General features: G+C 48.3%; 3 protein-coding genes and 1 long non-coding RNA gene across 6 annotated transcripts; 1 reads left to right on the top strand and 3 right to left on the bottom strand.

Moving 5' to 3' along the window:
• Positions 1-8,635: 8,635 nt before the first annotated feature.
• LOC613739 (pregnancy-associated glycoprotein 2) lies at positions 8,636-11,366 on the bottom strand. Its single transcript, XM_015461223.3, has 4 exons — positions 11,314-11,366; positions 10,090-10,240; positions 9,140-9,257; positions 8,636-9,040 (listed from the first exon to the last, which is right to left on the bottom strand). Exons 1-4 carry the CDS (start codon positions 11,364-11,366, stop codon positions 8,670-8,672), a joined length of 693 nt encoding a protein of 230 aa, XP_015316709.3. The 3' UTR covers positions 8,636-8,669.
• A 22,877-nt stretch (positions 11,367-34,243) lies between these two features.
• Positions 34,244-64,472, top strand: VPS37C (VPS37C subunit of ESCRT-I). Of its 3 annotated transcripts, none has more exons than NM_001206150.1 (5): positions 34,244-34,297; positions 56,789-56,886; positions 60,218-60,389; positions 61,101-61,183; positions 62,142-62,846. In NM_001206150.1, the coding sequence occupies exons 2-5, from the start codon at positions 56,794-56,796 to the stop codon at positions 62,844-62,846; spliced, it is 1,053 nt and encodes a 350-aa protein (NP_001193079.1). In that variant the 5' UTR covers positions 34,244-34,297; positions 56,789-56,793. The 3 variants fall into 3 exon arrangements, with proteins under 3 accessions (NP_001193079.1, XP_005226917.1, XP_024843055.1); XM_005226860.5 differs by lacking the exon at positions 34,244-34,297 and adding an exon at positions 47,985-48,076 and having other exon boundaries at positions 62,142-64,472; XM_024987287.2 differs by lacking the exon at positions 34,244-34,297 and adding an exon at positions 52,234-56,159 and having other exon boundaries at positions 62,142-64,472.
• A 6,398-nt stretch (positions 64,473-70,870) lies between these two features.
• On the bottom strand, positions 70,871-92,413 carry CD5 (CD5 molecule). Its single transcript, NM_173899.2, is given in 11 exon segments — positions 70,871-71,296; positions 72,158-72,249; positions 72,782-72,901; positions 73,933-73,986; positions 74,691-74,816; positions 75,472-75,771; positions 78,019-78,351; positions 78,597-78,659; positions 79,105-79,416; positions 80,890-80,928; positions 92,325-92,413. Coding segments are annotated over 10 exon segments (1,488 nt in total). The 5' UTR covers positions 92,377-92,413; the 3' UTR covers positions 70,871-71,296; positions 72,158-72,160.
• A 7,680-nt stretch (positions 92,414-100,093) lies between these two features.
• On the bottom strand, positions 100,094-104,210 carry LOC112444913 (uncharacterized). Its single transcript, XR_003033308.2, has 2 exons — positions 103,100-104,210; positions 100,094-100,887 (listed from the first exon to the last, which is right to left on the bottom strand). It is a non-coding gene; the product is annotated as an uncharacterized lncRNA (long non-coding RNA).
• Between the last annotated feature and the right edge of the window lie 38,222 nt (positions 104,211-142,432).

The raw sequence follows: 142,432 nt of genomic DNA, 5'->3' as shown, positions 1-142,432 counted from the left end.
TCTGGGAAAGATTGAAGGCAGGAGGAGAAGGGGATAACAGAGGATGAGATGGTTGGGTGGCATCAACTACGCGATAGACATGAGTTTAAGCAAACTCTGGGAGATGGTGAAGGACAGGGAAGCCTGGTGTGCTGCAGTCTATAGGGTCGCCAAGAGTTGGACATGACTGAGTGACTGAACTACAACAAGCAGTAAAAAAGTCTGCCTTCAACATAGAAGATATATGAGACGTGAGTTCGATTCCTGGGCCGGGAAGATTCCCTCAAGGAGAAAATGGCAACCCACTCCCATATTCTTGCCTGAAAAAATCCCATGCACAGAGGAGCCTAGAAGGCTACGATCCAAAGGGTGGCAAAGAGTTGGCCACAGCTGAGCACAAGCACACAGAGGAGAATTCACGCTGCCTTTGGGAAACAGTTATTGGCTTGTTACTGGGCTTTGACTGATACAAAACAATTGACTATAGATCACATTGTAATACTGAGACAGGTGACAATCGTGAGATGCGTACAAAGTTTCCCCCTAAAGCCACAGGACTGGACAAGCCTAGGAGTCCAGCATAATAAAATGGAAATCATATGATATATTCAGGATCTAGCCAAACCTGAGACACATGGGTTTTCTGCCTTACATGAAGAAAACTTGAAATTCCTACAAAAGGCCTTGAGAAAGAGGATAATTGCCCTGAGATAACTGAGTCACCTGTAATTGGGGAAAGCCCTTTGTCTCTTTAACAGCACAAGAAAAACAGCATGCATGGTGATACTGATGGATCACCTAAATATATAGAATTCATTTGCTGTTGAAAAGCAGTGGCATATAATATGGTCACTATTAAATTGATGAAAAATACTGGGGAAGTTTAAAGTAGCCAATTTGCTGAGTTATATGCTGTTTTATCAGGTCATAAAGCAAGAAAATTTAATGAAATGCCATATGCACAGTTGGTGGGTAGCCAATGGATCAGCCACTTGACTTTCCCTATGGGTAAAGAATAACTATGACTTTGTCCCAGTCGTCCTCAGACACGTGGACCAGAAATTCATCCCGCACAAGACACAATGACAGATGGCAGGCAGAGCAGGCCTATGGAAGGGGGAGGTTACACACCAAAAAACGTGTAGAGCTGAGGGCAGTGGAGGCAACATTAGGGCTTTAAAGGGGTAAGGTCATCTCACTTTCACCTGCACTTGCTCCAGTGGCCCCTGCCTGAGACACGTCAGCCTGAAAGGCAGCATGGGCTCTGTGATGCCCCCTCCTCCCTCCCTGGCCTTCCCAGCAGCTGAACCATCTCCTGGGCCCCTGTCCCATCCAGGTCGTCCAGGTAGGAAGCGGCTACCACGGCCCCCTCAGCAGAGAGGCACACACTGACTGCTCGGCTGATGCCACCACACGCACCTGAGGCTGGAGAGAACATGAGGGAAAGGGGAAGGAGGAGTGGGCAGGGGTCAGAAGTCAGCCAGAGCTGAGATGCCAAGATGGGCAGCGATGGTGTGATTACTCACCTAGAGCCAGACATCCTGGAGTATAAAGTCAAATGGGCCTTAGGAAGCATCAAAACAAACAAAGCTAGTGGAGATGATGGAATTCCAGCTGAGCTAGTTCAAATCCTAAAAGATGTTGCTGTGAAAGTGTTGCACTCAATACACCAGCAACTTTGGAAAACTCAGCAGTGGCCACAAGACTGGAAAAGGTCAATTTTCACTCCAATCCCAAAGAAAGGCAATGCCAAAGAATGTTCAGACTACCACACAACCGCACTCATCTCACACGCTAGCAAAGTAATGCTCAAAATTCTCCAAGCTAGGCTTCAATAATACATGAAACAAGAACTTCCAGATGTTCAAGCTGGATTTAGAAAAGGCAGAGGAACCAGAGATCAAACTGCCAACATCCACTAGATCATTGAAAAAGCAACAGAATTCCAGAAAATCTTATTCTTCATTAACTACACTAAAGCCTTTGACTGTGTGAACCACAACAAACTGGGAAATTCTTAAAGAGATAGGAATACCAGACCACCTTACCTGCCTCCTAAAAAACCTGTATGCAGGTCAAGAAGCAAGAGTTAGAACTGAACATGGAATAATGGACTGGTTCAAAATTGAGAAAGGAGTACATCAAGGCTGTATATTGTCACCCTGCTTATTTAACTTATATGCAGAGTACATCATGAGAAACGCTGGGCTGGAAGAAACACAAGCTGAAATCAAGATTACTGGAAGAAATATGAATAACCTCAGATATGCAGATGACACCACCTTATGGCAGAAAGTGAAGAAGAACAAAAGAGCCTCTTAATGAAAATGAAAGAGGAAAGTGAAAAATCTGGCTTAAAACTCAACATTCAGAAAGCAAAGATCATGGCATCTGGTCCCATCACTTCATGGCAAATAGATGGGGAAACAATGGAGGCAGTGACAAATTTTATTTTCCTGGGCTCCAAAATCACTGCAGATGGTGACTGCAGCCATGAAATTAAAAGACACTTGCTCCTAGGAAGGATAGCTATGACAAACCTAGACAGTGTATTAAAAAGCAGAGACATCACTTTACTGAGAAAGGTCTGTATAGTTAAAGGTATGGTTTTTCCAGTAGTCATGTATGCATGTGAGAGCTGGCCCATAAAGAAGGCTGAGTGCCTAACAACTGACACTTTTAAACTGTGGTGCTGGAGAAGACTCTTGAGAGTCCCTTGGACTGTAAGGAGTTCCAACCAGTCCATCCTAAGGGAAATCAGTCCTGAATATTCATTGCAAGGACTGATGCTGAAGCTGACCACCTGATGTGCAGAGCTAACTCAATAGAAAAGACCCTGATGCTGGGAAAGACTAAAGGCAGGAGGAGAAAGGGATGACAGAGAATGAGATGGTTGGATGGCATCACTGACTTGATAGACATAAGTTTGAGCAAACTCCAGGAGTGGGTGGTGGACAGGGAAGCCTGGAGTGCTGCAGTTCATAGGATCACACAGAGTGAGACATGACTTCGTGACTGAACAACAGTAGTCACAGATCTTTGGATCTGCTCTGGTTCCTGCATCCTGGATCCCCAGTGTCCTTCCAATAAATCTCCCCTTTCTTGAAATCCAGCTGGAGTCGGGCTCCTCTCACTGGTGGTTCAGACTTGATTTTAGGCCCTGTCTGGGTATGATGCACTGCCACCCCCTGACCCAAAGAGAGGCCCCCATTCATATCAGCACCATTGAGATGAAATCTTTATTCTTTCTTTTTAAAATAATTTTCTTTATTTACTTAGTTTATTTTTGACTGTGCTGGGTGTTTGCTGTCAGGCTTCTGTTTTCTCTAACTGTGGCTAGCAAGAGCTACTCTCTAGCTGCAGTGTGTGGACTTCTCGCTGTGGTGGCTTCTCTTGTTGCAGGGCAGGCATTAGAGCACCTTCGGGCCTCAGTAGCTGTGGCATGTGGGCACAGTGATTGTGGCTCCCAGACTCAGGCTCCCAGAACAGACTCAATGGTTGTGGCGCAGGGGCACAGTTGCTCCACAGCATGTGGGAAATTCTCACATCAGGGACTGAACCCCTGTCTTCTACATTGGCAAGTGGATTCCTTACCACTGAGTCATCAAGGAAATCCCAAAATCCTTCATTCTTTCCGGAGACGAGGGCTTTGCAGAGCACCAAGCACAGTTCACCAGCATCCCTGGGCCAGAGTGCCCTACGTGTGAGTGAGTGTGTGTTTGGTGTGAGCCTGACTGATTCCTGTAGCAGCCTGGATTTACACTGCAGGAACCAGGCCAATCCTGTACTTTTCCCAATCATAAACTGAGAAGTACAGCCTCAGGAAGATGTTACCCAGGACCCAGGTCTCTGCCTCATTCTTTTGCTGTTTGCCATTCTGAAGGTGCTGTAGCAGAGGCCCTGAGAACTCTGGGGTAGAAGGAAATACACACCAGTCAGTCTGAGCCCCTACTTGCCTCCCCCAATCAAGATCGAGAGCTGGAAGCTTCTCGGATTCATATCCCTCCTTTGATAAGAATCAAGTGGGTTTCTTAGCAGCTGCAGGAGTCGGGGTTCACCCGAGAACAAGAAAGGCCAAGACCTATGGGATGAGGGAGGGGAGAATTGGGCGTCTGGGATTATCAAATGCAAACTAATATAGGGAGGGTGGATAATTGGGTCCTGCTGTATAGCACAGGGAACTATATTCAATATCCCATGATAAACTATAATGGAAAAAATATGAAAAATACATATATGTATATGTGTAACCGACACTTTGCTGTACAGCAGAATTTAACACATTGTAAATGAACAATACTTCAATGAATTTTTTAAAAAGAACAATAATGGCCCAAAGTTCCCTCACATTCTGCTGTTCCTTTCCTTCTGACCTCTGCTCACTCTTTTCTCTGCAGAGAATGCCTTTTATTCTCCCTGATCCTCCCAACCCTTGTCTTTAAGACTTCACTCAGGCCCTCTAAGAAGTCTTCTTGGACACCCTCACCCTCCCTGGCCACTCCAGGCTGGGTTGGGTGACTTACCATGATGCTCCCCGAGTCTGTAGCCCTCATCACCCCTAATCTGCCCCCGGTGCCCCTTTGCACAGGCCCCGGGGGTGCCATTTGCATGGAATCCAGTATAGATTTGCCTTAACCCAAGCAGGCTTCCTCGTTCCTCCATGAGGCTGAGGGTTTAGAATTACTGAAGCTTTCTTCCTCAAAGCCTTCTTTGAGCCCATCAGCCTGCTCTGAACTCCCACAGGGAGATGACATGAAGCCTCCACTCTGTGCTGGGGCTGAGCAGTCACTATGTAGCCTTTACTCACCTTAATAATCCACCTCCCCACAGAAGGGTCAGTACCCCAACTCACCAAGCGGGTGCTGGGGCTTAGCAAGGGGACCTGAGGACTAGGATTACCATGTAATATATCATTCCAACCTGGACACTTTCAAGATGGGAAGGGAAACTCTTAACCCCTATGGTGGCACAGCACACTGGGACTGTCCCCAGCCATCCTTCTTGTCACTTGGTATATTTCAGGGATTGCTAGAGCTGACTTTCCATGTTCATGCATCTGAGATCTCTGGTTGAACTGAAACTGAGGACCTTAGTGTTCCCTTCTCCTTGTGACTCCCACCAGGCCAGCACGGAGTGATGTCTCCACATTTATTTCAGGAGGATGGATGTCCCAGACTGCCCTTCACTCTCAGGTGGTTGGTTTCGTGGGAAGCACTGGCCCAGCCACAGGGGCACAGCAGTATCTGCAATGGTTTGACTTGGCCTGCAGAGGGCGCCCTCTTCCCACCAGCAGCCCAAGGGTTCCTGCAAGTCCCAGATTTGAGAACTAGCCTTCAGGATTGGCCCCTCATCTTATGAATGTAGGCTTGAGCAGGCACTGGGTAGTCGATGCCCTTGATGGTGAAGATGAGAGGAGGCAGGGTGCTGGTGATGTTACATGGAACTGTGTACTGTTAGAGAAAGAGGGAGAGAGGTCAGCTCAGCTGATCCTTGTTTGGGGAGCCTGGGAGCGACCCTGTAGCATGACCCTTCACCTGCAGACTTCCAAAGGGCCTGATGCGGATAAGCCTCTGGATTTTGGCGATGTGTCTACTTGGGCCAAGCAGGAATGTAGTCCCAGTATCCATAATAGCCTGGCAGCCACGTTTACAAGCAATTAGCTTCCCGTTCATGGAGATGCTGAGAGAAAGTGGGACAAAGCGGACACCATGGTCACTCTGAAGTGTCCCCCACGACTGCCCCTCCCTGACCATCTCCTGAACAGCCCTTCAGCTCTTGCTCTTCACTGTTTTCCTTTGCTCTGGTCATGTCCCCTACTTTGACTTCCTTTCAGTTCTTGAATGCACCAGTCTCTTTCAGGCCTCAGGGCCTTGGCACCTGTTGGTTGCCCTTCCTAGAAGACTCTCAACCCTTTTGTCTAGCAAATTTCTCCGCATCTTCCAGGTTCCTGATTAATTGTCACTTTGTCAGGAAAGTCTTCACCCTAGACTAGATCAGGCTCCTGTCTTGCTCAGTCTCTGTAGACTCTTCCTCGTGTCTATCATGTACCAAAGTGATAATCAATATGTGTGTGACTCATTTCATGTGCGTCTGCCTCATAGATGTGAGGGCAAGTTGTATCCTCAGTGCCTCCCCCAAGTGCCAGCACACAAGGGATGCAAGTGTACGTTTGTTGAGTGAATGAATGAAGAACACTCAGAGACTTATATCTGGTGTCTGACCAGTCAACAATGGGTCAAGCCACACGGTGAAGATGGAGGTTCCCTGGGGCCCCAGATTCTTAGAGTGGTGGTGGGGGAGACACAAGCTGCTTTGGGAGAGGTTGTCTCCCAGCACCAGCCCCTCATCCGGCTCAGACACTGAGGGTCCCAGCCAGGGGATGCTCAAGCTAACCCAGAGGGCTCCAAAGGACAGGAAAGCTTTTGTCTGAGGGTATCACACAGAATCCCATCAATTACTGCCCCTTGTTCTCAGGCCACTCCTGGATCCCAGCTCCCTGATTCTCTCTGAAACAAGCCCTGCCCCACTGTGTGCCCCAGAAAGTAGGTAGGTAGCTACAGATAGAGGGAGTGTCTCTTTGTAAGAGATGCTCTTAGGTCTCAAGACTGCAGCCAACCTCTCTCCACTGCTAGGTAGCTTCTCTCTATGGAGACAAGTTTTCCTTGTTTGTCCAGGACTTTCCCTATTTTTAAACTAGCAGTTCTGTGCTCTAAGAACCTTCTCAATCCCCGGCAGCCCGGGACAGTTGGTCATCTGAAGACAACCCTGTTCAGGCTGGTGAAATTCACCCTGATCCTATTTTCACCACACAGTCAGGTCCTCTAACCATGCTGCCCGCCTCACAGCACGGTGGGTACAGCCTTTCCCAAGCTGCACAGGCCTCTCTGGACCCTTTCAGGACCCTGGCCAGAGGGCCGGTCAGGAGGCCTAGGGTGATTATGGTCCCTTGGGTGGTGTAAGTCTTTTTGTGTGTGTGCCTGTGTGTCTCTGTGCTCGTGTCTGGCCACGTGTGTGTATATCTGTGTGCCTGTGCATGTTTATATGTGTGCCTGTGAGGGTGTTTCTATGTGTGTCTTTGTGGCTGGACATGTCTGTGTGTGAAACTGTGTTAAATCTGTGTGTGTCTACGCGTGTCAGTGCACACGTGTGGGAGCGCTGCTGGACTGGCCCTCGGTGGGTGAGGCTTACCGGCCTATGGTTATCTGCCAGTAATGGGTTCGGGATACTGGTACCCAGTTGAGCTTTCCTGTATGGTAGGAGTGGTCCACCCCACCAAACATCAGCACACTGCCATTTTCCCTCCGGCTGCTGAGAGAAGTGAGAGAGGGGCTCTTTGGAGGAGAGTAACGCCAGCACTGTCTGAGGGCTGTGCTTCTCCACCATCAGAGACACTACCGTGGTCCCCATTTTACAGATGTGGAGATTGAGGAACTGAGGGGTTGAGTACCTGACCCAGGTCTGTCACCATCTAATCAGTGCCACAGAAGTTTGAAGCCTGGCCTGGCTCTGACCACCCAACCTTCTGAAGAGGGCCTGGTCCCCTCCCACAACCTGAGTGCTCAGAGATCCCCTCAAAAGACCCCGTGTTGGCCTCAAACAGTTAGACCAAGCTGGGAGAGGGATTTGGGTTTCATTTGTGTGGGCTGTGGATTTTAACAACACCTACTTCTCCCGTAAACACCATCTGAGTGAATCAGATTGGCCTTATGCCTTCTGTACAGGTGGGGCAACCGAGACTCAGGACAGTACTGAATGGTTCCCCCTTGTGGACAAAATGAGTAGAAAGCAGGGTAGTTTTCTCTTCAATATTACTATGATCTGAGGACAGAAACAGACTGAATTCATTGCAGTGCATTGTGGATTCTGCATCTGCCCAGAAGACAGAAGCCCATTATACAATGTCACTGGCAGGGTTCTTCTGAAAATTCTGCCTGGAAAACTAACTTTTGGGGATATACGTGCACACGTGTGTGGCGGGATTGGAGAGTGTGGAATACTCAGACATTTTGGGGAAGGCACACCATAGTTTTTATTAGACTCTCAAAGAGCCTCGAGAGTGAGAACCCATTTATCAGGCCCCTCCCACATCTGTGACCTCCTGCTTTCCCTGTCTGGATACCTGAAGCCCTGGGCTGCCCCCAGGGTCCCAAGCAGTTTTATCTTGGGATAAATACCCAAGATACCCCAAATACCCCACACCTGCCTGAGTCCTGACTAGCCAGCCCAGCTCACCTGCTTAGCACATGTGTGACTTTGACAAGGCCTTTGTTCTCTGCACTTGAGTTCCTTCATCTATATCATGAGTTAATCATAGTACCTGCTGTGTAGGGTTGTTTTAGGATTAAACAAGTTTCTTATTGTTCAGTGGCTAAGTCGTGTCTGACTCTTTGTGACCCCAGGAACTGCAGCACACAAGGCTTCCATGTCCTTCACTACTGCCCAGAGTTTACTCAAACTGATGTCCATTGACTCAGAGATGCCATCCAACCTCTTACTCTCTGTCACCCCCTTCTCTTGCCCTCAATCTTTCCCAGCATCAGGGTCTTTTCCAATAAGTTGGCTCTTTGCAGCAGGTGACCAGAGTATGGGACCTTCATTAACACTTTCACTTTAAACAAGATATTACCATGAAAATGCCTAGCACAGTCTGAGAATATAAAAGTGGGTGCTTTTCCCCCATCTCTCTCAGCTCACACCATAATGAACCTTCGGCTCTTCATAGGCAAAGAAGCTGCGAATCCACACCCCAAGCCCCTGCCTGCATTAGCCACGAAGAGTTTGTATGTCAGCAGGGGCATTGTCTCCCCAAGGACAGAGTCCTTCCAGGCAGATCTACAGCCATTAGGGGCCTTTCGGAAGGATAGACACCTCCAGCTTCTCCTGCATCTGTTTTGTAAGCAGCAGTTGCTCCCAGGGCCAGCAGCTTCTGGTTTCCACATTACCTGAATGATGTCTTGGCCAAGGACTCCTTTTATCCTCCCAGAGGCATAGATGAGGTCGATGATGTTGTTCAGGAGCTTGAAGGTGGTGGACGTGCGAGGGTTGAAGAGACTGTGTGTCACTGCAGACACAAGAGATGATCGTGCTTCAGGTGCCAAAGACAAAGAGCAGGGTGGGGGGGGCAAGCACAGGATGCGGGGGATGGGGAGGGGGTACTCACAGCAGCTCGGACTGTGGCAGTGGATGGAGGGCACCCACAGGTCAGAGGACCCGGTGTCAAATATGACCCTGAACTCCTGAGGGGGCGTTCCAATGGCGATGGTGCCGATGTAGACTAACTACAGGGGCCGGGAAGGGATGGTTAGTGCAGACCTGGATGCCTGCCCACCCCTTTCCACCCCCAATTCCTCGAGTACTGCCTCCTGCTGGATTTCCCAGGTCTCCTGAAATCACTTTCCAAGCACCCAACGTCATAGCCTCTATTCAGATTGGTGTCTTCATCTGAGAAGCTCTCCAGTCTCCCCTTTATGTCCAGCGTGAGCCCCTCTTTCTCCTAGGTCACCCCAGTCCACTGACTCTAATCTCAGACCATGTCTGATCAACAGCACTCAGGTGGCCCTTTATTTAGACATGTATTTACCCTCTCCCCATTTCTCAGGATGGCCTATGCATTCTTGAAGAAGAGACTAGACCTTTGGCAATAACCACACTATTAGATTTGGGAGGGGGGGCACCTCACATGCCATAGGGACTCAGTAACTTTTTACCAGTATCACTCTTGGATCTGCTGAGACTGAACTTGCTCTGCCTAGGGATTCATACTTGATTTGAAGCTGTCTTTATCTTTTGATTGGCATGGTTCACCCTTCATCTGTAACTGAGTGGCTCACTTAGTTCAGAAAGAACAATCTCCCTCAAACTAATGATACACCTTTGGCGCAGAAATGGATGTTTATCTGCCCCCTGGTCATTGCTGGGCCCAGTCACCACAGACCAAGAGTTGAGGATGAGACTGCCTTCTCCTCTGGGAATGGGTCCCTATCCCCCCGTGTTTCTGCCTCCTGCAGGAGCCCCAACCCCAACAACCCCACTGGCATCTCCACTTGAACCCCAGTGCAAAGCCAGAGCACCAGGGGGCGCTGTGGAGCACCATCCTCCCAACACAGTCACATCCTTGTAGTTCCTCAGGGGATGATAAACTATGTTTTGGTCATTAGTGGCATTCTGGGACAGGCTGCAAGGGTGTTCCTCAGAGAAATTTGTCAGCAAATTTCTTTCCCATAGGGTTTCTCGTATGGCCTTCATTTGCGTAACAGGGATTCTTTCACCGGCCATGAGGAAAAGAAAACAAAGAAGGGGCAGCAATCAGCTGTCTGTGTTATAAAGACTGTCATACCTGACGTTGGAACGGCACAGTGTATCTTCCAAGCATTTTTATGAGTGTCACCTTATTATCAGGATGCCATGCAATGACCATGGCAAAGACCTAGGTCTGAACATAGGTTCTTTGCGTAATCTTGGGTAAGGCATATGACCACTGAAGTTTCAAATTTCCCGTTGGTAAAAAGGTGAAAGAAAAAAAATCCCCACCAACACCATCCCCTACATAGAATGGCTTGGATATTAAGAGAGATGATGGATATAATGCACCTGAGATACAGGAAGCCTCAGCAATGGCAGCCAGTATCATTGCTGTGGTCATCCCACTGTATCCTTCTCAAGGAAGCTCGGGGAGGGAGGTAGAAGGGCTTCATCATCCTCTTTAAACAGGGGAGGAATTTGAAATGCAGGGAGTTGGAGACTTGGCTGAGGTCACACTGCTTGTTAGAGCTAAAAGAGCACAGAAATAGTACTACTGATCTTTCTTCTGGGCTCAAGCAGAAGAGAGGAGGCCAGGAGATGGGGAATACATTAAGGAGGTTAAGAGAAGCCAAGAAGAATGTTTTTAAAAAGGAGAAAATCTAAGAGAGTTCTGCATGCACAGAGACATCCAAAGAGACAGATAAAATAGGGAGATAGAGTTGAAGACAGACACATTCACACAGAAATGAAGAGAGACCAGAGAGGAGACCTAGAACCACATACAGGAGAAACGTTGTTTCTTCACACCACACCTACAGTTGCACAGGATGTGCACTGAACAACTTCAAGGAATGCAGTTTTACATAGGACATGACGTGGCTGGACCCCAGGAGTTGTGTGATCCTACAGGTTTGCCTGGAGAGCCTAGGGCCTCACAGAGTCTGTGGCAAAGTACTTAGCAACAAGTGAGAGTTGACTTTAGACTGTCAGGGAGTGATTACATTCCCTTCTAACCCTGACAGGTGGAAGAATAAGAGGACAAGAATAAAAAAAAAGAAAAGGGACGATGTCACTTATAGTCCCCTCACTTACATGACCATGCACTCTGAGAGAGCTACCAGCCCGAGGAGTCCAAGCCACTTCATGCTTCTGTCCTCGATTGAAGTGCTCAGGACAGATTGAGTTCTGAGCATGCACTGACGGTGAAGATTACCTAGCTATATATGCTCTAACCTGCTCTAATGTTCTCCTTTAAGCCACCATGAGTCTGATGAGAAATATGAACCTCTAGATAAAATCTTTGCCTCCATTGGTGACTGTGAGGAGTGGACTTGGAAAACTCTCATAATACAGAAAATTCCACTGTAATCTCTTCCTTCGTTCTTGGGTGAAAAACCAAACTGAACTGCACAATCTAAGAGTGGGGAGACTCGTCCCAACTTGCAGGTAAAACACTGCTAATAAAGAGATAAAGGTAAATGTTAAGGACCACGTTAGACATTTGTGATCTCGTGGGGTCTTCCTAGACACCTCATGAGATGTGCATTGCTGTCCTCAGTTGGAGAGGAGGCTGCTAGGAGGAAAAGAGGTCAAATGGCAGAGTCGGACACGACTGAAACGACTTGCACAACACAACACAGTGCACTGACATGACTGGCTTTAGGTAGTGGGACAGATGGCACAGACCAGAGACACCACTGACATCAAACTGCATTGAAGTTCTAGGCAGTTTTAATATTGGAAGAAATGTGATGCTCTTCGTGTCTGACTCTTTGCAATCCCATGGACCATAGCCTGCCAGACTCCTCCGTCCATGGGATTCTCCAGGCAAGAACACTGGAGTGGGTTGCCATTATCTACTCCAGAGGACCTTCCCAACCCAGGAATCAAACCATGGCTCCTGCATTGGCAGGAGTTCTTTACCACTAGCGCCACTTGGGAAGCTGTGATGCTGTTAGGGAAATGAAAATTGAGACAGTCTTCTTCAGGCTTCAGAACTAGGAGAGCAGGCCTCTGATCAAGTCCTGACCTTCCCTGGACTCGGCCTGGACTACATGCCTGCTGCAAGCACACCAACTGTTATCAGTGATGGCAACTAGCACCTTAGATAAGAAGAGGGAGTGAGTCTTGGAATTTCCTGAGCCCCTTGAGGCCTGGCTATCCCCCAGGGTCTGGAAAATCTTGTAATTCACAAGGTGAAAGAAAAAGCATTGTAAAAAATTAAAGCCAAACTAGAGCTGCACTTTTATAGGGAAATTGATGGTGATATCAGTTTGCAGCCTGGGATTATAAGCGGAGGGCCCCAAAACTGCAACCTGTAGTCCCACCCGTGATGTCCAAGGACCACCTAGGACCATTGTCTTCTTCTGGAACTTTCCAGGGCTCTTCAATTCTGGACAGGTTGTCAGCCCAAGTTGGTGACGTACAAGCTGTTACTTCTATTGTTTCTATTTATTTTCTTTAAGGACTGTTTATTGAAATTAAGTCAAATAATTATCTTTAGAAATTGAAATTCTTTGTAAGGAGTTGTTTATTGTGTTATCAGATTCTGTGAACCTAAAATGAAATAAAACTTTCAGCAAAACATCATTTGCCCCTATGAGCCAATCCATGAAAAATGCCACTCTTTAATCAACCTTTTATTTCTGAACAGGAAGATTTGCCTTACTTCTTATTAGCTACTGAATGGGGCATATCCACTGGATTGTGTAAGAATTGGGACTCTAAATTAAAGCTGGCCAAAACTTTAGAAGTTACTGAGCTTTTGTAGGTCATTCCAATTGAGAAAGGGCAAGAATAAGCGGTGCTGATCCCATAAGGTTCATGAAGCCAAATTAAGAGTCACTGAAGAGAAATCAAAACTGGAGAAAGAATTAAGCAATTTGCAAGAACTATTGTCTGTGTTACAATGTCAAAATTATATTTTAGCTGGCCAAGTCTCCACTTTTGAATTTGTAGCTGAAATAGCTACAAATCTGCATCTGTTTTGTAAGCAGCAGGTGCTCCCAGGGCCAGCAGCTTCTGGTTTCCACATTACCTGAATGATGTCTTAGCCAAGGACTCCTTTTATCCTCCTGGAGGCATAGATGAGGTCAACGGGCTTGTCCAGGAGCTTGAAGGTGGTGGACTTGTGAGGGCTGAAGAGATGATTCACTGCAGACACAAGAGATGGTTGTGCTTCAGGTGCCAAAGACAGAGAGCAGGGTGGGAGGGCAAGCACAGGATGCGGGGGATGCAGCAGCTCAGACTGGCAGTGGATGGAGGGCACCCACAGGTCAGAGGACCCGGTGTCAAATATAACCCTGAACTCCTGAGGGGGCGTTCCAATGGCGATGGTGCCGATGTAGACTAACTACAGGGGCCAGGAAGGGATGGTTAGGGCAGACCTGGATGCCTGTCCACCTTCTTCCCTCCCCCAATTCCTTGAGTACTGCCTCCTGCTGGATTTCCCAGGTCTCCTGAAATCACTTTCCAAGCACCCAACCTCACAGCCTCTACTCAGACTGGTGTCTTCATCTGAGAAGCTCTCCAGTCTCCCCTCTATGTCCCGCGTGAGCCCCTCCTTCTCCTAGGTCACCCCAGTCCACTGACTCTAATCTCAGACCATGTCTGATCAACAGCACTCAGGTGGCCCTTTATTTAGACATGTATTTACCCTCTCCCCATCTCTCAGGATGGCCTGTGTATTCTTGAAGAAGAGACTAGACCTTTGGCAATAACCACACTATTAGATTTGGGAGGGGGGGCCTCACATGCCATAGGGACTCAGTAACTTTTTACCAGTATCACTCTTGGATCTTGAGACTGAACTTGCTCTGCCTGGGTAGTCATACTTTATCTTTTGATGAGAGATGGCTCACCCTTCATCTGTAACTGAGTGGCTCACTTAGTTCAGAAAGAACAATCTCCCTCAAACTAATGACATCTTTGGCACCGAAAATGATGTTTATCTACCACCTGGTCATTGCTTGGCCCAGTCACCACAGACCAAGAGTTGAGGATGAGAGTCCCTTCTCCTCTGGGAATGGGGTCCCTGTTCCCCAGCCGCAACATCTCTGGCACCTCCAAATGAACCCCAGTGCTAAGGCCAGAGCACCCGGGGGCGCTGTGGAGCACCATCCTCCCAACACACACATCTTTGTAGTTTCTCAGGGGATGAAAAGTTGCACTTGGGTCATGAGCAGAATTCTTGGACAGGCTGTAAGCTTCTTCCTCTGGGAAATTTTTCACCAAAGTTTTTTTTTACCCCCGAGGGTTTCTTGCATGGTCTTCATCTTCATTAGAGGGATTCTTTCCACAAGCATGGGGAAAAGGAAGCAATGACAGGGCATTAATCAGCCATATGTGTTATAGTAGGACTGCCATAGCTGGTGTTGTTATGGCACTGGGCATTTTTTAAGCATTTTAATGAGGGTCATCTTATTATTAGAATGCCGTGCAAAGACCTAGGTCTGAATACTGGTTCTGTTGTGTAATCTTGGATAAGCCATAGGACCATTTGGAGTCTCCATCTTCCTGTCAGTAAAAAGGTGGAATGTAACAGTGTCTCTCATATAGAATGTCTTGGGTATTGAGGGAGATGATGGATATAATGCACTTGGTATATAGGAAGTCTCAGCAATGACAGCCATTACCATTGCTGTGGTCATCCCACTGTATTTTTCTCAATGAAGCTCTGGGAGGGAGGTAGAAGGGGACTATCATCCTCTTTAAACAGGGAAGGAATTTGAAATGCAGGGAGTTGGAGACTTGGCTGAGGGCACACTGCTTGTTAGAGCTAAAAGAGCAGAGAAATAGTACTACTGATCTTTCTTCTGGGCTCAAGCAGAAGAGGGGGTGAGAGAGGATGCCAGGAGACAGGGAATAAACTGGGGAAATTAAGAGGCTAGAGAAGCAAGAGAGAGTCCAAATTGAAAAAGAAAAAAAGAAACTGGGACACTTTTGCATGCACCGAGATAGCCAAAGAGATGGAGAGGTAAAAGAGAGAGATACAGTGATGAAGACACAGACCCATACACACAGAAGCAGAAAGAGAGCTGAGAGAAGATCTAGAAGCAAACGCAGGAGAAATGCAACAGGACCACACCAACAGTTGCACAAGTTGTGCACTGAACAAGTCCAAGGAGTGCCATTTTCACTTAGGTCATGACGTGATTGGCACCCCTAGAGATGTGCAACCCTGCAAGCCTGTTCCAAAACTTTGGGCCCCAAGGTGCCCATGGCAAGGTACTTATCAATAAATGAAAGTTGAAGTTTAAGGCTGCCAGGAATGATTACCTTCTCTTCTAACCCTCACAGATGGAAGAAGAGAGGACAACAAGAAAAATCCCAGAAAGACAGATATGCCCTTACAGTCCCTGTACTTACACGACTACGCACTCTGAGAGGGCCACCAGATGGAAGAGCCCAAGCTACGTCATGCTTTTTTCCTGGGTTCAAGTACTCACAGAACAGAGGGTTCTGAGCTTGCTGTGGTGACAAGAACTCCCAGATATATATGCTCTTATCTGCCCCAATTGTCCCCTTGAGGCCACTGATCTGGTAAGATCTGATAAGAAATGCATACCTCTTGATTAAATGTTTACCTCCATCAGTGTCTTTGGGGAGTGGATTTAGAAAATTGTCAGAATACAGAGAATTTTACAGAGATTGTAGTCTCTTCGTTGCTGCTGCTAAGTTGCTCCAGTCGTGTCCGACTCTGTGCGGCCCCATAGACAGCAGCCCACCAGGCTCCTCTGTCCCTGGGATTCTTCAGGCAACAACACTGGAGTGGGTTGCCATTTCCTTCTCCAATGCATGAAAGTGAAAAGTGAAAGTGAAGTCGCTCAGTCATATCCGACTCTTCACAACTCCATGGACTGCAGCCTACCAGGCTCCTCCATCCATGGGATTCTCCAGGCAAGAGTACTGGAATGGGTTGCCATTGCCTTCTCCGATCTCTTCCTCGGGGCTTGGCCAAAAAAACAAACTGAAGTGCACAGACTCTCTAAGGGTGGGGAGACTCTTTCCAACTTGGAGAAAAAAACACTGCTATTAACATGATAAAAGTAAATTCTGGGGGCCATGCTAGACATTCATCACCTCATGAGGTCACGAGATGTGCCTGGCCTTCCAAGCAACTTCAGGAGATGTGCATGGCTCTCCTAGTTGGGGAGGAGATTGCTAGAAGAAACAGAGTTCAAATGGCAAAGTGAAGACTTTAGGGGCAGCCCAGTGACATATGTGTGACTTCAGGTATTGGGACAGATGGCATAGATCAGGGGCACCTTTCATGCCAGTCTGTGTCAAAGGTCTAGACAGTTACAGTTTCAGTATTGGAAGAAATGTGATGCAGGCATACACTAGACACTTTCTATCAGCCAGTTCAGTTCAGTTCAGTTCAGTCGCTCAGTCGTGTCCGACTCTTCACGACCCCATGAATCGCAGCACGCCAGGCCTTCCTGTCCATCACCAACTCCCGGAGTTCACTCAGACTCACGTCCATCAAGTCAGTGATGCCATCCAGGCATCTCATCCTCTGTTGTCCCCTTCTCCTCCTGCCGCCAATACCTCCCAGCATCACAGTCTTTTCCAATGAGTCAACTCTTCGCATGAGGTACCCAAAATATTGGAGTTTCAGCTTTAGCATCATTCCTTCCAAAGAAATCCCAGGGCTGATCTCCTTCAGAATGGACTGATTGGATCTCCTTGCAGTCCAAGGGACTCTCAAGAGTCTTCTCCAACACCACAGTTCAAAAGCATCAATTCTTCGGCGCTGGGCCTTCTTCACAGTCCAACTCTCACATCCATACATGACCACAGGAAAAACCATAGCCTTGACTAGATGAACCTTTGTTGGCAAAGTAATGTCTCTGCTTTTGAACATGCTATCTAGGTTGGTCATAACTTTCCTTCCAAGGAGTAAGTGTCTTTTAATTTCATGTCTGCAGTCACCATATTCTGTGATTTTGGAGCCCAAAAAAATAAAGTCTGACACTGTTTCCACTATTTCCCCATCTATTTCCCATGAAGTGATGGGACCAGATGCCATGATCTTCGTTTTCTGAATGTTGAGCTTTAAGCCAACTTTTTCACTCTCCACTTTCACTTTCATCAAGAGGCTTTTGAGTTCCTCTTCACTTTCTGCCATAAGGGTGGTGTCATCTGCATATCTGAGGTTATTCATATTTCTCCCAACGATCTTGATTCCAGCTTGTGTTTCTTCCAGTCCAGCATTTCTCATGATGTACTCTGCATATAAGTTAAATAAACGGGGTGACAATATACAGCCTTGACGATCTCCTTTTCCTATTTGGAACCAGTCTGTTGTTCATGTCCAGTTCTAACTGTTGCTTCCTAACCTGCATATAGGTTTCTCAAGAGGCAGGTCAGGTGGTCTGGTATTCCCATCTCTTTCAGAATTCTCCACCGTTTATTGTGATCCACACAGTCAAAGGCTTTGGCATAGTCAATGAAGCAGAAATAGATGTTTTTCTGGAACTCTCTTGCTTTTTCCATGATCCAGCGAATGTTGGCAATTTGATCGCTGGTTCCTCTGCCTTTTCTAAAACCAGCTTGAACATCAGGAAGTTCACAGTTCACATATTGCTGAAGCCCGGCTTGGAGAATTTTAAGCATTATGTTACTAGCATGTAAGATGAGTGCAATTGTGTGGTAGTTTGAGCATTCTTTGGCATTGTCTTTCTTTGGGATTGGAATGAAAACTGACCTTTTCCAGTCCTGTGGCCACTGCTGAGTTTTCCAGATTTGCTGGCATATTGAGTGCAGCACTTTCACAGCATCATCTTTCAGGATTTGGAATAGCTCAACTGGAATTCCATCACCTCCACTAGCTTTGTTCGTAGTGATGCTTTCTAAGGCCCACTTGACTTCACATTCCAGGATGTCTGGCTCTAGATGAGTGATCATACCATCGTGATTATCTGGGTCGTGAAGATCTTTTTTGTACAGTTCTTCTGTGTATTCTTGCCACCTCTTCTTAATATCTTCTGCTTCTGTTAGGTCCATACCATTTCTGTCCTTTATTGAGCCCATCTTTGCATGAAATGTCCCCTTGGTATCTCTAATTTTCTTGAAGAGATCTCTAGTCTTGCCCATTCTATTGTTTTTCCTCTATTTCTTTGCACTGATCGCTGAGGAAGGCTTTCTTGTCTCTTCTTGCTGTTCTTTGGAACCCTGCATTCAAATGGGAATATCTTTCTTTTTTTCCTTTGCTTTTCCCTTCCCTTTTTTTCACAGCTATCTGTAAGGCCTCCTCAGACAGCCATTTTGCTTTTTTGCATTTCTTTTTCTTGGGGATGGTCTTGATTCTTGTCACCTGTACAATGTTATGAACCTCCATCCATAGTTCATCAGGCACTCTGTCTATCAGATCTAGTCCTTAAATCTATTTCTCACTTCCACTGTATAATCATAAGGGATTTGATTTAGGTCATACCTGAATGGTCCAGTGGTTTTCTCCACTTTCTTCAATATAAGTCTGACTTTGGCAATAAGGAGTTCATGATCTGAGCCACTTGTTTTTGCTGACTGTATAGAGCTTCTCCAACTTTGGCTGCAAAGAATACAATCAATCTGATTTTGGTGTTGACCATCTGGTGATGTCCATGTGTAGAGTCTTCTCTTGTGTTGTTGGAAGAGAGTGTTTGCTATGACCAGTGTGTTCTCTTTGCAGACCTCTATTAGCCTTTGCCCTGCTTCATTCTGTATACCAAAGCCAAATTTGCCTGTTATTCCAGGTGTTTCTTGACTTCCTACTTTTGCATTTCAGTCCCCTAAAAGGACATCTTTTTTGTGTGTTAGTTCTAGAAGGTCTTGTAGGTCTTCATAGAACTGTTCAACTTCAGCTTCTTCAGTGTTACTGGTCAGGGCATAGACTTGGATTATTGTGATATTGAATGGTTTGCCTTGGAACCTAACAGAGATCATTCTGTCGTTTTTGAGATTGCATCCAAGTACTGCATTTTGGACTCTTTTGTTGACTATGATGGCTACTCCATTTCTTATAAGGGATTCCTGCTCACAATAGTAGATATAATGGTCATCTGAGTTAAAATTCACCCATTCCAGTCCATCTTAGTTCACTGATTCCTAGAATGTCAACGTTCACTCTTGCCATCTCCTGTTTGACCACTTCCAATTTGCCTTGATTCATGGACCTGACATTCCAGGTTGCTATGCAATATTGCTCTTTACAGCATCAGACCTTGCTTCTATCACCAGTCACATCCACAGCTGGATATTGTTTTTGCTTTGGCTCCATCTCTTCATTCTTTCTGGATCCCTTCATTCTTTCTGGAGTTATTTCTCCACTGATCTCCAGTAGCATATTGGGCACCTACTGACCTGGGGAGTTCCTCTTTCAGTATCCTATTATTTGGCCTTTTCATACTGTTCATGGGGTTCTCAAGGCAAGAATACTTAAGTGGTTTGCCATTCCCTTCTCCAGTGGACCACATTCTGTCAGACCTCTCCAATGACCCATCTGTCTTGAGTGGCCCCACATGGCATGGCTTTGTTTCATTGAGTTAGACAAGGCTGTGATCCATGTGATCAGATTGGCTAGTTGTCTGTGATTGTAGTTTCAGTCTGTCTGCCCTCTGATCCCCTCTCTCAGTGCCTACCATCTTACTTGGGTTTCACTTACCTTGGACGTGGGGTCTCTCTTCACAACTGCTCCAGCAGAGCACAGCCGCCACCCCTTACCTTGGACGTGGGGTAGCTCCACTCGGCCACCGCCCCTGAAGTCAAGTAAGATACAGGTGGTCCTTATCTTCAGGGAGTTAGCAGTGGAGGGCAGTTCTCACAAACTCCTGGCCCAGGAGGCAAGAGAAATGAATGGAAGGGCTGGGCAGATATCCTGGGCCCTGGGCAGCACATGCCCTACCACCGGGGGCAGCCTCTCAGCTCCAAGCAAAGGCTGCCATGCTGGAAAGTGGGCTGATTGCCCCAGTTTTCAGGAGAAATCAGAATCTCAATGTTTACGTAAAATCTGTGATTTTAAATGTTAGCAGCTAATTTTCTTTTTTCAAAAAACATAGTGAAAGCTAAACCTTCATCAACTGTGTGCTTGATCCAGCCTGCAGAATGTGTGGGTTTTTATGTCTAGCCTAGAGTGGGAGTCATTTCCCTGGTGGTTCAGTGGTGAAGAATCCAGCTGCCAATGCAGGAGATGCAGGAGACATGGGTTCAACCCCTGAGTCAGGAAGATCCCCTGGAGGAAGAAACAGCAACCCACTCCAGTAATCTTGCCTGGGAATTCCCATGGAGAGAGGAGCCTGGCAGCTACAGTCCATGGGGTCTCAAAGAGTCAGTCATGACTTAGAACTAAACAACAATAACAACAAAGAGGTAGGTGTAGAGACGAGACAGAGAGGGGATTCAATTCATGCTGATTGACTGAATAAGAGGCTCAATGCCTATTAACCATGTTAATTTTTCTTCCATTTGTAAAAAAAAAAAAAAGTACAAGGGTCATATAAACTAACAAGTTTATTAATGTCCATTTGCTGAGCAGCTGATGTAATTCCCCAATAGTGGGTTCATGCCTTGAAACACTTTGTCTGCCAAACCAAATATACAATGAACTAATTTTGAAGCATCTTATCTATCAAAGAAGACAAAAAAGACCAATCAGAACTCCAGCTCAGGCTGAGATGAACAGGGCTACCTGTTAAACTGTTATTCCAGCCAAAATAAAGACCTGGAGTTTTATGGCTCCTTCCAGGACTCCCTGGTCCTGGGTGTTCCTGCCCGGTATCTATCACGGCCTGTCCCTTTCATAAAACAACAGGAGGGTGTTAGTCATCAGGTCAGTGATAGTTGGGGTGATTTGTCTTAACCCTCATTTTTTACAAATTGTTAAAATTCAGTTTTCATGATTCAATCACTACGGAAGGAATTTGACAGCATCTAGCAAATGACACACCCAAATACCATTTACCTCAGCAATTCTGCTACTAGGAAATTATCCCAAAGATTCACTGGCAAGAATACAAAACTCCAGATGCACAAGCCACTCACTGCAACATTGTTTGTAAAAGCAAAAGATCAGAAACATACCTGAAGTGACCATCCACCAGGGAGTGTGGATTAAGGCACAGGGCATCCCAACACCTGGTTATAATGTGGATGGAGAGAGGTGTGGAATGCATGAGATCTTCAGGGTACACTGCTTAGTTTTTAAAACAGAGGGACCAGAAAAGTACCTATAGTTTGTCACTTTTACATACACATGCATATCTATTTTCAATAAGAAAGAGTAGAAAACTAAACCAAAACCAATACAAGTCATAATTTATGGAGGCAGGACAGAGACAGAAGTGAGATTTTTTTCTTGTTTTACAGTTTGACTTTACAACCATATAGTATCAAAAATAGATAAATATATCTGTCAAAATTGAGAATAAACTAAGACAAATGAACCTAATTGTATCAAACTGGTGACACAGTTTCACAGAACAAAACATTATTTAAGTGGATTTTAAATGCAGGATTTTGCCTCTGTGTTCAGAGTAGAGTATGTTCTAAGGGCAAAGAGAAAAACAAAGAAAAGCGCCCTCCCTCCAAAACAAATCCAAAAATCCAAAGAAATGTGAGACTGTATCCAATACCTTATGGCTGATGATAGTTCTACTGTTATTTTGAAAGTATCATGTTTAAAGCAAATAAGTAATTTGGTTAATTTACAGGTTAAAGCAAATAAGTAATTAATGTTAATGTTGTTCTGAAGCAAGACTTTCAGTGGATAGAGAGAAGATGTTTAAGTATAAAACAAAAAAGTGTAAGTGAAAAGCCCACAGTCTTTAAACTTGGAAAAATAAGTTTGTACCCATTAATTCTTTTCCTTTTTTTTTTCTTTACAGAATATCTGTACTTCTTCGGGCTGACCACTAAAAAGCCTCGAAGCAATGGCAATGTGCTAATAGTGACTATCCTGAGGCATAGCTTGTGGCCTCTAATTACCGTTTCTCACTAGAACATGCAGAAATTTTTGAAGAAATGGTTGACTTCAGGGCTGGACCAAGAAATGCACAAGATAAGCCTGGGAATCTTGAAGGACCAGAAAGTTGAGGACCTTCAAAGACCAGAAGAGGCCAGACAAAGTTTACGAATCCATATGAAAAGATCAAAGGTGGGACAATTTTAGCATCACATCAAATATATAAAAATCCAGTAGTTCCAAATGGTAATAGACAACATCTAATTTGTCACTGTGACAGATCACAGTGGTACCAACTCATTATTTTGACCATTGAGAAAGGGGAATAATCATCAATATTTATGCTATTTTTGTTGCTGTGAAGCATACTTCATGTAACTACACATAGTCGAAGGAATACCCTTTTTAATTGAAGAATTCTAGGAATTAAATTCAGGAGTGGTAGAAACAGCAAATCATTGTTTTGCAACATCCTCATGAAACAACAGATCTAGGCAAAGGTCATCAATGGACAACAAACCATAGGATGAAAAGTCAAAAGGGAAGTTTATAAATGGATGTATAAGTTTGACAACATCAGGACCCACAGCATCTCGGTTCAGTTCAGTTGCTCAGTCGTGTCCGACTCTGTGACCCCATGAATTGCAGCACGCCAGGCCTCCCTGTCCATCACCAACTCCCAGAGTTCACCCAAACTCATGTCCATCGAGTCCGTGATGCCATCCAGCCATCTCATCCTCTGTCGTCCCCTTCTCCTCCTGCCCACAATCCCTTCCAGCATCAGAGTCTTTTCCAATGGGTCAACTCTTCGCATGAGGTGGCCAAAGTATTGGAGTTTCAGCTTTAGGATCAGTCCTTCCAAAGAACACCCAGGGTTGATCTCCTTTAGCATGGACTGGTTGGATCTCCTTGCAGTCCAAGGGACCCTCAAGAGTCTTCTCCAACACCACAGTTCAAAAGCATCAACTCTTCGGCGCTCAGCTTTCTTCACAGTCCAACTATCACATCCATACATGACCACTGGAAAAACCATAGCCTTTACTAGACAGACTTTTGTTGGCAAAGTAATGACTCTGCTTTTGAATATGCTATCTAGGTTGGTTATAACTTTCCTTCCAAGGAGTAAGCGTCTTTTAATTTCATGGCTGCAATCACCATCTGCAGTGATTTTGGAGCCCCCAAAAATAAAGTCTGACACTGTTTCCACTATTTCCCCATCTATTTCCCATAAGCATCTATCGAAGTGGATCAACTAGGAATTATGAGCCTCTTGAAGTGGTGCCACAAGAAATATACAGAGCTATGTATGAAATATTCCAATGAAAAATTTTCAACTCATGACTAGATCTAAATACCAGTTTGGGGGGAAATACACAGATACAGGAACAGCGAGGCAATCCTCTAAACCAGCAGTCCCTAACCTTTTTGGCAACAGGGTCTGGTTTCCTGGAAGACAATTTTTCCAAGGACTGGTTGGGGCTGGGGCAGGGGGACACAGGGTGGCAGCAGGAGGAGGAGGAGATGTGGGGATGGTTTCAGGATGATTCAAGGGCATTACGTTTATTGTGCACTTTATTTCTATTATTATTACATTGTATTATTACATTATATTACATATAATGAAATAATTATACAACTCACCATAATGCAAAATCAGTGGGAGCCCTGAGCTTGTTTGCCTGGAACAAGACTGTCCTGTCTAGGGGTGATGAGAGAGTGATGGGGAGCAGCTGTAAATACAGATGAAGCCTCACTCACTGGCTTGTTGCTCACCTCCTGCTGTGCGGCCTGGTTCCTAACAGACCAAGGGCTGAGGGACCGGTACTGGTCTACAGCCAGAGGGTTGGGGGCCCCTGCTCTAAACCCAATACTTGGGACATTCTATAAGGCAAATAACCTCACCTCCTCAAATATTTTAAACAAATAAATGACATAAAAGGAGGGGAGACTCTTACTTAAAGTCTTTAAAGACAACAACCAAATGCAATACATGTACATTCTCTAGATTCTGATTTGAATCAACAAACTGTGAAAAGGCATTTTTTTTTTTTTAGAGTATTGGATATGCACAGGATACTAGATGTTACTGTTGCTTGGAACAAAATAGCACTGTGGTTGTTTATACTTTGTGAAATGGTAATCTCTTCCTCAAAATACTTCAGCAAAAATATGTGCATGTGTACTGAGTAGCTCAGGTATGTCTGACTCTTTGCCAACCCATGGACTGTAGCCTGCCAGGCTCCTCTGTCCATGGGATTTTTCAGGCAAGAATACAGAAGTGGGTTGACATTTCCTCCTCCTGGGGATCTTCAGACTCAGGGATCAAACACACATCTCCTGTGTCTCCTGCATTTCGGGCAGATTCTCTATGCACCAAGCCATCAGGAAAAGTCGCTGGAGACCAAGGGAATTTAGTGACAAACTAGGGACTGGAATTCGGGCGGTTGGAGCTATGAGTCAGCCTCTGGAGAGCTGTGTGAGTGCTGTGCAGAGCTGTCCACCTGTGGAATGAATGGGCTACATTGTGGGCCTCCAGGCCTGAGCAAGGCGAGTAGAGGCTGTCTGACCTCCAGCTGCTCTAGGGGCTGCCTTGGGATTGCTGTCTGGAAGAGAGCTATTTTTTCCTGCTTACATCCATCTGGCCTGAGCGGCTGGGGAATTTTGTTTGTCCTTCTGGAGCCTTATCACAGCCAATGCCAAGGGAAATATGGAAGGCTGCAGTGTGACACCAAAGGGTACCCAAGCTGGACACCGAGCCTCAAATGTCTTGGCTGAGCACTTTATTAATAATTACACCAGTTCATGCATCATGCTGTTAAAAAACGTTTAAGTGTGTGTGTGTGTGTGTGTGTGTGTGTGCGAGCTTTAGGGGGACTTAAATGCTAGGGTGAAATGCTTTCCACTGGGGTGAAGTGCACCCTCACTCCAGCTGGTAGTTCATCCTGGTTCATCAGGAATGATTTCTTCAAAATAGAAATAGTCTTCAAAAACAAATTTATGGCAACCAAAGAGGAAAGGTGGAAGGGGTGAGGGATAAATTGAGAGTTTGGGACTAATATATACAAAGTAATATATATAATATTTATATAGTTATATAATATATTTTAATATGTTTATATATTATTATATGTATTATATATTTATATATAATATATATGTATAAAGTAATATATATATATAAATCACTAATATATATAAAGTATGAAATCTAAAAAGAGCTACTCTATAGCACAGGAAAGTCTAGTCTACTCAGTATTCTGTAGTAACTTATATGGGAAAAGAATCTTAAAAAGAAGGGATATATATAAATAACCAAAATCACTTTGCTATGTACCTGAAACTAACATAATATTGTAACTCACATATACCCCAATATAAAATAAAAATTAAATTTAAAAAAGATAAGGTTTCTTCTAAGGACTAGAAGGGGCTCTTTTCCCTCATGGGACTCCTGATGTGATGCTGGAGCCAGCAGAGCAAATGTAGAACAACTCATCATTATCTGAAGTTGCCTTTTCCCTGGCTTTGGTGTTCTTTGGCTTCTAGTGGGCACCTTTGACTTTGGAGAATCTCATACAAGAGCCCATAGACACTGGGTGGTCATTAGTTGAAGGCTGAAAGATAGGAGCTGGTGGGAGTGTGAAAGCCCAGTTCCCAAGCCTTGGATTAGGTATGTTAGAGACACAACTTATGTTCCAGAGCTGCCTGTGACAGCAGGCTACAGCTCCCCTCTCCAAGGCTTCCATGATATCACACAAGACTCGGTTTCATCCATTTGCCTGTCCTGCTTCCCCTGTGCCCTTACTGGTTTCTCAGGAAGAATTCTGAAATAAATCACTTGTACAGGAAACCTGGAATCATGGGCTATTCTGGGGCAAATGACCTAAGATGATCCCCTTCTTTAGGCAACCCCCCTGAAAGCCCAAGTGATATAGGTTCCCCTTCCAAGTCTTCCTACAGCATCTTGAAGCTGTCTGGGCTATGTAGCTTTGTCCTTGCTTGAGTTTCTGAAGCCCATGCTAGATCACAGATTCCAGAATGCAGGGACCTTACCTTACTCACTTGGAAGTCCATGTGAGAAGATCTTGTCTCTATCCATCAGACTCTAATTGTCAAAGCAAAGTTAACACAGAGATTTGTTAATAGATTATGAGTGTTAGGTTACAGGCTCAACTGCTGTAATCAAAGCCTAAATAACATTGCCTTCAATAGAATACACTTTCATTTCTCTTCCATGCAATAATAGTCCAGCTCACTCCACAGTGATGGGGACCCAATTTTTTCTTACTGCTTTGTCATCTTCCACATGTGATACTCACCTCTGATCTAACATGGCTTCTCCAGCTCCTGTTATTACATCTGCATTCCAGCTCAAGCTGGAATCAAGATTGCCGGGAGAAATATCAATAACCTCAGATATGCAGATGACACCACCTTTATGGCAGAAAGTGAAGAGGAACTAAAAAGCCTCTTGAGGAGAGTGAAAAAGTTGGCTTAAAGCTCAACATTCAGAAAACAAAGATCATGGCATCTGGTCCCATCACTTCATGGCAAATAGATGGGGAAACAGTGGAAACAGTGTCAGACTTTATTTTGGGGGGCTCCAAAATCATTGCAGATGGTGACTGCAGCCATGAAATTAAAAGACGCTTACTCCTTGGAAGGAAAGTTATGACCAACCTAGATAGCATATTCAAAAGCAGAGATATTACTTTGCCAACAAAGGTCCACCTAGTCAAGGCTATGGTTTTTCCAGTAGTCATGTATGGATATGAGAGTTGGACTGTGAAGAAAGCTGAGCACCAAAGAATTGATGCTTTTGAACTGTGGTGTTGGAGAAGACTCTTGAGGGTCCCTTGGGCTGCAAGGAGATCCAACCAGTCCATCATTCCTTCCAAGGATCCTGGGAAGTTCCTGGGTGTTCCTTGGAAGGAATGATGCTAAAGCTGAAACTCCAGTACTTTGGCCACCTCATCTGAAGAGTTGACTCACTGGAAAAGACTCTGATGCTGGGAGGGATTGGGGGCAGGAGGAGAAGGGGACGACAGAGGATGAGATGGCTGGATGGCATCACGGACTCGATGGACATGAGTTTGAGTGAACTCCAGGAGATGGTGATGGACAAGGAGGACTGGCGTGCTGTGATTCATGGGGTCACAAGGAGTCAGACACGACTGAGTGACTGAATTGAACTGAACTGATTCCAGCTAGGACAGAAGGGGAAGCAGGATATCCCCCTTTCATTAAAGGCCACAACCAAAAGTTATAAACTCACTTTCACTCATTTGTCATTGGCTATGATGAAGTCACAGAGGCTAGGAAATGAACTTTTTAGCTGCGTGGCCCTAGACTAGGGGTTTAGTTACCAAATGAAGGAGACAATTAGGAGTTCCTGTTATACCCTCTTGTTTAAGTGAAGAGAAACTGAGTTACACTATGAAGACATAAAACCCCCAAACCTCAAAGTCTCGATATAACTAAGGTTTATTCCTCACTCACATCTGACTTTGTGAACAAGGAGCCTTGCTCATCACACTCTCTCAGGGAGGAAAGTGGGTGGAGGCTCCCTCTGGACGCAGGGGAAGGGAGTGTGTGGCAAATTGGGCTCTGTTTCTTAAAGGGCTCCACTTGGAAGTGACTTATCACTTCTATTCAAACTCCACTGGCTGAAGTAACTTCCATGGTCATGGCAAACCTGGGGGTGGTGAGCACACAGAAGGGCAGGGGAATGTGATCCTACTGCAGAACATTCATGATGAACAACAAGGGCCACCACCCTTCATTCACGGCCCTGTGCTTTGTTTTTCTTTGGTTCTCCCCACCCTGCTCTCAGCCTGTTTTGACCTGTAGATTAGGATTTAGATGAGAGGGATTTATATGGGAGGGCATATACTAGGTTGTTAATAAATGGGGAAACCAAGCCAAAAAAAGAAAGAAAGAAGTCCAAAATCTATTAGAAAGCATACTTGTAATTGCAACTCTGCATTTATATCTGATTAGGTATATATACAGTTTATAAATAAATTTAACAAAAAGCATAAAGGAAAAAAAATTAAATATAAATTCATTGACCAAATTAGGAAAGGAATACATCAAGGTTGTACATTGTCAGCCTGCTTATTTAACTTACATGCAGAGTACATCATGAGAAATGCCAGACTGGATGAAGCACAAACTGGAATCAAGATTGTCAGGAGTTATATCAATAAGCTCAGATACACAGATGACACTACCCTTATGGCAGAAAGAGAAGAAGAACTAAAGAGCCTCTTGATAAAAGTGCAAGAAGGAAGTGAAAAAGTTGGCTTAAAATTCAACATTCAAAAAACTAAGATCATGGCATCCAGTCCCATCTCTTCATGGCAAAAATGGGGATACAATGGAAACAGTGAGGGACTTCGTTTCTTTGGGCTCCAAAATCACCGCAGATGGTGACTGCAGTCATGAAATTAAAAGATGCTTGCTTCTTAGAAAAGCTATGACAAACATACACAGCATATTAAAAAGCAGAGACATAACTTTGCCGACAAAGGTCTAGTCAAAGCTATGGTTTTTCTAGTAGTCATGTATGGATGTGAGAGTTTGACTATAAAGAAAGCTGAGTACCAAAGAGTTGATGCTTTTGAACTGTGGTGTTGGAGAAGACTCTTGAGAGTCCCTTGGACTGCAAGGAGATCAAATTAGTCAATCCTAAAGGATCCAGTCCTGAATAGTCATTGGAAGGGCTGATGCTGAAGCTGAAGCTCCCATACTTTGGCCACCTGATGAGAAGAACTGATTCATTGGAAAAGCCCCTGATGCTGGGAAAGATTGAAGGCAGGAGGATAAGGGTACGACAGAGAATGAGATGGTTGGATGGCCTCACCAACTCGATGGACATGAGTTTGAGCAAGCTCCAGGAGTTGGTGATGGACAGGGAAGCCTGGTGTGCTGCAGTCCATGGGGTTGCAAAGAGTCAGACAAGACTGAGCAACTGAACTGAACTTACTGATCAAATCCAACTAATAAATAATAATAAAGCCTTACAACATTAAGCACATAGTAGTGTCAGGTTTAAGTTTGGATGCACATTACAAAAAACCTAAAACATCAATATCTTTAAGAAGATAAAATTTGATTTTTTTTCTCCCATAAAAAGAAATCTGGATGTGGGACATCCAGAGCTTGCTAGTTTACATCTCCAAGGTCACATGATGGGTCAGTACAACTGCAGGAGTTCCAGCCATGATATCTGAAGTCCAGACAACGGTTAAGAAGAAGGTGGGGAAGGAAAGAGACTCATCTCCCAGCTGAATCAGCTCTTTGAAGGCAGTCTTCCAAGAAATCCTTCTTACAGGTCTGCTTATATCACAAAGTCACCAGTCATGACTAAGAGCAAAGGAAGGTGGGAAATGCAATCTTGTAGCTACTGCACATATGGCTATATAACAGAAGGCATTCTGTTTTTAAAGATAACCTGAGAATGGCAACTGCATAGGTAGCTACCACCCCCTGCCTCAAGAGACACAAAAGATCCACCCAAAAAGATGGATCAGGCCGAAATGCAAGGCACAGAGTGGGAGTCACTAGGGTGGAGCAAGAATGAGGAAGAGCTACATGGATCTGACCTGAGATCTCATGGGACAAAAAGAAAAGACAAAGTCTTCACTGGAGATCTCCTTAGCACTGAATTGGGGATTAAACCTACCACACGGTCAAACTTCTTTTGGAAAAGTGCTTTTCCAACTCAGGTTCCAAGTCTTTCTCAATATCTCAGTTTAAGTATCTTGTCTTTGTTACCTCACATTCTGACCTGCCTGTCTCACCTCCCTTACTTCTGTTCACATCATATCTTCATCCAGTCCACCAGCATTTGTTGTTGTTCAGTCACTCAGTCATGCCCAGCTCTTTGCAACCCCATGGACTGCAGCACGCCAGGCTTCCCTGTCCTTCACCGTCTCCTGGAGCGGCTCAAACTCATGTCCATCGAGACGCCATCCAACCATCTTGTCCTCTATCATCCCCTTCTCCTCCTGCCCTCAGTCTTTCCCAGTATCAGGGTCCACCAGCATAACAAGATTCAGTATTAAGGAGATTCAGTATTGAGAAGCAGATAGAAACAGGATGACTACTTTAATATGTATTCTGTTCCTGATCAAGGTCATCTGAAGGACTGAGATGGCTAGAATAGGGATATCTCTTGTTTCCTGTAAAATCTCAACCCAAGAAGGTGACTTCCTTGAAACTGGGGATAGTGTGTTCACTTTGCATCCACTGGTCTAACAGTACAGGTATTCAGTGTATGTATGTGGAGTGAATGAACAAGAGAAGATAGTAAAAAACTGTCTTTGCTTTCTCTTTCTCACTTTTTTGCCTGTGTCAGGGTTGGTCTGAATAGGAAATTAGAAATATTCAAGGACTGGTGTATGGGGACATGGGTGCAAGTGATAGAGGACCAGGGTCATAGAGGGTAGGGAGGTTAAAAAGAGCCAGAAATGGGAAATAAGAGGAAACAAGCTAGGAAGAGCAGGCTTTTCTAATGCCATCTGCTTCAGATGACCTGAATTTTGTGCCAAGTTTGCCCCCTCCTTCTTTTGCCCTAATTCTCTATCTTTACTTATTCAGCACAGCCAGCATTACTCTCCCCACCCCATCCTAAGATGACTTGGCAGTGACCCAGTTGATTCAGAGAGCAGCCCTTGTCATTTCCTCTCAACACCCTCAGTGGAATCTCTGTGTCTGTCACATTCACAGGATAGTGCTGTCAGTCTTTCAGGAGTTTCTAGGATCCGTGTGAAAAGATATATAGAATAGTGTCTTCCTACCTTAGAGAAGTTTCCATCTAGAGAGAGTGAATGTTCAATTACAGAAAAATGCAGCAAATACTAAAAAAAAAAGGGGGGGGCGGAAATGTGAAATTGAAGAACATACAAGGGGGGCACTTACCGAGTCTTGGGGGTGCCAAAGGGGCTTTCCAAAAGTGGAGTATATGAATGACATTCTAAAGAATGTCAGTGATAGGAAAACCCAAAACAACAGTGGCTTACAAAGGTGGTTTACTTCCTTTTGTATAAAAATCCAGATGTGGGCATCCAGCAGTGTCATAGGGCATGGAGCTCCATGGTGTCAGGGCTCAGGCTCCCTCTCTTTTGTTGTGTGGTCAGGCATGACCTCTAGTCTCACGGTTACCTCATGGTTCAAGATGACTACCCTAGCCCAGGCTACTGTGTCCATATTCATGTTCTACCATTGTACCAGTAAGTTAAAGGATTGCAGAATATACACTCAAGCCATCAGTAGTATTTTCTAAAACAAATACCAAATGAAAAATTATACCACAAAAAATGTTTATAACAAAAGGTTAAGATTCACTGTCTTGACCCTCCCTGCCCCCAGAAACAGTTTCAACTCAGCTTTCTGACAGCTGCTGTCAATGGGAGCCATGCCGACATTATGTTCAAAGTTAAACGTTTTCAAAACCAGCCACAGCATCCCTCAAAAGTGCTACCTGTGTCCCAGAAGGGGCAGTAGCTTAGATGGCCTTCCTCACTGATTCCATCCCTGGCAGCCTATGAGGGACTCTTCATGAAAGTGAAAGTGTAGTCGCTCAGTCATGTCCGACTCTTTGTGATACTATCAATTGTATGTAGCTGCCAGGCTCCTCTGTCCATGGGATTTCCCAGGCAAGCATATTGGAGTGGGTTACCATTTCCTTCTCCAAGGGATCTTCTGGACCCAGAGATGGAACTCATGCCTCCCACATTGCAGGCAGGCTCTTTACCATCTGAGCCACGAGGGAATCTATGAGGGACTCTTCAAAGAAAGTAAACTCAGCTCAATAGTCAACAGTGATTATCTTAGCCAATCAGATCCACTCTCTCAAGAATTTGAAAAAGAAATCTGAGAGTATCCATTGAAAGGAAAGGTGTAACAAGAAAAAAGAATCAAATGAGGATAATGAGGCCAAAAGTATTGCTGCTCCTGGCACTGTAGCGCCAGGTCTTAATTCAACATCGAATAAAATTTTCAATTTGGTCAGAAGATTTCCTTGGTCTAAGAAGCTCTCATCCTAGGGCACCACTTTTACAAAGCTGCAATTTTGGACGCTGCTAAGAAGCAGACAGGGAACCGCTTCACCTCCAGGTCAGCTTGTCTGAGTACAAGCTGCCTAGACAAGACAGCACTAGTAGCAGGGCCTTGCTTCATGGGGCACCAGCCCAGTGATTCTGGGTGAGTTAGGCTGCCTGTTATTTTTTAAGCACTACCCACACAGAATGGACTATACGTAACCTAGGACCTTGGCAGAGGAACCAGAGAGCAAATTGCCAACTTCTGTTGGATCATCGAAAAAGCAAGAGACTTCCAGAAAAACAACTACTTCTGCTTCATTGACTACGCTAAAGCCTTTGATAGTGTAGATCACAGCAAACTGTGGATAATTCTTAAAGAGATGGGAATACCAGACCACCTTACCTGCCTCCTGAGAAATCTGTACACATGTCAAGAAGCAACAGTTAGAACCAGACTAGGAATAAGACTTGTTCCAAATTGAGAAAGGAGTACGTCAAAGCTGTATATTGTCACCCTGCTTATTTAACTTATATGCAGAGCACATCATGCAAAATGCTGGACTGAATGAAGCACAAGCTGGAATCAAGATTGCCAGGAGAAGCATCAATAACCTCAGATATGCAGATGACACCACCCTTATGGCAGAAAGTGAAGAGGAACTAAAGAGCCTCTTGATGAAAGCAAAAGAGGAGAGTGAAAAAGCTGGCTCAAAACTCAACATTCAAAAAACCAAGATCATGGCATCCGGTCCATTTTCCATCACTTCATGGCAAATAGACAGGGGAACAATGAAACAGTTAAAGACTTAATTTTCTTGGGCTCCAGAATCACTGCATATGGTGACTGCAGCTATGAAATTAAAAGATGCTTTCTCCTTAGAAGAAAAGCTTTGACAAACCTACACAGCATATTAAAAAGAAGAGACATTACTTTGCTGACAAAGGTCCGTCTAGTCAAAGCTATGATTTTTTTCCAGGAGTCATGTAAGGATGTGAGAATTGGACTATAAAGAAAGCTGAGCACCAAAGAATTGATGCTTTTGGACTGTGGTGTTGGAGAAGCCTCTTGAGGAGATCAAATCAGTCAATCCCAAAGGAAATCAACCCTGACTATTCATTGGAAGGACTGATGCTGAAGCTGAAGCTCCAATACTTTGGCCACCTGATGAAAAGAACTGACTCCTTAGAAAAGCCCTTAGATGCTGGGCAAGACTGATCGCAGGAGGAGAAGGGGACGACAGAAGATGAGATAGTTGAATGGCATCACCGACTCGATCGACATGAATCTGAGTGAGCTCCGGGATTTGATGATGGACAGGGAGGCCTGGCGTGCTTCAGTCCATGGGGTCGCAAAGAGTGGGACACGACCGAGAGACTGAAATAAACAAATGAGGGCCTTGGGAAACAGATTACTTTTCAGAAGCTACTCAGTTGTTTTGAGGAGCCAGCCAGTCAGTTCCAGCTTGACAGCCACTGCTGTTTGGGGACACTTAGGACACTGATCACTTCAGTCCTGGCGTGGGGATTCCTAAGTCTGAGCTCAGACCGTCGAGGGAGTCCCCTTGGTGCTGGAATTCCATTCGTTTCCCTTCGAGTCTCCTTTGGGCCACTTTGAGTCTCACCCTGAAGGTCAGGTACTGTTTGGAAGAAAAAAAAAAGGAGACCATCTCTCTCCTGTCACAGAATCCGCGGATACCTGCGCATGCGCACTCGCCCAGGGCCCTCCAATGGACGGTGTCCCTTCTGGGGGCGGGGCAATGGCCTGTGGGGGCGGGGCCAGCCTCCCCTCTCACGGGAGGGATCTCGTGGGCCCTCCCGTGGGTGTGGTCCCCCGGGTGGCGGCGAGTGTTCCCGGGGGTTCTGGGGGCGCGGGGGGGGGCGGGGGGTACGCTATCGTGGTGACTCAGAGGCCTGCGGCGCGCCCAACGTGCTGCGGGAAGAGTGACGTAGGACTCGGCTCCCAGCGCCCGGACGTTCAAGGGGTCACTTCCGGCGGGAGGGGGCGGGCCTCGTCGGTTCCGGAAATGTGGGCTTAGGCTGCGATTTAACCCCCCGACGGCTGTGGCAGCTGCGGAGGCGGCTTGGGGTACGTGAGTCGGACCTGGGGAGGGGCGAGGATGGGAATTGGGGCGGCGCTGGCCGTCGCTCCCGGCGCGTCCCCGGGCGTGCCCACTTCACCTGGCAAAGGCTGGTGATTGGGCGCGAGGGACGCGTGACTCCCGCCGGGACCGGCGTTCCTGCCCGGTGCAGTGGAACCGCGGGAGGGAGGCAGTACTCGAGCTCCCTGCCCAGGTCCGGTGTCCAGCCTCGCTTCACCCATCACTGTCCGCTTTTCTCCCTCCACCCCGTACTTGAGCGTCTTGCCGGTCACACTTCTGGTGACATTAGAATCAGGTTGCCCATCGTACAGGTGGGGAAAGAGGTATGAGTGCGGTGACTTGCCAGCGGCAGTCTGGCTGCAGAGTGGAGTCCAAATGACGCTCTGGTCTGTAACCCTTTGGGTTGTGCCCTTTCTGCAGGGCAGTGAGGATCGATCTTTGCAGCTTGGATCTGTTCTTATCCTGTATTCTTGTCCCAGCATCACTGACCAATCCCTAGTTCTGGGCCGGCAGGGTACAAAGGTCATTGATGCTTGTGTATCTCCAAGGTGTGCCTGGTTCCTCCTGGGTTCCAAGAGGGTGGGTGAGTGGCTGTGTGTTTGACTCTGCACCTCAGGGTTTCAGCAAGTCAGTGCTTTCTCAGCTGTCCAGTATCTGGGTCACTCACCCTGAGAATGCCCCACCTTAACTCTGGAAACTTTACAGACTTCGGCAGTGTCCTAGTGATACTACTGTTTGTGACTGAGGCCTTTCCCACCCTCTTCATTGGCTGCCTGCCTCTTACTCAGGAGTCCCATCTCCTACTGGTGCAACCAAGATGCTTCCACTTGACTGTCAGGTCTCTGACTGTTGTTGGTCCTAGAGCTGCAGGTGGTGGTGACAGAGGGACTTGGGAAGGAAAGACTTTCTATGGTTGTTGTCCAAAGCTGTGACCCTGCGCAGGCCTGAACTCTGGTTCTGGATGGGAGAGAGGACTTGCAGTGAAGTTCTGGACCCTGGAGTGAGAAAGTTAGCATTCTTGGCAGTCATAGTGCCTAGAAAAGCTTTTCCCCCTAGATCATGCCAGAAATCTGGCTTGATGCCTTTGTAGTTTCCATTAGATTGGAATTTTTCTTAGTAGATTTCATTTGGACAGCTTCTATGGCTTTTTTGTTTTATTTCAAGGTAGCAATAGCTCTGATTTTTTACCTTGCTGCCCTGTGCTTTTGGCAGTGTTCTAGGGGCTTTGTGAACATATAAGGATTCTGGAGAAGGCAATGGCACCCCATTCCAGTACTCTTGCCTGGAAAATCCCATGGACGGAGGAGCCTGGTAGGCTGCAGTCCATGGGGTCGCTAAGAGTCGGACACGACTGAGTGACTTCACTTTCACTTTTCACTTTCATGCATTGGAGAAGGAAATGGCAACCCACTCCAGTGTTCTTGCCTTGAGAATCCCAGGGACGGGGGAGCCTGGTGGGCTGCCATCTATGGGTCACACAGGGTCAGACACGACTGAAGTAACTTAGCAGTAGCAGTTAGCAAGAATTCTGGAAACAGTTCAAGGTAGGTGGTGAGCCCATTTTACAGATGAAGTGAGAGAGACCTAGAGATGTTAGATGGAGTGCTGCAGCCAGTAAGTGGCCACATTAGGAGTTTTAACCTGTGAGCCTTATTTCCAAGCTAATGTATTTGCTGGCTGTTAAGCATCTGTAATGCTTGTCAAAGATATGGAGCCCCACCTCCAGATATTCTTGCTTAGGTTCTCTAGGGCATGTTCTGTTCTGTGCTTAGTCGCTCAGTCATGTCCATCTTTTTGCAATCCCATGGACTGTAGCCCACTAGGCTCCTCTGTCTATGGAGATTCTCCAGGCAACAATAATGGGATGGATTGCCATGCCCTCTTCCAGGGGATTTTTCCGACCCAGGGATCAAACCCAGGTCTCCCGTATTGAAGGTGGATTCTTTACCGATTGAGCCACCAGGGAAGCCCAGAAGGACATAGGAATTTGTATTTTTAACGCTTAAACTCGGTGATTCTTACTGTAAGGCAAGTTTGGAAGCCCTGCTTTACAAAAAAGGAGTTTGTAGATTTGTTGAGCTTGGAAGTGAAATTTTTCCTAAGGGGTCTTATTGTCTTTTTGCTTATTGCTATGTAATTTGCTAATCTGCTGTGAAAAGGGCATCAGAGTAACCAGCTGTATGAATCATCTCTTGGACACTGTTGTCCAGTCCTGGTAGGGTTTTTCCAGACTGACCTAATCAGGTCAGCAAAGACCTTGTTTTAATCTGATTGGATTTCTGTCCGGAAATTGTTTAGTTTCTCCTTAGAGTTTGGGGTTTTCAGAAGGCTCCAGTTTATTTCTGCATAGTTGTCCCATGACAGAGAGATCTCTGTAAAGGCAACAGTGTCTCTGAGGTTTGGGGACTATAAAGGAGGTTTATTAAGTAGGTGTTTGCTCCGTTACATTTCTCTTCCTTTTCATTGGTTTATGTGAAAGGCTTGAGCAAACACCAAACAGCTTGATTGTTGTAATTTAGCTGTGGCTTACAAGTGCAGTCCTTGGAGTTTAGGGTGGGGAGAAGAGGGAAGACTGAACCAAGAAAATGAAACAAATGACCCAGGTCAGGTATGCCTAGCATTGAAGACATGTAAGTCTTGCTAATTTATCTGCTCCTTCCTGGGTGGAATTACAAGTAGTAAAAGAGGAAAGTCAGCATTATGCTATTATTTTGTTCTTCTTCCACCTAATGAACATTGATTTCTAAGTTAATTTTGTTGTAAATGGAGGATGTAGTTTGTATGATTTGAATTGTTATAATTCACTTAAAACATTTAGGAGTGTTAGGTTCTTTTGATGAATTGACCTCCTTTATCATGAAATGACCCTTTTAATCCCTGGTAATATTCTTTGTTCTGAAATCTACTTTGTGTTGTATTAATATAGCCAATCCAAATTAAAAACAATTAGTGCTAATGGATTGATATCAGAATATTTGAAGAACTTCTACAGCTCAACAATGAAAAAACAAGGTTAAATTTGACAAAGGTCTTGAATAGACATTTCTCCAAGGATGATATACCGATGGCCAATAAGCACATGAAGATACTCAATATCACTAGTCATTAGGGAAATGTGAATCAAATGACAAGGAGCTACCACTTCTCACTCATTAGAATAACAATTGTTAAAGAAAAAAGAAAACCATTTGAAGTATTGGCAAGTGTTAGTGGCTCAGTCGTGTCTGACTCTGCGACTCCATGGACTGTAGCCTGCCAGGCTCCTCCGTCCATGTAATTTTCCAGGCAAGAATATTGGAGTGGGTTGCCATTTCCTTCTCCGGGGGATCTTCTGACCCAGGGATTGAACCTGGGTCTCCTGCATTGCAGGCAGACTCTTTACCATCTGAGCCACCAAGGAAGCCCAGTGGCTCAGATGGATCCCTTTCTTGTATTGCTGGTGGAAATGTGTAAAGTGTACAGCTGCTGTGGAAAAACAGTATGGCAGTTCCTCAAAAAATTAAAGATAGAATTACTGTGTGATCTAGCAATTCCAATTCTGAGTATATACCCTAAAGAAATGTAAACAGACTCAGGTATCTGTACACCAGTGTTTCTGGCAGCATCATTCACGATAACCAAAAGGTAGAAGCAACCCAAGGGTCCACTGACAGATGAGTTGGTAAACTGAATGTGATACCTGCACACAACAGAACATCATTCAGCTTTAAGAACGAAGGAAAGTTTTGACAACATGGATGAAAGTTGAAGCAATAATGCTAAGTGAAATAAGTCAGTCACTAAAGGGTAAATGATCCTCCTAACAATGCAGAAGATTCCAGTTCAGCTTGGGTCAGGAAGATCCCCTGGAAAAGGAAATGTCAACCCACTCCAGTATTCTTGCCTGGAAGATCCCATAGACAAGAGTCTGGTGGACTACAGTCTATGGGGTTGCAAAGAGATGGTAGTGACTGAACAACAACCTCATATATAAGGTACCTGGAGTAGTAAATTCATAGAATCAGAAAGAAGAATGATGGTTGTCAAGGGCACAGGAAAGGGAGGAATGGGAGTTAATGTTTAAGAAGTACAAGTTTCAGTCTGAGATAATAGAAAAGTTCTGGAGGTAGATGGTGGTGAAATACAACAGTGTGATGTATTTAATGTTACAAAACTGTACACATTAAATGTTTTAAATGGAAAATGTTATGTATATTTTACCACAATTAAATAAATGGATAGGTATTTTAAAAATTAGTGTTTGTGTGGTGTATCTCTTTACATCCTTTTGCTTTTGAATTGTTTGTGTCTTTACATTTAAAGTGAATTTCTTGTAGGCAGCATATAGATGAGCTTTGCATTTTGTAAATTTAGCCTTTAATTTCTGCCTTTTAATTGGGATATTTAGGCCATTTACTTTTAATGTGATTATTACTGTAGTTAAGTTTAACTCTGAAAGTCTTTGTACTGTACCATCTTGCTTCAGATCATGCGTTTTAATTTAACCTGAGCATGTCAACTGGGATGTTTTCCATACAATTCCCTCTGACAGGTGTGCTCTGAGTCCAGGATGAAGTGTGAGTCTACCCATCTGGAGAACATTGTGTCAGAGTCTCCTTAGTGGGGTGCAGTCAGTCACCTGAGGGACAGGCCTTAAGTGTGAGGCACATGGGATGCTGGGTGCTGGGGCCTGGCGGATTCTCTTTTCACTTTGTAGTGCTGTGCATGGGGATCTGCTGGCATCTGGGGCCCAGGGTACAACTCTCTGCCAGGTTTACCTCTGATGGGTTAACTCTGGTTGGATCATCTTGCTGTTTGTTTTCAATCTGTCCTGTTTTTTCTTCTTATATCCTCCCTTTTTTTTTCTGAGTAATTTGGGATCAAGTAGTTTTTTTTTAATTCCATTTTATTGCCTTTGTCAGTTTATTGGTTTTTTTTTTTTTTTTTTTTTTTTACGTAGTTGCTTTAAGATTCATGATATGTGTCATAACTTGTCATAGTCTACAAGCAAGTGGTCTTGTATTATTTTACATGTAGTATAAAAACCTTACATAGTATATTCTCATTTCCTCCCTCGTGGCCTTTATACTCTTGTTGTCATACATGTCACTAAGTCAATTATATTTTTCTCAGCATTTTAAGATGTGGTTCTGGTGTCTTTTGGCTTGCATTGTTTCATATGAGTAATCTGCTGTCATTTTTATTTTATGAAGTTCACCTGTTCATTCTTTTTTACTTCTGGCTACTTTCATGACTAATTTTAAATGATTGAATTATTATGTGCCTTGGTTAGTTTTGGGCATTCCTTGTGGCTCAGCTGGTAAAGAATCCACCTGCAATGTGGGAGACCTGGGTTTGAACCCTGGGTTCAGAAGATCCCCTGGAGAAGGGAAAGGCTACCCACTCCAGTATTCCGGCCTGGAGAATTTCATGGACTGTTTAGTCCATGAGGTCACAAAGAATCGGACATGACTGAGTGACTTTCACTTTCACTTTTTGGGTAGTTTTCATATTTCTTGTGCTTGAGTTAATTGAGTTTTTGTATCTGTGAATTTAAAGCTTTCATCACATTTGGAAATTTTTCAACTAGTCATTCTTTAGGGATTTTCTCTATTCTCTCTCCCCTTTTTGGAAAATGCTGTCACATGTATTTTAGTATTCTTGAAGTTGTTCCACAGCTGTCTGATGCTGAATTTACCTTTTCCCCGGTTTGTGTGTGTATGTGTGTGGTTGCTTTTGCATAGTTTCTGTTTCTTCAAGTTCATCGATCTTTCCTTCTGTAGTGTCTAATCTGCTCTTATTTCCGTATGGCATGGTTTATATCAGACATTTGTAGTTTCCATTTCTAGAAGTTTGATTTGGGTCTTTTATTTTTTTGTCACTGCTTAACATGCTTAATCTTCTTTTGCATTTTGAGTATATGGAAGATAATTATAGGAACCATTTTAATGTCCTTGTGTGCTAGTTATATTATCTATATTTTTGAATCTGTTTCTACTGATTGGTTTTCCCCTCATTATAGACTATATTTTCTTCTTGGTATATTTGAAAATTTTTGTTTAGATGTTGAATGTTGGGAATTTTGCCCTGTTGGGTTCTGGTTACTTTTGTATTTTTATAAATAGTCTTGGAATTGTTTGAGGACAGTTAAGTTACTTGAAAATGGTGTGATCTTTTGAAGGCTTACTGTTCAGCAGTGATAGCTGAGACCAGCCTTTATACCACCATTAATTTTCACACTACCAAGCAACACCATGTTCAGTGCCCTACTGATGTTCTATGAGTTACGAGGTAATTCCACTCTGGTGGGTTGGGGCACAAATTAGTCTTGGCTCAATGTGAGGCTCAAGGATTGTTCGCTCTAATCCTGACCAGTACTGTCAACACTCAGCAGAAACCTGGAGGGGGATCTCCTGCAGATTTCCACAGATCTCTCTGTGTGTATCTGTCTCCTGTGAACTCTGGCTACCTAGAGTCCCAGCTCTCTCTTCCCAACTTGGGGAGACTGTTGGACTTTTCCTGGATACCCCCTCCCTGTGCCATGGCCTGGAAACTGTCTAGAGTTGGGACGAGAAGAACTAACCTCGTTTGCTCTGACCCTCTGAGGAATCCATCCTCTGTTGCCTCACATCCAGTGTCTGGAAACTGTTGTTACATTTATTTTGTCTGGTTTGGAGTTCTTTGAAGCAGCAGAGTAAGTCTGGACCCTGGTCCTCTAAGTCTGCCAAAAACAGAAGGTCCCCCTGCTGTCAGCACTCACTGGAGACCTCGTGCATGCATAGGCCTTGACCTTGGTGCAGGCAGGCAGGCGTGAATGAAACATATGCTGGGCCCTTGGGAATCTCCCAGTCTTGCTGGAGAATCATGCTGATTCCTACATAGACATTGCTGCATGGTGTGTTGGGCTTCTCTGGTAGCTCAGTAAAAAAATCCACCTGCAGTGTGGGAGATCTGGGTTCAATCCCTGGGTTGAGAAGATCCCCTGGCAAAGGGAATGGCTATCCAGTCCAGTATTCTTGCCTGGAGAATTCCATGGATAGAGGAGCCTGGAAGATCCATGGGCTTGCAAAGAGTTGGACACCTGAGTGACTAATACTTTCACTTCACTTCATGTAAAGAGCACCATGGGAGGGCAGGATGATGTCTTTGGGAAAAGAGCAAGGAATACTTCCGAGATAGCTGACAATAAGGGATCACCAGGCATTTTCAAGCTGGAGAAGGCATAGGGAAGAAATTCCAGGCTAGGCGGACAGAATAGTAAGAGCAAAGACAGAGCGGCAAACCTTGGGGTTCCTAGAGGACAGGGTCCCCATCTTATTGATCTTTTTAGATGCGGAATATTTGCCAGGTGATCGGAAGCTTTTAGTTTGTTCTGGGAATAGGTAGAACAGAGAGTCAAGTGGAGTCCACAGCCCATGGAGGCGTGGAGGGAGATATAGCTGGAAGAGGAGGCTCAGGCTCTGCTGGTGCAGGGCCTTGAATGCCAAGCTGAAGAGCACAAGGTTTTGAGTGTGATACCAAACACTGGGTGTTTTAAAAACCAGTCTTCAGCAGCCCTGATTGACTGTGTTCTCTGGATTTTCCTGGAGGATGTGGAAGAGTGCTGGAGAAGGCTGAGTCTGCTAAAACCAGGCAGGAAGCTGCCAGAGACCCTGGCTCCTATGGCTCCTGTGCACCAGGAGGGAGAGGAGTCTAGAGCTCACCGTGGTGCTGATACAGCTCAGCCCTGTCTCACCTGTGTGGTGATGGCCTCTGTAGATTGCTGCCTGAGTCATGAGTAGAGTTGAGGAGGCTCAGGCCTGGTTTCTCTTTTTCCATGACTACACTATTGCCACCCCCCCCCACCCCGACAACGCACCTACCTGCCTCTGCTGGACCCAGAAATTTGTAGGGTCAGACATGGCTGGCAGAGGTAGTGTCTGGAGCTGGCCTCACTCTATACCAGCCTAGGATGGCCCCAGGTCAGCTTGGAGAACGAGGCCCCTCATCTTGGAGGTAAAACAGACCCAGTAGCATGACCCTGTACAGATTCCTATTATTTGCCCTGAGTGTGTCTTTGGCTTAACCTTCATCTTGATCCTTGGGATGGTTGAACCTGTTTGCTCAGCCTGGTCTGCAGATGAGAAAGTGTGGGGTGGGGTGGAAGACTGCCAGCTGCAGAGCGAGATCCTTTCTGAGTCATCTCAGCAGTTGGGATGGAATAAAAAGAAATGAAAGTTCGATGTGAAATAGCTTAGCATGTTTTTATTTTCACATCAGAGCCGCAGGGCAGACAAGCAGGAGGCTTCTCTTAAGTGGTTGGGCTGTGTTTTACTGTCGGGAAGTTTCCAGAATGGACTACTTGTTAGATGGCCTATTTTTTTGGCCATCGTATTGACTGAAGCTGAATGCTATTGATCTGAGTTCCATCCAGCCATCTGAGTTCTGTCATCCTATTGACTGATGTGATCTCTGGAAAAATCTGAGGTTTTCTCTCCTTAGTGTCCATGTAAGAAGGGCTTGAGTTAAAACATCAGAATGGGCTGAATGTGGGAACTCAGCCATGGTAATAAGAATCACGACCCTTTATTGAACCTGGCCTGAGAACAGGGTGTTAGTTTTCCCTGGGACCAACTCATTTGTCCTTGTAAAACTCCTGTGTTACAGGTGAGACCGAGGTCTAGGGGGATGAAGTAAGCCACCTCTGCCCCTCCTTACTGCTTCTCCCAAAGACCACTCCAGCTTTCCCATGTGCTCTGTGAGAACCAAGTACTGTTTACTGTGCAGAGCCTGCCCTCGCTTACTCCCTCTGTGCCCTGCTGGAGGATGGGGGATAAGGCAGGTGGTGGAGGGGATGATGGGGATCAACAGGAGTGAGGGGTCAGGGCTGGGGTTTTCCAACTGCCTTCCTGGAAGGTGCCTTGGGGACCCCCATAATGTCAATGGGAAGACTGAGCTGGGAGAGTGCGGCTCTTCCCTTACCCCTTCGCCCAGAGCATGGCCTCTGTGACGTGTCCTGAGCGCTGGGGGGTTGATAAAGTTTTGGAAAACATCAGGAATGGGCTCAGGAGGCACATGGGGAAAGAGGATGGAGGTGCAGGTCCTGACAGCATGTCAGGCTATGCTTAGACTCTTCCCAGCCAAGGTGGTGGAGAGATAAACAGAAGAGGGAAGGGGAAAGCAAATAGATGGTGAGCTTCAGGGAAGGTTGGATGGAGTTAGAAGCAGTGTTTAAAAAAACATTAATCCCTAGGTGCCTGGCAATTTGGAGGTAGGAAGTCCCATTTTGGAGTCTGTGAAAGGATAGCGATGGATGCACCTAAAAGACATTTGAACAATGACTAGATCAAACCTGGTGGTGGACCTCACAGGTTAAGGAACGAGCCTGGAGGGGAGAAGTGAGGATGGAAGGCTGCTGGAAGTGGAGGTCGGGAGGGGAATCTAGTTTGGGGAGAAAAAAGGTGATATGGGTGCCTTCCTGCCCTTGGCACAGTAAATGGCTCCTCACCCCTGGGTCTTCTCACTTGGAACCTGTCTCTGGGGAAAGAGGCATCAGATGGAGTTATTCAGGGGCCTGAGGAGCATCCAGTCATGTAAATATTAATGTCCTGATGATAATGCGCTCCAAAAGCCTTGTCCTGAGAGACCATACATCCCCCATAGATGTATGGGTCCCCTAATATGTGTGGACCTTTGTTCAGATTGGTCTGGAGTCTGTTTCAGAAAGCCATATCCTTTGCTGCCTTCTGGAACCTGCTCTTTCAGAGTTCTCCCACATGGGCCTAGCTGGGAGCCTTGAAGGGTTGTCGGGCAGCACTTTACAACAATTCAGTTCAGTCGTTGAGTCATGTCCAACTCTGCGACCCCATGAATTGCAGCACGCCAGGCCTCCCTGTCCATCACCAACTCCCGGAGTTCACTCAGACTCAAATCCATCGAGTCGGTGATGCCATCCAGCCATCTCATCCTCTGTCGTCCCCTTCTCCTCCTGCCCCCAATCCCTCCCAGCATCAGAGTCTTTTCCAATGAGTCAACTCTTCGCATGAGGTGGCCAAAGTACTGGAGTTTCAGCTTTAGCATCATTCCTTCCAAAGAACACCCAGGACTGATCTCCTTTGGAATGGACTGGTTGGATCTCCTTGCAGTCCAAGGGACTCTCAAGAGTCTTCTCCAACACCACAGTTCAAAAGCATCAATTCTTCGGCACTCAGCTTTCTTCACAGCCCAACTCTCACATCCATACATGACCACAGGAAAAACCATAGCCTTGACTAGACGGACCTTTGTTGGCAAAGTCGTGTCTCTGCTTTTGAATATGCTATCTAGGTTGGTCATAACCTTCCTTCCAAGGAGTAAGTGTCTTTTAATTTCATGGCTACAATCACCATCTGCAGTGATTTTGGAGCCCCCAAAAATAAAATCTGACACTGTTTCCCCATCTTTTGAAAAAGTGTGAGAGTGCATGAGTTAATGCTACCTAGCGCTGGCTTGGTGGTTTTCCTAGCACCTCCACAAGTTTTTGTGTTTATTTCTTGCTAAACTCTTATAACCATCCCATGAAGTTGGTAGAGTTACTCCCGTGTTACCAGTAAGAAACAGAATTAGGAGGCTGAATAATTTGCCCAAGGTCACATAACTAGTAAAAGGTCAAGTTGTTGAGTTAGTTGCTCAGTTATGTCTGAGTCTTTGCAACTCCATGCACTGTGTCCTGCCAGGCTCCTCTACCAGTCCATGGAATTCTCCAGACAAGAATACTGGAGTAGGTAGCCACTCAAGTATCTTCCCAACCCAGGGATCAAACCTGGGTCTCCTGCATTGCAGGCAGATTCTTTACTGTCTAAAGCCCAGTAAAAGGTCAACCTGGGATTTAAATCCAGAATATTGGACTCTCAAGCCTTGAACTCTTTCTACTGCCTTTCACACTGTTTTAACTATTTAGCACTGGGAAGTATGGAGGGATCTCCGACCCCAATCCCAACTCCAGAAATTGCTTAGAAATAAAGGAAACAAAAGAAGTCTTCCTTCTGGAAGACTTCTAGTACATACCACCTTTTCAGATTGTCAAGGCAGGTCAGTTCGACGGTGTTTGGGGGCAAGTGAGAAGTGCATGATGGGTGATTTGCTTTTGTCAAGTCCTGTGGGAAGTTAGGTGACCGAATGTCTGCTTTCTTGATTTAACAGTCGAAATCATCCTGGGAAAAGAAAACTTAATCAGGTCAGAACATATTTCCTCATTAAGCAGTAGGCTTAGAAAGGTTTCTAAGGCAGCCACAGGTGTTTTTGTCACAAGGGGAGAAATGGGGCCATTTCCAAATAACACGCGGAGATTGAACTATGCAGGTTGCCTTGGTAACAGCTTCTTGTGCTGCCCTAGGGAGATGTGAAAAAGGGACAAGAAAAGCCAAGGCTTTTACAACTCTCCTTGCAGTGTGATTTCAGGCTTGAAATAGTTGGCAAGGAAAGGTTGGCTGGTAAGGGTGAGGAGGGGAGTAATCAGAGCCAGTGCTTTAGCTCCTGGTGGAGCCAGGAAAACAGAAGCACTGGCTCAGTCAGAGTTATGGGTTATGGTTCAGAAATAGCAGTTATTTCCTTAACTCAGTATTGAACCCTGGAGACTCAGGAGTCACCTCAAATCATCGGATTGTCCCCCAGGAGGCAGAATGATTAATATTTATTCTGGACTCAGGAGATGACAAAGCCCTCCCAGGGCTGCTTGCTCATGCCAGGCACACATGCAGCCCCCAAGGTGGGATTATCATCATGCTGCCCATTTTACAGATGAGGAAACTGAGGTTAAGGGACGTGTTTGAGGTCACACAGCTAAGGAACTGAGGAGCCAAAGCACAAACCTAGGACCTCAGTCCTCAGATTCTGTTTCTGTTCTGCACCCAGCAGGCGTATGCAGAAGCAAGGGGTGAGGGGCACCACCAGCCGTCTCTAGGACTGCACACCTTACTCTGATCTGAGCGCCCTCCTGTTTAGAAAATGCTGAGTTATGCTTTCAGATTTAACTCCCCATCCCCCGCCCTCTCCTCCGCCCGGCGAGTTTATCCTTGCACAGGATCTAATATCAGTTGGGAGTATTTGTTGTTGAGCTGAACAGTCCCAGGATAGGTCCTCACTGAACGGGAGCCATCAATACCTTGCTGTTTTCCCGCTTGAGGTCAGATCTGGAGGGCTGCCGAGCTGAGGCCTGGCAGGAGTCCCATCAGGACATTCTGCAGCCACCGTCTCAGGAAGTAGTGACCAAGGGCAGCGCTTTGGCCTCCATCCACCGGGGGTTGTGTAGTCACTTCGGGGCCTCATTATCTTCCACTCGATCGTGTTTCCCGTGTTCAAGGTACATGAGCTCGATTTCATTAAGATAGAGAGTAGTGGAAAGAAGATGAGGGCAAGACGGCAAGCAGCAGAACCAGTGGCCGGAGAGTTCATGACCCCTCCCCATGCTGTGAGGTTTGGCAAGGCCAGGGTCACACCTGGAGACTGCCGCCTTGTCTCTGGCTGGCGCTGCTCCAGCTTGGTCAGCCCCTACACCAAGGCAGAAGCTGGGCTCCAGGACACCTGAGAAATGTCTGTCTTCTCACCCCTCTCACATGTGCCTTCCTTCTGCGGAGTCTGTCCTCCCCGCATGTGTCTCTCATGGAGGATGTGATGTTGATGTCAGGTGGCAAACCACAGCGCACCCCGCGGTTGTTACAACTTTGAACTGGTTACTGAAATTTTAAAAATGGGGAGACGTCACAGCTTGTGGGTTTCTAGCCTCCCTTGGAGACCAGGCAGGTCTGGTCACGCTGGGCCTGCCCTCCAGGAGGTGCACGAGCTGGGATGGAGCTTTCAGGGGAGACAGTCTCTGACACACCTACTTGTGTAGGCATCTGAGTTTGTGAGCTATGTTGGGGGTGAAAGCTCAGAGGAGAAAAAAGAAAGACAGGAAGGAAGGAAAGGAAAAGAAAAGAGGAAGTTTCTCTCTCAGTGAGCAATCGGTAATACATTGTCTCTTCTCAGTGAAGGGAACACAGATCAGCTCCTGTTCCTTTCCGGGCTAGGTCCCAGTCTGATCTCTGCCTCAGTCCCAATCTGATCTCCTTAGGGTGGGAGGTAGCACCCCCCACAGAGCTGTTGTCTCTGTGCCTGTGGACGCTCTGTGAGTGGCTCCCGTGGCGGCCTTGCTGTCACCTGCCCCTGACCCTCTGACTCCTGTTCTAACACCAGTCTCCTCTACAGGAAGGCCTCCTGGGCTCCCAGCACCCCAATCCCTCAGAGCTGACCCCCTACCAACTCCTCACTCCACTCTCACCTGTGTTCACTATGCTTCCTGTTGAGATGTTTCTTTTTAAAAAACAGAACTGAGTTCCTAGAGAGCATCAGTTTTAACATAAGTCTGTGTCTGGTTCGTAATCAGAAGTCAATAAACATTTATTCCCCTCCCTCTGCTCCCACTTACCCTTCCTGCTTTCATCTGGAGCCATGCTCTGTCCTTGCCTTATATTAACTATTCCTTAAATGTTCATTCAGTGAAGCAGGAATAAATGAATGAAGGCTGAAGATAGAAGAAGCCCCGCCCTCATCACCCTGTGTCCCGTGTGACTTGCCCACCAGCCAACTCCCTGCCGCCGGCTGTTTTTCTTAGCATTCCCTGCGCTGTGTGTCAGCCTCTGCCGGGCCCTGGGGATACAGCGGCCGACAAGAACTCTCCTTGCCATCAAGGGGCTTGCCTCTCCTCGCCTCGCCTCTTCTCTCTTGGCCCCTCCCATGGGCAGTCTGCAGGCACTGCCCAAGAAGTGCCCAGGCTCCTTCTGGGCACTGTGGTAAGTGGGAGGGGGTCCAGTCCAGGGCCACAGTGCCGAGGGCTGAGGTCACTGGAGTTGTTAGGCCTCCAGAGGCAAAAGCATATGGCCTATGTATCCCCAAGAGCTTCTCCATAACCCTTCCCCGACCCCGTCCTCCACTTGATGGCTTCCCTGGGTTGTGGCCAGTTTGAGAACCAGTAGTCTGGATTCCTCTGCCACTTTGGATGATCTGGAGGCAGAACACTGATGGCAGCAGATGGGTAACCCCAGACTTTGGGGGTACCTGCTTTGTGGGCCTGGGCAGAATACTGTCTGTTCTCCACCCCATCCCCAACCCCTTCTACAAATTATGAGAAACGCTTGCTGCTCTCAGCCTCCATGGGTGTCTTGGGATCAGGCAGTGTCTGTGGACTTCTGAAGCAAAGGCATCAGAAATTAACTTGCAGGGGTGGGCGATGCCTCAGTAAATCTTGTAAGGTGGAACTTGCCCACTCCTCAGGTCAGCGGGCATCTTTGTGAGCCACCTCTACCCGGGAGGCAGGGACTGGGGAGGGCCAAGGTGTTCAGCGGCTTGCCTGGGCTTGTAATCTCTGCAGCTCAGATAACGTTATAACTAAACACTACCCTCATCTCTCCTCTGTGTCACTTGTGAAGTCAGAATACCAGGATAGGATGGGACTCTGGCCTGTGGTAACAATTTGTAGGAACTTGGGCAATACAGCCGTTTACGGGACCTTGCGCAGTACCCTGTTTGTCTCTGGCTTTCATCTCTGAAATAGGGGTAATCATGCCCTGAGTTCACTTTACTTACTAGACAGTTTATATAAATTAATGGGAGAGTTTGCAAAGGGCTTTGATTTCAGAAGAAGGGAGCCATGGAACCATTAGCGTCCCTTTGACAAGGGAGGAAAATTGAGTGGGACACATTTGATCGTGGGATCCTGAGCAGACCTCATCCAGAGGAGATGGGGACCTGGGGCTCTTACACGGGCCAGCAGCGCCTTGTGGGGCAGTATGAGCAGAGGCAACTGGGTGAGCAGAGCCTGGTGCAAGGAGCAGCCAGCCAGGTCAGGGCTTCTACGTCTGGCGTCCCCTCTCTTGTCTCTAAAGGGCTTCCCTGGTGGCTCAAACTGTAAAGAATCCACCTGCAATACAGGAGACCCAGGTTCGATCCCTGGATCGGGAAGATCCCCTGGAGGAGGAAATGGTTACCCACTCCAGTATTCTTGCTTGGAGAATTCCATGGACAGAGAAGCCTGATGGGCTACAGTGCATCAGGTCGAAAGGTTACATGCCATTCTACCTCAGTTTCACCATCTGTGAAATGGGCATGATAGAATTGAGAGGGACGTTGAGGGATTCCCTGGTGGCTCAGGCCCTGGTGGCTCAGAGGTTAAAGCTTCTGCCTGCAATGCGGCAGACTTGGGTTTGATCCCTGGGTCGGGAAGATCCCCTGGAGAAGGAAATGGCAACCCACTCCAGTATTCTTGCCTGGAGAATCCCATGGACAGAGGAGCTTGGTGGGCTACAGTCCAACGGGGTCACAAAGAGTCGGACACGACTGAGTGACTTCACTTTCACTTTCACTTTGAGTTAGAAACCAGAGAAGGTGGATTAAGAAGAAAAGCACTGTAGCCCACATCCCACTGTGGCCAAGTACATTTCACCTGAAAACTTGCTACATGAAAGAGATCTACTTCTGGTAGTGTGGAGAACATCAGAATTGCAGGCTGACCTCGAGGGTTTATTCTCATGACCTGCATGAAATGGAGCTGTTTCATACCTGAAGTTCTTGAGGCATTTCAAAAATGCATGCTTTGAAGTCTACAATGAAAGAGAATTGACACAAGAGAGGCTTTGTATGACCGTGGGACTGAGATGGTCTTTCTCTTGTCTTTGAGAGTAGCCATTTCCTTATCCTGAATATTCTTTGGAAGGACTGTTGCTGAAACTCCACCTGATGTGAAGAACTGACTCATAGGAAAAGACCCTGATATGCTGGGAAGGATTGAAAGCAAAAGGAGAAGGGGATGGCAGAGGCTGAGATGGTTGAATAGCATCACCGACTCAGTGGACTTGAATTTGAGCAAACTCCGGGAGGTAGTGGAAGACAGAGGAGCCTGGCATGCTTCGGTCCATGGGGTCGAAAAGAGTCGGACACGACTTAGCAACTGAACAGTAGCAACAACAACAAATCTTTCCCAATCAGGGAATGGCAGAGAGTCATCACAAGAGGGTGGATGAATGCCAGGTTGAGCACATACCAGCATGTTCCCCACACAGAATGGAATCCTTTTCCCCAGCCAGGGGGCCTGATCCAGGGAGAGACGGTTTAATTAGGAGAGCTGTATGTTTCAATTCCTTGCCCACTTTGGGGGTGAGTTCTCACTGCCTAAAAGACATGTGATTGTCCAGGTCACCAGGTAGATAGATGTGTCGGGTTTTTGCCACAGGAGTTTAAAGCCATTAAACAGAGCCAGGTGTGGGACTTCAGATGGCAGAGGAAGGTCCTCGTTTGGACGGCGGTTGGAGGGGGAGGCAGTTCTGGGGGGCCGTGTGTAGTGGCAAAGACGGACACACCCTGGAATCCCCTGGGGTACTCATTTGCTTTTTTTTCTAAATCAGCCACCATTCTTTTTTTTTTTTTTTTTAGTTTTTATGCTTTTTATTTTTTTAAAAAAAAATTTAATTGGAGGATAATTGCTTTACAATATTGTGTTGGTTTCTGCCATATATCAACATGAATCAGCCATAGATACTCATACATCAAGATGAATAACCCCTCCCTCTTGAACCGCCCTCCCATTTCCCACCTGACCCCATCCCATCCCTCTAGGTCATCACCGGCCACCTGATTTGAGCTCCCTGTATCATCCAGCAAATTTCCCCTGGCTATGTGTTTTACATACAGTAATTTATACGTTTTCATGCTACTCTCTCAGTTCATCCCACCCTCTCCTTCCCTCCACTGTATCCACAAATCTGTTCTCTATGTCTGCATCTCCATTGCTACCCTGCTAGTAGGTTCCATCTTTCTAGATTCCATATATTTCCATTAATATATGATACTGGTTTTTCTGACTTACTTCACTCCATGTAACATGCTCTAGGTTCATCCACCTCATTAGGACTGACTCAAATGTGTTCTTTTATATGACTGAGTAGTATTCAGTAATATATATGTACCATAATGTCTTTATCCATCCGTCAGTGGATATCTAGGTTGCTTGCATGTCCTAGCTATTGTAAATAGTGCTGCGACAAAACGTTGCGGTACATACGGCTCTTTCAGTTATGGTTTTCTCAGGGTATATGCCCAGTAGAGGAGTTGTTGGGTCATATGGGCTTCCAGGTGGCGCTAGTGGTAAAGAACCTGCCTGCCAGTGCAGGAGACAGAAGAGACGTGAGTTTGATTCCTGGGTTGGGAAGATCCCCTGGAGGAGGAAATGGCAACCCACCGCCGTATTCTTGCCTAGAGAATCCCATGGACAGAGGAGCCTGGCAGACTACAGTCCATAGGGTCACAAAGAGTCCAGTATCACTGAAGTGACTTAGCACAGCACATCATGGTAATTCTATTCCTAGGATTTTTTTTTTTCTTTATTTAACACAAGAAAGTCTCCTTTCTTGCTCAATATCTGCAGTGACTTATTACCAAACTTTGATGACAAGTTACATCCTTGCTGCTGTCCCTCTTCCTAGTGGAAGCAGCAGTCTCATACAGGTTTTAGCAACATCAGGCCCCCTTTGTGTGACCTTGAACTTTCAAGCGCTGGGGGAAGACTTGGCCGCTTTGCTGTCACAGACGCACCCGCGATCACCCGCATACACTACAAATTCACAAAGGATGGACGTGCACACTTGATGCACAGAGGCGGCTGCACTACCCTTTGGGCAGCCCCAGTAGAAAAGGAGATGAGAATGTTGTAAAATAACTTGAAAGTTTTAGAAAGATTTTGTTTTAGTGACTTTCTTCTAATCAAAACATTTCCATTTTGGGGAGAAGGGTAGCGGAGGGAAAGTGGCTGGTGAAACCCATTAAGGAAGCCAGGCCTCTCGGGGGGCTACAGGGGGTCTAGCGTCAGCGCCTCTTGCTCGTGATGAGCCCCCAGGACCCCCTCAGCCCCCCACCCCCCAACACCCAGCCTGCATGCAGGGTGAGTCTCCTGGCCTGCTTGAAGCCTGGCGGCGTGGCGGGTGTGCCCGTCGTATGGATCTGCCTGCGGAGGCCGCGGCACTGGGGCTGTCCTCTCCAGACCGCACACCCATGTTCTGCTGGTTGGTCTGGACTCTGCAGTGGCCTCACTCGGTGATGCTCAGTGTCACGGGGCTGCACACCCAGAGTTAAATCCCGGAGGGAAAGAACCCTGTTCTCACATGCCAGCCCCCCTTCCATGCCTGCATGAGCCAGGCCGTCAGCACCCGGAGAGCAGTGCATGTGGAGGCTTGGTAGACACTCGGCAGAAACAGCACAGGAAGATTGAGCCCCCTGAAAACGTCATTAAATTAGTCGTTTATGCTAAGTGAGGGAAGTCAAGGCAGGGGAAAGCCAGATGCTCTATGATTTCACTAAAAAACAAATGAACAAGCATAGCCTAACAAAAACAGAGTCATAGATACAGAGAACAAACAGGCAGGGGTGCGGTGGGGTGAGGGAGAACCAAGAAGTACAAACTTGCAGCTGCAAAATAAAGGAGTCACGCGTGTACAGTGTGGAGAGTACAGTCAATAACTACTATCTTTGTAGGGTGACTGAGCCTAACCAGACTTGTTTGGTGGTCATTTTGAAATGTATGGAAGCAAATCACTGTGTTACATACCAGGAATTAACAAGGTTGTAGGTCAATCACACTTCAAAAGAACAAATATACAAATAAACTTAGAAAAAGATCAGGTTACTGGTTACTAGAGACGGGGGTGGGGAGTGGGGGAGAGGAATTGGAGGAGGACCATCAAAAGGTACAAACTTCCATTATAGGGTAGATAATCGATAGGGATGATAAAGATATCATGATAAATATAATTGATAACAGTTTATAAGTTTTACTTATAAAAATGCAATTTATAGAGACAACATAAGTGTAATTAACACCATATGTTACATTTGAAAGTCGTTAAGAAGGAAAGTCCCGAGAGTTCTCATCACACACACACACACACACACGTTTTTTCCTTTCTTTAATTTTGTTACCTGTAGGAAATGATGGATGTTCCCTAAAATTATGGTCATCGTCTCATGATGCGAGTCAAATCATTATATTCTACACCTTTAACTTACACAGTGCTATATGTGACTTATATCTCAGTAAAACTGGGAAGAAGGGAAGGAAGGGAGAGAAAGGAAGGAAGGGGGGAAGAAAGAAAGAATGAATAAATCATGGAGATTCTGAAGCTCTGGGTCTAGGGAACTTGGGACTCTGGCTTTCAGCAGGGACCCCCGGCGATGCTGCTGCAGATGGTGAGAAGAGTCTTGGACTGATTCAGGTACTGCCCCCTCCAGGCCTGGTGACCCTGGACACCTCTCTGAGCCTCATCTCTGAGGTTGGATAATAGCGAGACTCACTGTGTAATGAGGTTATGGGCGTTCTGGTGACAACAAAGACTTATGTAGTGCTACAGTGTGCCAGGCACTGCTGTTTTACAGCTGGAGAAACGGGCACAGTGAGATTAAATAACACACCTAGTAAGTGGCAGAAATGAGCTTCAAACCTAGGCAGTCTGGCTCCTGAGTCTATGCACCTAACATCTAAGGCCAGTGGTTCTCAAAGTGTGTTCCAGGGGATCTCTGAGAACCCTGTCAGGCTGTCCATGAGGTCAGAGTGGTTTTTGTAACCTAGGGCATTATTTTCCTTTTTCCTTTCTTTCTTGAATGAATACACAGGGAAGTTTTCAGAGGGTTCACGACACAACATCCTTCTGACGGCAAGTGTGTGTATGCTTTCGTGTTCTTGTGTTTTAAGAATCCCTTACTTTTAATTTTGATATTTATCAATAGCTAAGATCCACATAAACGAGAACTCTTTGAGGTCTCCACAGTGTTATGAGTGACAGGTGTCCTGAGACCGAAAAGTGTGCCATCAGCTCTTGAAGCTGTGCCGCCTTGAATGTGGTCTCACTGTGCGTGACTGGGGCACCTCCCATGGTAAGTGGTCGGGGGAGAGTGGGGGCCCATCCCGGGGAGCAGGTGCGTGGTGAGCGAGTCTGGACCTGCTGGGGCCCTCTCAGGTGGCACAGCAGAAACTGCACTGTTTGTCTGCAGCCAGCCAGCTGCCCACACTGGAGCGTCCATCCTCAGTCTGGGGGTGTCTCTGTGCCCAGCTCTAACTTTAGAAAGGAGCAGACATCCTCGTGTGGCAGGTCCCTCCCCTCGTGGTGGAGCCAGGCCAGCTGCCACTGAGGCCTGCAAGTCTGGGCTGTGTTGGAGGCTTTAGTAACCGATAAGTAACTTCCACAGCACTGGAGCCTTCTGTCAGCATTTGTTTTAGGCCAGGTCTCACACCGAGCCAGCGCTTTTCCTGTGTTGACCATTGCACTGACCCATTTTACAGAGGAAGAACCTGAGGCCAAGGGTGAGTTCACTGAGCCATTTCCCACAGTGGCAAGTGGCAGAGCCTGGGACTCAGACGAGATCAGTCTGACGGAGCCCAGGCCCCTGACATTCCAGGTCTGCAGAATGTTGCTCCGTTCCCCTTGCTCGTCTCGCTCGTGGCATACTCACTAGGTTTGTAGAATAATAAATGCAGGGGGGAAGCCTCCCCAGTGGTCTTCCCTGGTGGCTCAGTGGTAAGGAATCCGCCTGCCAATGCAGGAGACATGGGAGATGTGGGTTCAATCCCTGGGTCAGGAAGATCCCCTAGAGAAAGAAACGGCAACCCACTCCAGTATTCTTCCCTGGGAAATCCCATGGACAGAAGAACCTGGCAGACTGCAGCGCGTGGGGTCACGAAAGAATCGGACTTAGTGACTAAACAGCCACAACGGGGGGCCTCCCCAGTTCTGCTCCTTCCCCAGACCCTCACTGTCAACCTTTAGACCAAGCTTGTCGGGAGTCTCAGAGTGAGGTGTAGACAGAGTGCAGATTTCTGACCCTGCCCCTGGTAACCTTTCTGATCCCCACCCACCAGTGGGACAGTTGCCCCCACCTCGCAGGAGCAGGAGAGGCGGTGCGTTGTGAAACTCGCACCACGGCGTGCAGTCCCTAGTGGCCTCTGTTGCACATGACCAGCAGCGAGCCGTCGTCTTTCTCAGAATCTGGCCTTGGACCAGCTGCGTCCACATCTCCAGGAGATTTCCGGGCCCCACTCTGGCCTACGACGCAGGGCTCTGAGGGTGCAGCTGTGGCTCCTGTGTTCTCAGCGAGCATCCCCCAACCCCGGGGGGTTCAGGTGCTCAGCAAAGCTTGGCATCCTTGTCGTGGAGGTTGGGGGCAACATTCAGCCCTCAGTAGGTAACAGAAAGTGGGGGTGGCCCTACAGAGGTCTGTCGGTCAGGTGACCATTTAATCGGTTATCTAAACCAGGACACTTCGGAGCATGAAAAGGGGCACCTTTAATAGCCACACTGGTGCATGAAGGCTGAACCTGGGCCTTCCTGGCAGAGGTGTCACGTGGTCTCCGTTGATGGGTTTCTCCTTCGTCTTTCTGCTGCCCTGGAGATGCCTTCCCCTCCTAGTCCAGATGAGGAAGCAAGACTGGAGGTCACCTCTGGCCACACAGCTGTAACCCTGGGCCTGGACTCTGCGGCGCCCCCTCAGCCCAGTCATCATTCCTGCCGAGCCATAGCACAGAGGGGCGATGGGGACTCCGGGTTTCTGTAGCATCGGGATCCTAGGAAAACTGGCAGAGCCTTTGTAGTGAAAAATCTGGGCTATAAAACACGTGTCTGAAAATGATGAGAACAGATGAGAACAGAGGATGCTGTCAGCAGAAGGGAAGTGAGCCCTGAGTGTGTTAGTGCTTCCTCTTCTCCCTGGAGCTCTGTCCTCTTGGGGCCTGGCTGTGACCTCGTGTCACACAGTCATCGATCCACACCCTCCTGGGCAGAGTGATGGGGAGAGGGCCGCGGAAACCAGCTCTTCCATCGAAGCAGGCATCCTGTTCGGGTCAGTCGATTTCCTTTCCTTCTGGTACCTGCAGGGGCCAGTTTGGTGGCAATTTCTGGTTCTTCTCTGATGAGGACATGCATGTGACAGTTCGTTTTTGTGGCACATGAGGGTTCATTTTGTGGCACGTGGAGCTGCAGAGAATGCTTGTGGCAAACCCAAGGTGGTTCTTGTGCTAAACATGACAGGCAGGGAGGCGCCCGAAGCTGGCAAGACACTTCTATTCAGACAGAAATAGACACCTCCTAGAGCGTGTGCTGGCATCAGGGCTTGCAGGCGGCCTTGGGCCAAGTTTAGTCTCTGTCCCTGCCTGTCCGCCTCCCGCCTTTCCTGTCTGCTTCTTGGAGAGCTTCATCTAGCACCTCCAGGAATCGTGGTTTTGCCTCTGGCCACCCAGTTCCTCTGCATATCCTGCGGTTCATGGTTTGGGTGAAGGAGCAGCTTCTTGGTTTCCCTGGGAACAGGGGATGAGCAGGGTAGCTGGACTGTGCCCTCCCTGGGCCTCCCTGTGGACTGGCAGCATCGCTGGGAAACTCCAGTTAGTCTTTAACAGATGATGAACATGGGCTCAGGGGTCCCTTCCACCCGAGCTGCCCCTCTCTCACTTCAGTGTCCTTCTGTGATCCCAGGAAAGATGGAAACGCTGAAAGACAAGACCCTGGAGGAGCTGGAGGAGATGCAGAACGACCCGGAGGCCATCGACCGACTGGCCCAGGACTCCCCGGAGGTAGGGGAGGCTGTCATGGGGCCAGAGATGGCGGATGGGACTGGGTCCCTCCTCAGGGATGCTGGCTTGTTGGGAGTTTGGGCCAGGTCTCTTTCCCTTTTCTGTGGCCTTCTCCCTGATTTGGGCCCATCCAGAGGAGCCCCTGGGGTCTCAGTCCGGTTCCTGAGCCCTCTGGGAGTTCTGGGGAAGGGGGAAGGGCAGGGCCAGGGAGCCCAGGGCCCCAGCCAACTCTGGCTCCCAGTGTCTTCAGGGACCCACGTGCCCACTGAGCCCCTACCCTGTTGCTCCATCCTGGCTTTGGAGGCATTTCTAAAAACACTGGGTCTGTCGTGTAGCCACCTTTTGCCTACAACCTTGTTTGGCCCTGCATCTCTAGGAGAGCCGTTCTGGGACTGGGATTAGTTCATCTCCTGTTTAATCCGTTTCAGTCATAACACACACCTAATCACCTACAGCTCCTAGTCACCACCCTCACGGGAATAAGCCACCTTCTGAAAGTACAGAGCTTTACATTTTATAAAGGGCGCCTTCCCTTCGCCTTGACCCTGTGACTCCCCTGCAAGGTCAAAGAGGTCAGTTGACCAGATGTGGCTGCAGAGCGGGCCGTGCCCATGGCCATGCCTTGAGTGGCCGCAGTCCGCACGCCGTCGCCTCCTGCCCCTGATGGTTGGGAGACACGGACATTTCGGCGAGATCATTGATCGACCTTTGGCATGTGCTTCTGTCTTTGCTGATGAACCATGCCGTTTGTCTCTTCTGTATATTCACAGTGTCTGACCCCAGAAAAGGGAAGCCTAGCCATCCAACTTCTCCTGCCTCTGCCTCTGCAGACCTCTTCCCTCTGTGAGGGGCTGTGCAGCCAGACCTGCTCCTGGCTCCTTCCTTGCCGGTGCTCCGGCTGCCCCACCACCCCTCTGCCTGCAAGAGCAGCCTTCGCCAAGGCTGGAGGGCACGGGGTGCAGGGCAGGGTGTGAGGAGAGGCCCGGGGCCCAGATGTGGTACGTCCAGCCACCCAGAGCGAGGCTGGTCTTGGTTAAACTCCAAGGCTGCCTCCTAGAGAGAGAGAGGCTGTGGGCTCAGCCAGGGCCCAGCTCTAAGCTAACTCGATGCCGGCCTTCATCCCCTGTCTTCACGTGTTAAACACCAAGTGCTTTTCCAGTCTGCCACGAGCACAGTGTGACAGGAACGCCAAGGCCTGTTTTCAAGGGCACAGAACTTCGTAGAAACAGGCCAAATTACATAATGGGAGGTGTGACGAAGCACAGAATCACAGAAAATGTCAGCAGAAACAGCCTCGTGGGCAAAAGGCAAGTTGAGTTTGTGACATGCAGCTGTGCCTGACTAATTGATTTGAATTCTCGGAAGGGAAGAACACTCACGGGATCGCGGGGAAGTGAAGAATGAGATCTGTAGACTCATGAGACCCTGTGGACAGGGTTCCTCCCATGGGCTGTGAGACATGAACATCGCTGTGGGATTCGAGGAGGGATAGGAGCTCACTGAGTTTGGGCTGTGGACGTTGCTTGGAGAAAAGAGCAGGGGACCGCCGTCCCTGTGGAACTGTGTGTGTTCTGGGGTCTTCTGGGTGGGGTGCTTGAACTGTCTTATTGACCTCTTATAATGGGGGTCAAGGGCTTCATTGTGAACTCCTGATGGAAAAAGATTTGGGGGAGGCTCTGGGGAGAGGGGCCAGAAACAGGTAGGACCAGGTTTAGGGGAAAGTGTCCAGCATAGATTTACTGGCTAAAACCCAGGGAAAAGGCAGTGGTGATATAAAGAGGACACATCTGGGGAGATCTGGGGCCCCTTAAGGGGCAGCTGAGCCGGGCACTTCAGGCACCCCTCTGGGTCTGCCACATAAGAGAAGGAAAGCTTTCACGGCTGATGAAAATGAGATTGGAACCCCACAGTGCGGGCGTCCTGAGTCAGAGCCCTTGCTGAGCCACTCCAGAGGGTATTTGTGACAGCCAGGTGAGGGGGCAGACCCGGGAGGCCATGGCCAGGCCCCACAATTTCTGGTAGCCATGGCAGTCCTCTTTCCAGTCTGGAGCTCAAAGGGCAAGCTCCCAGCCCACCCCAGAGCACAGGGCTCCAGGCCCCCCGAAACCCCCTCCTCTAGGACGGCCACGGCTTCCTGCGTCTGCTCGGGGTCGAGCCAGTCAGGTGGGGCTCGCCATGTGCACACCATGGTGGAGAAGCTGCTCAGTGGTTCCTGAGGGAAGCCAGTCTTGCCGAGCTGCGCCCTGAACCCAGCTGGGGCTCAGAGTGGCGTGTAGTCACCCTGGTGACATGCTGGTGTGTAGTCCCTGCTCCTGCAGGGCTGTGGGTCTGTTTCTCCACCCTCCTCTCCCTGATAAATGGATGGGGCTTCAGGTCAGAGCGGGTCTGGGAAGGGTTTCTGAGGCTGCCACCTCACGGGCTGGTGACCACAAGGGACCTCGCTGAGGGGAAGAGCGCCACTCAGCCTGGGGACGTGGTTTCAGCCAGGCTTGTGCAGGGGCTCACCTGAGGACTCCCCTCCAGTTCTCCAGGGGGCCCCCTGTTAGCTCATCTGCGTAGCTTCTCTGCAGGACACACACGTGGAGGAGTCAGGGCAGGTCTGTCTGGAATCGGTGTCTCAGGCTGGCCCTGGCTTTCCCACTCCTCAGACTAACTTTATTTGGGGGCCTCCTTGTGTGTCCAGCCTGTGTTCTGGCCTTGCGTTAGTGCGTCTCAGAGGAGGTCTCTTGCCTCTGAATCCTGGGCGTGAGTCGTTGGCTCTTTTGGTCCCTTCCTTCCTAGGAAGCCTCTGACTCTCCCTGCCCCCTCCCTGGAGCTCCACACAGCCCACAGCAGGCTCCTCAGCTCGTCACATGTCCCTCAGTGCCAGCTCCCCACGTGCCTCTGCCACAGAGGCTGTTGGGTTAAGGTTTTGTGGGGCATCTGGGTCAGAGTGCTTTGCTCAGAGTTTGAACCCAGGTCCATCTGACTCTGGGCTTCCCAGGGGGCACTAGTGGTAAAGAATCGGCCTGCCAATACAGGAGACTTAAGAGACATAGGTTTGATCCTTGGGTTGGGAAGATCCCCTAGAGAAGGGCATGGCAACCCACTCCCTTGGAGTGGCCTGGAGAATCCCATGAACAGAGGAGCCTGGCCAGCTACAGTCCACAGTGTCACACAGAGTGGGACGCGACTGAAGCGACTTAGTATGCACTTAACATGCCATCTGACTCTAACTAGGGGCTGAGTGTTGCCTGGCTTCCCCTCTGTAAGCAACAGGTCCCAGGAGCCCCTGGCCCAGCCCACCGGGAGCTGAGTGGCAGGTCTCATGGTGAGGTGTCTTGTCCTGTAGGTCCAGGATCTGCAGCTGGAGCGGGAGATGGCGCTGGCCACCAACCGCAGCCTGGCCGAACGGAACCTGGAGTTCCAGGGTCCACTGGAGATCAGCCGCTCAAACCTCTCAGACAAGTACCAGGAGCTCCGGAAGCTGGTGGAGCGGTACCAGGAGCAGAAGGCGAAGCTGGGTAGGCGGCCAGCCCCGGGAATGTGCACCAGGGGTGCCTCTCTTCACTCAGGGTCCATCTCTTCACTCAGGGTCCCTGTTCCCCATGGAGCTAGGGGAGCTGCTGGAATCTCCTAGAAAAACAGATTCCCTCTCCCTCCCCAGGACAGGAAGGGGCCAGCAGTTACTGCAGGTTACCACATCCCCAGCCTGGCTAAGTGCTTTAGCAGCCATCTAAGGGTAGGTCCTGTCATTGTTCTCGTGCCGTAGATGAGAGGAGTGAGACTCAGAGAGATGCCGGAGCTTGGCCAGGGCTCCATGGCTACATAGAGGTGGAGCTGGGATTTGAATCTGGAGAGCCTGGTCTGGGCTTTCTGTGTCCCAGCCTGCTGTCTGAGGAGGTGAGGGGCATCTGGTCCTCAAGGTGGAGGACTTGATGCTCAAAGTAACCCCCTGGGCAGATTAGGCTGGGTGGGCAGAGCCTGAGGCCTCTTGCTTTTCCAGCCAGCATGGGGAGCTGGGGATCCAGGGAGCCAGGGTCTGTTCACTGAGCTCCTGTCAGCTCAGGAAGCTGACCAGAGGGAACCGACAGAAGGGAGTTCTGCTGAGACCCCAGGGCAGAGGCAGGTTCCCTGGCACATCGGACTCTCCAGGACCCTTGCCGAAACCTCGGCCTCTCTCACAGCATCAAGAGGCACTTTTGAAATGTTAACCTTTCTGCCCTCCCTTCCAGAGAAGTTCTCCTCAGCACTGCAGCTAGGGACCTTGTTGGACCTTCTGCAGATTGAAAGCATGAAGATTGAAGAAGAGTCCGAGGTGAGGCAGCTGTTGACACCCGGTCTTCCTTGCAGAGTCGGCCCCTGCAGCAGATGAACGCTGACTGGGTGGACACCGGCTCCATGGCCACTAGCGCAGCCTAGCCAGGGGCTGTGGGGCCTGGCAGCGCCTTCCACCCAGAGCCGGTCTGCACACAGAGAGTGAAGAGAGGCCAGAGGGCAGCAGAAGAGACCAGGCAGCCCCAGGAGAGGGGAGAAGCCGGGGGTCCCGCTCCTCAGGAACAAGAGCTCTTGTCCTGAGTACCCGCGTCTGCAGGGCGCAGGACCGGGCTCTAGTAGATGGCAGAGGTGAAAGGTCCCTCCACCTGTAGTCCCCGTGGAGGCCCTTTTGGATGCAGGGAACGGGAACCCAGTCTCACTAGTTGAAGCGGAAACGGATGGATGGCACAGCCGTGGGGCAGCTGCAGGCCTGGAGGGGGAAGGCAGTGAGCAGGTACCCTCGAGGGCTGAAGCCAGGCCGCCAACCCCTCCCTTCTCCTGGCAGCTCTCTCTTGCTTCCTTCTGGGCCCATCTTCACTCTCTATGGGCAGACTGGCTCTCTCCACATCTCTTTGCCCTCTGCCAAGCCCCTCAGCCCTGCCTGGGCTGGGTTGTGCTAGTGACCAGGGAGCCAGTGTTCACCTGGTCATTCAACACCCAATTTAGCATCTGGCATGAGCCTGGCATGATGGTGGGGTGGGGAACAGCAGTGGCTGTGACAGGTGGTCCCCACCCTCCGGGAGCTGACATCTTGGTGGGGGAGACAGGATAAATTAAACACATGCTTGTGTAATAATATATCACCAGTGAGAAGAGCCGTAGAGAGAAATTCCCAAAGCAAGGGACAAAGAAGGCCTGGCTGGGGTGGGGATGGGGGCTGCAGCTGACCTCTGACCCAGCGGTATTCAGGTGGCCTCCATCCCGGCAGACCTGATGCCACTGGAGCTTGTGTCTTCCAGGCCATGGCTGAGAAGTTCCTGGAGGGCGAGGTGCCCCTGGACACGTTCCTGGAGAATTTCTCCTCCATGAGAACACTGTCCCATCTGCGCCGGGTTCGCGTGGAGAAGCTCCAGGATGTGATGAAAAAGCCCAGGGCCTCCCTGGAGCCGGCCGGGGACACCCCTCCTCCACGCCCTCCCCCGCCACTGCACCCTGGCCCCCAGACGACGCCCCCGCCAGCTGAAGACGCTCAGCCACAGCCTCCACAGCCCTCAGTGGTCCCTCCCTACCCTTTGCCCTACAGCCCCTCTCCAGGCATGCCCGTGGGCCCCACCGCCCATGGAGCGCTCCCGCCAGCTCCGTTCCCCGTGGTGTCCCAGCCTTCGTTTTCCTACAGTGGGCCTTTGGGGCCCCCGTACGCCGCAGCCCAGCCGGGAACCAGGGCCCCTTCAGGCTACTCCTGGTCCCCGCAGAGGAGCATGCCGCCCCGGCCGGGCTATCCTGTGGCCCCCACTGGTGCCTCTGGGCCCGGGTACCCTGTGGTGGGGGGCCGGGCCCCCAGTCCTGGTTATCCTCAGCAGCCCCCCTACCTCTCAACAGGAGGAAAACCTCCATACCCCACACAGCCCCAGCCCTCAGGCCCCCTCCAGCCCCCCTACCCCCCCGGGCCCGCTCCTCCCTATGGGTTCCCCCCGCCTCAGGGTCCCACCTGGCCTGGCTATTAGGCACAGTCCTGGCCCTCAGCCCTTCCCTACTCCCACCTGTACCACAGCCTTCAGCCCACCCCTTGCTGAGATTCGAGGCTAAATTGGAAGTGGAGTTGGCTCCACGTGGACTCATGTTGCGCCCGGGAGCCTGAGGGGACCCAACTGGGAGCGCACCGGCTGACCAGGCACTGTGACTGGCTTGGCCACACCAGGCGGTCCCAGGGCCTGCGGGCCTCCCAGGGGAAAGGAGGACCTGGCTTCCATGGCTGGCTGTAGCTCTCCTGGTGCTCGCCAGGCAGGAAGTTCAGTCCTCCCCGTGTGCCCGCACCTGTGGACATCTCCTGGTGACTGCACAGACTCACGGATGCCTGAACCCAGTGCGGAGTTATCTCAGCGAGGGGCTGGCTGGCCCCTGCTCACCCCCTCCCTCTTCTCTGGGATTTAGCAAGTGCAACCACGGTGCCCACTCTAAAAGAGGCAGTTCTCTGTGTCTCTTGGTGCATTCAAGGATGGCCCACCGCACGTTCCATGTCAGAGTTGGATCAGGGGGAGAGAACAGAGTTAGGCAAAACAATGAGTGATTTTCACATCACATAAAGCCATAACAGGACTCTGACAGACTGATGTCAGGTCAGCTTGTACTTTGTGCTGCCGTTTGAACAGCAGCAGCAGTGCCCATGCAGGGAGCAGGCCGAGGATTGTGGAGGCGGATCCCAGACCTTGCTGGCCCTGGTTGGAGAATCCAGGGGCTGCCTTGGACCCTATGGCTGCAGGAGAGGGGGCAGTTCTGGTCCAGGAGACTGTGATCACATCAGGGGCTCATTTAGGAGCAGAAGGCCAGGTTGCCTCCCTGGCCACCTCTCTTGTCTGGGATCTCCCTGCTTCTGGTTGACTTCTGTGGCTCAGCCCCCTCCTGTCCACTCCTTTAGTGCCTTGAATCTCATCCATGGCAGCCCCCTCCCTTCCTTTGACTCTCTCCTGTAACTCTTCACGACCCCCTAAAGCCCTCCTAAGACGGACATCAAAAGATGCCCTAACAGTTACTTCCCCTGTGGTGCTTTGTAAAACACCATCACTATGTCGGAGTCATTTCTTTGCATCTCTCTTATCTTCAGAATGTAAAGGGCAGGGACTATGACTCTGAGCCACACACAGGCCCCACCATACTGGGGCTTTCAGCACCCAGTTCGGTAATAAAAAATGACAATAGACCAAAGGGGGTTGTGATGAATGAAGCATTACCTTGGTCATTACCAGATGTGAACCAGGTCTCAAGGGCAGACTCTGGAGCTGCTATCTGTTAGGAAGTCATGTGTGCCTTGAATTGTCCATTACCCGAGTACCCAGCACCTGGTGGGCCTGGGGTGCTGGGGGCCAAAGAGGAAACTCGACCTTCTGGTGCCTGCCCCTCCCGCCCCACCCCGCCCCGCCCCGCCCGGCCTGCGTGCCATCATAGGGTGCGTGCGATGAGATGCTCAGTCAGCCCTGTCAGTCCCTGACCAGTTGTGCTTGCTTCTCGTAAGTTATTTATACAGAGAAATCACTAATGGACTCTACTGGTTCGAGTACTTCTGTACTGGATGAGCGATCGCTGGTATGTTTGTATAATTAATTGCCATAATAAACTTTGATGAGTTACGAGTAGTGCTGTGTTAGTGTTAGTCGCTCAGTCGTGTCTGACTGTTTGCAACCCTATGGACTGTAGCCCGCCAGACTCTTCTCTCCATGAAGCTGCAGTGAATTTGAGAAGTGGCTGCCTGTGGGGGACATCGATTTTGTCAACTGAAAGGAAAATGTAAGACTTGTGGATTTCAGTTTTGCTTGGAGATCTTACGGCAGATTATAGCCTGAGAAACAAACCCCTAGTACCTCTGAAAATCTGCTCCAAAGAGGTAGGGGGAGAAGCCAGTATATATATTTTGACTAGGGAATAGGTGCTAGCAAGCACCTCTAGGTGTCACCCTACAGTTGTTCTAGCTCTTCTGCATGTCTCCGTTTCTGCCTTTAGCAGTCTAAAACCACTGTGGGCATGCAGACCCCTGGATGGCCAGTCTTCATGTGAAGGTCCCTGGACTAGCTAGTTTTTAAAAGTAACAAGTGGATTTCCCTGTGGGGCTGCTGGATATCATGAGGATTCGCCTTCACCAGTTCTTTTCATTTCTCAGTTGCCTGAGAAGGTCATGAATAGCTGGTGAGAGCTCTGTCCCTTATCTTTGGAGCTTAAAGGCCTTGTATGGTATCTTCACTTTTTTCCGGACAAACCCCATTAAACTGCCAATTTGGTGAAAGATGTCAGGCCAACTGCCTACCTAATCACCCCGTCCAAACCTCAGTGTCTCTCAACTGGACGATTTCCTCAGTGTCTTTCAGCTGAGCCCTTTCTTTGTATCTTTCAAGTGAGAAATCAGGTACCTTTTTATCTTCTACCAAATTGAACTCAGGATTGTCAGCCAAGATGAGAGCTCTGAGGCTCAGGAGAGTCACCCAGTATTCTGGACTAGTGGGAAGGCAGCAGGTTCAAGGGGCCCTTGTTGGTACCAGGGCTCTAGATCCTTGGAGAATATCAGGTGAAGGAGACAAGTCTGCTGTGGGTCCCTTTGTGGTCATCCAAACTGTCAACTGACAGAAAAATGCACAGTGTAAGAGCTGTGGGTTTGTTTTATTGAGGCTCCTTACTATAGAGTGACTATTACTCAGGAAACAGCCTCTCAGTAGCTCAGAGAAGCCAGTATAGATATGGTTTTGGCTTGGGAATGTATGCAGTCAGGCACATATCTTGGTTAAAAAGAAAAAATGTGACTGTTAGTTGTGATGATCAGACAGCTCAGTTAATGATTTTAGTGTTTTTCTATGCACAAAAAGTGAAAGTGAAAGTCGCTCAGTCATGTCCAACTCTTTGCAACCTCATGGACTGTACCATCCATGGAATTCTCCAGGCCAGAATAATGGGGTGGGTGTAGCCTTTCCCTTCTCCAAGGGATCTTGCCAACTCAGGGATCAAACCCAGGTCTCCTGCATTGCAGGGGGATTCTTTTTTTGTTTGTTTTTAATTTATTTATTTTAATTGGAGGCTAGTTACTTTACAATATTGTAGTGGTTTTGTCATACATTGACATGAATCAGCCATGGGTGTACATGTTCCCCATCCTGAACCCCCCTCCCACCTCCCTCCCCATCCCATCCCTCTGGGTCATCCCAGCACACCAGCCCTGAGCACCCTGTCTCATGCATCGAACCTGGACTGGCGATCTGTTTCACATATGATAATGTACATGTTTCAGTGCTATTCTCTCAAATCATCCCACCCTCACCTTCTCCCACAGAGTCCAAAAGATTTGTATACATCTGTGTCTCTTTTGCTGTCTCGCATATAGGGTTATCGTTACCATCTTTCTAAATTCCATATATATGCATTAGTATACTGTATTGGTGTTTTTCTTTCTGGCTTCACTCTGTATAATAGGCTCCAGTTTCATCCACCTCATTAGAACTGATTCAAATGTATTCTTTTTCATGGCTGAGTAATATTTCATTGTGTGTATGTACCACAGCTTTCTTATCCATTCGTCTGCTGATGGACATCTTGCAGGGGGATTCTTTACCAGCTGAGCCACCAGGGAAGCCCAAGAATACTGGAGTGGGTAGCCTTTCCCTTCTCCAGCAGATCTTCCTGACCCAGGAATCAAACTGGGGTCTCCTGTGTTGCAGGCAGATTCTTTACCAACTGAGCTAAGGTGCAAGAATCTGGGTCCATTAAAATTTTTTTCTGGGATTTCCCTGGTGGTCCAGTGGTTAACAGTCTGCTTGCCAATGCTGGGGACACAGGTTAGATCCCAGGTCCAGGAATTAAGATCCCACATGCCTCAGGGCGACTAAGCCCGCTTACCACAATTACCAAGCCCTCACACCCTAGAGTCCAAGCTGCACAAGAGAGGCCACTGCATTGAGAAGCAACTAAAGAAGAGCCCCCACTCTCCAAAACTAGAGACAGCCCTCACCAGCAATGAAGAGCCCTTGTGCCACAACGAAGACCCAGTACGGCCAAAAATGAACGGACAAACAAAGCTATGATTTGAAAAGAAAAGAACCGTAGCCTGTTTTCCAAAGTATGGAGTACCTTATCCTGTATGCCTTTCAGGGCGCACTGGCTAATGACTTAATCCGTGTAGAACTGGGCAGTGTTCTTTGTTTTGCGATTTCTTCCACAGCCTTCAGGGTCATGCTCTGCTGAAAGGCCTGTTGATTCACGTTCACAGAGCCCCATCTTTCTGCATATCGTCGCCTCTATTCCTTCACCCCCGGGGGGCTTGGCTCTTAGAGTATTTCCCTCTCTGGCTTTTGCTCTCTGGCTTTCTTTCCATCTGAGGCATTTTCAGATGGAGCCTGCACGCTTGCGGTGTCCTGGGTGCAGAGCTTGGGCAGTGCAAGGCCACAGATGCCCACTAGGTGGTGAGTGAGCCTCATCGGTGCACAGGAGGGGCCCGTTACTGCCACCTGCTGAGCTGACCAGGACAGTCAGCCTGTCCGCCTGTCCAGGATCTCCAGCCGGGGTCCGAGTCTTCGCATCCCATTTCTAAACGGGGATGGAGGGGCAGCAGGCTGCTAAACTGGCTGTGGAGCCAAGATGTCTTCTGCCACCACCCAGCCTGCCTCCCTCTCCAGCTCCACCTGAGCTCAGCTTGATCATCGTGAGCCCTGGAAACACATCTTCTGCCTTTCAGCTGGAAGAGCAGCTTTGGTAGAGTCAGGAGACCAGGCTTCTGATGGACCCTTGAATCATCCCTTCTGCTTTTCCTTCCTTGCAAGGCGTCCTCATTAGGACAGGCTGCCTGTGGGTGATGCCCAGAGATGCTGAGAATCACCAGTCTTGAGTACTCAGTAGGGCCTCACCTTGTATTAACCTTGGCTGTGCATTATCTCATGGGCACCTCTCAGCAGCCCTTTGGCTCCCAAGTTTAAACAAAGGGAGGAGACTGCAGGGTGGGTGGTTCAGTGACCAAGTCACTCACCTGGGGGCATCAGGATGAGACATGCACCCAGCTCTGATCTGGCTGCTGAGATACCTTTGTGATTCCAGAAGTCATCAGGCCTCCTCGAGACACCACAGTCCTGAGAAAAGCCTGGGGAACCTAAGCTGCAAATCCACATACACTCTGGTCAGAGGGTTACAGTCCCTTCGCCCCTCCCAAACTCTGACCTTGCCTTGCAAGTGTGTTGGGGGCTGGGGATGTCAGAGCACCAGGGAGAGCTAGGAGACCCCTGAGCTGTGTAGGAAGCTGAGAATCTCACAGGGTGGTGGGAGGCACAATCAAGTCAGAGCTTTGGGTTGCTCCCAAAGTGGCAGCCAGGGGCACCCAGGGACTGGAGAGAGGAAGCACCACTTTCTAAGTGGCTTGATGGAGAGTGAGGCTGGTCACTTGGGGCGGGCTGCCCCTGCTGCTCTTCACTCTGGCTCTCAGGCCCTCCCCCTGCGCCCACCCCCGCCCTGCATCCGCCACATGAAATCACTGGGCGTCCTCTGCCAGACCGCAGTGGGCCTCTCACTGTGTGTGGTCTGCTCGGGGCCAGAACCTAAGTGTCAAGTTCAGAGCCTCACAGAGATTCCTTGCTCGGTGAAAAGGATGCTTAGCTCTGTAAGCTGCCATGAGGCCATCTGAAATGTCCTTTTAGGGTAGTCCCATTCAGCACTCCCAGACCCTAGATGCATGACAGGTTTGGAGCTAGACCCGGTTCTTGGTTGTCAGAGTGAGCTTTTTTTTAGGGTCCCCAGTGTCCTAGACATAACATGAGGAGAATGTGCTAGGAGAATGAGGAGAATCTGGTTGCCCATGAGAGTCAGGTGGATGACATGCTTCAGGGGAGTGGGCTGGGGTAGGGGGGTTACATAGGTGGATGCCACCCTCTCTGGCTGACGTAGAGGGGTGAAGGATAGGGGGTGGGGCTGCAGTGTGGACCCAGGGTGGGCCCAGGTCACAGCGGGGCATCCTCCAAGTCTGAGGGAGACCCCGTGAGCTTCTCATCACAGGAGCAGCACTGACCAGCAGCCTGTGGGCTGTGTCTGCCCACCACGGCTGGAAGCGGACAGAGGCACCTCCGAGGCTTGGATAGCTCCCTCTCAGTTGCTTAACCAAATGTTCCTTCTGGACATGTATCACCCAACCCCCTTTCTGCTCAAAGGCAGTTTTTTGGGGGGAAAGTGTGCTTTTAAAGTAGGCCGAGATAGCTATGAGGCCACCAAATGGTGGCCAAGCTAGAGATGCAAGAGCTTTTGCCCAGAAAAGGGGCTGGTAAGAGACATGTGGTGCCCCGGGGCCCTTTGCACCCCAGTTCCCTTTGGAGGATCCTCCCTTCTGAGGAGGGTCTCCAGGACAGGAGTCTCTGCCAGGTGACTCCTAGCCCCCAGGTGACTGGGTGTCCCTGTTTCTGGATTCCCGGCATGGTCAGGGGTAGGGCCATTCCCTGGGCTCTCCCATGATGGAGTCCTCAGTAGGGGTCGGGTGGGAGGTCTGGTTGGAGGGTATTGGTGGGGACAAGGGGCTGGCTTGGCTCTCTGGCATGCTTGTGCCCCTCCAGCTCCCTCTCTGCGAGCACACCCCTCACCCCCGCCATGTCCTTCTAGAAACTTCCTTTTGCTCTTCCAGAGTTGGCTTTTGTGAATTGGGCCGTTGATATCTGTTGCTCCCAGTGGACACGGGGCCAAATCATGTGGAGAAATGCCCAGCCCCGAAATGTCTTCTCAGGTCACTGTCTGATTACCAGGGGGCAACGAGACCTGAGCCAGCCTCTGCCTTCACTAGGCCCTTAAGTTCCAGGTCAGCTATTCTCCTCTGGTGCATCGTTAAGAAAACCTGGGCACTGCAGGGTTAAGTATGTCTAGGCTCTCTGGGCCCACATAGTCAAAGCTATGGTTTTTCCAATAGTCATGTTCAGATGTGAGAGCTGGATCATTAAGAAGGCTGAGCACTGAAGAATTGATGCTTTCAAATTATGGTGCTGGAGAAGACTTTTGAGAGTCCCTTGGACTGCAAGGAGATCAAACCAATCATATCCTAAAGGAAATCAACCCTGAATATTCATTGGAAGGACTGATGCTGAAGCTGAAGCTCCAATACTTCGGCCACCCGACGCAAAGAGCTGACTCATTGGAAAAGACCCTGATGCTGGGAAAGATTGAAGGCAGGAGGAGAAGGGACTACAGGGGATGAGATGGTTGGAAGGCATCATCGACTCAATGGACATGAGTTTCAGCAAGCTCCGGGAGATGGTGAAGGAAGGGAAGCCTGGTGTGCTGCAGTCCGTGGGGTCACAAAGAGTTGGACACGACTGAGCAACTGAACAACAAAGGCTCTCTGCAGGATGCTGCTGCTGCTGCTGCTAAGTCACTTCAGTCGTGTCCGACTCTGTGCGACCCCATAGACGGCAGCCCATCAGGCTCCACCGTCCCTGGGATTCTCCAGGCAAGAACACTGGAGTGGGTTGCCATTTCCTTCTCCAATGCATGAAAGTGAAAAGTGAAAGTGAAGTCGCTCAGTCCTGTCCGACTCTTAGCGACCCCATGGACTGCAGCCCACCAGGCTCCTCTGTCCATGGGATTTTCCAGGCAAGAGTACTAGGGGACCATTTCAGTTAAGGCAATTATTTAGCCCAAGGAAATGTTCAGTTCTGGTCTCTGACTCTCAGGTTAGGCGGTTACCTAATTGGCAGAAACTATTTTGCACTTTTAATAGCTGTGTGAACCCAAACCCCACATTGGCTAGAATTTACTAGGTGCCCGCTCTATGCAGGGCCCTGAGGTGGCACTGGTGCCCTTCAGGCTTGACAGCCAGTGTCCCTGCTCTCTGTCAAGCGAGGGCCCAGATGGAGGGTTGGTGATGAGGCTATGGGTGCTGGCTAGCAGCTGCTGTGCCATGCTAGGTGGTCCTGTGTCAGGAATGAAGCCCTCCAACCATGAAGCTGCAGAATCCCCTGCCCCCGGTAGGTGCCCATTCCCACTGGCACCCCCAGAGGGATCCACGGAGGTAGGATGAGCAGGCTGAGAAGGCTTTTCCAGGAAGCAGAAAAAAGCATTATTTACAAAAAAAATATTAAAAATACATGAGAGAAATCAGCCCTCCCTCCCACCGCCCCGCTCCAGGTGCAGGCTTCCTGTGGGCCCTCGTGGGGTCAGAGTCTGAAGAGAGAGCCGATGTCCACAGACAAGGGAGGGGGCTGCTTGCTTCCGGGCTCTGCCCTTTCACAGCTTCCACCCATGGAGGGGCCAGCTGAGCCATGCTGGGGTCTTCCCTGGGCTGGTGAGGATGTGAGGAGATGTCGGAGTGGACCTGCCTCTGCAGGGCAGTGGGATGTGTTGGGAAGTCCCATCCGTGGTCCTGCCGGGCAGGAAGTGGGACGTGGCATCCAAGTGGTGACTGCAGAGGATTCTCGGGATAAAAAGTCTGGCTCTTAATATTTGTTCCCGGGTCACAGATCTGTGGGGTGAGAAGGAAGTGCGTTGGTGGAGGGCACCTCATGCTCTGGGGATGGTTCAAGGAGTTGGGGGACAGGCCCAGAACCCCCAACCCAACATCAGGGACAGTGGTTTTGCCCTCCTTCTGGGGTAAGTCAATCAGGACATTTTCAGAGGTGCTTTTTTAAAACCTCAGGTATATATTGATTTACAATATTATATTTGCTTCAGGTGTACAACATCGTGATTCAGCAAGTTTATAGATTTTAAGGAAATCAACCCTGAATAGTCATTGGAAGGACTGGATGCTGAAGCTGAAGCTCCAATACTTTGGCCACCAGATGCAAAAAGCCAACTCATTGGAAAAGATCCTCATGCTGGGAAAGATTGAAGGCAGGAGGAGAAGGGGGCAACAAAGGATGAGATGGTTGGATGGCATCACCAACTCGAAGGACATGAGTTTGAGCAAGCTCCGTGAGTTGGTGATGGACAGGGAAGCCCATGGGGTCACAAAGAGTCGGACACAACTTAGCGACTAAACAGCAACATGATTATTATAAAATATTGGCTCTCTTCCCTGTGCTGTACAATACATCCTTGTAGCTTATTTCTTTTACGGATAGTAGTTTGTACTTCTTAACATTCCTCTACCTTCAGGGGCTCTTATACATGGTCTTCCCAGATGGAGTTTAAGGTTCATGACCCCGCTGGCTCAGATGGTCAAATCAGCTCCCACCACCTAAATTGCTGACGCTTATTCATTTCCTTTACAATAGCCCCGGTGTTCAACGCCTGACCCCTGACCCCGTTCCTGGATAAGCAGGGTGAGCAGACCCGGGGGACTTGCGCTTATCCCCAGGGCTCTGCCGGGGGCCAGGCTCACCTCTTACAGCCTCTGAGCCCCGTGTAGCTCATAGTCACTGTCGGAGGAGTTATCAGGCTGGGTGGAGATGCGGTGCAGGGCCCCTTCCAGAGCTGTGGAAAGAAAGGAGGCCACGTGAGCAGGCTTATCCCTTCAGGACACACAAAGACAGCCCCTCAGAGCCGAGTGCCTTTCAGCTCTTGGAAGATCACAGAGGCTTCCTGAGCTGGTGGCTCAACAGCCCTGCAAGCGTTGTGATCAAATCGGCCAGTGTCCACTAATGATGCTGAGCGCCAGGCTCCCTGCGGCTTAATTGTCAGTGCCAGTCGGGGAGCACTTGATACAGGGCTCTGCAGGCCGCTGGTGGATGGCTCTGTTCTGCCTCGAAGAATCCGAGGGGCCTCATTTATTGAGAAACATGTCCTTTGGGTCACAGCGGAGCTGGTGTTTAATGACATCCCGGCACGTTCTTCTCTCCAGCTGAGGGGCCAGTTAAGGCTGTATCCCTTCCGTTACCTGCCGTGACCAGCCGTCAAAGGGGCAGTTTGATCCTCCGCCCTGCTCAGCCTCCTTCTCCCTCTGGGCAACCGCGTGGCCCTCTGCTCGGCCCTGGCGTCATTCCTAGGAGCACCAGCCAGTGCTTACCTGGATAAGCTGAGATCTGGGAGTTCCTGGGAGGCTGACTGTATTCGTTCTCCACGTGGGAGGCCGTGGCGTTCTCAACCTGGGACCGGACAGTCACCGTGTGGTTGCGATGGAAAGACACTGAGTAGATGCAGGAGACGGTGTCGTTAGATGTGCTGTTCTGTTCTCCTCCTCCCCAGCTGGGGCCCAGAACGCCAGTTTCCTGTTCCCATTGTGTAATGTGGGGATGGGAAAGAGGACAAGGACCCCCAGAAATCCTTCAGCACATACTTTTTTTCCCTTTCTTCCTGGGGATGCTCATTCTAGCAGGGCTCAGACTTTCATTTTTATTATTTTTTTACAAAATTTTTGGCCACACCCCATGGCATCTGGGACCTTAGTTCCCCAACCAGGGATGGAACACATGTCAGAAAGCAGAGGCTTAACCACTGGACCAACGGGGGTGTCCCAGGGCTCAGACTTTCAGAGCAGCTTTGGGTTGGCCGGCAAGCTGATTGGTGGGCAGGCCTTCAGTCGATCAGTCCTCAATCATTGATCAAGCAGGGAATTGGGACATGAGTGATAGGGCAAATATGGTCCCTGCCCTCCTGGAGCTGAGGGTCTTTATCTTGTAAGAAAGACTTGACAACACAGTTGAAGGATTTGGCCCTCTACGTGTGAAAGGGGAGGATGTGCGGTGGAGACGGGAGGAAGGCTGTGGTTCTACCCACAGAAGTGCTCTGACTGTGGCCAGAAAGAAAGACGATGGGGGCCGGGGTGGGGGTTGGGCTGGCTGCATCCTAACGTCTTAAAACTGGCCTTGTACTCCATGAAAAATCTAGCTTGGGCCACCCTTCTTTACATATGCCCGTTCTGGAAAGATGAACCACCCAAAAATGCCCGTGAAGGTTCTCTGACAGGTCCTGAAGTAAAGAACTGTGTCTAACTTTGCTTAATTCACTGATTCCCAAGTCTCTTTGATCACGGCTTCCTCTTTTCTGAGTGCCACCTGCTAGCGCCCGTGGCCACAGGCACACCTTAGACGACAACAGTGGAGTTGGAGGCCACAGGCAGCTGCTGGTTCCCTCCTCGGTCAGCAGTGACCCATGACCCTGCTCCGCCAGCCTCCTTCCTGAGGCCCAGGGAGGAGCCTGCCTCCGGGGCATACTTACTGTTCTGGTTCATTCCCGTTGGGCCAATCCACTGGCGCTGCTTCTTCTGGCGGACTGGGTGACAGACAGATGGCAAAAGGCACGTCAGGATGGGGGTGGGGGGAATTGAGGGCGGAGTAGGGGAGGGGGAGAGGGAAGGAGGGAGGAGGCAGCAGGTGCGTGCTGAGAGGCTGATTTTCCAGGAGAAACAGCGCAAGGTGTGTAGAACTAGAATTCAGGTCTGGGAGGGCTGCCGGAACCCAGCCAACACTGCCCACCTCTGGGCTTTCTCCCACCTGCCTCTCTAATCTCACAGCCTCGTCTTTGAACGATTTTTTCCTGAGCTCTGCAAGGCCAAGATGACACCTACTGCATTTACCAGATCTGCCCTTGCCCATCTGTTGGATGGGGAAACACACAGAGCTCAGACAGGAAGTGGCTCCATCATCTGCAAAGTGGTGGAGCCAACTTGGGACACCTGTCTTCTGAGGTCAGACCCTCTGGACCCATCACAGTCTAAAGAATACCCACATCCTCCCTTGGGCCTGGAGTGGGGTCCCCTTTGGGCCCCAGATGTGGGTGAATCAGTGATTTTCCTGCTTGTTGCTTGGAGTAGAGAAGGGCCAGTGGGCAGGAGAGGGAGGGGCAGGGCTGGGAGGTGAAGCAGAGGTGAGCCCAGCCAGCTCTCCGAAGGCGGGGACCCTCCCCTGCAGGGGCTGACGTGCAGCCCTCCCCGGCAGGGGCTTCCGAGGGAAGTGGCTCAGGGCACTGTCACCTACATTTCTTCACCACCTTCTTGTAGGCCAGGGGGCCACACACGACCAGCAGCACCGCCAGAAGCAAGAGGGCCAAAATAATGCTCATCACGGCGCCCGCGCCCAGGCCCGCTCGGCTGGAGTTCTGGCCTGCAGGAGGCAGAGGGAGGTCAGTCCTGGCCCGGAGTGGGGGAGGGGCATCAAAACGGTCCATTTGAGGGAAGCTCCTGGCTGGCTGGCTGGCGTCCCCTAGGAATTGGCCAGCGTGTGTGGGAAGCAGTTTTCTGTCTGTCTGTCCATCCATCTCTGAAATCCTCTGCTCCCTGTTCATTTAGCCACCATTTACTATCTCACAATTGATCATCCGGCTCTCATTTACCACTTCTGCTATCAACTTTCCACCATTTTCCAGTTACTTATGAGTGATTGCCTTGCCTTCATCTACCAATAGCCGTCCACCCATCCATTTCTCTCTTTCACGTATTAGTCCGTTACCATTAATATAGGAAAGATGTACCCCATCCCTTGCTTTCCTAACTTCCATCTGAAAGAGCAGAAGACAGAATAAGAATCCTATTATTCACTAGCCTCCTGACAATTATGGCCAGTCTCCTCCTGATGGTTCCTGCTCATTGCTGTCTGAGCACACTGTCCCCTCTCCCCCTATTTGTCATCTCTCCATCCTGTCCTAGGGCTCTCTCTCTTTAGTCCTTGGACTGTTCTTCGGAAATAATGCTCATTGACTGAGTCTTAGAACAAAAATCCAGAATCACCCTCTAACCACCACGGACCATGGCCAACTCACATGTGACAAACACCCTCTTGCAGTGCGACTTTTTCTCCTCAAGCTTGTGGCACCGGGACAGTATCCCCGGGGGACAGTAGAAGCCCCCCAAGGTCTTCTCGCTGGGGTCCAGCCCCCGGTAGGAGCTGACGTTGCCGCACTGCTGCTCCCGGCACACCTCCTCCCACCGTGCCGTGCCCTTGGCCCAGGAATCGTCACATAGCGTGTCCCACTTCTGGCCCTTCCCACTGCGCACTTCCACGGAGCCTTCGCACACGTCGCTGCCCCCAACCAGGCGGCTCTGCACCTTGGGCTGGAAATCTGGGGGGAAAGCAATGGGAGGTGAGTTGGTGGGCTCGGCCGGAGCTCCCTGGGCCCCGAGCCTACGTGCCGGGCCACTGGGACCCTGTGACACTGGCCAAGTGTGGGCCCTAGCAGGGCCCAGGTCTCCGGGGGGCTTGGGTACCACATGGGAGTGCCTTCCTTCCTGCCTTTCCCTTCTTCTGGCATCCTCTCTAGCATTTTCTCCATCAAGTTCTGTCCCTGGCACCTCTGGGCAGCTGAAACAGCTTGGGCACTTTCAATGAAAAGGCCGGCACAGGGGCAGTGCCCATCGGCAGCCCCCAGCTGTCGTCGTCCCCCACCCAGGGGGCAGTAAGAGAAGTGAGAAGTGAGAAATACGCTCCACCTAAGTCTGCTTCCCTTTTTGAAACATCCTCTCATTCTCTTGCTGCTCCCTGGGAGGCTGGAGGGCTTTTCAGAGAGGGGAAACTGAGGCCTGGGGATGAGAAATACCATCTGCTTTGAGTCCTGGAGATTCACTGCTGGGAACCATACCCAGGAATCCTGCTGCCCAGGCCTTGAGCCTGGAGGGACTGGCTCTCATAAAAGGGCCTGATGCAACAGAGAATCATCGATTTCTGCTTGTCCGCTTGGCCTGGGGGCCCATGTGTGTTCAGGTCAGAGCGCTTTGTGATCTTACCAGCTGTGGCCAGTTGCTATAGCAACAGTCATCTTCAAAGCTCTAGCAAATCTTCTACTCAGGAAAAAAAAAAAAAAATCAAAGGCAAGCCTTCTGGGTATGGCTTTGCAGGTTGTAGCCTGCAAGAGGGCTCAGAGTGGTGGGTGAGCCTGGGAGCCTGCCAGGTTTTTTTCCCTCCTCAGGCTGAGACATCCTTGGGGACTACTTCTTCCTGGAGGGGGCAGCATTTTACTAATTCACACCATGAATCCAGTGTTTTGGGGATATTCCTGCTTGCAGGATGGGCCCAGTGTTCCAGAGCAATGCTTCCCAGGTTAATGCACATGAACCCCTGAGACTTTGCTGAATTGCAAATCTTGATTAGTAGATGGAAGGTGGGGCCTGGGAGTTTGCATTTCTAACCAGTCAGATGAAGCTGCTAGTCCAGGATCACATTTGGAGTGTATGCGTGCGTATGTGCACACATACGTGCTCAGTCGCTCAGTTGTATCCAACTATTTGAGACCCTATAGACAGTATTCTGCCAGGCTTCTCTGTCCATGGGATTTCCTAGGCAAGAATACTGGAGTGGGTTGCCCTTTCCTCCTTCGGGGGATCTTTCCAAACCAGGGATCGAACTCACATATCCTACGTTGGCAGGCAGATTCTTTCCCACTGAGCTACCTGGGAAGCCCTCCACACTTGGAGTAGCTGAGGCTTATACTACAGACTCTGGAGTGATGCTACTTGAATGGAAACCCCAGCTAGTGTTCTGTGATACTGAGTAAGAAATTTAACCTCTAAGAGCCTCAACTTTCCCATCTGTAAAGTAGGGATAACAATAGCACCCACCTCCTAAGCCTGTTGTGAAAAGGATGGAATGCCCCGAATGGTCCCCAGTATGATACAAGTGCTCAGTAAGTGTGACTTCTTAAAGTCTGGACTTTACTAGAACATTTGTGATAGGAGCTACTACCTGCTGAGGTCTGCTGTGCTTACCCTTAATTTGACCTTTGGTCTTTTATACTGTTTCTCTACTGATCCTGGTTTTGGGATCCCCAAGCCCGGCCTCTGGGCTCCTCCCTTAGCCACACTGGCATCGTTAGTTTCTTCAGGGTGGTAGTGTATGACTCAGCAGCCTCTGCAGGAAGCCCCTGGGGGCTCCGCTCTGCCCTCTCCCTACCTCCTATGAGTTACCATTGCTCCAGCCTCATCTGTCCCTGAGGCGCATAAACTCCCCTCCTGCAAGGCTGGTCTCCTCCAAGTGCTCCATCCTTCTTGGGCCCTTGACACAAGCCACGATCCATCAAAACCACCAGAAGACCCTGCCTCTTCCCGAAAGTCCTGCTCTTCTCCAAGTGGCAGCTGAGCCAGCAGCACATTTGGGCCTGTTCTGCGTTACTTTGTGGAGATTCCCAGGGCGTTGCATGTGCTACCTCTCCACCCCACGACCGCCCTACCTCTCAGAGGCCAACGATCAGCTCTCCGTTTCCCTTGTGTTCTCCATAGCTCTAGTGCCCTGCGCTGCATGCTGGGGTTTCAGGAACGTGCGGTAAGTGACATGACCACGTGGGGACGCCCGTGGGTCTCAGTCTGCTCCCACTCACCAGAACAGATGAGGCCAAGAGCTTGGCCACCCACCCAGGGCTGCACTTTTCGGAAGCACTGCTCCAGGGAGGTGCATTTTGGGTTCTGGATCTCCCAGCGGATTGGCAAGGGCCTTTGGCCTTCTGGCTTTTGTGTCTGGGCTTCCTCGGTCTCTGGCAGGGGCTTCAGGAAGGAGCCACACTGGAGGGCTGCACAGATGAGTTGCCCCAGGTCCTTGATATCATTCTGGGGCTCGATGCCGATGGTGCCGCCCAGGCCACCACTGTAGAACTCCACCACGCCAGCACACCGCAGGCCCCCGGGCTCTGCCACCAGCTGAAACCTGGGAGGTGCTAGGGGAGAGAAGGGAGGGGACAGGGACCTGAGCACTGATGACCAGCACGCAGACCTTCCTTGTTCTTTGGTTCTGACACACAGAGGACCAAGTGACTGGGCAATGACCCTAGAAGGTGTCAAATATTGCATGGAACATGCGCTACAATTTTTCTTGCTTACTTGAGATTCAAACGTAAACATCCTGTGTTTTTATTTGCTAAAATCCAGCACCCTACCCCCAGAGCCCTCAGAATCCTTTTACCTGTGGGCTCCGGAGTGGTTGTGGGCGGTGAGGTCGTGGGAGGAGCTGTTGTCCTCGGTGGCTCTGCAAAAAGATGCTCTGATTAGGGAGAGGCCAGGGCCCCTGGAAGAGGAGGGGGTGTGGGGAGAGCTGGGGGCAACTGGCAGTATTAAGAAAGAACTGGAAGTCGTGATGTAAGTACCACAGGCCCCATTAAACCCACTTGACCCATATGTTGTATCTAAGCCTCCTGCAAGTGCCAGCCCATTTTACAGTTGGGAAAATAGAGGTTAAGAATAGACAATGAAGTTAGCCATTGGCAGAGCCAGTTCCTCTACCTTTTCCATCCCCAGACAGGGGCCAGCACCCACTCTGCTCTCCCCTTCCAGTTCCCCCCCAATGCATGTTTCTGAGAGGGTGGTTGTAAGTCGGTGACCCTTTCCACCTGCTTGCTCAGGCTCCAGGTCACAGGCATGGGCAGGGAGGCTGCCCAGATCTAGGGAAACTACTGGGCTGGCTAGTCACCCACCTAAGCAGATCAGGGCCAGAGAGTCCACCTGGCGTCCCCTGTTGAGGCTGCAGTTGGAGAAGGATCCCAGCTGTCCATGGCAGATTATCAATTTCTGGAATTGCACCTCTTTGAAGTAACGCGAGGAAGAGAGTAACAAAGGGTCCCGGCACTGCAGCTCCTGGCACAGCTTCAAGAACTGCCTGGGAGCCACCTGGTAGAGCGAAAGCTGGCCCCAGCTCTGGCTGTGCACCGCGTACCACTCTGTCCCGTTGCTGACCTCCAGACGGCCCTGACACCGTGAGCCGGAGCCGCTCAGTCTCATGGTGAGCCCTAGGAGTCAAAGAGATGGCAAGTGGGAGGTCAGGCTGGACAGGGTCCTTCACGGGAGCCCTCCCTGTACCCTCCCCACCCAGGACCCCAAGTCAGCCAGGCTCCCTCTACCCACGGGGTCCTCCCACCAGCTTTGCTCCTCCTGCGAGTTTCATCCTCAGGGTCCCTTCAGGGACTTTCCAGAAACTCATGCTGGTGCTGCTCTGGTTCCAGGTGGTCCCTTAAAAACCAGGTCCAGGAGGATGGGGCTCGAGACCCCAGGGGAACTTGGAGCAGTGAGCAAGGAGTTCTCAGCACCCACTGCCCAGCAGACTCGCTCCCCGCCCCCTGCCTTGAAATTCTCTTTTGATAGACCCCAGATAGGGCCCGGTGCCTGATTTTTTTCTGTCTATCCAACTTTTAAAATCAATTTTATTGAGGCATGATCTATCTACAGGGACATGCACGCATTTTAAGGGCACTTGTTCAAGGAAATTTGACAAATGTATACACACCTGCAGCCCCACTGTGCTCTAGTCAAAGAACTTTCCCATCACCCAGAAGTTCCCTTGTGCCCCTTCACAGCTGATTTCCCTGAATCCAGCCTCAGGCCTCCAGTGACCTGCTTTCTGTCACTCGAGTTCTGCCTGCTCTCAAATGTGATGTAAGTAGAATCATGTGGCAGGTCCCATCTGGCTAGCATTTGAAGTCAGCATGTCATTGCAGGCTTCCAGGTCCCAGTCCAGGGCCTGCCAAGGACCCCGCAGCCCCTTCTGACTGCCTGGTAGCTTCAAGAGACCCTCTTGCTACATTTATCTCCAAATACATTCAGCCTGATATTATCTCAGGACATGTGAAAAAGAGAGGTCTGTGGAGAAGGGAGCCTGGGGACTGCTGGATTTGAAAATGCTTAACAGAGTTCCTCATTGCAGGACTTCTCAGACCCTTTACCAGGCCATTGTCCCCTGTCAGGCTCTAAGGTGGGATGTAGTGTGGCCTATGCTTTGTCCATCGAGTTCCATGGAACCCTGTTTGGGAAACACTCACCTCTAGGATTAAAGTCCAAGACATTTAACACACATCACTATCTGGGGCAGCCTCTCTGCAGCCTCTGCTGCAATGTCTCTGGCCAGGGAGCATCTGGCAGGACTGGGTAGGAAATAGGACTTTGCAAGATGCATTTATGGGCCAGTATACTTTCTGTACCCGACGAGTGGACTGTAATAATAGTTAGCATGAGAACTAGCATTTGCATGGTACTTTATGGCTGTCTAGGGCAGCTCTCTGCAAATGGGCCTCTTTAGGGTGCGTGAGTGTGTGTGTGCGTGCCCACACACGTCTGCATGCGTGTGTGTGTTGGGGGAGGGGGGAGGTACTCTCTCTCTCTCCCTGTAAGGTGAGATTCACTCTAATGAAAAGATGGTAGGTCCCCCTACAGCCTGGTGGAGTCGCAGCCCTGCTCCATGCCCCCCTCTCCGCGTGGCTCTTCCTTACCTTGCACCTCCACCTTGAGCCCTCCGAGGCAGGAAGTGACTGCGGAAAGGAGAGAGGAGGGTCAGGAAGTGAGGTCTCTCCCCTGCTCCCGTCTCCCCACCTCACCTCTGCCCGCAGCCTGATCAATGGCCTATTCTGCCCCATGTCGCCGTCATGGGGTTCAGGGACTGGGGTTTTCACACTGCAGGTTGTAACCCTTAGGTGGGTCATGAAATCAGTGTTGTGTGTTGCAAGCATCAGTTTTCTTTCTTACTTTAAAACGACTTTTTCAATGAACATGTGAAATTGATTTTCTTTTAGTGCACAGTTCTAGGACTATAAACACATACATAGATCTGCATGATCACTGTCACCGTCATGGTATACAGTTCTGCACACCCCTCAAGGATTTCCTCATGCTGTTCCTCTGTAGTAATATGCAGCATGGCAACCATCAACTTTTTAAAAATTGTGTAGCAATGCAACCGTCAACTTAAAATATATTTTTCAAACTTTTGACAGCACCCCATCTTAGTTCCCTAACCAGGGATCGAACCCATGCTTCCTGCATTGGAAGGTGGAGTCTTAACCACTGGACCCACCAGAGAAGTCCCTACAACCCTCAGTTTTTTAAAAAATGAAATGGACGAGAATAGAGAATGTCAGAATGCATCATGTTTTGTGAAGATAAGGCTCAGTTTTTGTGCACTGGGTGTCAATATAAAAATATCCTGAGTGTCACTTTCAATCAAAAAAAAAAAAAATCAAACATCTTAGTTCTAGAGAGCTGAGAAACTAGCCAACATAGGAACCTAGAACATTTTGCTACTTTCTAGAATTCCCAAGGCAGGATAGAAATGAAACAATTTCTCTTCAACAGCTCCCAGTTTAGGAGGAGGAAATCTGAGCTCAAAGAGGCAGTGGGACTTGCCCAAGATCAAGCAGTCAGTTGGTAAAGGAACTCAGCGGACACGTGTTTGGGGAGAACTGGTCTACCCCTTGGCAGGCTCCTGCCTGGGCCCCTTTAATAGGAATATGGGCCCCTAGGAAGTCCCACTTCCTCCCAGCCTCGTCTGGAAGGAGCAAGTGGTCAAAGCAGGTAATCATCACCCTCTTGGCAGAGCAGCTCATGGCTGACTAAAGTGTAGCTGGGAGAGGTTTGATATGGATGGGTATGAGTGGGGTGGCACGCTTGTGCAGCCTCCAAGCCCACACTCCACATTTACTGCTGGGCTTCATCAGCCGTGGAACAATCGGTTTGGTTTCTGTCCGCCCCCAGGGCTCGCTTCTCAACTGGGAACTGGGGACACTATTGGGCCAGGGTGAGTACTTTATACAGTAAAGGGCTGTGTGTTAAGTTGCTTTTGAGAGATTGTTGCTGGCTGTAAAAAAGCCTAGTTTTGCCTGAGTGTTCTGAAGCTGATGGTAGAATTTTAAAGGAAGTCACGCCCCACCAGCCTGCCCCCTATCCCAACCAAGATTCCTTGTAATGACTTGGCAGCCTGTTGTAAGTTTCATCCATCCTGGCAAGAGCCCACCATAGTTGTCCTGAGAGTCCTGGGCCTCAGAAAGGGAAGGTATTTCAAATGCAGAAACTGTGTCAGGCCCAGAGCTCTGCTCTCGGCTGGGAGAGGCTTGACGATCATCCAATCTGCTGCAATAGGCAGGATGGCCTCAGGAGGACATGGTGAAGACGCTTGGCTCACTTGGTGACGAGGAGGCAGGAGACCCTTTGTTCTGCCCTCACCTTTCACCCCTGACCTCTTACCTCTCTCGGTGCCAATTCCCAGTGGGAATGGGGCTGTCTACTTTTAGGGAGTCATTTCTTTGGCTAAAGCCTGAGGGTTGAGGCAGCTTGAAGTGTCGCTAATGAGAAGAGGGGAACCTAAAGATCCACCCTTTGCTGCTCAATGCTGCAGGAAATTTTCTCAGGCATTGAGGCCCTTCGCTGGGTCTGAGTAAGAGCTCTGCCACATCCTTGGCCCCTCTGAGCCTCAGTTTCCTTGTCTGTGGCATGGGAAGAAGAAAGGGACCAGTTTTATAGCAATGTTATGAGGATGAGCTGAAGCAATCTATGTAAAAGCCTTGGCCCAGGGCCTTCCTGGCCAGCATTCTCCATCCGGCATTGCGTGCTCAGAGCTGGTGTTGCCGGTTATGGAGCTGGCTGGGCCTATGGCACAGGTGGGTGGACTGCAGGCCTGCTTGGGAGTTTTCCCAGGGGGAGGGGTCTGGGTCTGGATGCTTGGAGAGCTGGATCACAGGGTTTGCTGACCCCCTTTCCCACCTGAGAACTTCATATTCCCAAAGTCACCACAGCCAACCTTTGTTAACAGCAGCTACCAATTATCGAACACCTACTGTATACTCAGCCCTCGGGAGGGTAGTTCCTTACAGATATGGTTGTTTATCTTCCAGATGGCCCCACAATGTGAGCTGAATACATGTGTGATACGGACATCTGTTCAGGGCGACACCGCTAGGGCCTGGATTCGAACCACAAGTCTGCCTTCCAAACCCATCTCTCTGCTTTCTGCCACCCATCTGGGCCTCCAAAGGGCCAAGTCCTCAGAACGGACAAACAAGCAGAAATGAACATGACTTAGACCCTGACCCTGGTGCTGGAGCCTCCAGACCCCGAAGCCCCTGAGGGCAGGGACTGGGCCTGACCACCCTTGCCAATCTCACATGGAACAGCCAGAGAACATTCTCAGGAAAGACTGCACAACCTGAGAACCAAGGACAGTTCTAAAAAAGAAAACACCCGGTGGAGACAAGGCATCTATGTGATCCAGGGCCTCGCCTTCCTTCTGTGAGCCTGATTGGCCTCAGGTGAGCAGCATTTCTTGTCACCGTCACTGTGACCGTCATTGTCACCACCATCACCATCGCCATTACCACCTCCACCCTCACAACGCAGTCACCGTCGCCATTGCTGTCACCATCACCATCACCATAATCACCACCCCTGTCGCCGTCACCACCACCTCGACCATTACCATAAATACTTCTATAGTTCATACTTTCTCCCAGACACTTTTATACGTGAACTCTCTCAAACCTCACCGCAGCTCTGAAAAGCTGGCACTATTATTTTGACCTTCTCATTTTGTAGATGAGATTAAATAACCTGTCAAGCAACTGATGAGCACTGGGGCCAGGCCTCCAAGCCAGGCCACCTGGCACAGTGTCTGTGCTTTTGACCGCTGGGCTGAGCTGCCTCCCTTCCCTTCAGTGGAAGCCTGTGCTGGCCTGTTCTGTGTTTCACTGATTCCTGCATATTCCTGGCATGCAAACCCGATGAAAAGGAGCGAATTTGAAATCCCCTTCAGCCAGCAAAACATCCTATGGGAACACTTTCCCTGAACTTGATGTGTGATCTTGGCAAATCACTCAACTTCTCTGGGCTTGGTCTCTTCGTTTGTAAAGACCTTAGATTCCACCCTCCCTCACCTTCCTTTCAGTTCAAACTTCCAGGATCTATAATCTCTGGTTCCTGATGTATCTCAGCCACAGGCAGGCAGGCGTGGGCAGGTGAGATGCACGACTGACTGGGAGGCTTCCTGGGTGCTGCTTCTTCCTGTCTGTCCAGGGATCTGCCAGCTTTTTGATTTGTCCACAACTTATTTTTATTCTTTTAGCTGCTTCTCACAGGGGCTGGACCACCATCCTCCTTCCCTGAACCCTGCAGACTGTGCTCAGGGTCCCTCAGACCCCCTTCCTGGCTACACCTTAGCCTGGAGGTCCAGGCTAAGCATGCAACCAGAGGTCCAAGGCTTTGCTGCTGCAGAACCTGCCAACAGAAGCCTGGGGACCCTACAGACCATGAGGGACTCTAGTCATGAAACTATCGCGCCATTCCCCAATCCATTATCTACCACCACAATCTGAGCAGTCAGGACCAGGGTCCTTCCTTCCCAGGCCAACCTCTCCTCACAGCCCCCACTATTTCAGGCTTAGATTGGCCGAGCCAGGGAAAGCTCGGGGCTGAAAAAGCCAGAGAGGCAATAGGAAGTCTTTTTCATGCTCCCCAAACTCCTCTCCTCATCTCTACCTTTGCAGAGATTGAGCTGTTTAGACCCTGCTGCCCTAAGGAGGTCTTGGGTGGGGAGTAAATGAACTTCTGAAAGCAACTCTGAGACATTTACGCACTCATCCCCTCCCTTGCCTCTCCTCTTCCACCCTGCCCCCCACCCCCCCACCCCCACCCCCCGCCATTCTGGATGGTTCTCTCTTCGGCTCCCTCTACTGCAACACTTTGAGCTGCATCAGGCCACAGATGAGTTTTATTTGCTCAGCAGAGTATTAAAAAATTGGGGAGGGGAGCCCGTTATTTTTAGAAGTTTCTTTTTGTTTTCTTTTTCCTCTTCTTATTTATTTTTCGGCCTCATACATAGCATGCAGGATCTTAGTTCCTTGACCAGGAATCAAACTTGTGTCCCCTGCAGTGGAAGCACAGTCTTAACCCCTGGACCACCAGGGAAGTCCCTTGCTTTTCTTTTTTATAAAAAATCCCAAGATCGAGATATTTTTGAAAAATAAATTTTCTGTGGCTCAGGAGATAAAGAATCTGCCTGTAATGCAGGAGACCCGGGTTCAATCCCTGTATCGGGAATATCCCCTGGAGAAGGGAATGGCTACTCCATTATTCTTGCCTGTATTCACTCCAGTATTCTTGCCTGGAGAAGTCCATGGACAGAGGGGCTTGATAGGCTACATACAGTCCACGGGGTCGCAGAGTCAGACACTACTGATTGACTAACTCTGGTCATGAGGGGCTGAACTGCCGTGAGCCCTAGGGCAGTCAGTTCAGTTCTATCCAGGTTTGCCAGCGTCCTTGGGGCACCCTACTGTCCCCCTGCATCTGGAAAGCCTCAGCAGCAAACATATGATGGTTTCTGCAGCGAAACATGAATTTTCACACCAAGTGGGATGCGTGAAGATTATAAATAGTCTCCTATTCGTTCAGGTCAGGATTTGCAGTGTATGCGTTTGCTGGAAATTTACAAATACTTTTTGGAATCACAGATGCAAGCTGGTGGGCCTGTATTATTGCTCCCACTTTACAGCAGAGCCTGAACTTGGCTCAGGCGGCTGGCTTCAGAGACTGTACCCTTTATGCTGGCCTCAGACCCACTCGTGGGCCCTCCTGGACCCGCAAGCACCTCTGCTCACAGTCCCTACGTACTGAGAAATGGAGGCAAGAGCGAGGCCCGCCTTGGGGAGCCCTGCCTTGCGAGGGTCCAGTGGGCACGGGGATCCCAGGGAGGCGCTGGGACTTCACTGATAATAAAAACAGGGATAGCCACCTCTTACCCCGTGTAGACCCGCAGATAATGGTTTTACATGGGAGGCCCCATTTCTTCCCTACATCTTCAATCATGGGGTCTGTCATCACTCTATTTTCCAGATAAGGAAATTGACAGACCAATTTAGTGCAGTTAGGAAGTCAGATGTTCCCTTTTTTCCATTAACAGTGATTCCCTTAATGGTCCCTAACATTCTCATCAATTTACAGCAAACAGTATGTCCACCGCCTTTGGGGCGCCTTCTGTATTTTCCTTCCCTCGGCCTCTGGTGAGAGGCTAGGTCAGGAGGCCAGTCCACCGCCTTTGGGGCGCCTTCTGTATTTTCCTTCCCTCGGCCTCTGGTGAGAGGCTAGGTCAGGAGGCCAGTCCACCGCCTTTGTGGTGCCTTCTGTATTTTCCTTCCCTCGGCCTCTGGTGAGAGGCTAGGTCAGGAGGCCAGGAATCCTGAGTTTCTGAGACGACACTTGTCAATGGAGCCCTGCTAACCTGAATCTGTATCAGGGCTTCAGGGAAACAAAGATCACAAAGGGCCAAAATTCTGTTTCTCTGGTGCAGCACCAGATGAAGGTTTGGTTTTTGATTAGGAGCCTTTTTGTGTGCGAAATGCTCAGAGAGTCACACGGGGTTCATGCCATGAGAAGCTGGGGGGCTGAAGCCCACAGAAGGAACAGCAGATTCGGGTCTCTAATCTCACCCACCCAGAGCCTGTGCCAACAAGCGACAGCGAGCAGCTCCTGGGCAAAATGGCCTTCGTATCTGAACTGCGATTCCATGCTCTCCATGATGGCCTTGTTTGTCTGATTGAATATGCATGAGTTTCACACTTGCCGTATGTGGTTCCACTGTCACACGGACCAGCCCTCCTTTCTTTTCAGAGCCTCACTCACTCCAAAACCTGCATAAGGGCTCGTCCTTTTCATCCACAGCCCTGTGAAGAAGGGACGGACGCCATCTCTACTTTCAGATCAAGAACCTGATGTTCAGAGAGGCTGAGTGACTAGCCCAAGGCCACACAGCCCGCTGGTGGTAGGGTCAGGACAGAAATCCCATCACCATCACTTGATAGGGCCCTATGGGCTCTACCACTGGGAGACCCCAGAGCCTGCTGGCCCTGAGGTACCGATGGGGAAACTGAGGCCAGAGAGAAAGGAGGGCTTCACCCCACAGGGGCGTCTGTGGGACCCTTGTTGCCTCTGCCGACCATCACCAATTTCCTTTTCTGTTCCGACCACACATCAACCGGTTGTGCCCCCAGGGAGAAGGGAGTACCAGGGTTCCTGTGGGAACGTGAGGGTCAAGCTCCCCAGGGGTGCACAGCAATGACAGGGCAGGGGTGGTGACACGGTAGTTAGAGGAAGTAACACTGAGCCACGGCCCCCACCCTATCTGCAATTCAAAGCCAAAACGCAGTCCTTTCTGACACATTTGGTGGGAAGGTATTTATGTTTTTAGTGCACAAATGAAGTTGCACTGCAGAAATGGGAAAATGTTTGATTACAGCATGTTGCCCAGACCTCCTTGGTGTGTTGTGAGCACACAGCACATACACAACAGTACCTTCCACCGCCTGGAAAATTCTGAGTTCCCAAACGCATCCAGCCAGAGGTTCAAGATAACGGCTTGTGGACCTGGAGAGGTCCCGTTTCTCTCCAGGGTGCTCAGCACTCTTTTTCCTCGGCTTGGCCCCAGGTGCCTCGAGTTTGTTGGAGAAAATGCCCCGTCCTCACGGAGGCCTTCATGGCTGCCCTGCCTCGAGCCTACATGTGACTGCCACCTTCCTTCCTGGGCACGCATGGTGCGGTGGAATCACTCACTTCCTACGTATATTTGCTCAAATGTGATCTTCTTATGAGACCTGGGTACAGCACAGCCCCCACAGCCCCTAACCCCCAACCCCAAATCACTCCTGACCTCCTAACACCCATATAATCCTTGACTTGCTTGTCTCTTGTCTGTCTCCCCATCACACCTCTGTCTACTATGTCAGCTCCAGCTGGACAGGAATTTTGAGTGTTCACTGCTGTGTCCCTGGCACTTAGAATAACAGGTGCTCGATAAATACTTGCTGTCTGACTGAATGAATGAACCAGATTTAAGGATAACAATTATCCTTTGAGATGGGCGCAGTGGTTATCCCCATTTTATAGATGAGAAGGCTGAGTCTCAGAGGCATGTTTCTGTCATTTGTGAGTGATCTCAAAGACATCAAACCCAGTTCTGCATTGCTTCAAAGCCCCACAGACCTTTGCGCGTGTGCACGCACAACACAGGCACACATATGGCAGGCATGCACACACACACACACACACACACACACATGCTCACAAGGTACCCACATGCATGCACATAGAATAGGCATTCAACCGGTTTTGTAGGAAGGCAAAGTCCCTCCATGGTCCCCTGATTGCTGCAGGGAAACCCCTCTGAGCTGTTGGCACGGGACAGGGTGACCGGAGGGGTCAGTGGGGGCCCTGAGCTCCCAGGTCTTCTGCTCCCTGCTGGCGGTGGGGAACTCGGGGCTTCTGGGGGCCTGATTCTTTGCACTCAGAGCCAGCAATGGCCTCAGCTCTGCACCCTGAGACTTCAGACCGGGCGGTAGGCTCACAGTGGGCATCCCCTCTCCCCACCTCCACTGTGGACATCCAGCCCCTCTAGGCCTGTCCTGCTCGTTGCCTTCACCCTCCACATTCCCTCTGCCTGGGTCACTCCTCCCGCTTTTCCCTGCCTGACTGGATCCTTCCATCATTCGGTTCTCAGATGAGGTCATCTCCTCAGAGAGCAGCCCCTCAGGCTGGGGGCCCCGTCAAACGTGAACTTGGTCCCAGAGGCTCAGTGGTTACTGTTTCCTTCATCACGCTAATGACAAAATTTAGAAATTTGTAAAATTTCGGGTGCTCCCTCCATGAGGGGGGTTCTTGTCTGGTTCACTGCTGTACCCCCAGAGCGTTACACAGAACTGGGCACATAGTAGATGCTCAATAAATATATGGAAATGAAGAAATGAACGAATTATTAGCCAGAACAGGAGGACTGGAGGACAGAAAGCCGGATCACTAGGCTCAAGTCTTCCCCACTGGGTCCTGCCTCACCTGGTTTCTTGTTGACTCTGATAATAAACAATAAGTTATGTTTATGATAAATTATATAATAAATTTATATATTTATTATGTATAATAGGCTTCCCTGGTGGCTCAGACGGTAAAGAATCTGCCTGCAATGCAGGAGACCTGAGTTCAATCCCTGAGCTGGGAAGATTCCCCTGGAGAAGGAAATAGCAACCCGCTTCAGTATTCTTGCCCGGAGAATTTATTATGTATAAATAATAAATAAGTTATGTAATTATGTTACTATATACATTTATTAATTATTAGTATTAATGCTTACTCAGCACTTACTATACACGCTAATGTTCCTACTGAAATCTACATTTATTGATTCATTTAATCCTTAGAAATTGCTATAAGACAGGTGCTATTATTATTCGAGTTTCGCATAGGAGGACACTGAAGCTTACAGAATGGGTCCATAGTCACCTAACTGGCAAGGGAGGAGACCAGAATTCAGACTGCTGAGTCCGTGACTTTACCACACCTTAGTGTCAATTTCTGTAACCCTGGGGGCTAGACCTGAGTGGCTGGGCAGTGATCAGAGCTGCCTGCATGCCCCACCTTCAGCAGGTGAGTCCCCGGCAGGTTGGAGCTAAGAGCAGCTGTGGAGGAAAGCAGGCCGTTGGTATTTCCACGTACCAAAGGTCCCCAAGCCATGGGCACAACTTCTGTGGCCAGACAGGAGGCCGAAGTGTCCCCAGGGCTCTGGCGTTGGGTCGTCTCTGCTTAGAACAGCTTGAAGGGTGCCTGTGTGCTTGCCCAACCCTGGGCCTAGGTGTCCCCAGCCCTTGGTGGCTGTCTGTCTGCTGGTGGCGGTTGTGTCCCACGGCCATTTTCCTAGTCACGGGAGTGGCTTTGGTGTGTCTTTGCTCTTGGCCAGGGCCACGGAGGGGCTCCATGGGAGCAGGAGCGCTGGGCTGGGGTGGGCTCTGCAGCTCATCAGCTGCTCCTCCTGGACCTCAGTTTTCCACACTGTAAAATGGGGGCAACGGGCCCTGCTTACTAGGCTGCTTACTAGGCTACCTGCTTACTAGGCCGTCGTGAAGCTTTCAGAAGAAAATGCCTTTCAAAGTATTTCTTAAGCTGTGACCCACTGAACAGTGGAAATGTTTATTATCCATCAGTTACACCCACACACATACACACTGGGAACCCTGTGCTCCTGGACTTCCGGATGGTTCCTATACTCTGGTTAGGGCCCTGCCTCTGGACTCTGGGCTCTGCTGGGCCTGATCCTGCCAGGAGCCTTGCCCCTGATGGGATTCAGGGGGAGGGCCGCAGAGAAGGATCCCACCCCCACCCTCAGCTGGGAATCTGGCCAGACCCTTGACCCAGTGGGGTCAGAGGCCACAGGTAAGGAATGGGGTTGGGGGGGAGGGTTGTGTTCTTAGTCGCTCAGTTGTGTCTGACTCTTTGCCACCCCATGGACTGTAGCCTGCCAGGCTCCTCTGTCCATGGGGATTCTCCAGGCAAGAATACTGGAGTGGGTTGCCATGCCCTCCTCTAGGGGATCTCCCCAACTCAGGGATCAAACCCAGGTCTCCTGCATTGCAGGTGGATTCTTTACCACCTTTACCTCCCCCTCCCCTGAGCCACCAGGGAAGGGGAGGCTTAGGACCTTGGTTTTTGGAATCTCCAGGGCAAAGGAGGCCACAGCAGCTGCTCAGGAAGGTACTGGAAAGTAACCAGGACCCATCCCTCAGCCTCCACCCTGGGGACAGAAGGCACTTTGCGTCTCCTGCAGATCCATGGAAGAACAGTCATTAGAATATGTGTGCACATGAGCCATCCCCACATGTCTGGGGGGAAGGCAAGCTACATGCAGAAGCCATGTTTCACCTATGAAAACACATACGTGTACACACACACCTCTCACACACATATTCACACATACACACCCTTTTCTAGAAGGGACTGAGGTGCCCCGCTAAGCAGGCTGTCCCCTGAGTCCTTTCCTCCTAAACTGGGAAGCCTCAAGCTGCCATCTTCTCACCTGTTCCTGTCCTGAGTCAGTCACCTCTCTCAACTGCCACACCTTCCAAACCCTTGAGAAGTGGTCAGATCTCACCCAGTTCACCCCGCTGCATTTTATAAATAAGGAGGTTGAGGCCTGGAGAGGCTCGAGTCCTATTTGAGGTCATACAGGGCCAAACTTAGACCCCAGCGTTCAGACCACAAAGGACACTGCCCTCACCTATCTCCCGCTTGCTCATCCTCCCCACTGGCCAGTGTCGCTGATGCCCCAGCAGCAGGGCTCCAGTCCCGAGCTAGTGTCCCAAGACCTCAGGGATGGAGGGCTGCCTCTTCCACCATCTCCCCTCCAGCAGACAGGAGACTCCAGGCTCACCCACCCCAAACCTTATCCCCAGCCAGCTCCTCCAGAGGCCCCAGGCCATTTCCACAGTCGCCCTTGGGTAAGGGTTAGGAAGTCCCTATCCAGGTCTGGAGTGACAGCAGACCCAGTGTGAGCTCACATCTGCCTGGGAGGTCTGGCTGAGGCCCCTGGGTAGAAAACAGAGTGACTAGGAACTAAGACTTATGTTTTTGGCATCTGCTCAACTGCGATCCAGTCCCCACCCTACCTTGGCCCACTCTGTCCAGAGCATCACCAGAATTGCCCAGGAGATGGTGAGTTTCCTGTCCCTGGAGGCACCCAAGTAAAGGCTGGACACTTATAAGGCAGGGGTGAGGGTGGGTAGCTGCAGAGGGAAGCCGGCACCGAATTAGAGCTGGACAACTTAAGTTCTAGGCTCAGAGCCTGATCTGAGGATGGATTCCACCTGGAAGGGGACAGTAAGGTCCCCAACCCTCCAACAGTGCAAGAGAGAAGGAGAGGTGGGGCCCTTGTGGTGGGAGAAGCAGAGCCCAGTGCCAAGCCGGGGCTGGGGGACAAGACAGTGATCCTGGTGGCCCCAACCCTCCGCGATACTCCAGAGAGGTGACATGCAGGCCTGAGTCAGACCGAGGGATCTGATGCTGGCATCTTCTCTCTTGTACCCCGAGCCCAGGTACCCCCGGCAGAAGCCCCAGAAGGGGTACTCACCCAGCAGCTCCAGAAGGTACAGGGCGGCCAGTGGCAGATGCTGAGACCCCATGGGCGCGGCCTCCTCCCGCCTCAGCCTCCGCAAGCTCGGCGCCCAAGTTGAGGGTGTCTGGCCTTGTGTCTCCCTCTCTGGGAGGAGGGGGTGGGGCAGACAGGGCTCAGGCAGGGGTGGGACAGGGGAGCAGGCAGTGCGGGGCCTGCGTCACCCGTGTTTGAAGTTGAAACTGTCAACTTCCTCCTCGGTAAAACACCATCTGTCCCAGTTCGATTGGCGGTCCTGGTCTCTGCCAGCTTCCTACCCAGGGTGCCTAGGCCTGGGGCAGTGCCTATGGTCTGGGGGCGGGGTGGGGGTGGGGGCAGTCCTAAACCAGGATGAAGGGAGGAGGCCTGGGGGGATTGAGGGGGAAAGGGGACACATATCACCAAGTGAGCCCTTAGCTGTCACGAGTGGAAGGTGGTGGGCACCGCCCCAGTCCTTGCAGCAGACTCAGTGATGAAGAACCCCACCCAACCCTCCATCTCTGTTGTGGGGATGAGGTGGGAATTGGAGGTGAATCCCCACAGGTAGCATTTTATAAGAAAGCACAGGAGAGGGGTCCTCCATGGATGCCAGACTTGCATCAGGCTGTGTGTGGATGGTGTAATCTCTGTGTCAGTGTTGCTGAAATAACCCTCTGGCTGTTGAGGAAAAGGCAGGCTGGCTGGCATTCTGCAAAGCAGATGCGGAGAAGGGCTCAGCCTCTCCGGGGCCTGGGCTCAGGTCCCTCAGTCCAGGATGGGTAGATGGAGCCCAGACCCCGGCTCCTTGGGGCTTTTCATAATCTGGGCCATGCCAGGCAGGGGCAAAGCGGTTCAGGGACGTGACAGTAGCCGAGTGTGAAGAGTTGGAAGGTAAGAGTTGGAGCCGGGCCTCGCAGCACCCGCCCCCTCCGGCCCCCACCCAGCACCCTATGTGGGGCTGCCGGGGAGGCCCTCTCCCTCCCTGGGTTCTGAGGTTTTCTCAGCTCCCGGCATCCAACACTGCCCTGTCTCTGCTAACATGGGACCGGGAGGCTGCTGGGAAGCTTGAATCCATTCCCCACAGGGAAGGATCGAGGTCTGGGATCGAGACCTGTTATAAGTGCGATTGAGGGGCACACTCACAACCTCACGTAGGATTTGGAGGTGCTGCCACACCTCCCCAGAGGTGACACGGAGGCCTCAGCCAGCCCTTTTGCAGCACTGCAACCCTTTTCTCCCTATCGCACCCCCTCCTCCTCAGCCTCACTATCCATCCTTCCTGTCCTGTAACTGGAAATTCCAGACTTTTCATCCTTCCTTCAGTTGGGTTTGTTTATGCAACAAATCATTGCCCTAGGCTAAGCACTGGAAGGGCTTCCTCGGTGGCTCAGACAGTAAAGAATCTGCCTGCAATACAGAAGACCTGGGTTTGATCCCTGGGTTGGGAAGACCCGCTGGAGAAGGGAATGGCTATCCACTCCAGTATTCTTTCCTGGAGAAGCACCAGAGACGCAGACCCCACTCTGCTTATATTCCAAGGACCCACCCTCTGGATAATTTTTCTCTTAAAACGATGTTGTGAATTTCCTGGCAGTCCATTGGTTAGTACTCCACGCTCTCCCTTACAAAGACTCCAGTTGATCCCTGGTGGGGGAAGTAAGATTCCCAATGCCGCTGTGGCCTAAAATAAATAAATAAATAACACTCCATGTTTAGGAAGCTTTTGTAGGTCACACTAGTGCTGTGTATTAAGTGGCCCTTCATGGCCCCTATTACCACACTCAGTTGACACAACTGCAGCCCAAAAGGGAGAAAGAGATTTTTTTGTGCACCTCCCCATGTCAGGGGAGTGACCTCTTTCAATCTTCCCAACCACTGTGGGGAGTGGGTGGAGCTTTCCATTTCACAGAGGAGGTAACTGAGGCTCAGAAGCTAAGCTACTTGGCCTCAGGAGGTTAAAACTAAGATTTGAACCCTCGTATATCTCACTCCACAACCTTTGCCACCACCCTCCCCCCGCATATACCCAAAGAAAACAAACAAAAAATTTGGCTTTTTACTTGATCTCAGAGTCTTCATTACAGACAAGGGTGTGGTTTTTACTCTTTTCTGTTAAGTGTTTGGAAAATTGAAAGCAACGCAGCACCTCGGGTAGCTGCCTGACCTCGTCCCGGTGGAAGGGATCCTCACACCCCTAAAGCGTCCATCCTCTCCCCAGCCACAGCAGTCCATAGACGCCCCCGTCCGTCTCCTCCAGCCCCTCCCTCCGGCCGCCCACCCCCTCGCTCAGCCCCCCTTCCACCCCTCCCAGGCCTCCAGACCCGCTGTCCCTGCTCAGACCCCAGGTCCCTGGCGGGAGTTTCCTGTCCCCAGCGCCCGTACTTTCCATGACACAAGAGGAAGTCGGCTGAGCAGGGGCTGGGTTTTCCAGGCCGCCCGGCCCTGGGTGGAGGCCGAAGGTGGGGGTGAGGAGGGGGTTATCACCCCCCAACCCCCACCCCAGGGCCGTGTCAGTACCTCGTCGGCCTCCGCGGGAGAAGCGCCTGCCTGCGCTGCCCGGGCCCACACCAGGTAACCACGGGGGCTGCGGGTGTCTGTCCCTCAGTCACCCAGCGCTGCCTCAAGCCCTCCGAGTTCCCGAGCTCCCCAGCGCCCCTCAGGATTTGCCCCTCTTCGCCAGGGCAAAGGGGACGAGGGGACTTGGAGGAGAAGGGGGAGGAGCGGAGGGCTGGGAGGGGGAGGGGCAGCGGGAGGAGACGAAGGATGAATGAAATGTGACTGGTGCATAGTAGGACTTCAGCGCTTGTTGAATGAATGGATGAATCTATGGGGTGGTACCCGAGGACCCGGGGATGGCCCTGTGGCCAGAGGAGGCGCCTCTGCTCTGCGCGGTGGGCGGGAAGAACCCCCGCACGTATTTGTTTGTTGAATGACTCAGTGACCTAAATCCTTGAAAACCTGTTCTTGGCAGCCTGGAGGGGAGTTGGGGCCCGGGAGTGGAGGCGGGAGGGTGGGAGTGGAGACAGTCTTAACAGCAGCTCTCCTTCCCCACCACCTCAGGAAGTGCACTGCCCCTCCGCCCCCCTCCCCTCTCGCCCCCCCCCCCCGCCCCCAACCCCCACCGCTTTGTTCCAGTTCAATCAGATCTTTATTAGGGGACGAGGAGTGGGGAGGAGGGGCAAAAGGTCTGATTCTGAATCTGGGTGGGTAACTGAGGTGGTGGAGGGGTCCCACCTCTGCTTCACAGGATCACTCAGTGCCTCTGTTGGTTTATCTGCAAACCAGGGATTTGAATGATGCCAAGGCCCCAGTCTCCCGTTCTAGGACCCCTGCCCCCAGGCTGCACCGACGTGGGAGCTGGAGATGGGAGATTTGTCTGATCTGGAACCTGGACTGTTTGACTCTTTCTCTCTAGTGGGAAGGTGTCGTCGGGTGCCAGGGCTTTGTAGGAGGAGCAGAGTGCAGAGAACCCAAGTTTGCCATGGATAGGCGTGTGCTGGCTCTGTAAAGTGGCTCAGTGTGTGTACTTTCCTGGAGTCCTGGGTGGCCATGCAACCTGCAGGGACAGGTCGGGGCACCCTCCCTCCCACCTTTCCCAGCCACATCTGGGACCTGGGTTTTGCCATCTGATGACACTGGTCTCATATCCCTGTGGTGAAACCTTGAGTCAAGGATTCAAGTCAGTTACCTAAACTCTTCATCTGTAAAATGGGACGGTTTGAAGATAAAGCGTGTAATGTATATAAAGAGCATAGCACAGTCCTGGCTCCTGGTAAGGGCTCCAGAAACCAGAGTTGATATCATGGTCATTTCTGGGTGGAGAGTCTAGGGTTTAGGGGGCCCTGATGCCAACTTTCCATTTTGACTTGATGTGTGACCTTGGGCAAGTAATTTCCCCTTTCTGAGACTGGGAGTAGGGATAAGCCCTGCATTACAGGGCTTCTGGAAGTTTCCATCATTTAATGACATGTGCATGCGTACATGCTAAGTCACTTCATTCGTGTCTGACTCTTTGTGACCCCATGGATGGTAGCTCACTGAGTTTCTGTCCACGGGATTCTCCAGGCAAAAATAGTTGAAGAGCTTATAAATCCTAGTGCACTTGCTCCTCTGGGTGAGTGTGAGGCTGGTCAACTCAGGCCCCATCCACCCCAGCCTCTCAGGACTTATTCATGTTTCCTTATGAGGGCTATGTGCCTGGAGGCTCACCTGATGCCCTTGAATGAACTGACCTGCCTTTTTCACTGCCATCCCACCAGACCTGCTGCAGGCCTCCCCATGCTGGGTGTGCAAGAAATGTCCCACAGCCCATGGCTCGTGTGCAAATCACACATCTTGAGGACTCAGCATTCACAGTTTCTCTTTTGTTGCTCCTGTAAGATTAGACTTAATCGACTAGAAGGCTTAGGTTTGGATTGAGAAAATGAGGCCACCTAGTAGACAGAGTATGACAAGTGTTAACTGAGCCCGTTTTTCAGCTGAAGATCAGAGTGGTTAGGTGAATTTCCCTAGGCACACAGCTAACCAACAATGAGATCTGGACTGAGCCCCCAGGTCTCCTCGTCAGCACAGCACTCTCTCTTTTCTCAGGCGGCTGCTTCCTCTGCCCTTTGAGGACTTTTGCTGTATTATAATAGATGGGGAGCCTAGGAGGTGGAGAGACCCTGCTCTGTGTCCTTGGCCGCAGCCTCCTCTCTTGCAGCCTTATATCCCATCTGGAAAATGGGCAGAGCAGAACCTCTCTGGATGGATGTTGTGAGGTTGGCTGAGTGCCCTGTGGGAAAGGTGCAAAGTGGGTCGTCAGCACAGTCAGCTTCACGGCACCAGGGTCTCCAGCTTGATAGGGAAACATTCAGCATTTCTAAAGTCCTGGTGCTTGTTGGAAATGTTTCTGTTTCTTTCTTTTGTTCTCCAACCCATCCTTTCTCTCCCAGCACTGGCACACAGCTCTTTATTGAATGAATGAATGAATGACAGGGAGGCTTTGAGCATGGGCACAGGAAAGAGACTGACCAGCACACCATTTCCTACCTCCAAGCACTGAGTTTCCAATCTAGTTGGGGAGACCATCCAACAGGCAGCCGGGACTATGCATGAGCCTAATCTCTGGGAAAGTCAAGGAAGGCTTCCTGGAGGGAATGACATCCAAGCTGACACCTGAAGAATGAGCAGGAGTTTGCTGCTTTGGTGGTGAGATTGGTTTTCCACGCTGAGGGGAAAGGCTTCCGGGTCCTTTTAGCACAATAACCATGTTACTACAGGTGAGAAGGGTCTAGAAGTTGGGGGAGTTGGGTGTCAGTCCTGACTCAGCCTTTTATAGGCTCTGTGTCTGGGGATGTCTCCCCCTACCCCAAGATGGTCCCTTAGATTCCTCAGTCTGGATTGGGATGTTATTTAAAGAATACCATCGAAAACAACCTGAAAAATCAATATAGCCTTTATTTGAAGGATAAAATGGCAAAAGTCACATTAAAAAAAAAAAAATGCTCTTACACAGTGTTATTTTTAGAGAGCTCTCATGTGTTCCTCAGTGTGCAAATCAATAAATGCAAGGGTATTAGGCCACGGAGGGATAATGAAAAATAGGACAAAAGGCAAATAGGTTTCACTCCAACTCTATTCTGGAATATGATACAGTGAAGAGAGAGGACACAGATCACAACATACCAACGTGGAGAGACAGCCGTTCTGCTTAGTGACATTTCAGAACAATTTGTGTATTGCCATCTTATTTTCATAGCATAAAAATATGAGTGAATTGAATAGCCAGATATGTTTCTACATTCACAGAAAAAGGTTTTGCTGAATATTCATCAAAATAATAATAACAGAGATGAATTATGGGGGACAAGACTTGGTAGAAATGGAAAAATGAGGTTGAGTTGAGTTTTTGTTTTTATTATGCACCTCTGTATTGCTTAGTTTTATTTTTCAAAAAATGTGTATTGTGATTTTATGATAAATTTAATAACATAAAAGGGATCTGCAGAAAACCTTTTTTAAAAGTTCTGTGTATTTGTTTGTATAATTATATATGACATATAACTTTTTTATTATATGATTTTCCTTAATAATAAAAATAATGCATGTTTATTGAGAACAACCAAGTATAGTAGAGTATAAAAATAATAAAGCCACCCACAATCTTATCATATAGTATGACCACTGTTAACATATTAAGGAATACATTTTTATTTATAATTATAAATGAAATTATAAATAAAGCATTTATAATTATAATTTATAAATATTATAAATCAGTATCATGTATGATATATGTATTATATAAATAAAAGACGTGTATGTATTTATATGACACATAGAAAGATATATACATCTATAGATAGATACATACATCAATGTATGTATATATGGACGTATTTATAAGCTGCTTTTTTCTCTTAACGTATATCTTGAGTGTCTACCTATGTCATAGACTTATATAACATGGTTTTTGAATGGCTGTTCAATAGCTAATATATAAAAGTCCTGATGTTTGTTTAATTCCTATTACTGGACATTTGTATTGTTTACTTTCTAATTTTTTTGTTATTAAAAATAAATGTGTGATAAGTATTTTTACACAAATACTTTTTTCATACCTTTATTTCCTTTAAGTAAAATTATCTGAATCAACAGTTATGGCCATTCTAAATACCAAAAACATTTTTAGAAAATGGAATAACCCCTACCCCAATCTAGTTCCAATAAATCTGATTGTTGATTAGCTGAATTTACTTAAAGAGAAGGGCAACCCGAATGGCTTATTACCACTCTCAGGTTCAGAGTTGTTTTGTTGTTGACCGCACCGTTCGGCCTGCAGGATCTTAGTTCCCTGACCTGGGAAGAAAACCCGTACCACTACGTGGGAGTGCCGAGCCTTAACCCCCCGGCCACCAGCAAAGTCCCAGGATCAGGGATTTTTTTTATTCTGGAATGGACACTCCAACTCATTGAGGCAGCGTGCCCTGGCAATCTCAGAGGACAATTTTGAGATAATACTGCGACACACTTTTCTTTATTTACTGAGTGTCCAGAGCTCTCCTAGGATGACTTTGTCTAGTGATCTGGACCCATTGGTGGGAGGTTCCGAAGAGCCATGGCCACTGGCCCTGTTTCAGTGATGAGGAGCCTGAAGCTGTGTGAAATGTGGGGATGGGCCCAGGGGTGCTTGGCCTTTGCCTGGCGAAAGGGGCGGGGTAGCAGAGGCATCTGGAGAGGAGTCAGCCCTGGCCTGGGGTGGAGGGTGGGTGTAGCCCGGAGCCCCCACCCAGTCCAGACCTGTGTGCAGCCCTCACCTAGGTGTGCATTCCAGCAGATCCCCAAGTTTCAGAATGGGTTCCACAGCCTTAATTCTTTAAGCTCTGCTGAGGGCAGGGCATGTTGGTTTGACCCTCTGAGATGAACTGGAAGTAAGTATTTATTGGACCTGTATGTGGTGATGATGGTGATGGTGATGGTGTTAGTGGTTTCTACTTACCGAGCGTCTGCACAGCACCACGTGTTCTAAGTACTCATTATCATTTTTTTTTAAATTTGAGTATGCCATTATCACTGATATGGAAGATGATTTGGGGTGGCTTACAGATGAACATCTTTATCTCAATAACTATGTGTTTGTTTTAATTTATATTAATTTAATACTCTAGAAAACAGATAATTAGCATACCAAACCCATAATTTGTAAGGATGACATAAAATATTATTTTAAATTATTTAAACTGTTGAGCTGATTTAAAGGAAAAATATTAATACTTGTACAAAGTAAATATCAGGAAGATGGAATTTAATGTGTTTATCATTATTATTATTATTACTGGCTGCATTGCACAGCATGTGGGATCTTAGTTCCCAGACAAGGAATCAAATCATGTCCCCTGAAGTGGAAGTGTAGCGTCTTAATCACTGGACCATTAGGGAAGCCCCAGGAAGGTGGAATTTAAACAGTTGACATTTGGGACCATCAGAGACAGGTACCATTAATATTCCTATCTTTCAGTGGAGAGAGGAGAAAGTGGAAGCCAAGAGTTTCATTAATGGCAGAGCTCAGACTTGAACTCAGACGCTTAATTTACAGATTGTTCTATGGAGAAGGCAATGTAGGACATACCCAGAAAAGTGCAGATACACATGCACAGCTTCAGCGACTTCACAAACTGAACACGCCCATGTCCCCAGCACCCAGATCAAGAAACACAACCTGACCAGTACCCAGAAGCCCCCCTCCTCTGCTTCCTTGTCATCCACCCCTCCCCACCCAGGTATCCACCATCCTGACTTCTATCATCATAGTTTGGTTTTGTCTGTTCTTGAACTTTATCTAAATGGTATCACACAGTCTGGACTTTTTTGTGTCTGGCTTTTTTCACTCGACATTATGCTCGGGAAATCCATCGGTGTTACTATGTTATGGCGGAAGTTTGTTCTTTGTTGCTGTATAAGGAGGGTTCCATTGTGTGATGAGAACACAGTCCATTCATCCATTCTACACGACGGGCTTTGGGTCATCGTACAAAGTCCACTTTATTTTTACTCTTGAAGCTCTGCTGCCACCCACAGATGCCTGCACATAAAAGAGTAGACAGGACTTTCTCTAAAGAGCTGGAGACAAGGCAGAGTGTGAAACACACAAACCCACAATTACAGAGGCAGGTGCTTTTCTCATTGCAGAGCAGCCTTGAGGTGGCCTGGGTGGTCAGTGGTTTGGACAACTATAGTGCTTCTCTTGCGGCGTGACACTTTGTAAAGCACTTTTTCCAGCAGCATCTCACAGCCCCTTCAGATGTGGGGGTTGGGGGTAGGAGGGGCTGCCCCCATGCTATAGACCAGGAAACCGAAGCTAAGGGAAGTGACTCCGACACCCCAGGGGGAAAAAGCAACAACCAGGATCTGAACTCATGTCTCCTGATACTAAATCCTTGGCTGTTTGTACCTCCTTCTGACTGCCTGGTGAACCCAGGGGGCCTAGCCAGGCCATGGAGACCCTCAAGAGCCTAGAGATTCCAGCTGCCTTCTGAGAAAGAGTTCAAGCCAAAACCAGTTCCTGACATTTTGGAGTGAAAACTGCTGTCCTTTGAGCCTCAACTTTTTTCATTTGCAAAACAGGGGGAGGGTTCCTGCTTCCCCCTACCTTCGCCCCCCCACATCCAGGGGAGGGTTGTGGTGGCTATGCATGATCAATAACAACTCTGACTGTCAATCCTCCCAGAGCTGAACTTTCACATTCATTGTTGTAGCTGATCTCTAACCACCATGGGGAGGAAGGCAGCACAGATAACATTGGCCCCATTTTTAGTGACACACCCCTAGTCGCTTGGCAGGTTAAAGAACCAGCAAAGATCCAGGGTTCCTGAATGTCAGCCCAGCAGGATACCCCTACGCTTGCCACACTGGGCCTGTCTACTAGAGGAAGCCTGCTTTTGGGTGAACCGACACACTCCCCCGTGCCCAATATTCCAGAAGGGAAGGTGTTTGTGAGACTCTGGATCCATTTATCAGAACCAGCACGCAAACTGTGATGTTCCCTTCATTCTGTGCCAGCACCGCTCTGCTAGGTTGTCACAAGCTGGAAGGTAAAACGTGGCCCCGTGGCCGGTAAGCCATAACCCGCTGGCACTCGCCTGGGCTGTTTGTCTGTGGAGGCCAGGACCTGCGTGGGAGGGGGGCAAGCTCAGGGCCTGCCCTTGGTGTCCCTCTGAGGTTGGTCTGCTCAGCGTGTAGGGCTGGCCCTGGTCCTGATAAGACAGTCGGGCGGAGGAAGGTGCTGACATGACACTGGGCCCGTGCACCCAGGGTGAGGGCTGGGCGGGGCGTAGGAAGGAGTGGGAGGGGGGCGGAAGGAAGTTGGAGCTGCTCCTGCCCCTGCTCTCACCCTCAGCCAGGCCCTGGACCAAGGCTTCCTCCCCCAGGAAGCCCTCCTTGGTTTCCACTCTGCAGTGAGGTATGGGCTGCCCCATCTCCCTCCATGTTCTTTTCTCTTCTGAGCTCCCTTCCGACTTCCCTTCTCTGACGAGGAGCTGGGGCAGAAAAGCTGAAAGTCTAAAATTCAGTAATCCTGAGAGCTCATTCCTCCACAGGCTCTGCTAAAGGTAGAGTCACCATGGCCACGGGTTGAACTGTGAGGTTCCAGGTCAAGTCCTGGTAGTAGATTGGTGGAGGGAAGAGGAGATTGAAAACATGCTTGAGGATTTCTCAAGAGGGCTCCCCTGGTCAACTGGGTGTCATTCCAGTGCCTGGGTCCCTCAAGAGTGAGGCTGCATGCTGGGGCTGGAGACTGATGCTGGGGCCAGGGTGTCAGGGAGCTGAGGGATACGGGACTGTCATCTCTGAAAGTGGGATCTTTTAGCCCAAGGACCCTCCCCAGCACTCAAAGAGCTGGTTTTGGGGAATCCTGTTATTCACTGACCCCAGATCATGAGTAAATCTAAAAGGGGCACTTTTAGGGCCTGAGGACCTCTCTTTGTTCTGCCCATGGTTAAGGGGGCCCTGGAAGAGGAGATGAGCCACCTCAGAGGCAGCCAGAATGACACCAGTCAAGGAACGGGTGGTCAGGCTGCAGAACTGAGGATGGAGGCCCTGCCTAGTAACTCACCGAGGCTGCTTCCCCTCCAGCCTGGTTTCTGTTTCCTCTGCGCATGGTGGGGGCCACTGTCTAGGTTCACCCTGAGCCCCAGGTGGGGCCCGGCCTGCCCCAGGGGTCCAGTTTGTGCTTCAGGGTTCCATGAGCTACCTGATGCAATGTGTGTTGTGCATTTGTTTGGGGAGAAGGCACATACCTTCAGTCTGAGTCTCCATGCCTCAATGCTGCCTCAGAAGGCCCTCGAGCCTCAGAGGCTGGACGAGGCCGTGCAGCGTGAAAGCGTGGTCTCTTGTCTGGTTGGTTTGCTGGGCTTTGCTGCAGAAAATGCACCTTCTCCCCCTCGGAGGAAACCGCTGCCTGGGGACCCGGGCTTTGTGCTATTTGTCTGGGCTCTGCAAGTGATCAACTGTTCTGCCAGAAGTTACAGCTTGCCTGCATTTCCCTTGGCTCCCGAGTCCTGCCATGAGGAGCTTCTGGCCTGGTGCTGGCTGCTGGGGCTGGAGGTGATGTGAACCCCTTTGTACAGAGAAGGGGACTGAGGCCCCCAGGTCAGGTAACCATAAGGCCAGTGTGGAAAGACGTCTGGGACTTCAAATCTAGGTCCCAGGACTTTTCATCCCCTTGTTATCCAAGCTCTCTGGCCTTCTCTGTTGCCATGGCAACAACAGAACAAAGGCTGGCGGGAGTTCCTATTTACTAGCACTTTCCGTGCATCATCGGCTATTTCATTGACTGCTCTGCAACCCTGCAAACCCAGCATCTTTTTTTTAAATTGAAGTACAGTTAATTTACAATGTTGTACACACACATATATTATTTTTCATATTCTTTTCCATTACAGTTTATTAAAAGATACTTAATAGAGTTCTCTGTGCTATACGGTAGGTCCCTGTTTATTTTAAATACAGTACTATGTATCTGTTAATCCCAAACTCCCTAAATTGATCCTCACTTTCCTCTTTGCCAACCGTAACTTTGTTTTCTTTGTCTGAGTCCGTTTCTGTTTTATAGATAAGTTCGCTTGCATCATATTTTAGATTCCACATATAAGTGATATCCTGTGATATTTGTCTGTATCTGTCTGACCTTACTTAACTTGGTGTGATCACGTTGAGGTCCTGCCACGTTGCTACCAACAGCAAGCCGAGGATCTTGTCCCCCTCTAGGGCCGCTGCCTGTGGACAGATAAGCTGGCTCAGGTCCTGTGATCGGACCCCCGAGCCCCCGCATTTTCTCCGCCTCTCTCTGCATCACCAGTGGCTTCTCACACGCCAGTCGACAACCCACTCATTTCAAGCAACAGTCTAAATTCAGCGCCTCAGAAGTGTGCTGGGCCGAGCAGATCTGACTCTGAGCCCCAGCAGTCCCTTCCTTTTGGTTGACAAAGAGACTTCTCAGGCTTTGTCTGAGGCCCTGGGGAGTTTGAGGAGCTTGGAAATCAAGAGAGGGAATGGCACAGAGCAGAGAGAGGAGCCGCCCATCCCACACTGGGAGAAGGTGTTTGTTCCCTGTTACATCCTGAACTTTTTTGAAGTTAAATGTTTCTCTTTTGTTCCCCAGGGGTATGGCCTGGGGCCTGGGGCTTTAGGAGGGCTTGCAATGATGAGGCGCCGCTTTGGGGGTGGGGATGGCCATTCCCCGGTTCTCAGAGGAAAAAATCTCTTGGTGACAGAAATGAGATGGATTTGTTGTCAGCAATGTGAACGGTGAAGCTCAAGTTCCCCTCCTATTTCCTCTGATAGTGAAAAACTTCACTGATGTTTTATGGGAAGCTTAGAAAACAAAAAAGGACCGCTTTCCAGTCCAGGTGACCTGCCACCGTTTCCCCAGTGCGTTCGCAGCTGTCCTGGGGGGCGAGGGGAAAGGAGGCAAGTAAGGGCTGCTTCCTCCAGACCCCGCACTTGCAGGCCCAGCAGAGTGAGCCCCTCTCAGGGTGTCCGTGGTTGCCGTGCTGCCCTCCTAACCCTCAACCCCAGCCCCGTAGTGCTTGTCTCTGTCTGACCCACTTTCCCTCCCCAACCCAGGATCAGAGAGCTTAGTTTTCTGAACTACCCTTCTTCGGATTAGAAAAGAATAATCAATACTCGCTAATAACCCCCTGTGTGAAAATCAGAAGATACCTAAAATACATTAAAAAATGTAAATCACCCCCAGAATCTCATCACCCAGAGATCCTCATGGTCCCCTCGGGCTCTGGCCATCCTGCAAATGCTTCACTTACGTGTCCCTGGCCACCTGGCTTAAACCTGATCTCTATAGCACAGCCAGTTACACTTATTCCAGCTTTGCTTTTTGTTTTTAAAGCATATTTATTATTCTAAAGATTGCATGCTCACCTGAAAAACTTTGGAAAGCACAGAAGGGTATGTTCATGCTGCTTTCAACAGAGGAAAGAAACACATAACCGCATCTCCCCAAAGTGACCATTGTTAGTCTGGAATAGCTTCTTTTTGTCTTTTTGGAGTTTTGAAAAAAGCATATGTTTAAAGTCTATCTTTCCACAGTTGAGAGTATATTCGATAGAGGATTCTAGGTCTTGGTCTGACCTGCAATAGTGTGAATAAACATTGCCTGTGTCGATAAAAGCAGTAGCTCCTGTGTATGGTCTGCGTGTGCTCAGACTTTGCCTAGCTCTTTGCAAGGCGACATCTCGCTTAATTTTCTCACCACCTTACGAGGCAGGGCTGGTGTTAGTTTCACAGGTGAGGACACTGAGGTGACCTTGTCTGAAGTTGAAGAGCTAGCCCTGCTTTGACTTTGAGGTCCATGCTCTTAATCACTGGGTTAGGTCTCTTCCTCTGAATTTTTCAATAACTTTTCTAGTTCTGTGTGAAAGCCACAAACGACCATTGTTAGCAATTCAGAAGTTGCCGAACAGCATAAAGAATATTAAGAATCCCATCACCCCATGATATTTATTTCCAATATATGACAGCATTTTATGCATATATAAGTCCTGTTTTTTTTAATTAACGTATTTATTTTTGACTGCACTGGGCCTTCATTGCTGCACTAGGGTTTTCTCTAGTCGTGGCGAGCAGGGGCTACTCTGCATGTGGTACATGGGCTTTGGTAGTTGCAGCCTGCGGGCTCAGCAGTTGTGGCACTCAGGTTTAGTTGCTCCTTGGCAACTTCCCGGACCAAGGATAGAACCCATGTTCCCTGCTTTGGCAGGCGGATTCTTATTCACTGTGCCACCTGGGAAGCCCTAGGCCCTCTATTTTAATAGTTGATGTCATCCTCACAGGTTAGTTTTGAAAGATTTTTTTTAAAACAACCTAATCTTATCTCATAGGTAGTTCCCAAGTAGACCTTTTTGTAAAAAAAAAAAAAAAAATTATTAATGATTTATGAGTTAGAGTGAATATAATCACTTCCCAGAGACTGGGTTCTCTTTCTGAATGTAAAATCACTCAGGGATTTGTAAGCTTTTGCATAAAACTGTTTCTGTATTTCAGGTTTTTCTCTTTTATTTAAAAACTCTTTTGTCTGCACCTTGATGCATGTGGTATCTTAGTTCCCCGACCCGTTCCCCCTGCAGTGGAAGCACAGACTAACCACTGGACTGCCAGGGAAATCCTTGCTTCTGTATTTATGATGATTTCTTGAGAATATATTTCCAGAACCTGAGTTACTGAGCCAAGAGTTTTTACAGCTCTAAATTCCTGTTGCCAAATTATTTTACAGATGGTCAGTCGCTCTGCACTCTTCAATTAGCAGTGTCTGATTTACTTCTAATTAGATGAGCATAAAATGCTACCTTGGTTTAATTTGCATTCTTTTTCAAAGAATGAAGAATGAAGTTTTTAAAATGTATTTGTTAGTCATTTGCATGTCTTCTTTTTGTGGAAAGTATTAGCACTTTCCAATCAGAATTTTTATGATGATCAAAATGCTCTGTATCTACACTATTTAATGGGTTTCCAACAAGCCAAATGTGGTTCTTGAGCCTTTGAAATGTGACTAGTTTGAATGAGAAACAGAATTTTTAGCTTGGCTTAAATGTAGATTGAATTAATTTACTAAACTCTTTAATTTACTGTTATTGTTGTTGTTCAGTCACTAAGTTAAGTCCAACTCTTTGCAACCTCATGGGCTGCAGCATACCAGGCTTTTCTGTCCTTCACTATCTCCCAGAGTTCGCTCAAATTCACGTCCATTGAGTCGGTGATGCCATCCAGCCATCTCATCCTCTGTGGCCCCCTTCTCCTCCCACCCTCTGTCTTTCCCAGCATTGGGGTCTTTAATTTACATTAAATTCTTTCAATTCTAAATTTCAATAGCCACATGTAGTTGATTACTACCATACTGGATAACCCGGGTCTAAATCTTTCCCTGATTATGTATTGGGTGTGTTATATTGATTTGTATGAGCTCTTTATATATTATGGCTATTGATCTTTTGTCATATTTGTTGCAGATATTTTCCCCAGGTTGCAATTTGACCTTTACTTTTTTGTTCTCACTGTTTATAGGGTATCAAGACATTCAGTTGCCCGATCTCGTGATCTTTTCTTTTGTGGTTTCTCCCATAGCTTTAGGCTTAGAAAGTCCTCCCCCTCACCAAGGTTTGATAAATATGCTCATCAACTTTATTCAAGTCTTTCTGTGATTTTTTTTTCTTTAGCTCTTTAATCCACCCAGAATTAATTTTGCTGTGTGGTATGAGATACGGCATGTCTTAGTCATCTCTGTGCCCGGCGTAGAGTATGTACTCAATACATTTTATCTCAGATGAGACACTTTGGTGCCTGCAGGTTAGGTGGGTGGGTGGGGAGGGGTGGGTAAGCAGGATGAAATGAAATAGAGGATAAAATACCACTACTTAAAACAATGATATGTTTTTAAATTGTGATATTTATTAAAATTTTAATAATGCAAGAAGATGACTCTGATACAATGTTATTTTCAAGGAAAGATACAAAATCATATGGACAATGTAATACCAACTATGTTTTTAAAATGCAGTGAAAATATTGGAAAAAGCATGTCAAAATATCAGTAATAATTTTCTCTGGGTGGTTGGTATTTTTTTTTTCCTGCTTCTTAACCTATCTATACTTCCCCCGTTGCCTACAATACTTTGATGATCAGAAACGTTAAATACAGCACTTGAAGAAATAATGCCTGATCGCTTCCCAAGCCATCATCAACCAAGCCAGCAATTCACACGGCCAAGCTCTAGGTTGAGGGCTGGTGGGCCATGGTAGGGAAGGGTCCTACCTGGCTTTCAGTTCAGGCAAGCTGAGACTAGACTTCCGTCTCAGCTCACAGTGTTTGAGTGTCTCAAGTGATATAAACTGGGGCGGTTTCCTCATCTCTAAAATAAAAAATAATAATGTCTTTGTGTGGGGGGCCTGTGCGGTTATATTGTTTTGCTGTTAATTACACAGACAAACACAGTATACATATGTAATATTATATGTATCATAAAAACGTATTCAAAGATGCTAACATAAACATCTTAAAAAGAAACCTTTCTTTATCTCCATCATTCTCCACTAAGCCTACCCTACAGATACTACCATGGCTTAAAGTTTGGTTTGATTTTTTTTTTTTTTTTTAAAGAGAAAGTTACATTTATTGAGTGCTTGCAGTGTGCCGGGTATAATTTTAAACCTTTATAGTAGTTAACTCAGTTACTAATGCTTGTATCAGTCATATGAAGTATAGGCACTATGAGTGCCTGCATTTTGCAGATCAGGAAATGCAAAACACAGAGAGGTTAGTGACTTGACTACGGTCTCATGGCTGTTGGGTTGCAGAGCTAGGATGTGTACCTGGGTCTCAAAACCAGTACCTCCTATGATCTGGGCTATTCTGGAACTGCTCCAGTAGAAGACATCCCAAAACTTACGATGGGTGACCCATTGGATGTCCCTCTCCAGAACTGGTCTGAATCTGTATTTACTTACTTACAAAATGGGATATTATATACATATATACTGTATAATTTCTTCCCCTTTTCACCTCCCAATAAATTGTGAGTGATTTTCTATGATGGTATGCGTGGATTATGTCATTCTCTTTAATATCTGCCCAATCATCTGAAATATGTGTGCCAGGATTTATTTTATCATTTTCTTCATCAGCATTTAATCTGTTTCCCCTGTTATAAGGAGAAGTCAGCAAACATAGGCATGTGTGTTTAGTGTCTTTTAGGATGCCTTTCCCAGGTGGTGTTGCTTTGTGTGTATGAGCATTTAAAAATTTGAAAGGTAATGCTGATACTGAGGTAATTTTTTTAAGAAAGTTGAACCAGTGGACGTGATCAGCATCATGGTAGGAATGAATGTCCCCCACGTCCTCAAAGCTGGATGTTACCGACAGTCTTTAACTTTTACCAATATAATAGGTGTAAAATATCTAGTGCTATAAATTTTAAAAAAATAAATTTTTATTTCTTTAATGTCAGGGAAGCTGACTTTTTTTTTTTTTTTTCGTATGTTTGGTGCGTATTTGTCTTTCTTTACTGGTTAATTACCTCTTCATATTTTTTTGCCTGTTTTTCTTTTGGGTTGTCTATCTTTCCTGGTTGACTTATAGAAACTCTTTATATATCATGGATATTAATTCTTTGTTACATATGTTGCAAATGTTTTTGCCTCCACTTGCCATTTTATTTTTATTATTCACTATTCATAAGTTTAAATTTTTTATGTGGTCAACATTCTTTTTCTTTCTCCTTATGAATGCTAGCCTTTTTTTTTTTTCTTTTTTAGATCTTTCTGATGTGGACCATGTTTAAAGTCTTCATTAAATTTGTTGCAATACTGCTTCTGTTTTATGTTTTGATTTTTTTGGCCACTAGGCATGTGAGATCTTAGCTCCCCAACCAGGGATCAAACCCAAGCCCTTCGCATTGAAAAGTGAGGTCTTAACCACTGAACCACCAGGGAAGTCCCTATGGATGCTGGTTTTATGTCATACTTAGAAATTTTCCACATTGAAGTTACAGAAATCTTGCCCTATATTTTCTTCTAGAATTTTTGTTGTTTTATTTTATAACATACATCTTTAATTCAAATCTGGTGTGAGATGTGACTTGTTTCAGTTATTTTAAATCATCTTTAAAGTTTTTAACTTTTTTCTTGAAAAGGAGAGAACTTGTTTCAAAACCAGTATCTGAAATCTCCTCATTCCCCTGACTGATTAGAAACACGACATTATTGAATTTGTTAAAAATCTGGGTCTTCTTCTGGATTTTCTCTTCTTTTCCCTTAGCTAATCTAGTCCCAAAATGGTATAACCAGTTTTAATTTCTGTAAATCTGTAGGCTTAACTATGTTCTTGATATGTGGAAGGACATTATTCTTCTTTCTCAAACATTTCTTAGTTATTCCCCCTCATTTTCAAGTAATCTTGTCAAATCTTCCACCCCTGAAAAATCCCATTCGATTAAAATGTCAGTGACTTGTATGGATTGATTTGAAGTAAAATGAACAAGATTACAAATTTGTGCTGGACTAAATAAAATTTATGCTTTGCCCCTCAGTTTCCCAGTTGTAAAGAGAGGAGGTTGGATTCGATGTGAAGTTCCCATCAGGCTCTCTGATTAAAAATTACAGGGACTTCCCTGGTCGTCCAGTGGCTAAGACTCCACACTCCAAATACAGAGGGCCCAGGTTTGATCCCTGGTCAGGGAGCTAGATCCCACATGCCACAACTAATATAGAAGAAAAAAGTCCCCATCAGCCAGGAGCTTCTCATCTAAGGGGAGTTTCAGCATGCTCAAGACATTGTGGCCAAAATGCCCAATTAATGTTCCGGACTCATTGGCAAATGTAGATAAAAGTAAAAAATAAAGGGAGTTCCCTGGTGGCCTAGTGGTTAGGATTCCAGGTTTTCACTGCCCTGGCCGGGGTTTAATCTCTGGTCGGGTAATGGAGATTCTACAAAGATAAATAAATAAAAATTTTTAAATAAAATAATTAATTAAAAATTAATTAATTTGTGACCCCATGGACTGTAGCCTGCCAGGCTCCTCTGTCCATGGGAATTCTTCAAGCAAGAATACTGGAGTGGGTTGCCATGCCCTCCTCCAGGGATCTTTTCAACCCAGGGATTGAACCAGTCTCCCGCGTGGCAGGTGGATACTTTACCATCTGAGTCACCAGGGAAGCCCAAATAAAATTTTTTAAATAAAAAATAATAATAAACAGATGGAGTGAGCTGCAACTGTCAACCAGCCAACAACATCTTTGGGCATGCTTTGCAGGTGGCACAACTGTTCACTTTCTTTAATTAAATTTCAGGTGAAAAAAAAAAATGATCATTGGTACTTGGATTTAAATTCTTAGACAACAGTCCACCTTTTGGGGAGTACTTTCTGTTTTTAGTAACCAGCTATGTTTGATGGGCTGAATCCCTTGGACACCATAAGAATGAGTCCAGGCTTGGACATTCACAGCCTCTTAGGGTCGGATGGAACCTCAGAGATCAAACTCTTTCTCATGTAGACCGGGAAAATGAGTCCCAGAGAGGCAAAGAGACTCACCTAAAGTCACACAGCAAATTGGAGCCAGGAGAACTCCAGATGGCTCTACGGGTGCCTTTTGGTTTATCCGATTTCCCTCAGGTTTCTGGAGAGAAAACTCTTCAGTGGGGGGCAGTTGTGACCCTGCTCACCCCAACTTCAGGCTGGGTAGTCAGAGGGTCTATAGAGCAATGGGGAATGGGGGTTGCCCCCTATGGGGCAGGCCGATACCACATCCTGCTGATTCAGGCCTCTTGGGAAGCCCTGATTTTATCTAGAAAACTCCCCATGGTGCAGTACACACGGGGTCTGAGGCCCTGGCTTCTGATCCCAAATCGGATCCTGACTTGAGCTGGGCCTCTGTCCTCTTGGCCTGCAGAAACGGTAAACCAAGCAGATGGTTTCTAAGTCCCCCACTGGGACTGGAGCCGCCAGGGCTGGCTTCTCTGTGTTCTTAGCATCTCAGCATAGTTTGGATCCACGGCTCTGTGTGTTCATCCTGCCAACCCGAGTGTGACCACAGTCGGGGTGTGTGTAGGGGGTGACAGTGGGCCGTGGCCGCATCAGGCCCCAGTTTAGTGGCCAAAGATTAGGGTGGGGAAGCTGGAAACAGACTCATGCTCACTGGAAAGCCACTTAGATTCATTGAGTGACCCGTCTCCCAGCCAGCACCACACCCTGGAATCTGCCTCTTTGATTTCCCAGTGCTGGGTGAAATCAGCTATGGTCAATCCGTGCCTGTTCCAGCCCAGGCAAAGGCTCCAGCTTGAAACGCCCCCACCCCCCTCAACCCCTGGCAGGTCACTCAGCCTAGGCAGAGGAGAATGAGACTTGGGCCTCATTATCCCGAACCCATGTGGCCTGGCCCTCAGCATCTAAAGGCAGGAAACTGAGGCCGGGCCCCGTCACTGTCACCTCCCTCCTCTGGGACTGCCCCAGGTGAGGCCCCACGTCTTCCCAGAAGCCGACCCACCCCCCCTCCCCGGGCACGGCGGATGGGTGCAGTTCTCTCACCCATTCTTGTAACCCACCGGCTCCTGCTGTCCAGGTCAGGCTGGTTCCTCCTCTCTCTTTAAAAGCAACTTCCATACCCACTCCAGGATTCTTGAGCTTCCCTTGTGGCTCAGCTGGTAAAGAATCCGCCTGCAATGCAGGAAACCTGGGCTCGATCCCTGGGTTGGGAAGATCCCCTAGAGAAGGGAAAGGCTACCCACTCCAGAATTCTGGCCTAGAGAATTCCATGGACTATGCAGTCCATGGGGTCGCAAAGAGTCGGACACGACTGAGTGACTTTCACTTCCGTGTGGATGGACCCAGAGGCTGTCATACAGAGTGAAGTAAGTCAGAAAGAGAAAAACAAATATCGTATATTAATGCATACATGTGGAATCTGAAAAAAATGGTGGAAGATCTTATTTACACAGCAGAAACAGAGACATAGGCATAGACAACAAATGTAAGGATACCAAGGGGGTAAAACGCGTGGGGTGAATTGGGGTGACGTATAAGCAGGCTCATACGTCAGTTTTTTACCGGTGGCTCAGCGGTAAAGAATCTGCCTGCAATCAAGAGTTTGATCCCTAGGTCGGGAAGATCTCCTGGAAAAGGAAATGGCTACCTACTCTGGTATTCTTGCCTAGAGAATTCCACGGACAGAGGAGCCTGGTGTGCCCCAGACCATGGGCCGCAGAGAGTCTGACACAACTTAGCAACTAAACAACCACAACACTATTGATGCTATGTATAAAATATTAATAGATAACTAATGAGAACCTACTGCATAGTACAGAAAACTCTACTCAGTGCTCTGTGGTGACCTAAACGGGAAGGAAATCCAAAATGAGGGGATATATTAGTCACTCAGTTGTGTCTGACTCTGTGACCACATGGACTAGAGCCCACCAGGCTCCTCGGTCCATGGGATTTTCCAGGCAAGAATACTGGAGTGGGTTTCCATTTCCTTCTCCAAAGTGGGAAAGAAATCCAAAATGAGGGGATATATGTATAAGTATACCTGATTCACCTCGCTGTACAGTAGAAACTAATACAACATTGTAAAGCAAATATATGCCAATAAAAATTTTACAAAGAATAAAAAATAAAAATAGCTTCTGTCTTCAAGTCATAGATGACCTTCCAACTCCTTAGATGTTCCTAACTGAGATATTTATTTTCAAAGCAGTGATGTGGGTCATCTTTGTGGATGGCCTGTTCATTCATTCATTCATACTTTCATGGATCAAGAATGCACTAAGCACCTGGCCTATGCTGGGCACCCTGCGTACAAAGATGGATAAAAGGCAGTCAGTTTGGAGATTCCTATCCTACCTGGATGAATGGGGGCAGTGAGGGGTTTGTTAAGCTCCCCCCAGGTTTTGGGGGAGGAGCCCACAAGTTCCTTGGGGAGAAATGGGGCTCCATTGGACAGTCTGAAACAGGGTGGTTCTGGAGACCAACGTGGGGTTCCATTGCCTATGGCCTTGTGCTCAATCTTGCTGCAGACTATATTCCCATATTCAGACCAAGCAGAGGATGGTTCAGAGTCCCTACAGGACCCAGAGTGGCGATGGCCATGTCTCTCCTACAGCCCGGTTGGCCTGTGGTCAACCAAGGCCATACCGAGGGCCTCGCTGGTCCGTGAATCTGGGCGGCCCCCAGAGCTGCATTCAGTGTTCTCACGTTGGGTGGGCACCTCTCCTCCCACCGAGTTGCCACCACCACCACCAACTCTTCAGGAAGTGGTTCTTTTTTCTTTGTTTCCCCCTCCTCAGTCACGCATAGATGCTTGGTGCCAAGAGAAGGAGAGGCCAGGCTGGAGGGCCAGGGCCTCAACATAAACGGCTCCTGACGGGTGGTGCCAAGGTCTGGATATAGAGACTGCCCTGCAGGCTGGGCCCACCCTCAGGGAAGCCTTGGGAGTTTTTAGTATGTTTTTCTAAAATGAATGAACCCTTCTCTTTGATTAAGAATACTGATATATGCTAATTGTCAAATTACTTGCAGAAGACAGAAAAGAGTAAAAAAGAGACTTTACCTCTAGGTTCACTAACCAGTGACAACCACTGTTGATGTTTCTGATATGCATTGTTCCAGACACTTTCCTATGCAATCATACACACCTGTAAAAAAAAAAAAAAAAAAAAAAGAGCAAGAATGGGCTGATGTGACACATGCTTTTGTGCTTCATATTATAGTTGTCTCTTCAAAGTAGGAGTTGTGGGTCCCGTTCTCCCTCTCTCTCTTTTTTTTTTTTTCCTCTCTCTTTTTTGTATCTGCTTTCTTGTTTGCTTTTTTTTTTATTTTTTGGTTGCTCCAAAACATGTAGGATCTTATTTCCCCAACTAGGGATCAAACCCACACCCCCTACTAGCGGCGAGTCTCAGCCACTGGACTGCCAGGGAAGTCCCAGGTCCCATTCATTCTTCCTGAGGAAGTCACGATTATTCATCCCATTCCCTTTATAGTGGCCACTCAGGTGGTTTCCATTTTTTCCTCTTGCCAGCACTCCTTGGGTGGACATCCCTGTACTCAAATGATGGTGGCTAGGACCAGGTGGCTGCCGGGGAGGTGGGGGACGTGGTCAGAGTCTGGCTACATGTTGAAGGTGGAACCAGCAGGGTTTCCCTCTGGTGGATTGCAAGAAAGAGGAGTCAGGGGGTTTTGAGCAGAGTACCTGGCAGAATGGGGGGCCCTGTCCTGAGATGGAGCCAATTAGCTGTTTGCTTTTGGCCCATATTCCGCTTGAAAGGCCATCGCACATTCCAGTAGGGATGCTGAGAGCACCGTGGGGAGTGGGAGATGTGAGTCTGGGCCCAGGAGAGAGGTCCAGGCTGCGCACATACTGGCGTCACCACTGTGGACGTGGGCGGGATGGTGGGCGGTGGTGGCAGAGACCCATGAAGTCACTGCCCCGCCTTTCTCTGCCCCGTGGTTGTGCCCCAGAGAAGAGCCAGACAGTTCCATCCGGAGCCCACCCCCCTTCACCTGGCAGCCATTGCCCTCCCCCTCCCACCTTCCTTTTCCAGCCACCTGTTGTCTCTGTGTGGGTGGAGGGAGGGGGTTGCTATTTTGGGCTCCCTCCATCCCACAATGAACAGAGGAAAGAGCTTCGGAGGCATTGGCGCCAGCCCCAGCTCGCTTGAAACTAGGTCAGTCTGGAGCCCGGGGCCTCCACACCCAGCTCTGGTCTGCCATCGATCTGAGACCCGCATGTCCCTGCTCCTGGCGGGCGCCATCTGGGCCCCCACAAGGCTCTGATCACCCCCTGGTGCTCTGTTCAGGCTCAGAATGTGAACCGGCCAACTCTTGTTCAGGCTCCAAGCATGGGCAGTGGGAAGGGGCATTTCTGCCGACACTGTCCTGCAGGCTGACTGGAAGGGCTGCTCATCATGATCCCCAGGAAATACAAATGTGTTTACAGAATCCCCCATCTGATACTTCACAGGAAGGATTCAGGCTCAGGCAGAATTGTCTTTGAGCTTTTTCTTGGTTGGCTGTAAAACAGATGTGTAAATAGACACTGTCGATGACTTAAAAAACACACAAATTTTACTGAGTTATAACACACACACACATACACAAAACCACTGCCCACTTTGAGATATAGAACATTTCTGCCCCCCAGAAGGCTCCCTAGTGTCTCTACCCATCCATAGCTCCCTCCTCCCATCGTGAGTTAAGCCCTGTTCTGACTCCATCATGGTTGATTAGTTTCACCTCTTCTTGGGCTTCATATAAATGGAATCACAGAGAATTTGCTCTTTGGTTTCTGGTTTCTACCACTGAATTTCACAGGCCTGTGAGATTCAGCCCTGTTTTTGTCTGTGCTTTTTAATTGCTCTGTTGGATCCCATTGTATGCATACCACATCTATTCAGTGTTCATGGCACTTCTCTAAGTAACATGAAGAAGTGTGTCTTTTCCAGCATTGTATTCCCAGAGCTTGGCGTGAGCTTGCTGTACAGTTTGTCTGATAAATGAATGAATCAATGTTCGAATTCCCCTGGGCTGGATTCAAGCCATTGTGTGCCCACCCAATTTGTGGACTGCCTCTCAGACATGCTGGGATTGTCTATCAAGGACCAAGCAGTTGCTCATGAAAACCTCTGGCAAGGACCTGGAGTCCACAGTCCTTCTCCCTGTTCCCTGCTCTCTGGAGGGTGCATCTCTTCCTCCATCAGCCCCATAGCAGACCACTCACTACCTTATTACAGTCCAGTTCTGGGGTTGCTTGAGCCCCTGGTCTGACCCCTCATCCCCACCTTGGGGAAATGAGCAGCGACATCTGTACACCAAGTGGTCTGAAGCAGTGTAGGCTGCAAAGGTGAAGTGCTCAAGCCAGAATGAGACACTGGATGCCAGAGCCTTGCTGTGTGACTACGGCCATACCACTACCCTCTCTGGGCCCTGCTTCCCTTATCTGTGCAGAGGTTCAGCTTTGTCTCATTTGTAGGTTTCTCTTGGGGCTTGTCTGCTGGCTGTGGGGCCCACAGGATGGGGTGCGCCTCCTCTGTTGGCTGCTGGAATGGGCTGATGGGGTTCAAAGCTGCCATCCCGGAATTATACTTCTCCAGGTGGGAAGCTGTTGCTCAGCCAGGTACATTGCTGAATGATCACGCCCCCAGCCCTGCCTTGGTCCTTGTCTTTGATGGTGAAATGTGAAATCAGGAAGCGGCTAGCTCTTGAGTGAAGTCGTATCGAAATGAATCCATCAAGGCAAACGGGATTTTGATTGTGTGTGTGTGTGTGTGTGTGTTCCGTGGTTGCTGTTTCCTGACTGGAAACATAAAAGATGACAGGGTGCTTTCAATAGAAAACAAAGCGAGAGGGGTGATGGAGTGTACATTAGGTGGGGATGTTAAAGCCAGACTCTGTGGGAAGACAAGCTCCTACAACACACTCTGAGTCTTCTGCCTCCACACACAGGCTGCATCTATACAGTCTAAACATCTGATTGAATCCAAATGAAAAGAGGCTAGATATTTTGTCTATACTGGTAGCAAACGTACAACACATATAACCATTCCATTCCTGTGCCCTTTTAACAAACATCACTAATCAATTACAGTATTCATTTCTGCCTAGTTCAAATGCAGCTTAGATTCATTCATTCTTAATATAAATAGCATTTCACACCATTAGATCTGGTGTGTGAATTGAAATCTATCTGTTAACTCTGGTCTATACATAAGTCATTGGAAAGACTGATGCTAAAGCTGAAGCTCCAATACTTTGACCACCTGACACAAAGAGCTGACTCACTGGAAAAAAAAAAAACCCTGATGCTGGGGATATTGAAGGCAAAAGGAAAAGATGGCAGCAGAGGATAAGATGGTTAGATAGCATCACAGACTCAATGGACACAAACTTGAGAAATATCCAGGAGATAGTGAAGGATAGGAAAGCCTGGCATGCTGCAGTCCATAGGGTCTCAAAGAGTCAGACATGACTTAGTGACTGAACAATAGCAATGCATAACCAAGTACTATGAAAACTTGAAAACTTTTGCATGTTGGCTGAGGTTTTTTTTTTTTAATCTAGGTTTTGGATTAATCTAAATGCTCACTTTATAAAGTCTGAGAACTCTAGAAAGAGCCACCTGAAAACCACTGTTAGAGCACCCTTCCTTGAGGTACCCTTTAAAAGTAGGAAGCGGGAGGATCTTTCTGAACCTTTAGCATAGGTTTTCTAGTCTGAGAAAGGGTGCTGGGACAGCATCAGAGCTGCGGAACTTTGAGGGAAGGGAGAAAAAGGGAAATGGCAGGCTTGACCCTCTCGTCTGACTATCTCCTTTAGGGTTTGAGTCAGTCCTGGATTGAAAATGAGGTGACTAACAACAGTGACAATAACATAACAGCAATGTGTGTCTCAGGTCTGTAGGTCACGTTGCAGTTTTTTTTTTTTTAATATTTATTTCATTTATTTAATTGGCTGTGCCAGATCTTAGTTGAGGCACTTGGGATCTTCAGGCTTCCTTGAGGCGTGTGCGATCTAGTTCCTTGACCAGGGATTTAACCCAGGGTCCCGTGCACTGGGGGAGCGGTATCTTAGCCACTAAATCAGCAGGGAAGTCCCCACGTTGCAGTTTACAACGTGCTCTCCCAGGCCCTGAGAAGTGTCGTTGTCCTCATTTTAAAGTTTTTATTTCTGGATTTATTTCTCTGGTTAGGGTTAGGAGTTATTCCTCATTTCTGGGGAAACAGACATAGAGAAGTTCGGTGATATATGCAGTGACACACAGCCAGGAGTGGCCCGAATTGTCCTGTGTGACCTCAGCTCCCGCGTGACCTTCCCACTTCCGAGTGAGGTGTCCCTCACGGATTTACTTCTTAGCTGACCACTCTGTCAGTCTTTGCCTGCTGCCCTGGCTGCTGACTGTCCCCGAGCTGAATGAGTTCACGGCACATGTAAAGTGGAGACATTTCTCTCCACTTTCTCCCTGGCAGTTCCATGGGCTTAGCCCCATCTCCTCTCCTGGGGGGAGATGACGTGAGTTCTTGCCTCCAGTCACCCCCCAACCTTGCTCACGGTGCTTCTGTGTGCTGCTTAAGGTTGGGAACATAGCAGGTAGGGGAGGTCTGGAGGCTTGAGAGTGAAGTTAGGTTTGGAGCGTGATATGGACCTGGTCTCTGCCGCTGGCTGGCTTCAGCCCCGATGTAGAATCAACTTACTAAAAGCTGCAGTCCCCCAAATGCCCAAGAACCTCTTCTTGGTTTCTCCACTTGACTCTAAGTTATTTTGGAGTTTCTCTATGGCCCTCGCCCCCACCCCCCTCCGAAAACCTGCTGCTTCGTAAGTGACACATTCTGATCCCCCAGGGAGAAAATAGGGAAGAGAATCCTTGCAAAACCAGCCCACAATTTGGATCCGGCCTGGACAGTACTGTATTTCCTAGTCAGCTTCCCACCTCCAAGCTGGTACTCCATCCAGTCCTTCTTCCAGACAGCTACCAGAGTGATCTCTGTAAAACAGAAATCTGAAAACTTTCCTCCAAGTTTTTCAGCCCCTCCCACATCACACACAGCAGACAGATACTATCAGACCAGACTAGGGGGACCCTGGAGTGGGATTGTTGCCATAGAAGAATACTGCTCTGAGGTCCCAGATCCCAATTTTCCAATACAACCTGGGCAATCTGGATTTTAACAGGAAATCTCCCAATTTTCAAGTGTTGGTTTATATTTTTAAAAAATCACCATGTGGGTGAAATGCACAAATGAAGCATTTCCCACAACAAAACATACCGAAGTATTGTGACCTGTACTCAGGAGATGCTGGCAGTTCTCTGTAAATGCCACTTTCTTGTGCCTATGGCTTCCCACGTCTTGATCTATATGCTGTCTTCACAGATCAGCTTGTCCACCAGCTAGCTGTGTGGCTTTGGGCCAAATGAGGGAACATCTTGGTGACTCCTTCGTAGGGTGAAAAAAAATTTGTCATCTACCTTGTAGAGTGATGGGGAAGGTAATATAAATGAGTGGATGTGTAAGGCATGAGAAAGTTCTTAGCATATCGTCGATGCTCGGCCGGTGTTAGCTAACATTGTCATTATTATCTTTATCATCCTTCTACTCTTGGTTGACACCTTCTCTGAGAAGCCTTACTAGAATCCTTGAGGACAGCCCATCTGCCCCTACCCCTTGATCCTGTAGCACAGGTGCTCTCCCATCCTAGCACCCAGCTCTCTGTACTTGTGTTACTATCTCAGTCTCCCCATGACAGTGAGCACAGGGAGAGGAGGAACTGTGTCTTTCTTTCCAGGCCCAGCTCCTAGCAACATCTGGCCCATGTTGGGGACCTCCGTAGAGGCTGGATGAATAGATGTCCCTCGAATGAATGGAGGGCTTCCCAGGTGGCGCTAGTGGTAAAGAGTCCACCTGCAATGCAGGAAACATGAGAGATGAGGGTTCAATCTCTGGGTCTAGAAGATCACCTGGAGTAGGAAATGGCAACCCATTCTGGTATTCTTGCCTGGAAGAGGAGTCTGGTGGACTACAGTCCATGGGGCCGCAAAGAGTCGGACAGGACTGAGCACACAATGCTAATCAATGAAAGAGTGAATGGGAGGCTGGAAGCCTGGTCAGCTGGATATTTCAAGCCTTCTGTAGGGCAGTGCTCCTTCTAGAGGCACATCAGGTGGGCCTGTCTGGTCCCCACTGCGGTGTGACATCCATTGTTTCCAGCAGCTCGGCTGGCTGAGGGAAGCAAAGAAACAGGAAGCGAAATTGACAGACACTGACCAACTCCTTTTCACTTCTGGTGTGGATGAAAGAAACTGAGCCCCTTGAGAGCCGGGTCGGGGGGTGTGGGGTGCGTGAGTCATGGTGTGTCATAGAGATTTTTTGGATGCATCTTTCAGTTTCAAAAGCACGAAACACTCTTACTACGGGTTGAGAAACCGGAACGCCAAATGACTGTGTCCCAAACAGGACGCTGCTTTCTGTGTCTGGTAAAGTACCTGGGAGTTTTTTTTTTGTTTTGCTCCATCTCAGTCGGTGGCTGAGCTCTGGGGCCTTACAGTGATGTTATGGTCCCATACAGTAGCGTTCCTGAACCTCTGAGCCCTGACTAATTCTTCTGTCCACGAGCTGGTGTTAAAAAAAAAGAACACAAAAACCCTCTGTGGTCACAACCGAGATGTGACTGATGATAGACTCTGAGTCCCGAGAGTCTCACCAGCCTACTCTGGCACGTTTTGGGGATGCTGTGAAACTCGACAGAGCTGCCTGTCATCATAAGAGAACCAAATGAGTGGGGGTAAGAACTTCAGATCCGCGCACGAATTCTGTTTCTTGCTGGTGGTACAAACAGGCACTTGCCGGAAGCTGCCTCAGTGGAAGCAAGGTGGAGCTTTGCAAGGGTACTGTCGAGTCTTTGCTGGGAATGATGGAGGTTTTTTCCACTTTCTCATTTTCCATGACTCAAATACTGTTACGACCCGGGACTTTTCGTGTGTGGGATCCTGGCTGAATGTTTGTGATTTTCAGGAGTTCTGGTGGGAGTCAGGTATGACATGGCTGGGGTGAATCTGAAACTCACCTCAAATTTACATTCCATTCATCATGATCAGTGACCCACATGTTTAAAAAGGCTTTGGTGAGAGAATCAGTGGGACCGGGCAGGCGGAATGTGATTGCTTTCGTTGGTCCCTCCTGCACTCATCCTCACGCTCCAGGTAAATTGACCTTGAAGCTGGACAAAGTCAGTCTCTCAAGGATGCTTACTTTCATGGCCCTAATTTTGTGTACAGTTGGATTTTTTTAAAGAGGGCCCCTAAACTGTATAAGCTTCAGGTCCCCAAACCCAGATCCATCCCCAATCATGTATCATGAATAATTAACTGACTCTATTGACTAAGAACTGGAATCTTGGCTTCATCTAGGATCCAGCAATTGACAGATTTGTTTATCTTGTTTGTAGCTGTTATGGGAAGTATTTACTTCATACCCCAGATACAAGTCATATCCTTGTGACCAGTCAACCTAAGTAAATAATAACTATGGGTAGCTCTTGCTAGAAAATAAAAGGCCCAACATAATATGCATTTGAATTAGCTTGGATGGCAGAGAGGGTTGTAAGTGTGAAGAAGTTTCTCAGTTGACATTGACAGCTGACACATTCATGGTCCTCTATAAGATCTCACAGATAGGGTTTCGAGGGGCTGACAACTACCTGTGAGGTGGGCAGGACAGGGGTCATTATCATCCCTTTCAGCAGGTGCATAGACAGATCTAGAGGTCAAGGAACTCATTCAGGGTCTCAGTGCCACTAAGAGGCACAGCCAGGACTCAAATCCAAGTCGCTGAAACTCCAAATTCAGTTAAAACTGCCACCATGTTGCTTTTCTAAGAAGCTGCATGCGAGAAAGACCAAAATAGGTTTGCTGATAAGTATTTACTCCCTGGGCTTCCCTGGTAACTCAGCTGGTAAAGAATTTGGCAGCAGTGGAGAAGAGACCCCAGTTCAATTCCTGGGTCTGGAAGATCCCCTGGAGAAGGGATAAGCTACCCACTCCAGGATTCATGGGCTTCCCTGGTGAGTCAGGTGGTAAAGAATCCTCCTGCAATGTGGGAGACCTGAGTTTGATCCTTGGGTTGAGAAGATCCCCTGGAGGAGGGCATAGCAACCCACTCCAGTATTCTTGCCTGGAGAATACCATGGATAGAGGAGCCTGGCGGGCTTACAGTCCATGGGATCACAAGGAGTCAGACATGACTGAAGCGACTTAGCCCCTTTGCTCCTTATGGAGAGCGACCGCACTTGAACTCTACCTGGATGGGTCAGCAAGAGTGAAAGTGACTGAGAGGAGTCTGTGTGCTGGGCTCTCTGCCCGGCAGGGTCACCAAGGCCTCTCAGTCCCACCAGGCACATGTTATTCTCTGGGGTTTGCAGAAGAAGAAACTGGGGCTCACACAGAAGGTGGACTCTCTCCCTCTCCCCTACCTCCTTTCCTTGATTGTCAGGTTCAAGGTTAACCCAAAGATGTTGGCAGTGGTTCACCAGGTGAAAAACCAAAATTTCCACTTGAGATGTGATGACCCTTTGATTTTGTGACTCTGTTTTTCCCAGTTGACTATTGACTTGAATGTTTGGTACAGTGTGAGGGGAGATGGGCTGATGTTTTGATTGATGCTACATGTTGCCTAATGGATTAATACTGGACACCTAACCTACCTGTTTACCTGCAGTGGGGGTATACAGCATTGTATACAGCAGTGTTATACACTACGAGGACCCTAGTGTATAAGGTTTCAGCATTTATTAAGTGTGTGATCACACAAACTATTTCAGTGAGTCCTCATAATATCCTCATTTTAAATAGGAGGAGATCAATGGCACCCCACTCCAGTACTCTTGCCTGGAAAATCCCATGGACGGAGGAGCCTGGAAGGCTGCAGTTCATGGGTCGCTGAGGGTCGGACACAACTGAGTGACTTCACTTTCACTTTTACTTTCATGCATTGGAAAAGGAAATGGCAACCCACTCCAGTGTTCTTGCCTGGAGAATCCCAGGGACGGGGGAGTCTGGTGGGCTGCCGTCTATGGGGTCGCACAGATTTGGACATGACTGAAGTGACTTAGCAGCAGCAGCAGCAGCAGCAGCAGCAGCAGCAGCAGCAGCAGCAGCAAGGTTTCAAAAGCTTAGCCAGCTACAATTTTGTATTGTGTTATTTGCTTCAGTTGTGTCCTACTCTTTGTTACCCCATAGACTGTAGCCCAGGAGAAGGCGATGGCACCCCACTCCAGCACTCTTGCCTGCAGAGTCCCATGGGCGGAGGAGCCTGGTGGGTTGTAGTCCATGGGGTCGCTAAGAGTCAGACATGACTGAGCGACTTCCCTTTCACTTTTCACTTTCATGCATTGGAGAAGGAAATGGCAACCCACTCCAGTGTTCTTGCCTGGAGAATCCCAGGGACAGAGGAGCCTGGTGGGCTGCCGTCTATGGGGTCGCACAGAGTCGGACACGACTGAAGTGACGCAGCAGCAGCAGCAGCAGCAGACTGTAGCCCACCAGGCTTTGCTGTCTGTGGAATTCTCCAGAAAAGAAGACTGGAGTGGGCTGCCATTCCCTTCTCCAGGGGATCTTCCCAACCTAGGGATCGAACCTGGATCTCCTACATTGCAGGCAGATTCTTTACTGTCTGAGCCATCAGGGAAGCCCTTTGTGTTGTATTGACTTGGTGTTGGGTGACTGCAAGTCCAGCTCATCCAGAACGGTCCCGACTTACATGGACTGTCCCACTGTTGGTATTAATAGCTCCCTTTGCTCCCCAAAGTGTCCCAGCTCAAGGAATAAATCACTGGCCACCCTAGCTGGAAGGTCCCTGGGGCATCTGGACTTAGCCCTTTGCCCTGACCTTCTCAGGCATCACGTTCACACATGGCCAGGCAGCTCTGGTTCTTCATCTAGTCTCTTTCTTCTGCCGTGTCCTTGTGAGAACGACAGCAATGAGGATGCTTAAGTGACCCCTGGGTGGGGCAGTGTGTCTGTTAGGAAGCGCGCAGGCTCTGGTTTCTGTCTGACCCCAGTTCCAATGCAGACCCTGCCACTTATCCACATAAACTACTTCACCTCCCTGAGCCTCAGTTTCCTCATCTGTGAAATGGGGGTAGTAATAAAAGCAACTTCAAAGCCTGGGTTTGAGGATTAATGGAGAGGATTCAGGGCAAACCACTTAGCACACAGCTGGCTTTGACACTGGCAGTTACCATGGTGCATGTGAGGAGTGTTTGGAATTAATTAACCTGTGGGGAAACTGTCATGGTCTAAGACATTTGAGGCAATTTGAAGCCAAAATCATTGGTTGGTGGTGACGTCATGGCCCGACGAGTTTGAAGGCATGAAACCTGGGACTGGCCTCGTGCTCAGGAGTGCGGGTGCTGTACCCAGGCTGCGTGGGAGCTCGGGTGAGATGGGATGGGGGTGGGGAGACCCGCTGTAATTTTTGTGACTCTGCACTTGTCTCACTGAGGAGGTGGGTTTGGAGTTGAGTTGCTAGAGTGGGAGGTGGCGGGTTGTTTGGGGTGCACATTGGGATTTGACTAAGATGTATTTTACCAGAACTGCATGTTGTCGGGGTAGAAACAAGGCCCAAGGGCAAGGAGAGGAAAGAGGAGGCAGGTGAGCTTTCCAGGACACTTGGGACATGTGGGTTTGTGGGCACTGTTCAGGCCACCCAGCGAAAGCGCTCAGAATGCAGTGGTTTAGAGGCACCAGGACCTGAAATCTAGCTGGATCTCTTTAGGACCCAGCGGCTCTCCACCTTGGCTGTACTTCAGAAGTCCCCAAGGAGCTTAAAAGAGGCCCTCAGTCCAGACTGCACCCCTGCGCCAATTAAGTCAGGATTCCTAAAGTGGCTGCAGCCATCAGAACTCAATAATCTCTGAGCTCAGCCTTCATTCTGAAAATTAGGATCAGACCCATTTGTCACTATGAGTACTCATTCTTCCTAGGAGCAAATGCAGATAATGCTAGAAAAGCACTTTGGAAGTCATCAGGGACCATGTAGTTATAAGGTCATAACCATCAATCCATCCATCCCACGGAACTGCATCCCGCTGACAAATGGGTCTCCTTGGACAACCTCCCAGCCCTCCCCGCCAACATCTACTCTTTGGATAGTTAGAACCCCATGTCAGGTCATGCATGGATGTAACAGAGCACAGGCCGGATGAGAAACAGCGCCCTGGGGTCTTCAGGATGCGGGCCTAGAGTCTGCACTGAATGAAGCTTGTGGGCAACAGTGTGGCGATAGCCTTCCTGGGGTCCACAGCTCTGGGCTGGTGGGCCAGCTCTGTTACCACCAGCCACACAACTTCCCCAGTCCGGGCCTCCGTTTCCTCCTTCGTCCTCGGGGCTCTGTGTGCTTGCGGGCACAGATTACCGTGAGAAGTCAGTGCAAGGCTTCTGCTTGACCACACACTTTTCAGCCACGCTCCTTGGAAGCCCTTGAGTCGGACTGGGGGCTCCTCTTCTTTTTTACTTTTGACACAGCAACTAACGATCTACTCTGATCTCTGGATCTTTCTCTATTTGCATGTCTATTTCCCTGCATTACTGGGGGTTGATGGTTCTCAAACTTCTTAAGAATTACTGGCCAAGCTTTTTTAAATGTACTTTCCCAGTTTCAGTAGGTAGGAGGTGGCGGGCCTAGGAATCTGCATTTTCTCAAATGTCCTTGAGGGAAGTGTAATCTGGGTGATTTGCCCAACCCAGAGCTTGGTTCCCATCCTACCTCATTCTACTCTCTCTCATTCATCCTGACACCCTCACTTAGCACATCACCTCTGGGCCCCTGGTCTTGGGCTTTGGAGTAAATGACCAGGTTGGACGTTGGTTCTGCCACTTACCTTTTTATACAGGTCATGAGATTCTCACGGCAAGTATACTGGGGTGGTTTGCCATTCCCTCCTCCAGTGGATCACGTTTTGTCAGAACTCTTCTCTAGGACCTGTCTGCCTTGGGTGGCCCTGCACAGTATGGTTCATAGCTTCACTGAGTTACACAAGCCCTTTTGCCACGACAAGGCAGTGATCCATGAAGGGAGATCCAATGCTCTGGCCACCTGATGTGAATGGCAGACTCATTGGGAAAGACCCTCATGCTGGGAAAGGTTAAAGGCAGAAGGAGAAGAGGGTGACAGAGGATGAGATGGTTGGATGGCATCACCCACTCAGTGGACATGAACTTGGGCAAACTCTGGGAGATAGATAGTGAAGGACAGGGAAGCCTGGCATGCTGCAGTCCATGGGGTGGCAAAGAGTCAGACACGACTTGGTGACTGAACAACAACTTGCCACTTATGGCTGTGGGACACAGGACAAGGTGTTCTTCCCCCTTGAGCCTCAGTGTCCTTGAGTATGAAGTGGGGAGACAGTGCAGGGCTCAGTATGTGTCGGCCAGGGTTACATTTCCCTGTGCATGCCTGGGTTCTGTGATTGCACAGCCTGTGACTTCCTCTGATCCCGGCGCTGGCTGGCCCCCAGCCCCTGCCCCTCGCCCTGTCTCAGACACTGCCCCCAATCCTTGTGTGGGTTTTTAAGCTGACCCTTCATCATGGCTGATACTTGGGGAACAGGGAGCAGCCTTGTGTTGGGTAGAGCTAGCTCAGGCTGGTGTGGAAGGTGAGAGGATGTTCAGGATGAATGACCATGTCTAAACCTAAACCCAAGGGATTCTGACTAATGGCCATGAGCCGCAGAAGGGACACTGTGATGAACAGGACGTGTCTCCAGCCCTGTTGGTCTTGGGGCCCTGCTCTGAGCTGTTAGGATAGTATTAGACAGGATAAGGGTGATACTGTAAGATGCGGTTGCTGAGCATATAGCCGTTTGCAAGGCTAATGCTAAGCGACTTGCGTCTTTAACTTATTTAATCTTCACATCAGCCCCATGAAGCTGTTACTATCTCCATTCTAGAGATGAAGGAGCCGAGGCCCAGGTAGATAGGACTAGACTTGATTCCAGGTCTGTTGCCGTGGTTACACCGACTCTCATCTATTGCCTTATTCATCATTAGGACTGGCAGGGCTGGCAGATCATAGCACATTACAATTTTCAAAACTCTTTGTATACAAAGTATCTGAATTGGTTCTTAGAACTAACACTCTTCACTGGGTACTTCTTATGAATAACTTTATTGTAGTACTATTTACATAGCACAAAACTCACTTGTTTTCACTGTACAATTGAATACTCTTTAGTAAATTTACAAAGCTGTGCAATGCAAGACCTGTGTCACCAGAGTCTAATTTTATGACATTCCCATCACCAGGAAAATCACCTGTGCCCACTTGCTGTCGCTAACCATTGTTATCCCAGCTCCAGACAACCACAATCTACTTTCCGTCTCTAGGGATTTGCCTTTTGTGGGTGTTTAATATAAATGGAATCATGTGACACGTGGTCTTCTGTGCCTGGCTTCTTACACTTGGCAGAATGTTGTTGAGGTTCATCCGTGTTGTTACAGGTATCAGTACTTCATTCTTTTTTTTTTTTTCCTCCCACCATGGGGTTGTATTCCATTGTATGCATTTACCACTTTGGGTTTATCCATTTGCCAGTTGACAGGTCTGGCTTCTTTTCAGTCTTGCCACCAGGCTCTTGTGACATCTTATAACTGAGTGCTAAGAGTTATCACTGTCCTCACGTTACAGCTGAAATGTCTTGCAGTTAACCTGCTAGGAAGTGTCAAAGGCAGACTTGAACCCCATCAGCCCAATTCCAAATGCACTTTATGGTTCCTGAGAACAACCCCCAGCTTCAGCTACAAGCCCGGGCAGCCACTTTCCCATTCATCTGTGAAGATCCCTTCTCTGTGTGCTCCTCAGGGATTCCCAGGGAAGGGAAGCCACCTCCCGCCAGCCTGCTGCTGCCAGCCCAGCAACAAGAACATCCCGAGGCTCCAGAGGCCTGGAAATCAATTTCAATTGAGGAGTGGCTCAGTCTGTCCTAAGAGACAGGGGCTAATTTCCTGCAGTGAGGAGGAGGACAGTGATGTGTGGTTTAGGCTTGACCCAGCTCCCCAAGGTAGGAGAGCTGGGAGCACACTGAAACACTGCCCGTGACTCTTTGATGTTAATTTAAAAAGCTCTGAAGTGCTGAGAAGCTAGACCCAGAAACAAGCAGCTTTAGGACACATAGAGAGTGTTTTCTGGTCTGTTTCTCCTTCCACAGAGTTAAGGGAGACAGTGCTGGCTGTTTTGGGGACTGATTGCTCATAGCATCACCTGGGACATCCACTGACTCAGGTTTCTGACCCCGCCCCCAACCCCGGGCAGGACCCCTCCAAGGTCCAGGGATCAGGCCATGGCTGGGGAGAAGGGGGCAAGGCTGGGGTCCCTATCTGTGTGCCCCCTGCCCAGTTCAGCTCTGTGTGGTCATGGGCAGGGGGCAATATCTGGGCTCACCTTGTTCCCCCAGGTTTAGAAGGCCTGCCACAGAGAGGCAGGGTTGAGCGGGAATAAGGGCCGGCCTGGAGCCATCCCAGGGTGATGTGTGGTCCAGTGTGGGGTTCACGTTGGCCTATGTGAATGTTGTCTTCAATGTCATGGGAGGACTCTGCTTAGAAATGGAAGTGTGGGTGTGATGGGGGTTCCCATCCCCCTCACCTCCATGCCTCAGCTGTGCTGAAATACTGTCTCAAAGCAGCTGCCTTGGGAGGACACCTGTCTCTTCAGGGGGACAGCATGGGTGGGGGATGGGCATGGACAGGGACCAGACCTGCCACACCTGGTGGGACCCTGGCTCTGTTACAACCATGTGACCCTGGTCTAGGAGCGTCACGCTTCTGAGCCTCAGTGTTCACACCTGTAAAATGGGGGCTGGATGCCTGCCCTGCCTCCCACTGGGTGTGTTTCCAGCATCCTTAGGGGAAGAGAAAGCACCTTGTGCCTCGTGCCTAAGAGGTGCACTGTGGTCAGCTCAGGTCGCTCATTTTCTGGACTTCTTCCCAGGCCCCAGGAAATGGTAATTGTGGGCACCTGCAGGGCCCAGAAGAGGAGAGAAACAGTTCTATTTAAGCCCTTGGAGTCTTGGGCTTAAAGACTAGCTCACTGTTTTGTTTCCTCCAGAGATGATATATTCATTTTATCTGGCGATTATAAATCAAAGGCCCAAACATGCAGAAAACCATTTTCATAGAGATTTTAATGAAGACAAAGGGAGCCAGGGTGAAAATGGACTTTTTAGGGGCTGGAACGAGGAATCACAAGAATTCTCCTCTCCTGCCTGTGCCTTTATGACACTGAGAGGCGCTGTTAAAGACACCACGAAGTGAGTCTTATGCAGCCTTTAAAACTCATATAAGAGGCCTTCCCTGGTGGCCCAGTGGTTGAGAGTCCACCTTCCACTGCAGGGGACACAGGTTCCATCCCTGGTTGGGGAACTAAGATGCCACATGCCTTGGGGCAACTAAGCCCATCCACAGCAACTAGAGAAAGCCTGGATACCTCAACGAAGACCCAGCACCAGCAAAATAGGGAAAATAGGACAAAAAATGCATTGAACAGTTTGTAATGATGGGAAATACCATCAATATGATGTGAAGTGACACTTGAGCTAGACGTGTGGCTTTACAGTGTAATCATAGCCCCTTCATATGTTTTGAGTGATAATATATAACTTTGCATCTTTAACTTATAAACATACAAATATATAATGTATAAAGATAATTTCAACTTAAAAATATTGGTTACTAACATCTATTTACTAAAATAAGTGTTTATCCTTAATTAGTCCCCACTTTCTTGGGCACTCACTGTGCTCCAGGTTCTGTGAACAACCAACTCTTGCTGTGTCTCATCTTAGGGAACCCTCCCAACAACCTTTTAAGGCAGATTGTCTTCTTCTCCCCATTTCACAGATTAGGAAATGAGGCTGAGGAAGTTTAGATGACAGGCCTAAGGTTGCATGGATAGGAGGTGAAGTGGCCAAAAGAGTACCAGCATCTCTGCGTCTTTGGCCATCCCATGGGGTTATAAAATCTTAGCTTCCTCAACCAGGGATCAGACCTGGGCTCACATCACTGAAAGCACTGAGTTTTAACCACTGGACTGCCAGGGGATTCACTGGTCTTTACACTGTTTTATTGACCCACAGTTCTCTGTGCTATGGGCTTCCTTGGTGGCTCAGACAGTAAGGAATCTGCCTGCAATGCAGGAGACCCAGCTTCCATCCCTGGGTCGGGAAGATTCCCCTGAAGAAGGCGATTGGCTAACCACTCCAGTATTCTGGCCTGGAGAATCCTATGGACAGAGGGGCCTGGTGGGCTACAGTCCATAGGGTCACCAAGAGTCAGACAAGACTGAGTGAATAACACTTTCAGTTTTCTGCCCTGTACTATAGATAATGCACCTCGCAAGTGTCAATACAGAAGAGGGATGGAGAGACTTGAAAGTCCTAGGATGTGATACAAGGTGATATGAGACAGAACCCGGCAAGGCCACACGGGGACACAGAATCACATGGAGCAGGACCACAGGGGGCCAGGCTCAGGGCCAGGCTCAGCTGTCTGTGGGTGACACAGAGTGGGGCCACAGCTGCCTTCGCTTTTCCTGGGACCTCTGTAGTGGATGTTTCCTTTGTGCCATTTTAAAACTTGGAGGAACCCAGGGGAAGAAAAAAAATCAGTCAATTCATTTTTAAAAGGACAGCACAAAAAATCAAACTAAACGAATGATTTTTCCATCACAAAGCATTGTGTCATTACAAAATAAAAAAAGACTAGAAAAGGCCTTCTTCCCACAGTGATGAAACTGCGGTGGTTGGTTTTACAAAGAAAACAGAATTCAGCTGAACGTGCTGTGAGAGTGTGTGAAAAATAGATGTCAAGGTTTTTGAAAAGCTTGAAGCAGTAATAACCACAGAGCATCAGCAGCTAGGATTTATTAAGCACTTATTGTATGCTGGGCACTGAGCTGGGAGTACCCTCTCAGAGACCACTGTGGTCACAATGATTTCATGGGGATGGGGTAATGACTGGATCTTTATTGGTGGCGGGCCTCTGTAGTGGGCAAGCACTGCTCTAACTGCCTTTCATGCTTTTGCTCAGTTAGAATCACAACGACTCCGGGGAGATGAGGAAACAGACACAGAGAAGGAAAATAAACAGCTGCTTCACAGTGTGGGATGGGCACCATTGTTATCTCTATTTCACCAGATAAGGCATGAGCGGCTGAGGCAGGTGAAATAACTAGCTCAAGGTTCAGAGTGCGTGCGCGCTCAGTAGACATCAGTGGAATGAGAAAATAAATATTTTTCTGGTACACCTGATATTTAGGAGCGTTTCTTTATAAGCCTTGGTTTTTGCTGTTTGGCCTGGGCACTGGAGTTCATCTTAACTTGAACCACATGGGCACTTAGTGTGGGGAGTTTACCGTCACACTCTTTGCCAAGACCAAGTCTTTTTTTTTTTTTTTTTTTTTTTTGAAGCTTAGTTGCTTTACTATGTTGTGTTAGTTTTTGCTGTATAGCAAAATGAATCAACTATATCCACTCTTTGGGGAGGCTTCCCTGATGGCTCAGATGGTAAAGAATCTGCCTGCAATGCAAGAGAGTTGGGTTTAATCCCTGGATTGGGAAGATCCACTGGAGAAGAGAATGGCTATCCACTCCAGTATTCTTGCCTGGAGAATTCCATGGACAGAGGAACCTGGCGGGCTACAGTCCATAGGGTTGCAGAGTCAGAGACGACTGAGCGACTAACACTTTCCCATTTAGGTCACCACAGAGCACTGAGTAGAGTTCTCAGTACAGTAGGTTCTCATTAGTTATCTATTTTATACATAGTACCAATAGTGTAAATGTGTCCATCTCAGTTTCCCAATTCATCCCACCCACCTCTTTTCCTCTTTGGAGTCCATATGTTTGTTCTCGATGACTGTGTCTCTATTTCTGCTTTGCAAATAAGATCATCTATACCATTTTTCTAGATTCCATGTATATGCATTAATATATGATTTTTTTTTTCTCTTTCTGACTTGCTTCATTCTGATGATTGTCTCTAGGTCATTAATTATAGCTTCGGCTGAAACTTAAGAGGAAAGGGTGCGTGCAGACAAGCAGATAGCTTTATGTGAAGTTGGTTGAAACCAGCCTAGTGGTTGAAGAGCAGGCAGCTCACTCAGCTCCGCTGGAGGCTGGGCCTGCAGGTGGGGGTTGGGGGACTGGGAGCAAGTACCTACCCAACTGTGCTGAGCCTGCAAGAGAGTGGCCCCCAGGGCCTGGCTGGGTCAGGAAGGTGTGGTGGGCTCCCTGGGACCTTACCTGGGATAGAGGCTGGGGGAATAGGGTGCCAGGTGGAGAGACAGCAAGTGCAAAATTTGATGACCAGAGGGAAGCTGATGTTTTACAGGGTCTGGTGAATTTCTGGCTCCTGCCTGGCCATGAGTGTGGGAACTATAGACGGGGGAGGGTTTTGTTTCTTTTGTTTTGCTTTTTAACTCAGATTTTCTGTTTCTTTGGGCCCTGATAGGCTGCTCATTTAGAGTTCTGATCCCAGGAAACAGCATGTCAAAGACAATTTTATTTTAGTTTAGTTTCAGGCGCTTGACGTTTTATTGAAGTATAGTTGGTTTACATTCCTGTGTTAGTTTCAGGTGTGCAGCAAAGTGATTCAGTCATATATATTTTTTCAGATTATTTTCCATTATACACTATTACCAGATGTAGAATATAGGTCCCTGTGCTGTACGGTAGGTCCTTGTTGTTTATTTTCTACAGAGGCATGTATCTGTTAATCCCAAACTCCTAATTTATCCCTCCCTCTTTCCCCCTTGGTAACCATAAATTTGTTTTCAATGTCCGTTCACCTGTTTCTGTTTTGTAAATAAGTTGATTTGTATCATTTTTTAGAATTCCACATGTCAGTGGTATGGTATATATTTGTCTTTCTCTGTCTGACTTACTTCACTTTACATGATAATCTCTAGGTCTATCCACACTGCTGCAAATAACATTATTTCATTCTCTTTTTTTTGGCTGAGTAATATTCCATTGTATATATGGACCACATCTTTATCCATTCATCTATCAATGGACGTTTAAGTTACTTCCATGTCTGTGCTATTGAACATGGTGCTGCTGCTGTGAACACTGGGGTGCATATATCTTTATTTTGAATTAGTTTTCATTCAAGGGCAATTTTAATTTAATGTCGTTGTCCCCTTTACCTGGGATGGGGGGCAGGGAATATGAGTTTGCTTTGATGATTAAGAACACAGTGTGGAACAGTTGAAGAAGGCGTGGAAAGGGCCAATGAGGCACTTCGTTCTGCAGTGGCAAGGATGGGATGACTCAGACCAGCTCATCAGGGTGACCACCCCTCTCAGGTGCCCTTAGTCATCAAATGTGGGGAAGGGGCTCAGAGTCTGAGGACCAGTCCTTTTCCTGTTTCTGACTTCCACCATTTACCTATTCCTCTTCTCGTTCCACCAAGGGTATGAGGCAGCAATGCATTAAAGGGAACAGGATAAAAAATAATAAGAAAAATCTGGAGGATAGGAAAATAAGAATAGAAAATGAGCTGAATTTGGTGCGAAAGTCGTCCACAGGATGCACTGTACCAAAAGGTCTATCCATTTCGTAGGTGGTGGGGCACTGGTTTGCTTCTGAAAGTGGTAAAGGCAGCCACCTGAGGACTCTCTCTGCTGTCTTAAAGGACATTCTCATCGTCAGTATGAGCAATCAGCAGCAAGTTTCATGGAGATTTTCTTATGAAATCCCTCAAGGCTGGAAGGTTTCCCCAAAGCACAGTTCAGGGAAAGCAGTTCTTCAGGATTCAAAGTAAATTAATGCCTGTGAGAGATATTTATAAATGGCTGGATATAATTATCGTTTCAGCAGGGATTTATGTATCAGAAGATTAGGTCCTGCTGAGCTTAGTTTCTAAAGTCAGAAATACTGTTAAAAGCTGGGCTTCTTGACAAAGATTTCCCCTAACTGCCTTCAGGAACTGCCTAGTCCTCTGAAATGAAGCGATGAGGACAATGTGCTTAGAACAGTGTCTGGCACATGGTAGTGCTCAGTTAAGTCTGTTTGTTTTAAATGGAAGTAGAGTTGGTTTACAACGTGTGTTAATTTCTGCTGCACAGCAAGGTGATTCAGTTTTATATACACATTCTTCTAATCTTTTCCATGTGGTTTATCACAGGATGTTGAATACAGTTCCCTGTGCTCTACAGGGGGACCCTGGTGCTTATCCTTCCTATGTGATCGTTTGCATCTGCTCACCCTACACTCGCGGCGTCCTTCTCCCACATCCCTTCTCCTTGGCGACCACAAGTCTGTTCTCTGTGTGGGAGTCTATTTCTGTCTCATTAATAGGTTCATTTGTGTCATATTTAGTTTCCACACGTATAAGTGATAGAATGTGGCGTGTCTTTCTCTGTCTGACCTACCTCACTTGGTAGGATAAACTCTAGGCCCATCCATGCTGCTGCAAATGGCGCTTTTTCATTCCTTTTTCTGGCTGAGTAGTAGTCCGTTGTGTATATGCAGTGCATCTTCTTCATCCATTCATCGGCTGATGGACAGTCAGATTGTCTCATTGTCTAATCTATTGTGAATAGTGTTGCTGTGAACTAAGGGGTGCATGTATCTTTTTGAATTACAGCTGGATTATAGTTTTCTCCAGTTAAGTTTGTTTTTGATGCTGTGGGGTGAGAGCTAGAGTGCTGAGATGAAGTCCATTTGATACATAACAAGAAGTTTTTTCCTAAAAAGAAGCCCATTTTAAGAGCATTGTGTGGAGGGTATGGTGCTGCTGGCAGGTAGATCATGGAGAGGTTTGCTGCAGAGCAAACATGGAACCTAAGACATCCTAATGTGTTTGTGGGTCAATAAAAAGTCATAGTTAAGAAAAAGGCAGGACTCTGACAGCAATGCGTAGAAAAAGAGAACCAGGTGACTGAGAGAAAAGCCGGTGCCTGCATGGCTGTACTTTCTCAGTGGTGAAGGCAAAGCTGCTTTCCTATGTATTCCCAGCCTGAAGTGTCCTGGAAAGTCACCTTCTAGTCACCCTGCAGATCAGGATAAAGGTACTGTTTAAGCCTGCCTGGTATTTGAGGGCTTTCACAGTATCATTTGAGAAAGGAACACTCTTCTTAGCTGTGCCATTTATTCTAAATGACACCAGACACTTCCTATCCTTGAAAAATCGGTTGCCACCTCAAGAAGTCAGAGAATGCTACAGCTGGAGACATCCCAGGGTTCTCCCCAATGTCCCTACATTCTCATCTTACAAAGGGAAAAGGAGGCTGAGGCCCAGACAGGGATAGTGAACTAACAGTAAATAAGACCACTAGCCCGGAGGCTGACTCCCACCTGGTGCAGCCCACTCACAGATACAATAATCACTAAGTGAAATATTGCAAACTGCCTCAATGTGCATCACTAGGGGATCGGTTAAATGAATGACGGTACATCCTTACAGCCAGATGTATGGGTGGAAACATTTTAATGCAGACCATTAAAAAGGAATGAGGTAGATAGACTTTTATTAATGTGTAAGGATGTCTGTGACATATTGATGAGAGAAAGAAGCTCTTTGCAAGCCTGCATTTTGTGTTTGTTATTGTCCAACAAAATGTAACAGGTGATTACCTTGATTTTAGATTATTTTTACTTTCTTCTAAAGTTGTATGCAGCATTCAACTTTTGTTGCTTTCAATATGTAGATTTGTTGTGATAAAAAAAGATGCATACGTTCATTTTGAAAACAGCTAATTGCTCTTGTAAAATCGACGTTTAAAGTTACCAAGAAATACATGTTCATAGCAGAAAACTTGGAAAACTGTTTTAAAACTAGAAAGATAAAAGCCAATCCCATCCACTCCTACCATCCAGAGTGTCACAGGCGATGGTTTGCTGTGTATCTTGCTGGGATTTATAAGAAGAATCACTTCTGAAAACTGCATACCATTCAATCTGATCTGCATACCAGAATTTACTCATTGGTTTTTCCAGATGTCGGATATCTAGTTCTAGTGTTTCCTCATAACACACATGGTGAAGGACATCCTGGTGCATATACGCTTGTTGTCTACACTATATTCTTAGCAGTTCTTAAATGTGGGTCTCCTCGTTTCTGGGATCAAAAAAGTACAGGCGTTGGTGCAACCTCAGTACCTATTTCCTTTTAAAAGTTATTGCTTTGAGAAGCAACCTAGCCATTTACACTCCAGTTCAAAGTAAGGGGGAGTTTGATCCCAGTCTCATCGACATGGCAACTCTTTTAAAATTATTTACTAAACTAAGTGGGCTTCCCAGGTGGCCCAGTGGTAAAGAACCCTCCTGCCAATGCAGGAGACTTGGGTTCAATCCCTGGGTCAGGAAGATCCCCTGGAGGAGGATACGGCAACCCACTCTAGTATTCTTGCCTGGAAAATCCCATGGACAGAGGAGCCTGGTGGGCTACAGCCCATAGGGTTGCAAAGAGACAGACACCACTGAAGCAACTGAACATGCACACACACACTAAACTAATCATCTGAGCTACTAGAGGTCTGTAAATCAGGAGGCTGGTGCAAAGCTCTGAGGCACTGTGGGGTCATCGAAAATTAGCTTCATAACTTCCTGCATCCCTTCCTTTACAAAGGCATCCCCATATTTCAGATGTCTTTGCATCCCAGTGCAAAGGTATCCGGAAGTACTGGAGGGAAAAGCCAAGTATTGTAACTTAGAGACCAAGGCAGTTCTTCCTAAACCCATATGGTATTGGTGTGTGTGGTAAAAGGGAGGGTGGATTTAAGTAGTTTTAAAGTTTACCTAAAGGATGAACTGATGAGAATTACTAAGAAATTTTTGAAAAATAGGAGAGGTGAAAGAAAACTTGTCTTTCCAGATATTAAGCTCTTAGCATTGCATAAAAATAGAACTAAAGATAATGTAGGCCAATGTTATCTGATTTAAGGATGAAAGAAGGACTTAATAAACCCAAAATAATGAAGGGAAGCTACAAAAGAAAAGTAGATTTTAAAGTTATATAAATCAAAAAGCATCATGAGCAAAAATTTAATGTCTTTGGTAAGTTAGAGCACATATTTTTATCATATAGGAAGAAGAGTTAGTATTCCTAGTTATTTATTCATTTAACATGTACTGAATGCTTGCAACTGTTGGGCACTGTTATAAATGCTGGGAATTCAGCTAAGTATTAAAATACTTTTATATTTCTATAAGAAAAAAAGATAAGACCCTAGTGGAAAAATAGGTGCAAACATAAGCAATTTACAAAAGAAAAGATAGAAATAGCCAATAAGTATATTAAAAAAAACCTACCTCCCTAATAGTCATGAGCAGGCAGATTAATTCAACAATGAGAAATAAGTTTTCATTCTAAAATAACTTAAACATTTTAGAATAGTTAAGCTGTGTTTTGGCCCATTGAAGGAAAAACTAGCTGAAACATTTTGGTGGAAAAAAAATTTTTTGAAGTGTTTTTGATGTGGACCATTTTAAAAGACTTTATTGAATCTGTTACGTTACTTCTGTTTTATGTTTTGGTTTTTTGGCCACAAGGCATGTGGGATCTTAGCTTCCTGACCAGGAATGGAACCTGAAACCCCTGCATTGGGAAGTGAAGTCTTAACCACTGAACCGCCAAGAAAGTCCCAATAATTTGATAGTATTTTTTTAATGATTAAAAAAATTCATGTAATTTGATCTAGAAATCCTAGGTCTTTATCCTAAGCAATGAATCCAAGACGCAGCCGAGTTTAAACTGACAAGGATGTTTATCATAGCCGTGCCATCACACACACATGCACACAGATACAGATGGGGATCAAAGTGTACAACTGTAGTAAATTAAGGTGCATCTATATTACAGAGAGTATTACATGGACATCAGAAACTTTGTTTTCTAAGAATATTTAATATCATATTATTAGGCATAAAAAGCAAGTTGTAAAACACTGTGAATGTTTAAATTCTATGTTTTTAAAAGCACACAGTGTTCTATATGTGTGTGTGTTTAAAGGACTGAACAGTTGTGGAAAAAATTTGGAAAGATGCACAGCAACATGATGACTTTGGGGAGGAGCCTCTTATTTCTGTTTTACAACCAATATTTTATTTTAAAATTTTTGCTATGAGGAAGTAATGCTTTTGTAAATAGGAGCTGTTTTAGAACATTAATATAAGATAAAAATTGCAACTAACAAAATACATAGGCGGGTATACTGACTAGCATTATGATGATTTGAATTTTGAACTATATTTTTATTCTTGTCCGTATTTTCCAAATTTTATACAACAAATAAGTAACTTTTTTAGTCAGGAAGTAAACCACCACCACTGTTATAAAATGCCTGAAAAATTTAGGTGACCCTTTCCGTTATTTTTGCATTTTGGTGCCCCCAAACTCAGGAAACAGGATAAACTTACTTCAAACCATGGTTAGTTATTTCCAAACTGTTCTCTTTGACCTCTAGACACTTTTTCTCATGAAATACTTCTAGATTTGAAGCAATGGGTCCAATGGTTAATCTGAAAAAATGTGCAAAACGTTATCACTCTTTCACATGCATTTCTAGACTTTTTTGAATACTCTGTAATATATTTGTTGGACTGGAGGATAAAGGATAACATATGAACATAGGATTTGAAAATTTAACGTGTTTAAAATTTTAAAATATTTTTTAATTGGAGTATAATTGCTTTACAATATTGTGTTGGCTTCTGCCATACAACAATGTGAAGCAACCATAAATATACACATGTTCCCTCCCCCTTACCTCCATCCCATTTCACCCCTCTAGGTTTGGCCGAGTTATAAACAGAGGACAAGCAGGTTGGAAACTGGTTTGACAATTTCTTATCCAGTTAAACACGCATCTAACTCAACTCAAGAATTATATTTCTAGGTATTTACTCAAGAGAAATGAAAGCATATGTCCAGACATGGCTTGAGCACAAATCTTTATAGCAGTGGTGCTCATAAAATCCTCAAACTGGAAACCACCCAAATATCCATCAACAAGAGACAAACTGGGGTGTATCCATATTTCACAACAGCAAAAAAAGAACCAAAAAAATTCAGCCGTACAACCACCTGATGAATCTCTGAATATGGCACTGAGGGAAGAGAGGAGAAACACAAATGCGTGCTGTACAATTTCATTGTTTCAGAATTCTGGAAATGACAAAAGAAGTCTGCAACAGAAAGTTGATCAGAGGTTGCCTGGGGCTGGGGTGCAGGGTGTGATTGTGCAGTGCAGGAGGGAGTTTTCTGGGGCAAGGGATATGTTCTGTAACTTTTTTTTTTTTGAGAGGTTCTGTATCTTGATTGTGGTGGTAGTTACATTTGTTAAAACTCAACTGTCCACTACCATGAGTACATTTTGCAGTATGCAAATTTTACGTCTGGAAAGTTGTTGTTTACATGAGTTTACTTTGTGCACTGGAGCTTTCTGAGTGTGGGGTCCTGCAGGGGTCCTGCAGGGGTCCCACACACCCATGAAGCTGGGCCTGATTCTGTCTCCTGACAGTTTCAGATGCCTTCACATTGTGTGTGTGTGTGTGTGTGTGTGTGTGTGATGATACATAAATGGGGCCTCCCTACAAATACTTTTTAAAATTCATTTTCTAACTCATTAAAATGCTGGGGTCATCTCCCCACTCCCATAACTCTAGCTGAACCTCCTTCCCCTGAGAGCCCGCCCTTATGGGCGTGCCATGCCAGATGGAGCCATCTCCTTTTGATAGCATTTAGGATGTTTTCTGTTTCACATGAGTATCATCACCCAGCCCCCACACGGTATGAGCCTCTGTACACAGACATTTCCAGACCTTTTCCCAGCAACCCAGCCTCTCCCCGCACAGGACACCATCTCTGACGCACCTGAAAATTACTTGCCTTTTGCATTTCTCTTCCCACTTTCTTTTTCTTGAGCTTTAAATAGAGTGAGAGTCTCTGTAATCAGCTTTCTTCCCCTCAGAGGCTTCTACCCCACCCTTCCCCCAGGGGCCCATGAGATCTAATCCCTTGCACCCAATTATGCATAATTCGAAGGGTTTCAAAGGAAGTCCCCAGGCTAGAAATCAAGGCTCCAGTGGGGTTCACAGGGTCAAGCAGTCCATGCCCCTGCCTTGGTAGGATTGTCACTGAACATTTGCTGCATTTCCCACAGGCTTATCTCATCTGGGAAGGGTTCCCAGGCGCAGGATTTTCAGAATCTACAGCAAGACAGCCTTAGATCTTCATTGGAGAGGGACACAGCCACATTTCAAAAGAGAGGAAGTCTCAGCCTATATTTTTACCATATACAGCTTTTTTTTTTTTTTTTTTCAGCTGTGCCCCTCAGCATTCGGGATCCTAGCTCCCCAACCAGGGATGGAGCCTGTGCCCCTGCATTGGGAGCACAGAGTCATAACCACTGGACCAACAGGAAAAAGTCCCAACTGTATACAGTTTGTTGCTGGCTCCCAGGCCCACTGGCAATAACCTCTTGGGCCTCCTACCACTGATTTTGAGGATCTGCTGAGACAAACTGATGGGCTTAGAGAGCAGATGGGGGCTCATTGTTAGATCAGTCAACATTTGTCTGCAGTCGTCAGGGCTATTTGAGATGGAAGTGACTGATGGGTCTAACTAGCTTCATGGCCCATGCAAAGCCTCCAGGTCCCACATTTCCACTTTTGCTAAACAGTGACGTTTCTCCACTAGGTGATCTTAAAGGCTCTCTGAGGTTTGGTCCAGGTCCCAAAATGTCAGGGTGCTTGCTCCTCCCCTCTAAAATGGGAGGCACTTTCCATAACATACAGGGACTTCCATCTGTCCTGCTGAGAAGTGAAGGGGGCTCCCATGGGAGCAACTGACCAGTGAAACCCAGTGACTGATCTGGGCTGGACGGGCAGGTCGGGGTCCACTGGCCCAGAACACTCTGGAGAAGGGATCTCAGGCCCCATCTGGACTCAGGTCCCTTGAAGAGCAATTGATCAATGTTGATCACAGTAGTAGATCAGTGGTTCTGCCGGGGGAAGGGACATATACACTATCAGTCAGAAGAAAAGCAAAGCCACACACTGGTGGTGATACAGATTTTGTTCAGTGATGACTCCTGCACTAGGGAGGGAGTCCAGTGTCGACTGGGTTCCACGTGGATTTGCTAAAGGGTACTGTGTGGTTCACAGAATGAGTTTAGGGGCTCAAGGGGCTATAGCAGAATCTAGGAAGTGAAAAAATACCTGCAGCAAGTAAGAGGGTCGGTCAGCATCCTGTGATTAGACTGGCAGTTACAGTGTTGAGCTTCTACCCTCCCAGAGACAGGGACAGAGGCCTCCTCCTTCCTAATGATCACACTTGAAGGAATGGCCCTCGGTCCTTGAGAGAGACTGCCAGGTGGGGGGAGATACATGCACATCTCAAAGGGATGGAGAAAGGATTTACAATTGTAGCTTTTTAAAATAAATCCTCTATGGAATGAACTTATGGTTACCAAGGGAAAGGACAGGGAGAAGAGATAGCTAGGAAGTTTGGGGTGTACACACTGCTGTATTTAAATAGATACCAGCAAGGACCTGCTGTACAGCACACGGAACTCTGCTCAGTGTTATGTGGCAGCCTGGGTGGAAGGGGAGTTTGGGGGAGAATGGATACCTGTATATATATGATTCAGTCCCTTCCCTATTCACCTGAAGTTATCACAACATTGTTAATCGGTTATACTCCATTAGAAAATAAAAAGTTTAAATTAAAAAAAAAATACTCTATGAAAGGGAAGGTTGGGGTCTATTCTCAGGCGTTGACTGGAGCCAACAGTAAATTCTTTTCCAGACAGAAAGTCAAATTGGGGCTTGATCATCTAGAAAGTCATGCTAGAGCCTGCTCCAGTCTCCTAAGGCTTTAGGATGAGCAGTTCACGCTGAGAGTTTTTGAAGTTCTCAACACAGAGGATTTGCTTTCCTTCACCTTTTCTCTAGATGGTGTCCTTCAGATGGGAAGGGGCTCAGGTGGCTATAAGGGAATCAATTTCCAGGGCCTGTGATATCCCTCTGTACCCCTCCCAGTCTGCGTCCTTCCCATCCCCTTTCATAATTATTTTTCTTCTACTT

Source organism: Bos taurus, chromosome 29, assembly GCF_002263795.3.
Source record: "Bos taurus isolate L1 Dominette 01449 registration number 42190680 breed Hereford chromosome 29, ARS-UCD2.0, whole genome shotgun sequence".
Classification (NCBI taxonomy): domain Eukaryota; kingdom Metazoa; phylum Chordata; class Mammalia; order Artiodactyla; family Bovidae; genus Bos; species Bos taurus.
The sequence above is the reverse complement of the archived record's forward strand: the minus strand, read 5'-3'. Positions and strand labels throughout refer to the sequence as shown.

What these genes read in the sequence shown, in the direction of transcription:
- LOC613739 (XM_015461223.3), bottom strand. Translation starts at nt 11,366, where the DNA reads ATGAAGTGGCTTGGACTCCTCGGGCTGGTAGCTCTCTCAGAGTGCATG. An exon ending in CTCTCAGAGTGCATGGTCAT is followed by an intron (nt 10,241 to 11,313) that starts GTAAGTGAGGGG and finishes GGCCGGTGAAAG; the next exon opens with AATCCCTGTTACGCAAATGA. An exon ending in CCCTGAGGAACTACAAGGAT is followed by an intron (nt 9,258 to 10,089) that starts GTGACTGTGTTG and finishes CGGCCCCTGTAG; the next exon opens with TTAGTCTACATCGGCACCAT.
- VPS37C (XM_024987287.2), top strand. Translation starts at nt 56,105, where the DNA reads ATGGGGAGAGGGCCGCGGAAACCAGCTCTTCCATCGAAGCAGGCATCC. An exon ending in TGGCCCAGGACTCCCCGGAG is followed by an intron (nt 56,887 to 60,217) that starts GTAGGGGAGGCT and finishes CTTGTCCTGTAG; the next exon opens with GTCCAGGATCTGCAGCTGGA. An exon ending in AGATTGAAGAAGAGTCCGAG is followed by an intron (nt 61,184 to 62,141) that starts GTGAGGCAGCTG and finishes TGTGTCTTCCAG; the next exon opens with GCCATGGCTGAGAAGTTCCT.